We start from the raw sequence: 144,179 nt of genomic DNA on the forward strand, positions 1-144,179 counted from the left end.
TTCTTCATGAAGTGACAAAATGACGTAATTGCATCCAGCAGTCAGTTTTGTCCCTCATAGCAGGTGTTTTACAGATGAGTTAACTCTCATAACCTAAGACCTGCAGGGCTCTGCACACCGTCGCCAGGTTGGTTGGTGGCCCTTTGGAGTGTGCGCAGGTATGTGGATGTGTGGAGCTGTCGCCTCTGAGCACTGGGACTCTTCTCTGCCTCTGACTGATGGTGACTTTCGTGCGTCCCCTGCACTGGCCCGAGGGGTGGCTTGCTGGCTGTTTGGGGGTGTGTCTGTGAGGGTGTCTCTGGAAGACAGTCACCTGAGTAATGCAGGTGGCATCACCCGGGCCCTGTGGGCAGAACAGAAGGGCAGACAAAGGGGGACTTGCAAAAGGCAGACAGGCTCTCCTGCCCTGGACATCAGCGCTCCTGGGCCTCGGCTTTGGGCTCAGATGGGATGAGGCCACCAGCCCTCCGGGGTGTCCAGAGTGGGCCTTCCGGGCCTCCGTAGCCTGGTGAGCCCATCCCTGTAACAGCGGTCCCTTCCGTAGCCGAGTCTGTTCTGTGTCTCTGCCGGACCCTGACATGCAGGGTTGATTGTCCGTCCTCTCAGGACGGAAATTCCCGCCATCACCTCTTAGGCTAAGGAGGGTCCTCGCCTTGCCCCTCCTTCAACATGCAGTGAGTGGGCCGCTCCATGCCATTCTCGGAGGGTCTGTGTCCGTGAGTCGATGGAACGGGGACAGCTAGACAGTGTCAGAAGTAGTGGCTAGATGCGAACAAAGGGAAGAGCGATCGGAAGGATTTGGGCGTGCAAAGAAGAAAAGCTGCGATTCACAATTTTGACCATGCGCAGGCCTTGCACTATTGATTTAAGGGGAAAGTCACATAAAAAGTGTCAGAATTCCTCCCCGTGAAAAAAGTTAGGGATAATTATTATTTTCTTTTTTTCAGAAAATGTGAGTGATTGCGGCAGACAAATTGCAATGTTTTCAACCTACTCAATTTAAAATCATGACGCTTTACTGTGATGGAGTGAAATACCCATTTAATAAATGGGAGGGTGGCTCCTGTTTAGTATATTGATACTAGTTAACAAATTAGGAGATCTTACCCATAGTAACACTTGAACTTTATCCTAATGAATTTTCAGACAGTCCCCAAATGGTACTAAGAACTTACAAATGAGTAAAGAACTCTCAGCTTGTTGTCCTGGAAAATTTTGTTCTAATGAATAACACACAGCTCAGAATGTCTATTATTAGCATCCAAACACCGCCAAGCTCTATTTCATGAAAATGTCACCATTTACAAAAGTTTAATGTTGCAATTTCACAATTCCACATTAAATCTTCATCAGCATTAATAAGTCATCAGCTCTGTTAATGCTGGGCTAGGCATTGAAGAAATGCAGCAAATAGGGGTCGCAAGGCTTTTCTTCTTTTCGTTCTCTGGGAGAACTCCAGTGAGACAGACTCTCGGAATGTACTGCACGTCAGTTCGATACTTCGCAGGAACCCACGTCTGGATTACAGCGTGGGGCGAAAGTAGGGTTGGAGGTGTTCGTATGGGAAATAATGCAGTGGTTAATAAATAATAGTGCAAGAGTAACCGGCGTGTCATGTGCTCACCACCGTAGACCTACTTTTGCGCACCCTGCGTGTTACACACTCGGTCCCCAGGACAGCACCCTGTGTTTCCACAAATGCTCGTGGCACAGGGAAGGACATACAGAGGCAAGAGCCTTGGTGACTTGACCCAGGGCGCGTTTGCAGGACCCGGACATGCAGGGTCTGCAGCGAAGTCTTCTGAAGTCCTGGTTCCACGTCCTACCCCCAGCATCGCAGTGACCCCTCTCCGCTTCCCCCGTGAACTCTGCCTTAGCTTTACAAAAGCCCATTGCTGGGCGAGACTTGTGTTCACTGCCCATGTGCGTGCGTAGACCTGGGGAAGGGATACCCAAGGAACCACAGGCGTGTTCTCCTGCCTCCTCCCTTTGCTCAGCAAACCGCGGTGGTTCCTGGGGAGGACGGTCTTACTTGGACGCTTTTCCAGGCCCCTGAGTCCGCAGAGAAAGTGAAATGCTGAAAAGCGTTACAGGCTCGTGAACTTTTATCTCATCGGCAAGGCCTCCGTAAAAATTGCACTTTGTTTTCTGGGACTTTTTCTTCTTCTTCTTCTTCTCTTTTTTAGGAAGGAGCCATTTGTGTGTATTCAGCGTTTGTGAGGGTGGCTTTTCTCTCCCCATATGGCCCAGTCTGTTGATTGTAGCCCTTGAACTGGGGACTGGAGTTGCATCCTTTTGCACGCAGCCTGTCAGGACCGAATGAAAACAGAGGCCTCGGTGCTGAGGTGGGGGATGTGCCTCTTCTGGGATGGGCGGGTGGCTGAGTGACTTTTGTCATGGGGTAAGTGGCACCGTGGGCACATTGATTCTTACACTGCAGGGTCCAGTAGAAGGAAGGCCTGCTGGGGCATGGTTGGTAGGGTAATAACGTGGGTGTAATAATTTAAAGTTTTAATTTAAACATTTCACCTAAAATGTCACATGGTGTGCTTGAGTCTGATGATGTTACAGAATTACATGCTTATGATTTTGCAATAAAAGATTTTGTAATAAAAGGGGGCATTTTGTGCCAGACCCTGTATTTCTCGGAATTAACTTTGAACCAACATGTAGGATGGTGGCTGAAGTCAAGTGTTGGGAGATTCGGGTCCGGGACACGTCTCAGGGGACGTTGCTACATCGTGTTTCCTGGCATTACTTTTCATGGGTGTCATGTCGTCCCCGCAGAGAACCTTTTTCTGATTATAAAAAGAAATAGATGCTTTTTAGAGTGTACTTGAAAAATGCAGGTAAGCATAACAAAGAAAACAAAAATCACCCGTAGTTCCACAAAAAGAGGTAACCACAGCAAATACTTGGGAGGTATCGGCTTTCGTTATTTTTTGAAACACACATATTCCTATGTAATATATTATTTGAGGCATATCGCACTGAGAGATTTTAGATTTTTTTATCAAACAACTTCACCGAGCTGTAACCTATATACCGTGATGTCCACCCACTGTGAATGCACAATTATTTTTACTAAGTGTGTAAACCTAGCCATTCCCACAGCCCAGCAGGGGAAACGCTTCCATCCCCCCGAGAGGAGCTGTCTGTCCATGTGCAGTCAGTTCTCGCCCTCACCATGGTCCGCCCAGGCGACCACCGATGAGCTTTCTGTCTATAAGGTTTCCTTTCCTAGACTTTTCAGAGGAATGGGACCGTGCAGTGTAAGAGCCTTTAGCTTCATTGTCTTCGCATACGTTTCTGAGAATCACCCCTGTGGTGTGGCCTGTAGCATCATTTCATTCATGTGCCTGGAGACCAGGATTCCGGTGTGGGGATAGGCCCAGTTTGTTCACGCCCACGTCAGTGTTCAGTTACTACGAATATTGTTTCTGTGCACATGTATCTGTATCGGGTAAATCTGAGGAGTCCAGTCACCGGCTGGTATAGTGTCCCTTTTTAAGAAATGGCCAGACTGTCTTCCCAAGCAGCGGGGCCATCGCACATTCCCACAGGCAGTGCCGGAGGTTCACCTGTCTCCACCTCGCCGGCCTCCTTAGTGCCTGTCATTTTGATCCCCGAGACCTTGGGGAGCGTAGTGCTGCCCCCCGAGGTTTCAACAGTGTGGAGCGGCTTTGCCACGCGCTCGCTGACCATCCGTGTGGCTTCTGTAGTGAACTGTTTCTTCACATCTTCTGCCCATTTAAGCACTGAATTGTTTCTTTGCAATTTCACTCTGAGTTCTTTGTTCTGGATGCAATTCCTGTGTCAGACAGATGATTGGCAAGTCATTTCGTTCCCAGGTTGCCCCTTGTTTCTTCATGTTGTTTGTGCTGTCTTTTTGAAGTGCAAAAGGTTTTCGTTTCAGGGAAGTAAAATTTATTGTTTTTGTTTCTTTTGTGAATTGTGCTTTTGGTGTTGCATTTTAGAATTCTTCGCCCAACCTAGGGGTCATTACACATTTCTCTTATGTTTTCTTGGAGCAGTTCAGTAGTTTGGCTCTTACAGCTTGGTGTCTAACGATCCCGTGTGGATGTAAATTCCGTGCATGGTGTGTGGCAAGAATTTTAGTTCTTTTTCTTGCATGTGGCTGTTCAGTCGTCCCAGTACCATTTTTTTTTTTTAAATGCCCTGGCACCTTTGTCAACAATCAACTGACGGCTAATGTAAAGGTTCCCTTGGGGACTTTCAGTTCTGTCCCACTGGTCTCCGTCCCTGTCCCCACCCTTCTTGTTCACTGTGACTTCACAGTCCTTGTGGGACTGGGTGCTGTCCGAGCCCCAACTGTGCTCTTCTCTTACGATACGGTGTTGGCTGTTTTTTTCCCGTGTATTATAAAAGCAACCGTTTTAGAGTCAGCTTATGAATTTCCCCAAAAAAGCCTGCTTTGATTTTGATCAAGGTTTCATTGAATGTACTTATTTATGAGGAGGCGGTGCCCAGAAAAACCTGGAATTTATTTATAAAAAATTCTGCATTTATTCTTACATGTTTAAACTTCAGTCACCTTCAAAGTGCTTTCCATTTGATGCAATACACACATTGAGACTTTTCCCACTCCTCAAAATAGTTTGAACTCGTTAATTTTGGTGACTTTTAGTGTTTCTGCTAATTTTTTGTTTCCCTTTTTCTATATTGGCAAAACATTTCCCTTTGAGGACTTTTTTTTTCATCTGGGATAACAAAAAAAGTTACTTGGGGCAAGATTGGGTCAAGAGGGAGGGTGGGGCGTGGGGTTATGCCATTTTTGATGAAAAACAGGTGACTGCGCAGCAGGGTGTGGGCAGGTGTGCTCATAAATCACCCATCACGAAGTGGGCAAACGCTTTGAAAGAGTCTTCAGAAAAATTCACTGAAGCAGAACGCAGCCTCTCCCAACAACGCCGGCTGGCGCACTGTTACAGATGGGTTCCTGGAAGGCTTCCTTAGTGGGGGAAGCCTGTACTCCAGGGGGCCCACCCTCCAGATGATAATTACGTTTCTTTTTGGTGTCCCTTCCCTTGTATTTTCTCAGAGCACCTTCCCATGCTTTCACAATTCTGCTGCTTTTAACTGGGAGAGTGTTGGGGGCATTTCTGGTGGGAGGAAGGGACTTGGGCTGGATGGCCTTTCAGTTTCTGTTTTTGTCTTAAAATCCACTCAGTGTCCCCCCCACTCCTCACACGTTTGCAAAAGAGAGGATGGGTCTTTCCAGCGGAGAAGCCTGTGGCTGTCCCTTTGTCACCTAGCACCTGCCTGCCTTGTCTGTGGTGCCCTGCAGGGCAGTGAGGGGCTGGAGTCATTAAGCCTGCAGGTTGCCCAAGACGACCCTGAGATGGCACAGACACCTGCCTGTCACCAGGAGGCGCCCTCCTGCTATGTCCTGACCCCAAGTCCTGGGCTGCGTGGGAGGCAGTGCCCTGCCCGGTGGAGGGGACGCCCCACAAGCACCCCCAGTCCAAGAGTCAGTCTCTGGCTTCTTCCAGGTCACGAGGTACACGGTGGGGTCTGCAGCCCTCGCTGCTGGTATTATAAGGTCAGAGGCAGTGACCTGGGGAGAGTATACGCTCAGTATAATTGTTACTGCTTCATGAAGTGGGGTTGTGCCCCCCCAGGCAGCGGAGCTGTGGGAGCCCCCCTGTGTCAAGGGTGCAGGTGGGCTGCTACTGTCTGCTCCGGTCCTTTAACTGCAGGACCGTGTCATTAGTGGGGGTTCTGCCTGGCAGGCCCTGGCCAGCCGCAGGGCACATGTTCACTTGTGTCAGCGTTACTGCCGCTGCACAGAACAGGCTGTGGCCACTTCGAGAGGAGAGGAAAGCCCAGGGTCTCTGACATTTGCAACGCACCGGAAAGGAAAGGCGCTGAGAGAACCAGCGGTCGGAGCCACCAGGCGGTTCAGGGGAAACGTGTCCGAGGCGTGAGCCAAGCCAAGTGTCCCCGATGCAGTGCTGCAGCTGAACTAGCAGGGAAGACAAATGTCCTTGAATAAAGCAGCCACGTCACTGAGGAGAAGCATGTGCTGAAGGCCAAAGCCATGTTAGTCCAGGGATGGAAAAATCGTCAATCGCTTTTCCCTGTGTGTTATGAAGATCACCCCAAAACATCCCCAACGTTCCTGATTCCCAGTGGCGTATCCAAATTGATCAGAAGTCCTACTGAAGCCAACAGGAAAGAGCAGGTCAGGAAAGGGAATATCACTCGGCTCTGGAGGGCCACAGAAGTGTCCTCATTCTGCTGGTGTGGCACCATCCAAAAGGGGTTTTGTGCTCTTGATCAGGGGCCAGCGAAGGGCGGAGATGTCGGCCCGGAAGGGATGGGCGGAAGGTGAGCGTCCCAGGCTGCATCAAATACAGGAGACAGAGCTCACAGAACTGCTTCCTCAGAGGTGACATGGGACAGTGGTCTGGGAATGGGAATGGACCTCTGAGTGTGTGTGTGTGTGTGTGTGTTACAGAGAGAGAGAGAGAGAGAGTGAGTCTCCAGACCAGATGGCAGTGAAAAGGAGGGCTGTCAGCCAAACCTGGAGGTAAAGAGTTAAACCTCCTGGGGTTTGGGGGGGTGGGGAGGGATGCGAGAGTTGTGCTGGGACCTCCTCTTTCCACACAGCGCCTCCCAGTAGCTCAACTACAACAGCACAGACTGGGACTGAGTCGTGTGCAACTCTGGGATTCGGGGAGCAGTCCCGATTTGGCTTTTGTTTTTGTTTTGTGTTGTTTTGTGAAGAAAAGCAGGCTGTGAGGGCCCGGAGAGGAGGATCCAAGCAGACGCAATCCACACTCTTTTTAAAACAAGCCTCTGGTGAACTCTCCAACACAGAGCTGGTTTAACGCACAGTTTTTGTCCTTATCCTCAAACTGCCACAGTTAGCCAGGTCTTTATGGAAAACCCAGAGGCTTCACCTAAGTTAAGAAAAGGTCAGAATGGTGGCAGATGCGCCCTAGGTCGACGCACGGGAAGGGGGTGTTTCCGGCAAGAAGATCTCAGCTATGCAAGTGGGACCCTTGGTATTAGACCCACTCTGCTGGGGAACGAAGCACCAGAGAGGGCAGCTAATTTCCCCAAAGTGACACAGTTACCGGTTACTTACCCTGCCATTGAACTTCGAGTTCAGGGGTTTTCCAAAGAAGTTTGGCTCACAGGAGCAGCCCAATTCAAGTCCCATTGAAGGTGCAAAGGAAAGAGACCCAGGTGAACAGCTGAGGACGCCTCCTCACTTTACAAATGAGGACACAGGCCCAGCGCACTAGGCCCTGCAGAGAAACAGCAAGACGAGGTTGGATCCACACACACCCATGCACACATACATACGCACGTAATATTGGTTAGAATCTGCCTATTATCACAAGTCCTCGGTAATTTATTGTAATATACTATAGTTTATTTATTATATCTTTATTACAAGTTACTTAATATAAGGCAAGCTGGACTCAAGGACACTGGCCTGCGAACTTCTGGGCTGAGTCTGAGTCCCAAGACAGGAGAGGACCCATGTCCCAGCTCCAAAACAGCCAGCCCGAGAGAGCGGCTGCCCCTTTCTTCAGCCTTCTTGTCGGGCCCCGGGTGGGTCAGCTGAGTACCGAGTGGGTCGAGAGGGCGGTCGGCTTTCGCAAGTCAAATGCCAGCCTCACCCAGCCTCACACCCGTGCCAGAACAGGGTGCAGCCAAACACCCGGGCTCCCGTGGCCCGGTCAGGCCGATGCGTGAAATTAGTCCAAACACTCAGTCCCTCGTGAGCCCACCAGGGCTGTGAGGACCCTCAGTAGCTACTGAGTCCCTGAGTCCCTTCTCTCTCCCTCTCACCTTCAGATCAACGTGGCAGAAAACGCGGGTTTCCGACATCTCGATGATTAACTTACGACTCTCCGACATCTCATTAGCGCTAGTGCGTGCATATTTGCATAATTAATTTCTAACAAACTTCTGCAGTGTCTTATATAGGATTTTTCTGAAATGCTTAGGAAGGAGCTATTTAATGGACATACTCAGAAGAATGCTTTAACTTCCAGTTAGAAGTTAACGGTTCACTGCCTAAGTGCAGGTTTCCTGCCGATGGCCTGTCTGTGAACAGGATGTGGACGATGGCACGGGGGTGTGCAGGGGATTTGGCCGGGGTCAGCTTGAAAGAAACAATAAACATTCCCTAGAGTGAGAGGAGACAAAGGAAGAAGGGTGTTTTCTCTTGCCTTGCGTTGCATTCCCTTCCTGAGAAAGAACTCTGTTCGGTTTTGACCCTAGTGTGGCATTATTTAAAACATCTTGTAAAGATGCCAAGAAGCTGCTGAGTGTTCTAGAGACTGGCGCAATGCGGGTCGCAGACAGGTCGTGCGAGGGGAAGGTGGGCGGGCCTCACTGGCGTCTGCTCATGGAGACAGACAGAGGGCCCCTGCGTGCCCGCGGCCGCGATGGAGGCATTAGGCCTGCGACTTGGACATTATACCTGACTGGCCCGAGCCACGGAAGGGCCACAGGGCTGGCAGGGATCTCAGCAGGCTGGTCTGAGCACAGCTTCTTCTGGCCACCGCCACTCAGCCACGCAAAGGAAAGGCCCCAACCTCACCTGGGACTATCCGCTTGCGGAGGTGCCCGAGACTTCCCCTGGGCATCCTGGGAGGTTTGCCGGACTTGGGTCTGCCACCCTTCCTAGAATTGGCTTTCCGTGCTATTGATGACAATGATGCTGCCACAAAAGTTAGCAATAGTGAAGGGCTGGTCAGTTTGGCAAGAGGTCCTGCGTCCGACAAGGAGTTCACTTCCCTAAAGTCCCCGTAGTAAGACACAGTTGACCTGACTCCAGGTGTAATTACAGGACGTGATTCAGTTACTGACTAAAGGAGAGGGTCCAGGTCACCCGCAGTCCTGAGTCAACGCAGAGAATCCCAGACACCAGGATGCAGTTACGGAGCTGAGCCCTGGGCCAGGTTCCGCTCTCTTTTTGCACATCTGAGATCCCCTTCCTCCCGCAGAGGCCTGGGGGCACTTCACCATTCGTAAACCGGGAAGGGGTTTCTGCCCTGGATGGAGCCCGGGCTTCTGCGGACACCTGGTGTCGGCAGGGGGGCCTCCCAAGCCACTGCACTAGGCTGGAGGTTATCTGACTGTGACTTACGATCGTCAGGGCCAGGAGCTGCTCTGAACCCGGATTCTTTCTCTTTTTGGGCTGGTTCAGACGACTCCAGGGACCCAGGAAAGTGGGACCTTAAGAAGGCAGGCAGCCCTGGGAAGAACCTCTTTGGTGTGGAAACCTTTGGCACGCAGAGGGCAGCTGTTTAGATGCAGCTCATTCACCGACGTGGGTTTCAAGATAAAAAGAGGATCACCACTCCCAGGATTAATTTACAATTAATCCAGTTTTTTGATACCAAAACCACAGACATCCTGAAGGAGAAACTGATGCTCTCTTTGAAAAAAAAATACAACTAATGATTCTGTAGAGTAATGATTCTTCTAAGGAAATAATCTTTTGTGGGCAAGAGGCGACTTCGAAGAAATTCGTCCCCTGATCAGCGTACGTTCTGATCAGTGCACAGGCGGCTGTCTCACCACGGGTAAGGGAAGACGGGATGTGCTACACTGAGGAGCATCGAGCTCTGAGGCTGATGAACGGCCTCGGAGCTCAGGCGTCCAGGTTCACGATTACAGCTGAGAGGAGCCGGTGAAATGCCAGCTCGGAAAGTGTTCCTGGTCATTAACCTTTGAAGAAAGGGAGCTCATCAACATTTTACTAAACCTATTTTCTTTAATGCGGCCTTTTTATTTACTAATCACCTCTCCGCCGATGCAGCTCACTGTAGGCAGACGTTTTGGGCCATTTTGTGTCTCTCTTCCATTTTCACGTACAATCACCATTGATATTTAAGATATAAATATCCATGTCTATCTATTTAGAGAGAGAGGGGAAGAAAAGAATGCTCTTGTCCAAAATCTGTATTATTTCTGGCACAAGCCTTTGCATAAATAAGCCTCTGGATGAATTAAGAGTATGAACCGAGTAGAATCTTGACAAATATTCTAACTACTGTAGATTCCGGGCCCTGACCCTTGAACTCGGTGGTCGGTAAGGGTGGTGGCAGGAAGGGGTGGGAAGTGCACTTGGGCTGGGAAGGGCTGTGCACCGGCTCTCAGACCTCACCAAGCCTCAGTTTCCTCACCCCTGCCGTGGGGACAGTGAAGGTGCCAGTAGCGTAGGCCCATGGGGGAAAGGGGACTACTGGGAGAGGCCGTCACCAGCATCCCACCGGGAAGACCACTCTGCTCCCAACTGCGGGGTCCCTGGCCTCCCCGCTCACGCAGTCAGCAGCCATGTCAGTGGTCAGTCCGTCAACATGGGTCTCGGTTCAGGTCAACGGTGCGAGCGGACTGCGCTTCCTGAACAAGCCTGACGGGGGTCCTGCTCGCGTGGGAAGTCTGCCTTGGTGGGGGACATGGACTGGGAGCCAGTTGACAAATGATGGGGTGTCACAGGCGCCACGGAGGGAAAGAGTGGACGCGCTGATGCTGGGGGAGAGCAGGCCCGACTCGAGGGGTCGGGGCCCCTCCCGGCAGGAATGCAGGAGGAGACAGTGCGCAGAGAGAAGGAGCACGCGCAGGGCCCGGGTCAGCAGCCGCGCTGCCCGCACCGGGTTGTGGGCGGTGGGGCCGAGTGCCGGGAGGGGCAGGCAGGGTGACGAGGTGTGTTCAGGTCTGTCCTCCGGCCCCGAGTCGTGGTGAGGAGTCAGGAGTGGGCGTCCGGTGACGTGGGAAGTTATGCTGCTGTTTTCAGTGATGCGTTATCATTACTTACACACGTGCTCACATACATGAGCGTTTCTGTTCGTTTCACTCACAAGCACTTGGTGAGCTGTGCTGAGGCTGGGCAGCATCGCCGGACCCACTTGGATTTTTAGGGCGGCAGAAATGTGTCTTGTGAACAAGGGGTTTGATGTGAAGGTTAAGGAGACAGTGCCCAGAGGGTGGTCTTTATTCAAAGGGAAAAGTCAGTGGTCGGTCACGGGACTCTCCATCTTTACCTCCTCTTGAAGGGAATAGTGAAAATTGTCAATAAAATGAAATCATCACTGTGGAGTGCTTTTCTTTACAATATATTTGAGTGAAGAAACAGATTTTGAAACTGCACTTCTTTAATGTCCAAATATGTTCCTGCTGCAAAAGGCATTCCCATAAATTGTCACCAAGGTAAAAACATGTTCATGTCATCGATAAAGCCAGTAGAGAGGCTTATCTGAAATCGGGGGGTTTAGGGAATGATTTCTGGGCTAGCCCACAGCTCTTACCATGGACCGAGTGATCACAGCCTTTATTGTTGAGGATTTAGGGTTGACTTAGAGCCCAGGCTCTGAGACTACGCCCCCCGCCTCCACCCCGGCCGCCCAGTCCCTGTCCCCTCCCTCCCTGGGCAGAGTGATCCGTGAGGTCTGGCTGGGAATATTTATAACCCGCATCCTGATGTGCCACAGGACACGAAGAAACTCTCTCCGGAGCCGAATCAATCCGAGAGGATTAGGAATCTATGTTTTGTGATGTCCTCAATTTATGTAAGTCTACCTTCTGCCTTTGGAGTGTAAATGGCCTTTGATGGAGCATCTCTCCAGTCCTGTGAGTGATTTGTAGTCAGCATTTCTTCACCCTTCCCGAGCAAGCCAGGGCGTAGAGCTGGCTGGTGGTCACCAGACAGTGGCCGTCTGTGCAGAAGACTGTGACTGTGTTTATGAGAGACAGTGGACCTACTGCAAGGAAGACTGTGAATGTTCCGTGTGTGAGGAGGAGACAAACCCGCTGTCCCGTCACTCAAGCAGCCCACTGGGCTGAGTGGCATCCTTCTCACTGACAGGAAAGAGGGATCACTTCACATTCAATGTTGATTATTTTGAAAACATTTTTGTGACTTACAAAGAAATTTTACTGACGTTGGTGGTCCCTGTGTGCACCCCACGCCCATTCGTGGTCTGTGGACCTGACACTAGCAACGCTGTTCATCTTTATAGTCCTTCTTAACCTGGAAAGGCTCCTGGTTTGTATCTGTTTCACAATGTCAAGTCCAGTGATGTCTATGTACATTTACATGGATGTACAGAGTGCAGAAACTGCGCAAACTTTTTAATGCATAAGGACCCACCGTCAAAGAGTCTGAAAATAGTCGACCAGCTCGTCAGCACCGTTTGCTTCTGTTAAGTCATTTAAAAAGTGTCTCGATCATGCCACTTCCCTGCCAGTCAGACTTGGTGTCTTGCCCGGGGACAGACGCCCTTCAAGGACACTCACATGCTCACGGCCAGAGGCGTCCACCCACGTGAGGCGGCTCCGCCATGTGTAGTGTCTGTGCAGGGCACCTCCGCCTGGAGCTACACGGGGGCCGCACGCGCCCCTTCTCCAGCAGACCCAGGGGTGGGCGCGGGGAGGCGGCCCTGGTGCAGCTGGATACGGCGGCCCCAGAGCCCGCGTCTCTACTACATTCAAAGACCCCTCGGCCCCAGGGGACCCCCAGGACTTCCCCCGGGGGAGGCCTCAGGGCTCGTGAGGGCCCGGGCGGAGCCTGTCTGGGCTCCTGCATCCCGTTCTCACTCTCATCCCGTCCCGGGAACCTGCGCCTGTCGTCTCCATCCCACGGTCCTTACTCACTGCGTGCCGCAGCTCCTGAGTCCGCAGCCAGGACAGGATGACGTCACTGTTACTGCAGCCACGCGATGCACGTGGTAGACGCAGAATTGCTGGACATAGATCTTATATATTTTTGATACAGCTTTTAAATTTTTTAAAAATAATAATGTAAGAACAAGTTCGAAAACAGGCTGCACCAGAGCAGGAACACTGCGGAGGTGTCTCCCGCACCTTCCTCCCGGCCCCGCACCCCAGAATTCCAGACTCTTGCAGGCGGGCGCTGTCCATCAGCAAGCCTGCAGACTGGGCTTTAAACACAGACCGATGTTCTTCGTCCCGCATAATCTCCCAGTGAACAGGGTCTCAGAGATCTTTCCATGCTGGGGTGTCTTCACTCCACCCGCGCTCCAAATGCCGGTATAGAATCCTGTTGTATAGATGTACTGAGATTTGTATTTCCGCCTATTCTGGGGGTCATTCACTTGTTTCCAGGTTTTTTGCGATCACAACGTAAGGTGCAGGGACTATGCCTGTAGCTGTGGGAATAGTTGTGGAGGGCTGATGCCTAGTCGTGTGGGGCTGTGAGACCGGCTATAAACAACGCGGCCAAGCTGCCTTCCGTGAACGTCGCATGAATTTATTTTCTTCCCAACAATATACTTAGAGTGGTCGTTTTACCCGTATCTGCTCCAATACACAAAGATCGCAAACTGTTTTTATTTTTACCAGTTTGAGAGTTGTACGTTAACATGTATCTTAGTTGCATTTCATTGATCGTTAGCGAGGTTGAGCACCTTTACAAATGCTTAAAGACTGTCTTGTCTGTATTTCCTTTCTCTCCGGAAATGGCTCAGGTGTGTCCTTCAGTGGCTGGTATTTTTCTTACTGGTTCGTATCAGCACTTTTTAATTAGTGAGGACTGTAGCCTTTTCATCCATGTTGCAAAAACTTTCCCAGTTTGTCGTTTGTGTTTTGACGTTTGGGTAGTAGTGTTCCGCACCGTGAAGACCTGCCAGATTAGGCAGTCAGGTCACACGATTCTGTCTTTGCCATGTGTAGGTTTTGTTGCTCAGCAGAGAGACCTTTCGGTGTTTAAATGGGCATCAGCGGAGGTTTGGTTAACCTGCCTTCCTGGTGCTCCTGCTGCCGCAGCTCACGGGGTATAAGCCTCGAGAGTTCATCTTTCTATTTAAAAATAACATTAATTTTTGTTCTGTCTCCAAAAGCACCTCTTTTCCACCAACTAACCATTCTTTTAATTTGCAAATTTTGTTCAAAAATTTTTTTAGTTTGTAAAATGTATTTTTTTGGAGATACTATTGACATATAACATGAGTTTCAGGTGTACGACATAATGATTGGCTATGTTTATACACCACACAATGTTCACCGTGCCATGCATTGTTAACATCCGTCACCATACAGAGTTACAATGTATTTTTTCTTGTCCCGAGGACTTCTTAGATCTGCTCTCTCAGCAACTTTCAAATATATAATTCAGTGTTGTTAACGATAGTTACTGCGCTGCACATTACCTCTTGGGACTTATTTTATAACCCAAAGCCTGTCCCCTTGGATGCTCTTCACCATTTCACCAAACCCCCTCCCCCCGTGCTCCCTGCTCCCACCCTGCCTCTAGCAATCCTTTCTCTGCATAATTAATCGCCTTTTCTGTCTGACTTATTTCATGTAGCATAATGTCCTCAAGGTCCATCCATGTTGTCACAAAGGGAGAGATTTCCTTTTTATGGCTGCAAGGTGTGCTGTTGTAGGTACTTGGCACATTTTCTTTAGCCATCCATCCATCCATCCATCCGTCAGGACACAGGTAGTTGTCAGGGGTTGGCTACTGTGAACAGTGCTGCAGTGGACATGGGGTGAATCAAGGATTTATGGAAGTGACACCTTTAGTTTTGCTCCGGATAAAATCAAGTCAACTTGAGCTCTGTGGAGGAGCCCTGAATGTTTTCTTCTTGGTTCCAGAGGCTGCCCTGTCTCAGAGGTCTGCCCCTGCCTCCCCGGGGCCCCCAGCTTTGTCCTCAAGGGGTGTCTTGTCTGCCTTCCTTCCCCTCCATACTGACCTCGGGACCCAAGAATTTGGCCAGGAACTCAAATGGGATTCTGAGTGGGGGGACCCGCCTGCCTACCACCGTGCTGGGCTTGTTTTCTTTTCTGAACCTCGTGAGGGCCCAGCCAGCGGCCCAGGGTGCTGTTCCCCATCGCCTCTCGTGATTAAAGATTGTATGTCTCTGGACCCCAAGACACGTTCAAAACCCATTGACAGGGCGCTCATGGCTCATTCTGGTCTTACGGTTTATTCTGCAGCTTTTGGGGAAAAAAATCAGACATTTACTGAATGTTTATAATATTCAAGATTTCAAAGATCAGCAAGTTGTGCTGTGCCGTGGGTGAGCTCACAGTTTCCATGGAGAAGATGTAAGCTGAAAAGTGGTGACACAAGTGGTTAGCACGACCGTGGAGGGGCGGTGAGCACCGAGCAAATATGTTGCAAAGGAGGGTACACGACATGGAACTTCTGACCTGGGACTTGAAGTGGGCGTGAGAAGTCTAGTTCTTTAAATCCGTCCTGTATTTTTGCAATGGATATTTCTTTGTACACGATAGCTTTCCCTCTGTTTTGTTTGGTGAACGTAAACACTTATTTAATAAAGGAATTGCAGCAGTGAAGACTGACTATCTGCAATTGTAGCTCTAATATCAAAAAAATCTTAGTATGTTTTGACATCACCCTGTTAACAAATGTCAGGGACTTTGCTTTTCGCAGTGTTTGACAAATTGGCCACCAGAGGGCACTGCACACTGACAGTGTTTCCACGCAGGATGCTCACAGCCTCAAATGCAGCCCAAGTATCACAGTGTAACTCAGGTGTGCCGGCAAGTGCGTGGCTACTGTTTCAGATGAACATACATGCCAGAAATGAGAAGAGAAGCTTGGAGAAGGAAATTAGATAAATGGTATAGTTTTTCCTTATTCGTTAACAAAGAGAAAAACTCTCTGCCTGTACATCTGCATCTCGACCTGGTTATGAATGTGTACCTACATCTATTAAGAAGAGATAATATGATAACATCGATTTTCTGATAAATAGTATTACTCCTAAATTCTCTTGAAAATGTTTTTGATGTCACTAAGGATAAAAAAAGACTCCTATTACATGACATTATGGTCAACGTTGAGATAAATATTGTTTGAATAGTAGCAAAATATTGTGGTGCTGCAAAAATTCTTTTCACTTCTGTTTACAAAGATATTTTAATTTGTTTTCCCCCTGGAATCTGGGGATTCTAAAACATGTTTAAGAGCATAATTTCCTCCCCTCCATCTTCCCACTGACACTTTTCAAAGGTGTGCTTCTGAACCCAGGTGTGCTTGGTGAGACTTGGCCTCCTGGCAAGCCCTTGCTGGCTCCGTAAGTCCACCCGCGTGGCGTTTGGATACTTCCCATTTGGGCAGCAAGCAGGACCGGCCACTGCCCCTACTTGCCACAGCTCATCCACTTGGTGTAAATGCAGGCTCCGTCATTCTGTCACATTTGCAGGCTGAACGCAGCCTCCAGGGACCAAGGCCAGCATCATAAACGCTGTGGAGAACCTACTTCAAATTTCTCACACAGTAGGACAGACAGCATTCAGGGGAGTTTGGGGGGTCTGCAGGGACTGCGGCCTGAGGGTCCCACCTGAGGGCTGATGATTTCTGATATTTCAGACATGCCGAATGATAGTTTGTAACAAGTGCCCACTCTGGTGGGTGGTGCGTGGGATCAGAAACCTGTCTCTGATACTTCAGTCCACACTCAGAGTAATTAGTAATTTTACTCGGGGTCACTGCTTGGCACAATAGAAGCTTTCTTGCATAAATAAGATATTGCTTAACTCAGACCATTACATTTGACTGGGGAAGCTTTGAAGGGAAATAATTTTAATTTGGAATAATGCCAAAGAGCTGTTAGGCAGTGTGTGGAGGTTTTGATGAGGATTAAGTCAGTACTGTGGACTAAGTTACGATTTGTCTTAAAATCAGACAGCAAATGCATGGTAGCCCCTTTCCCCCGAGTGACCAGCTGCCTGGGTACCCATGGTGCTCTCCGGCCACGCCTCTTTGTGCAAACACCTGCACCACCAGGTGTTTGGTGTCTTCCATTTCAGTTTGCACTGACAAGGCGACTGCACTAGTTACTTGGGCTGGTTCATTATATAGACATAGGGTATTGGTGCAGACGCCACTGGAAAGAGGAATGACAGCCTTGGGGTGTCATCGTGTGCTGCTCTGAAGATTAGCTTGGAGTCCTTGAATTTGTACAGTCATTTATGTAACACGGGTATTGTTTGTAAATCCTTGTCATCTTAAGAAAACCTTTTCTCTCTTTGCTCCGACCAACAATGACTGTCAATGGATTCAGTCCCGCAGGGTTGTCTCTTCCTGATTACTTGTAAATGCTCCGCTCAGGCCCAGGGCACAACGGCAGAGGACGCCAGTCGCCTGGACAGCCGTCCAGTCCTCTTTGTCTAGATAACATCAGGGCCCCAACGTGGTAAGAACTCAAGGACCCCATGAGCACCCTTCCCAAGGCAGGGCTGATCTTCTGCTCCCTTCATGGCACTTGCGTGGCATTCTGTGGGGGAAAGATGGTGAGGAGTGTGGTGGTGAAGACCCAGGTTCTGGAGCCAAACAGACATGGGCCAACCAATATCAGACTCTGCGGAGTTGGGCAAACAGTTTAAGTTCACCACCTCAGTATTGACATCTGCGAAATGGGCACAGTGACAGGTTACTGTGAAGATTGAGTGCGTCTGTGTAAAACACTAGCAGTCATTAATTATTTTTTAAAGTTTTTATTTATTCATTTATTTCAGAGAGAGGGGAAAGGAAGGAGAGAGGGAAACATCAATGTGTGGTTGCCTCTCATGTGCCCCCTACTGGTGACCTGTCCTGCAACCCAGGCACGTGTCCTGAGTGGGAATCAAACAGGTGACCCTTTGGTTTGTAGGCCGGCACTCAATTTACTGAGCTACACCTGCCAGGGCTAATTATTGTTACTATCAGAATGGATGCTCAAACTGGCCTTTCCTATACGCGTCTAACAGTTTTTAAATTAATATTTTTAGAACAGTTGCAGGCTTACAGAAAAATTGAGCAAATAGTGTAGACACTGCCCAGATTCTGTTCACACCGCACACACAGTTCTGTCATTAACAGACATCTTCCACGAGGGCGGTCCATTGAGGAGCCAATAGCGATGCATTATTATGTGCTAAAGTCTTTGCGTTGTGCCTTGTGTGAGTTTCGGTGACCGTCATGTAGCCACCCTTATAGCATCCCACAGAGCGGTTCCAGGGCCATAACCCCCCCCTCAGTGCTGCACATCATCACCCCTCCCTCCCCCGCCCCAGGGGGCCCCTGATCTTTGTTTTGTCTCGTGGTTTTGCCTTTTCCAGAACGTCCTGGAGTTGGAATCACAGCAGATGCAGCCCTTTCAGACCTGCTCCTTTCACTTAGCAATTTGTACGTGAGCTTCCCCCATGTCTTTTCCTGGCCCGAGCGGTCGTTTCTTTTTACCTGGGAGTCCTGGGCCGTGGTGTGGCCGTACTGAGGTTCGTTCATGCATCCAAACTGCTGCTCTCGCTGTGCCGTCCACCATGCGAGCCAGAGGAGAACAGCGACCACACGCCGCCGCAGCCTTCGATCTGGGACTGCGCTTGCTAAGTAGCAGGTCTGCAGCAAGCGTTTGTTTAAGCGAGAGGCGTGGGAAGAAAGCACTGTGAACTTGGCTACAGTAGCATTCATTGTAGTAGGGGCCGCTGTGAGTGATTTTGGTCACTAGCTTATTTTCTTCTTGTGACCTGGGGGAGGGCTTGGTGGTCTTGGAGCAGACTCCTTGAGGCTGAGGCTGCACCCGCCCAGGGACACCAGTGAGTGGGCGTGGCAGCTGGACACATGTTTGCAGCTGTTGCAGGGAAGCTGCTGTCGGGAGGTCCCCTGTGCTCCGTAGCAGGTGGCTCGGTGGTGACTGCCACATCTCTGCTTAGAGAAGAGCGAGTCTGGCTGGGGGTGATGGAGACGAACTGGCCTCTGATGAGATACAGCGTAGATCCCCGGGGACCCCTGTAAACTCATCGTTAGTCCCTGGAGTGTCTGCGGCTGAAAGGGCAGCTGTCGAGGGCTTCATTACTGAATGGCTGCTGCAGAAATCCCGAATCTTCACAGGTAAGGCAGGGAGGATGCAATGGGTGTTGTTGGAGGGAAGCTGTTCTCCAAGTCACCGTTAGAAGCATGACAACAGAGAAAGGCAGGAGAAATTCCTGTTGGGGGCAGCACTGACCGGAAAGAAACCCTGGCCTAGAACTTTTTTTTCTTCGACAGAGGAAAATATTTCTTCCATGAACTTGTGTCTGTAGAGAAATTGTTACTTATTTCAGAATAGGAACAGATTTGATATATAACCATTCTTGGTACTGATTGTTATTGAAAAAGAGGACCAGAGACTGTCCTGTGGTGTGGCCTCAGTGGATGACAACCCTTGAGCCCCTGCCCGTCTGGGAAGGCACAGCAGCTCAGATTTTATGTGGCCGGAGCTGAGGAAACCGGGCACCGTGAAGCAGTTATGACCTGTGTTGTTCCGTCACCGCCTCGTCTCCCTGTTGGTGAGGGACCGGTCCCCTCCCAGGGAGAGGGGATGGCCGGACACACAGCACCGGGCACTGGCCAGGTGAGACAGTCACCTGGCGGCTTATCAGTCACCCCCAGAGGAGGACACACACACTGGCTCACGTGGGGCGGTGCTCAGGAGTGGGGGGACCCGGCAGACGTGGAAAGTGGGCTTCGCAGTAACAACGGAGGGAGGTGCTCCTGGTTTTCGTAGGAGGAACGTGATTGGCTTGTTTGAATCATGTCACAGGCTGGCTGGGACCCGACACCCATGCGGGACAAGCACAGCAGTGCCTGGTCCCCGAGTGAGGGCCACTGGTGAGGGGTCTTTCCCTCCGGAGCAGAGTGGGGGGTGGGGACTCGAGTTTTGCCTCTAGGTTTCAGCATAGGTCAGACAGCCCATAATACTGAGTCTGAATTTTGGGTCTTCTACCATTTGTATGTAGATTCGAGGTGGCCAACAGGGAGCAGCAGGCCGGTGACCCTTAATTAAAATAGTTAAATCACCAGCCAGTGTAAACCAGGTTAACTTTTCCCCCTGATGCACAGCCACCGGTGTTTCGGGTTCAGCTCCCTCCTGTCCTCTGAGTCACCTTCTCTGAGCCCCGTCACGGAGGACGATAAAAGGCACACACACCTCCCGTGCTCCAGCACGTGGGGCGTCCCGCAGAGAGCACGCACGCCTGGAGCCGGTGGTTCCTGCGCAGGGAGTGAACCGTGGACCTGGCGGGCCGGGCAGGTGGAGTCGGGGGTTCGGGGTGATGCAGGGTGCTGACCATCCACCTCTGAAAGAAGGTCCGTGCCCAGCTTGGTGCGGCAGTGGGTTGGGCATCATCCTACACACCAAAATATCGCAGGTTCAATTCCCAGTCGGGGCACAAGCTTGGATTGTGGGCCAGGTCCCTGGATGGGGCGCATGTGAGAGGCAACTGATCGATGTTTCTCTCACACATGGATGTTTCTCTCCTTCTCTCTCACCCTCCCTTCCCTTCTCTCTAAAAAATAAAGGCATAAAACCATAAAAAAATAAAAGTCGATTTATGCACATGGCCTACGAAGCACAGAACGGCTTCTCCCTGCAGACGTGGAATTTTCATTATTTGTGTGACATGCTTTATCGTTTGGTGGGATTTTCCATGTACCAGTGGATGTGTATCCTCCACAGGTGCACACAGGACAGCACTCACCTGTCACTGAGCAGGTGCAGGGGGGGGTCATTTCATCCATCAGATCCCGGGTGGCCCACGTGTCCTGTCTTGTCCAGGGGCAGCCCCTGGTGACAGGAAGTGACGTGTATTGTCTTAGTTCGGCCTGGGGTTGCCAACACCCATGTCCGGATGTCAACTCTCATTATTCTCAGGTGTTGCTATATGTCATTTCAAGGGCGCACCTGCGAGGTGGGTGACGTCGCTGGACCTGAATTCTTCCATTTTGCTGAAGAGCATTGTTTTCTAGATTTTCTCCACAGAAACCCCTCGGAGCAAAGCTTTGGTTCCCAACGGGGCAGCTTGTTCTCCGTGTGGGACTCCACTCTGGGCTTCCGGTTCGTGGGGAATCAACAGCGAGGTCCTCCTGCGTCTGCTTCTGGCTCGGGCTGGGGCCGTGAGAGGAAGGAGGGCTTCACTGTGCCGGCTTCTTTCCCGGTCTCCCTCCGGGTTAGGAGCTCTGTGGCCCCCACCAGAGCTGCTGTGGCTTTCGGGGAGGGAGGAGGGATTCCCTGGGGGGGGGAGAGGCAAGGGCGAGGCCCGTTGCTGGGTCCCTAAGAGAGTTAACGCACACAGAGTGTGGCTTCACCTTCCAGCTTGAGTGTCATTGAAAGTGGGTGCTCTGCTGAGCTGTTCGATCCTGGCTTTGGATTTGGGAAGGGCCTCTGAGTGAAAAGCATCTGCAAAAGCCTATGAATAGCCTGAAAGTCCCTTTGTATTCCCAGTGTGGGGTGGGTTTTTTTTTGTAGCACAGAGTTTCCAATGCTCGGCAATAATGGGTGACCCTCGGTCAGCCCCCTGCGGTGGGGGGGTATTATTCCTTCCTGTGACCTCTCAGGTGTCTGCCTCACCTCAGAAACAAGAAAATGAGAATGTTTTGTGTCGGGACACGGAGTCTGTCCCAGGCAGACCAGCTCTGTGGCTGATGCTGAGTCTCACTGCTGCTCACGTCAGTACCGACCGAGGCTGGGAGGAGGCAGCTGGTCGGCAGGGGCCGTGGTGAGTGTCCTGTCTCGGTCACAGACTTGCCTCCAGACTTGAGGGCCCAGAGGTGTGTTTGGCAGATAATAGGTTCAGCTTCATGAGCTTTATTGTCATCCTGACGTCGTGACAGTGACAAGATCATGGCCTCGGCAGAGCGGCAGCAGCTGGCGTTGCCCGAGGTCATAGATTGCTAAGTATCCATGCACAGTTTGTGCCGTCAGGTGAGTTCAGAAATATAGGTGTTTGTGTCCTGGCTCTGCAGAGTCCCGTGGCAATTGCTGCTGGAATGAACAAGACACTGAACTTGTCCTGGGACCACGGGCAGAGTCTTCTAAGAAAGAGCCCCATTAAGGCAAATACCACAGGGTCTTGCCTTTAAGTGGAACCTAATCAACAAAACAAACAAGCGAGCGAAATATAACCAGGGACACTGAAATAAAGAACAATCTGACAGTGACCAGAGGGGAGGTGGGAGGGGATAATAGGGCTGGCGGGGGGGAGGGTTGGGCAGGTTTTCAGGAACAACTATAAAGGACACATGGACAAAATGAAGGGGGGCTGGAGTCAGGGGAGGGAGCCGGGGATGGCTGGGGTGGGGGGAATGCAGACAACTGTACTTGAACAACAATAAAATTTTAAAAAAGAGCCCTATTAATGGAAACAAAGCACATTGCATTGTAGGTCAGATGTATCACTTTTAAAATACCCGAGACGAGAGGAGAATCATTTAACAAGTGTTTGTTGAAGGCCTCTTGGGCGTCACAGTGGGTGACCAGGGAGTGTGTGGTACTTGAAGCCCCACTTTCTGATTCCACGGCTTCGAAGAAATGATGGAAACGTGACTCGAACATAAAGGCCTGTGATCAGTGTAAGCCTTGTATAAACAAAGAGTGTCAGTTTAGGAAATTAGAAATTAATGTACAAGTGTTATTTTAAATCTTGAGGTTCACCAGAGGAGGCATAATGATGGCAAATTAATCTGGTGCTGGGGGATCCAGCCCATTTAAACCTCTCCCTCCACCCACGTGGGTGTCTCTGTGGATAGGGGATGGGGGAGCACCTGCGGGGGTGGGTGGAGGAGGTTCGGAATACGCCCAACACATTATAATATTCATTATGATTTTTGTAATTTGAAATTTCCGTACTCTTCCGATAGGATTGCTAGATTTAGCAAGCAAAAATACAGGGCACCTGTTACAACAGATTTTTTGTTGTTGTTGGATTTGGGAAGCGCCACTGAGGAGAAGCCATGAATAATTTTTTTTTACTTTTAATAGACGATTTTTTCTTAAGAGCAGTCTCGGGTTCACAGTAAAATTGAGCAGAAAAGGTTTCCCGCGCAGCCCCGCCCCCCCACTGCCTAAGTCTCCCCTGCAGAGGTGTGGGGTTTACCTTAGATGACCCTCGGTGGACACCATTATCCCCCGAGTCCATCGTTTACGTGATGGTTCCCTCTTCCCGTAGTGCATTCTGTGGGTTTGGACGGGTGTGTGGTGACATGGGCCCCAGCTGTAGTGTCCCCCAGAGTATTTCCACCACCTTAACTCTTCCCCTCGGTCCTGCTCCAAACCAGCCCCTGGCTGCCATGGGTCTCTTCACCATCTCCGCAGCTGTGCCTTTTCCAGAACATCTGGTAGTCAGAATCATGCTGTACGGACCTTGTCCAGATTCGCTGCTTTGCACTGAGTAATGCGCATTTCAGGACCTTCTGTGTCTTTTCTGGCTTGGCAGCCCATTTCCTTTGGGGATGGAATAATAGTCCGTTGTCCGGACACACCACCGGGTATTGACCCACCACCTGCAGAAGGACACCTTGGTTGCTTCAGGTTGCGGGGACTACAAAGGAAGCCACTGTGAACACCCACGGGCAGGTGTCGTGTGGACTGGTTTCCGACCCGTTGGGCTGAGCAGCAGAACCGCGATGCTGTGGCCAGACTGAGCTCTTTTGTGAGAACCGCACTGTTTCAGTGTAAGCACGTGCCCACGGCCGCAGAGCCACGCCGCCTGCCTGGGACCGAGCGCTTCACTCAGGGCTGCGGGCACAGAGGTCCCGGCACTTTAAATTATGGAAAGGAGCCTCTCTCCACAGTCTGCTGGAGGGGACCCACCCCCACCCCCTGCTGGTTGTCAAGGCAGTGCTGGAAGAAGCCAGAGGTCCCTGATCAAGGAGACCTGAGCACTTAAAAAGAAATCCTCACCCAAGGATTTTATTGATTTTAGGGATAGAGGAAGGGAGAGAAAGGCGAGGGAGGGAATCATCAGTGTGAGAGAAACATCTGTCAATTGCCTCCTGTATGGGCCCCGACCAGGGATGGAGCCTGCAACCCAGGTATGTTCCTTGACTGGGAATCGGACACAGGACCTTTCGATGTATTGGGATGACTCTCCAACCAACTGAGCCACCCAGTCCTTGTTTTTGGCAAGGAGTCTGTGCGCTGCCTGCAACTCCCTTCTCTGGACTTGGACTTGGGATGGAGGTGTCTGTTCTTCCAGCAGAGGGGAAGGAGACATTTTCCGAGTTTGGAGCTACAGACATACATACACTTGCATTCACTTTGTTACAGAATTTCAGCCATAGAATGCTCTTGGAGATAAATCTTCTAAAAAGAGAACAGTTTTTTAAAAAAATTGCCAATAGATGTGAACCAAATGTTTTTCTAACAGGCAGGGAAGCCGGATTACATAAATCAAATATAATGATGGCTTTTAAATCTCCATTTTCTCCAGGTTTGTTTCATTTTGTGATCCTGTTGTTGGGGTTCTTTGGTGGTACCCAGGCTCCGCATCTTCCTTCCGAGTTCCTTTCATTTCCTACCTACTTTCTTCTTGACTGTGAACTTGAACCCCAGTCCGCCATCCTTGTCATCTCTCCTTTCCTTTTTCTCCTTTCACTTGTCCTTTTGTTCTTCAATTCCTCCTCTTGCTTCTAAACTATGTTATCCACAAACAGCTTTTATCCTGAGTACTGAGAACTTTGCTAACTTAATGGTATATATATATTTTACCTTAAAATTGAATCCCAAAAATATCTAGTTGAATGGACTCACTGGGTTAAAAAGTTTGTGATTAAATATGTTAAACTTTGATCAGTGAAAATGAAAGATGGTCCACAGTACCAGACAGATATTGGGAAAATAACCGGGGCTCTTTTTCTGCCAGAATTAGAATAACATTTGTGAAGAAGAGATTTAATTTCTGCTTTGGTTAGTTAATTTTCTTTGCTGGTGTATTTTGGGTGGATGTGGCATTGAGGAATATCAGAGACATAAATGTTATGCTTCTGATGCTGCATGTATGCATTTATTTCGAATTTTAATCAACTTCTGGTATGTTTGTTGTATTTGTGTATTTGTTTATCTGTCCCTCAGTTTCCTGTCTTACATAGTCTCGAGGGTACATCTACCTGAAACGTCCCATCTATTCTCTGGGAAAGTACACATATTTCAGTGAGTATCTAGGCGATTCTGGAAAACGTCTGTGCTCCGCTGTACCGTCATGCTTACATTTGCCCACGTATGCACTACCGTATTTTGCCATGTATAACGTGCACTTCTTTTACCAAATTTTTTGAGGGAAAAATCAGGATGCACATATACATGGGTAAAGTGATTACATACTGTGGGTATAATAGTCCCGTGTGTAATGCACATAAAAATATGGGTGTGCGTTATACACGGTATACTTGTTGTGAGGGCAACTTACCAGTTGAAAACCAAGAACAGGGACGGGCCAGGTCCTGTGCTGGGCACCTGTGCTTTCCAGGTTTTCCCGGGTCCTGAACGTGCTTCCTAATCTCCGCCGGCCGCACAGCCTCCCGGAGGCTCCCCGAAGCCGCCTGCTGCTCCTGCCCACTGACTCAGCGTGTATCCGTGGGGGCTGGTGGACTTTTAACCACATGCGTGGAACACTTAGGTAAAAGTCTCCAGGTAGAGCTGGTACTGCTGGTGCCGAAATCACACATGGAGATCTCTGGTCTATAAAATGCTACGTGTTAGATTATTTTTTTCTAATTTACTTTTGCCAAATCTGTCTTAGTGGGGGCATCAAACTAATTTTGTGGTTTGGACTGTGGCCCCTAAAGCCAGACTGCCCACCTTGAAATCCTGGTGTGATCTATGTGTGTGGTAAAGAAATAAAATCTTTGAAAAAATCATGCGGTTGGTTAGATACTTGGAATCGCTGATCCAAACCTCTCTGCCTGGAGTCCAGAAGGACTGCGTTCCTGCTGTTCGGTTCCTGGACCACTTTTAGATTCCGAGTCATACGTTACTTCCTGATCTACTCATTTACTCAGTTTCATGCGATGCAGACAGGCTCTGCTGGCTCCTGGTTTGTACTGCGAGGACACCTATGACGGCCCTCTCGTCACTCCGTCCCCAGCTCTCGCTGTCTGTCATTTCACCTCGTCAACCCTTCAGTGCCATTCTGTCACTGCGGTTGTCTCCTCTGCTTTCTCGAGAGGTCGATAAGAACTTGAAAGTAAGAAACCGTTCTCGGGCCCTGGCCCTGCCGTTGCTGTGCACTAGCGGGCGGTCGTGCACAACCCTGGCACTTGGCTGGGGCTCTTCGTCTCCCGTGGAGTTTCCGTGGCCTTTCCGTTTGTTTGTTTGTTTGTTTGACTTGACTCTTGGCCTGTGCCGTCCCTCATTGTTGATCACTCCAGCACAGAACCACCTATTTTGTTGGTTTTCCCTTTATGCAAAACCCTCTCTCGAGTCTTCTACTTTTTCTCTACGATCTCAAGCACCTCCTCTCCGGACTGCCCTCAGCCTCCACTTTGGGGTTCCCTTATCAGCTCTCCCCACTGGGGCCCACCCTTCTCCCCAGTCCCTCTTTCTCTATCCCTTCTTGACTTAGTTCTTCCTTTTGCTGAATTACATTCTGAACTAACTTCCTAAGGAGCAAATAACTGTAGTGTCTTCATTCCGCACATACAATCAGGTGGTTGATGTAGGTAGAAATTTCTGTTGAGAATGATTTTCCCATCAGGAATTTGAAGTTGCAACACTGCAACCCACCATTTCTCATGTTGCTGATGAGAAATTTGATTCTCAGTCCTTTGCCTGATTTTTTTTTTTAATATTGCAGGATTTCCTCAACTATCTGGAGTTGCCTGGTAGCCCGTTCACGTTTAAGGGTTCGGAGCAGCAGTGACCAATGCCAGCCTGAGTGGAGCAGTTTTGGCTACGTTCTAAAATGTCCAGCTCCAGTGCCTTTGCTCACTGCTAAGCCCCCCACTGTGGCTGCTCTGGTTCCTCCCAATACTGTGCCCCATTCTTTAAGGGGAAGCATCTTTTTTTTGTGGCTTGTGTTATTAAGACAGGCTGCCCGGTGTCCGGTGCCTAGAAGTTGGGGGCAGGGTGGGAATTTATAGGCCGTTTTTATTCCCATGTCTCCCACGCCTTCCTCCCTGGCACTTTGGAGTCTGCGATTTCTCCACGTCGGCCACTGGCTTGACGGAGGATCCCCTTTCCGCTCCCGGAGCATCCGTCCTGCAGGTGCTGATTTAACTGCTGCCCCGGCATTCACTTCCCCTGCACCTGCGCAGTCCTTTGCAGGGAATCCTTCTCACTTACAAGTTTGCTGTGGGTCTTTTTAATTCATTCTAATGCCACCTCAGGGATAGAAGTAAAAAACATGTTCTCAGTCATATGTCCAACATATGAAATGTCACATGTGAAAGTTCATATCCAGGGTGTATGGTCTTACTTTGGTGAAACCCTAATTCAGGATTGTGTTTGGGCTGAATGTTTAAAGATAACGGGAGACTTTCACTTATAAATTCGTGCACAGACTCGGCGGTCAGTCGGTGGGCCTCTGCGGAGCCCCCCCTTTCATTTCTGTCGCTGTGGGGGGTGGTTGGCACGGGGGGTGGTCTGGGCTGGTGCTGGACCTAGAACCTTTGGCGGCAAGAGAAGTGTTCTTTTTTAACTTTTGCATTCCTTGGTCACAGTTGACATTTGGTAATTATTCTGTATTAGTTTCAGGTGAACCACACAGTGGCTAGGCAATCATATCTTTACAGGTGTCCTGCCCAGTAGTGCTGGTGCCCAGCTGGTTATTACGATATTACTGACTCCGTCCCCAGGACTGTTCTGGAACTGCCCATCTGCCCTTCTCAGTCCCCTCCCCCTCCCCCGAGGCCGCCCCCTCCCCCTCCCCCGCGGCCGCCCCAGTCTGTTCTCTGCCTCTCTGAGCCTGTGGGTAGCAGTGCTCTGGCCCTGGGCTGCCCAGTTCGTATTCACTGACCACGTGTGGTTATCGAGCGCTTGAGATGTGGCTGCTGCTTCTGAGTAATGATGGTTAACATTTTATTCAATTTTAATTAATTTAAGTTTAAACAGCCGCACGTGGCCGGTGGATAGGAATTTCTAGCTCACTGGATTATCATTTGTCATCAGGATTTACTTAAGTGGATTCTTTCTTATACCCTGTGAGAACTTTTAATTTCCTTAAAACACTTCTGGATGTTGACTTGGAGCCCTGGGTGTAGTGGGTCCTTGAAGGCGGGGCCGTGGTCTCGCGTGGACACTCTCGCATCCTCAGTGCTTATAAGGGTAGCCAGCACACAGTAGGCGCTCAAGAGCATTTGTCCCCTGGACAGAGGAGTGAGAAGGATCACGTTTTCAGTGCGCACACCCAAACGAGAGTCTTCCGCGGCCACGTCTCAGCGGGGACTCAGGCTGGGGTTGAGTCGTAAACCAGATACGCCGCCTTCCAATACTCATGGTTGTTTGACGTGAGCCTTTATGTTTCTCAGAGACACTCGGCGTTTTGTGTGAAGCTCCTCTTCTCCCTGAGGGCCTGTTTGCTCTGTTCTTTGTCCCCTTTGTTACTCAGCTTGATCTGTCTATGCTTTGGATTCAGCCTCGGTGACATGTCCTCTGGGAGGTGGCCGTCATTCCTGCCCCCAGCCCTAGGCCGGCCGCACCCTCCCGGGGGCTGGATGAGCCTCCGGCTCTGCGGTGTTGTGACCACACGGCCTGGGACTTACCTGGCACCTCTGCTTCCAGGTGACACACCTCCCCACGGCACTGAGAGTCCCTTCAAGGCCACATCAGGTCTTGCTTATCTCCGGTACCTGGCGTCATCGCTGAGAGGCATGTAGGCCTTTGGCAGACTCATTTATTCCTATTAATTGCTAAATTGGATTGTTATATATGATACCAGTGGCCCAGGGAGGCAAGTATTTAATGCCCTGTGTGTTTGTGGTTGCTATTCTGGTAATTTTAAATGTAATTATGAGAGGTTGAGAAAAAGGACTTAGCTTTCTTGGTTTTTAACATATACTTGGAGCCCACCTTGGGCTCCAAGGTGGGTAAATATCAGGAATTCACAGTAACTAATACATCACATTCACCTCCATCCGTGTGTTTACCAGAAAGGACTGAGCTTCTATCAGGCCGGCGTTCCTTGGCCCGGGCGCTTTCTCCTGTTTGGAGGTGCAGTGCTCAGGGGCACTCTGCCTGGTCTGGGTGCGGCTGTGCCTGGTAAGGGTGGGCCTGGTGGGAAGGGACGCCAGAGTTTCAGACCCCAGCAGGACGATGCCACCTCCGCATGTGGGGTTCGTGTGGCTGTGAGGCACATTTCAGCCAAACAAGCAAATGCGGATAAACCGCCCTCTTGGTGAGAGCCAGCAGAGGCGAACCACGGAATGTTTTCTTCACCGGAGACATGCAGAGGCCGGGAGGTTCCGCATCTTTCTGGGGAGAGGAGGGGGAGACAGACGCAGAGCCCCGGGAGTGTCGTAATAAACGCCGTTGCAGGATTTCACGTCAAGGCCGGGAGGTGCTCTGAACCCCGGGTCCTGCAGCCGCTGGGCCGTGTGAAGGAATGGCGGGGAGCCTGTGGGCGGACTCTGGGGCCCGAGGGAGGGACCGCTGTCGGGCCTGTGTGTCTCCACCTCTGCCCATCTCGGGGCCGCACGGGGCCCCTGCCTGGGTGACAGGGCTCCTGGACGCCCTTCCTGGGTGATGGCATATCAGGGTTCTCCCCAAAAGTCAGCGAGCACACGATGCCCCCTCTCCATTATCTGGGAAGGAGATTAGGCAGGGAATCAGGCCCAAACCTCTGTGAGCCCCTAATGATGCACTGGACTTCTGGGTACGTAGGGGAGTTTTTGGAGAGAATTATACCATTTTTCTCCCAGTTCTGGAGGCTGGAAGTTCAAGACCAGGGTGCCTGCTGTTCAGATACTAGTGAGGCTTCTGCAGACGCCTCACGTCTGCAGATGTCTTGCACCCGGCCACCTTCTCTCTCTCTGTGTCTGCACATCCCCTGTGCCTCTCAGTGTCCAAAGCTACTAAAGATTTATTTATTTTTTAGAGAAAAGGGAAGTAAGGGAGAGAAACATCAATGTGTGCTTGCCCCTTGCACGCCCCCTACTGAGGACCTGGCCCACAACCCAGGCACGTGCCCTGACTGGGAATCGAACCAGGGACCCTTTGGTTCTCTGGCTGGCACTGAACCCACTGGGCCACACCAGCCACACCAGCCATAGCCAAATCTACTCTTTTTATAAGCACATCAGTCAGGTTGGATCAGAGCCAACCTGACAGCCTCCTTTAACTTAATCGCCCCTGGATGAAGGCTTTTTCTTCCAGTACAGTCCCATTCTGGAGTACAGGGGACGAGGACTTCCGCCTGTGGATTTGGGGGGGACACGGTCCAGCCCGTCGCTGGAGAGGGAATCAGTGTGTTAAGCTTTTTCAGCTCTGGGCGCAGGCTCCGCACAGCGAGAGCTGCCTCGGGCCGCGTTCCAGCGAGACTTACTTTATGGACGCCGGAATCTGAATTTCATGCCGCTTTCACACATCAGAAACATTTTTCCTTTCTTTTATTTTCTCCCTTCCTTTAAACATGTGAAAACCTTTCCCCGCCTGTGGGCAGCCTGAGCGCGGGCAGCGGGCCAGCCTGGCCCTGGGCTGTGGGTTGCTGAGCGCGGGAGTGGAGGGGGCGTGTTTCCCACACTGTCTGGTGACACGCAGCAAGGCCAGTGGGTCCTCAAGGATGTAGGTGGAAGCTGCACCCTGACAAGTGTTTCTGTAGAGGACTCAGCCTGCTGCAGAGACGTTTGGCTCTTGGCTGAGACACCCCCAGCTGTCATCGCCCCGAGAGCTTTGACAGGGGCCTCCCGCCTGGTCCAGTGGTCGGGGCCTGTGGCAAGCTGGCTCTGGGGGGGGGGTGCAGGGAACTGCCTCCCTTTGAGCGCCTTACTTTGGGGAAGGAGGCATAGGAGGTTGCGTTTGTTTCCACATCCTCTGCCCTGGGGGCTCGAGTCAATCCCAGTGACGGGGGCAGAGTGGGAGGGCTGAGCCCGGGGGAAGAGGCCAGGTGTGTCCCTCTGCTGCTCAGTCTTTTACCAGCACTGGAGTGGCCACGCTGGAGCGGGACCCCAGGCCTGCGCTGAAAGGACCATGAATGACAGCACTCGCTTCCCCTGCAGTTCCCAGTCCGACGCGTCATCTAACTCCCTTCCTCATCTGCCAGCACTTCAGCTGCTCTGCCCAGCGTCAGAGAGGGGTCCGGCCCCTCCCTGGGGCCAGGCGGGGTGTGTGCTCATCTCTTCCCCCTGCCCCCCCCCCCCCGCCGCCGCCCCAGGGTTGGTTGCACAAGGCCTCTTCCGTGCTGGAGGCCCTGGGGCAGCCCAGCATTCTGCTCTGGTGCCAATCTGCAGGCGTACTTAAGGGGACACAGCGGCCAGGTGGGGGTGGCATCTCTAGATTCGGTGGAAGGGCCTGTGTCCTCTGGTGGAGGGACCACCATGCTGGGGACCAAGGCCCCCAACGGAGCATGCCTTCCATTTACAGGGCCAGAAGCACAAACTCCCCACGTGGCTCCGTAGGCCTGGTGGGTGGACCACCCATCCTGCCTCGGCTCCGGCTCCCAGGGTACATCTCAGGCACTGGGGACACAGCACACGTGCGCCCCTGAGAACCCAGCTTGTGGGGTAAGCTCCCCTGGCAGGCCTGCGGGTCGGATGTCCACTGCTGTACCCTCCCTGTCCCCCTGCCTGGAGTGCTTCTGGGAGCCTCAGCCCCTCCAGGGAGCGGGGAGCCGGTGCGTTTCCCCAGCAATCCCCACACCGCTCGTGGTTGGTGTGGGTCAGGATGCCGCCCTTGCTCAGGAGGGCGGTGGCCATTCTCTCTCTGTTGTCCAATGCAGTGTGGCTTGGACTGAAACACGAGTGACCAGGGGACCCGGGAGGGAGGAGCCAGCTGGGGACGAGGAGAAATGCCGGCCCGAGGACCAGAAGGGCAGTGCTCCACACCTGCGGATGTTGGACGTGAGGTCTCTAGGTTGTGCCGTGTGAGTGCAGTGTGGTATTCCTGCTGTGTAGCACACCTGCTGTTTTCGTCTGCGATCTGGCCTTTTGCAGGAACAGTCTCTAAAATCAGGTCTCTGCATGTAGCAGAATGAGGCCCAGGTCCTCACCAGGTGTCCTTAATTGACCGTAAGTGAGTGCCGCGGCGTCGGGTTTCGTAGTCGTGAAGCGTCTGTGAGACTCGCATACTGAACAGATGTGTGAACACCAGGGCCCAGGCGTGCTTAGTTCTCCCAAGAGAGAATGAAATATCCACACTTAGCTCCCAGGAAAGTCTACAATATATCCTAAAAAATGGTTTGATTTTCAGTTTTTTGAGAACCTACAAGGAAAATACAACTGTGCAAACATCCATGAGAAAACTAGGAGTGGTTAATCCACAATTAGGTTTGGGGATCGACAGGAAAGGGCAGCTGGAAGCTCTTCCCTGCTCCCCGTTCAGGGGCGTAGAGGTGGGTGGGGCGCACTTTCTGTCCCCTCACTGCTTTGTGCTGTGGAGTCATTCGTGTTTCTCTCCTGGGGTCTTATGAATGTTCCCGTAACTCTGGGTCACTGCTACCAGATGATTGGAGGAGCGTGTTCTTTTCCCTTGTCCCTTGGTTGGCTCTTGTGAACTGTCTCATGGAACTGGAAAGGTCATATCAATAGGAAATATCTTTTTCTCTTGTCCTGTTTTTAAGAATGAATAGGCAAAGCCACTGGCTAGTATTGAATGGCTGTGTGGAGATAGAACTCAGAAGGACGTGAATGGCTTTAGTCAGAAATGAAACCAGGGTGCACCAATGTGAGCAATCTCCTGGGACCCTGCTCCTCAGAAAATATGGGTGAAAAAAGTCAGCATTTGGGGAGGAATGTGTCTCTCTATAAAGTCTCTTCGTTGGATTTTCGAAAAGCTGGAGAGACTTGTGATACCGCAAAACATAAATTTGTGAGGCTATCATTTCAGTCTGTAAAGTTAAACTCAATTGAAGTGCTCTAAAAATATAACAGGTGCATTCAAACTCCCAAACTGGTGTGCCTTGGAGGGGTGGGATAATTTTTTTGAAAGCATCGGGACTGTCAATATCCCTGCTGTTGTGAATGGTTGAAATGGCTTCTGATACTGTAATTTCAGTGTGTGAGACTCATCTGAGAACGAAGCAAACGGGAATGTCTGGAAGGCGTTACCCGGGACTACTCCTGTGCGGGCCGTTCCGTAAATACATGGCTGAGAAGTGGCCGGCCAGCCGTTATTGCTTCTTTTCTGGCAGCGTTTTACTATTAAAACGGTCAAACCTGTCCCTGTTCACAGGTCAAATGGACTCTTCAGAGGAGAAAAGGCCAGTGCGTTTATCGCCATCGATATTTTACTTCTTTGGGTGAAATATTTCCCACACTCTCAAGTCCTCAGTATAAATTCTGAGAAAATCTTGTTAGTTCATTTAAAGATCAATCCACTTTTCAGATGCACAGAATGCTCATATGCTGAGCCGTAGATTTGGAACAAAGTAAGTGAAGCTCAAGAACCAAACAAATCTTCCTATATTGTTTGAAATCCGAGTTATCTCCTTTTTATCATTCTCTGCTCACACACATGTATCCACCCACCTACAACGTTCAGATTCCACCCCACTGCCCAAGCTGGGGTTCGTGTCGATTTTCATAACTTAAAAAAAACTTGCATACACAATGCATAAATATGTTCCTGTGGTTAAAAACTCACACGACTGTATGCACCTAAGTCTCCATGGCCCGATCTTCCTCTTTTCAGAGGTAACCGTGGCTGCTAGTTTTCTCTTCTTACGGAAGGAGTTACCAAAACTTGGCAGCCTAAACGACCGCCCCTTCGTCATCTCTTCTGAAGGTCAGGAGAGCTGGGTTTCCTACTCGGTCTCACCTGGCCAAGCTGCTCACCTGGGGCCCAGGCTCCCCTCCCTCCTCTGTCGTTCTCGGCAGAATTTACCCTTTCTCACGCTGCCCACGGGCTCCATCCCTCTTCCCGTCAGTGCCAGCACAGTTCCTGCCATCCTCCAGCTTTGCATACCTCTCTCTTCCACCTCCTCTTCCACCTCCTCTTCCTCGGCAGGGAAACTCTGCTTTTGATGGCTCCTGTGATTACAGGGGACCCGCTCGAATAATCTAGGGTGACCTCCTCATTCCAAGGTCATTAAATGGCATCTTTGGCATGGTGCCCAGGGGTGAAGGTCAAGGGGGCCCAAGTCTGCCTGCCAATGCTGGCAAGTTGGTACTTTTGGAATGAATGTCTTTGGGGTCAGACACGTAGCTAGATTTTACGAGTTGCTGTGAGTACTTGCCAAGAAGTTGTTTTCATTACTCTGGGAGTTTTCTCTGTACATGAGATGTGGCTTCTACGTTATTCCAATCTTTTAAGCCTGACTTGTTTTTATCCGCTAGCCGTCGACTGAAGACTTGCTGCCGAGTCTCCTCCTACTGGCTTGTGTCTGCGGCTTCACCCGGTATCTCCTGCCCCTTTTGCTTTATGGAGCACACATATGCATAAGTGATCGTACCTCTGGGAATTTGAAGCACCTGTTTTTGCTGTTGTAACTATTTCTTCATCTTGTCAAGTTTTGGGTTTTATATTTCATAGCATCTCTTCATAACATCGTGATATCTCTCACTTTCATTCTCTTTGGTTTTGTTTCTTTTTTATTATCGTTTTATGGTCAACCTTTCTGTTCCATTTAGGTATTTCTTTTTCTTTTCTTTTTAAAAAATATCAGTGTGTGGTTGCCTCTCACGTGGCCCCCACTGAGGACCTGGCCTGCAACCCAGGCATGTGCCCTGACTGGGAACCGAACCAGCGATCCTTTGGCTTGCAGTCCATATTCAGTCCACTGAGCCACACCAGCCAGGGCTGTTTAGGTATTTCTCTTATGCACAGTTGTTTTGTTATGGAATCAAAGTAAACATTTCTTTTTAAGTTGTTGAGTTTAGCTCAATTACAGTTAGTGATAGAACAGGTAAGTTTGGGTTTAATTTTTTTCAATATTCTGTTGATATATTTTCCAGCTTTCTAGAGCTTCAAAAGCATTTTCCTGTGAGGTCTCTGCCTCTCTTTTTTACGGTGTGTGCATGTATGTCATGCAGTATTTCTGACGTTATCAGGTTTATATGCTGGAACTTCCACTGAATTTGTACGTCAGTCTAAGGAAAAGGGTCGGCAGCATTGACCCCCTTAGGGAGCGGGTTTTCTCGTCTCACTCACTCACTTTGCCCTTCACAAAAATTTCTGGTTGCTTACTGTCTAGGTCTTACACATTTTTAAGAGTTACTCATAAGCTATATAGTTTTTAAAAATTTGATGGCTCTTGCGAATGGAAGTTTTTGTTATCTTGTTCATTCGGTTAGTGTAAGCAGAGGGGAGGGTATGGGTTTTTCCTTCGTGGATTCTGTGCACAATCATTCCTCGTGGCTTCATGGTGTTACCCTGCAGAGCTGGCCTGTTCCCCACCACGGTGTCCCTGTCGCCTGTCTCACTGCGGGGTCGGCTGGAACCCCAGCTTCCTTCATAGACGTCCGTCTGGACACTCCCTTCCCTCACCGTCTCCCTTTTCTCCAAGAAGACTTTCTGTCTGTGGACACAGTGAGGGTATTTGTGAAATCTCTGTTGCTTCATTAACAGTTCGTTTTCTTTCCAGACAATCAACTGCATGATGGCTGTGACCAAATTCCAGAATTCTTCTCTCTACACCGATGATTTCATGATGTGGTCCTGGGGGTCTGTAAACACTCGCTCCAGTGCCCTTTCTTACGGACGTAGGACTGGGATTATTTTAGCACGTTAACTCTCCTAGTAGTTGGTTACTATCATTCTAAAAATATTTGTAAAGAATGCATGCTTTCGAAAGAATCTGCCTTCTCCAGTTTTTGCTTAATCAGTCGGTGGTAACAACTGAGATAATTACTCTCAGCGTAGACGATCGCTTTTCTGGAGAGAATTCGAGACGCCTGCAGAATGATGAGAAGGCTGTCTTCTCAGCACATGTTCTCAACTGAAAAACAACGGCCGGGAGTCCTGGCTTGGACGTGGTTCAATTTCTTGTGCAGTTGCCCTGGCCCTGGCCCTGGGTGGAACGTACTCTGGGGGCATCTGTCATCATAAGCAGAGGAGGGCTGTGAGCCCAGGGCCCCGGAGGTCAGACGCGGTGCGCTACCGCCCGTTACTGTGAATTATGTTCACCCTGGGACCCAACTGGTCTCCTGTCTCCTTCATTTAATAATGTTTACATTGTAAAAGTAAGCCGGCCATAGCATTTCTTGGCCATCGTTAATCTGGCCTGTGGATCTTGCTTTCGCTGTAAACTTAATGGCTGGGAGGCTGCCTGTGTGACCCTGTGCCCCCTCTCCTGTCCCCACCCCCTCCTCCCAGTCGGGTCCAGGAGCTGATCTGTTTGTCCATGTCATCTGCTCAGCTGGTGCTGCAGGAGCCAGGGTATTTGTGTATCACCCTTGGGGGATTAATTACAAATCCAAACCTATAAAGAATCTGCAGGAGTATAAAGCGCTTACGTGCAGGCTCCGTGGAATGGAAGCCGCTCCAAGTCCTCGGCATTAAAATGCTGGGGTTAGAAATCGTATCAGGCTGAGGGGGACCTTCCGCGAGGTCTCTCTGTTTCCCTATCTCCTTCTGGTTCAGCTTGCGGGTGGGAGGAGTAGACAATGAAGTCCTTCAAATGATGATGCATGTGTGTGTGTAAACGTGTCATCTCACACAAGGCTCACGCCCTACATTTTGTAGTTCGGAAGCTCTTTTCTTAGTACAAGCGTAAACTAAGAGCAGGACCCTGGGAGGTGGGTCACACTTGGCACTAGATCAAGTGTCCCAGAGGGAACCTAGCACACTCTTCCTAGGAGCCTTGAAAAATAGGGGAGGTCGTCATTGGTCCAGAAAGAGAAAAATGAAAGAAGAATCTCTTGATTATGTCTTCCAACCCTACACTAACGATTGGGGAACCATCACTAAGACAGTCTCTGTGAGCACATCCCCAAAGCTGTGGTAGGGGCTGGGGGGTGATCAAAGTACTTTGCATAATATCTTCATTTTGGAGTCTGAGTCTGGCGTGTGTTTTATGTCCTTGCTGGACAGGACTGCGGGCGCTTGGGCCTGCAGTTGGAATATTCTGGAGGGCTCGTGCCGGGCCCTGTAACCGGATTTACCTGTGTTTCTTTCTTGCCAGGCAGCTGGAAGTGCATGCCCCTGGAGGAGACTTTGGGGAAAACGGTCCTACAAGACACATCATGAGAAGGCCTCACGGGGATGTTTGCCCCCCAGTCAGGGCAGGTGGGAGCCAGGACCAGTGGGTGAGCGGAGCACTTGGGGTCGTCAGCGGTGCTCTCGTGTCAGAGCCTTGCGCCCGCAGACCCCTGGATCGAGCCCCACGCTTCTTTGCCGTGTAACACTTCCTCCGAGTAGTCGCAGTTTCTGTGTTTGAAGGCGGGTGTGGCCTCAAACACAGTTTGGCCTGCTCTCCTGCTTGTTCCATGGTAGCCCTGCCCCGAGGTGACAGCGGCTGCATGTCCACCTGAGACGGGATGGTGGAGACCCGCCCCTAGAGGTGGAATAATGAAGGTGGGGCGTGCGGGAAGAACTGGTGCTAAACCAGAAACTCTAAACCCGAGTGCGTTCCAGCCAAGTGCTCGGGGGAGATGGGGGTCGGTGCTCCCCACAGCGATGGGCCCATGGGGCTTGTGGACTCCGCAGTGAGCAGACCAAAGGCCCCCTCGGGCACAGCCAGCGCTGTCCGTCGGTGGTGTGGGAGATGTTCCGGTGCAGAGGGCTTCCTTCTTGTTCTGTGAAGCCGGGTCCAAGCTTTGCTTCGGGCTCTGCTGGTGGCAGGTTTGTTACTGTCCTGTATGTCTCTGGCGTGGAGAGGAAGCTCCCAGTCAGGGACACGAACTGCGTGTCCACCATGCACTCCGTGAGCTGATTCCCCTCTGTTCTGCCACGGGACGGCAGTGTCTGGAGACCAGACCTCTGGGATTGGTCCTCCGTGTCTGTGCCAACTCCGCGGGGAGGGCCGCCACGCTCCTTGGATTTTCCTTACCCCTCACCCTCGTGGGAGCTGGTGGGAACCGAGGAGATGCTGGTGTTGCCCCTGTTAGATATGAAATAGCCCTGCTGCCTTGTACTACATTTACCATGAAATGTAGAATAGGTGCAGAATAGATGGTGGGATAACATGACCCATGCAATACCCAGGTGTCTCCCTGCTCCGCACGGTGCACACCTCTGTCGACACCGAGTCTCTTATTCATTGTGTTCTCCTGGCGCCGGGTGTGCCGCAGGCCCTTGGGTAAAAAGGGAATAATTATTTAGGTGAAGGGCAAAGCCACTCTAAGTGGGATTTGAATGGAACATATGTAGCAAAATGTAGAAGTTTAAGCCTTTAGGAATAATAAGGTAGAAAATGAAGTGGACAGTTCAGGTTACAGCGTACTTACCAGTGAGGTGCTACCAGAGACTTTTGAAAGCTAAGTTGGATATATATCTGGAACCCCCCACTGACATGAGAACAAGGGGGTTCCAGCAGGCGGGCCGGCACCACCACTTGGGTTTGGCAGAAACTCGGAGGCAGGTGGGGAGGTGGGAAGCTCTGCTGGGACAACAGGAGGCTCCAGGTGCGCCCTGTGGGCCCGGGAGGCTGCAGGTGGGCTGAGTAGGAGCCGGGCATCTGTTCTGATTAGTTGGAGTGGCCCGCTGGCTTTCTCCAGTCGGGCCCAGGCTAGAAGCGAGAGCCGAGACCAGTTATTAGTCTGTTGTTAGTCACGTCCTGGCTGATGAGGGCTGATCGATACAGGGAGTATGGTTTGGCTCCCTGGACTGATTGCTAGAGACAATGCTCTGATTTCCTACAAGTCTGACCTGAGCATAGTAGGTTAGTTTCCTGGGCGGGTTACTGTAGGTGGTGGGTTGGATTCCGGGACTGGCTCAGCAGATTATGGCTCAGAGTTCTGTGGTCTGGCTCTTGTCCATTTTTTGAGACAGCAGTGATGAGAATCAGAATATTTGAAAATGTATGAAAAAATCCCTCGCATTGTAAGACATATTTGTTCCCCTATAAAAAAAGATGATGGTGGTCACAATGCTTTGTAACACTCTCAAAACAGAGCTATTCTGACCTTAGTGTTTGGGGACCCTCTGGGCTGTCACTAGACCTGTTCCACAGAGAGATAATTTTCCAAAGTGACGGTGGTGGCATCCAATTTATTTTCTTTGCAATTAGGACAAATGCGGTTCCCCAGGATGACAGGGTTGATACATGTGGAGAGGTGCAGAAGAAAGGGTAAAACACCCTGCAAAGGCAAGTCGGGAGAAGTGCAGGCGCCCCAAGCTTCCTGCGAAATGAACGAATGCCTCAAAGATCGGGGTGCTGCTAGCCACCCACAGAGTGGGGGCGACGGGAGATCGGTGGGTCCGCAGCAGCATCCGGCGATCACATTAACAAGTGGGGGAGTCAGCAGGCGGATGTTTTACCGAGGACAGAGCTCCAGTGATAGGGTGATGTGTGGGAAGCTCAGGCTGTGCGTCCGGCGGTTCGACTGCTTGTTATGACACTAGGGATAAGAATGCTCTTTTTAAATTTTTTCTGGTGAGCACTTTTAAAGAGTAAAGTGACCTCAGGTTCAGTGATAATTAAAACAACACCACAGTAGCAGAAGAGACGGCACCAGAAATAAACCCTCTGGGGCTACGGTGTGTTTAGTTTCTACTTGAAAATTCAACATGGTCAGTGCACACTGTGTCCTCCTGATGAGGCTCCGTGTTGCTTTGGTGAAATTTCTGCATTAACACACTTTGGCTGGTGGTGATATATTTTTTTATGTAGTTTATTTCATCTCAGTACTAAATGGCTTTCAAAGCAGATACTTTTTAAAAAATAAAACAGGGTATGCATAAATAAACAACAAAGTATAATCTCATTTTCACTGCGGAATCTTTTTTCTCTTAGTCTGTTCTGGCGGCTGTAACAAAAACACCCCAGACCGCGTGGCTTGCAAACCGCATGGATTTATTTCTCACCATTCTGGAGGCTGGAATTCCAGGATCCAGCTGCCTGAAGACTCCTCTCTGGTTCCAAGCTGGGTTCAGGGTGCCCTCACGTGCCACACAGGACAAGGCAGCGCTCCAGGCTCCCTTTTAGAAGGGCACTGATCTCATTGGCCCAAGGTCCCTCTCAGGATGCAAGGTCCACCTGCCTTCCCACAGGTTCGGTCTCTCAGCCCCACATTGGGAATTAGGTTTCAACCTACGAATTTCGGAGGGACACAGACATTCAGTTCATGATGCTCTGCAGGTGTGTCCAAGTGCTGGGCAAGGAACTTTAATATCTAGGGAAGCACCCCAGATATTAAAATAATTGACTCATTGTGTGTTGCTATGGCTGTTAAAGGAGATTTGGAAAACAGACACGTAGAAAGAAGAACACATATTAACAGAGAGTTCTATCATTGGAGTAAAATCTTATTGAAAAAGTTTTGTTTTCACTTCCTCCCCAGCATTCTCTCCTCGAGTCTCATTTGTCCTTTTCTAAACAGGAGTTTAAATTCAGCTTTTATATTTTCTTCACTGAGTAATCATAATATTTATATTTTGGAAAGAAACCACACAATTCACCTCTGTATTTTTTACCCAGGAGAATAAGTTGTGCCCCTTTGCTTTGCCAAGTATTCTTTTTTGGTTATTTTATGAGACAAATCCTTTGGAGTTCAGCTGGATGTGGTTGGTAAAATCTCTCGGCACCCCCGTGGGAATGTGCTGGAACTCACATTTCTTCCCTCAGTCTGGGGAAGGTAACTGGCTGACAGTTATATAGACTCTTGTGGAGGTTCTGTTTGTGACCTCTGGGGTTCCTTTCACCCCGTATGTCCTGCTCTTCCAAAACCTTCTAATCTGATCAATCTCAAAGCCTCACAAGAATGGAGAGAACAATCCGATAAACCCCTGTAAGACCACTACCCTGATCCTTCAACCTCCTTTCCAACTCGAATTTGAATAACAGAGGAAACTTCTTTGGGGCACCAGCATTCGGAGGGATGTGAAGCACTCTGACAAGGTAACTCCCACAGGAGAAAAGGACGTTGTAGTGACGTACTGTACTTTAGGTCGCGATGAGGGCTCACCCTACTCCCAGGTCCCCTCACGCGCCTGACCCGGTGATGATGCTGTCTCAGCAGGATCTCTGCGATCAGGTGTTTTATCAGGAACCCCCGGGTCATTACTTTTAACTTTTATTTTCTCGTTCTTTGCTTCCAGTATTGATTCATATCTTGGTTTTGATTTTCAGTATTTTGTGAGAGGAATAATCTGTAGTTAATAACACTGTGAAATCCTATAACTATAGCGTATGTTGCCCCATCATGACATTGAATGTAGGAGAACAGCCATATAAAGAAAAACTACTTTTTCCCCTTAGGTAAGCTTGTCCTCCTCTATGCTGTATATTTAGAAAGAATTCTTATCGTTAAAATCACTGTGGTCTGTTTTGTTTGGGTTGACCTTTCCCGGAGTAGTGCTTGGGGGGCTGGGGTTACGAGTCCTTCACGTGTTCCCCCTGGATTTGTTTATACTTGTCTCCACTCCGCAAACTTCCTACACCTTCTTCCCACAGGCCCAGTCCTGGCTGCCTCTTCTGAAGTGCCTGCTCTACTCCGGGACGATGCTTTCTGTACATTATGGGTTTATTTAATGTCTGCCATTCAGACCCAATTTTCTGTAGTGGCAGTTTCACTGTGTGCTAACTGCCTCCAGTGTCAATGCCAATGTTCTTTTCCATTTTGAAATGTATCTGTAGTTCTCCCTGATTCCACTCATCTTCTGTCCTGTTGGCCATTTTCCACGGTGCCTCTTGTGTAATTCCTCCTTGTGACTTTGCACTCCTACTTGATAAAGAAAGCGACTGCTTGAGTCTTTTTTTTTATTGTGGTGAAATATATATATATATATATATATATATATATATATATATATATATATAAAATAGTCTTTTAAAAATGCTAATCTAGATTTTGTGAAGTCACCTAATTGTTTAAACACTAAGTAAGACTAGAACAACATTAAACACAAAAAAATACTATGTGTACCCAAGAAACTCTGGTCCATAGGCTGAAGGGGCAGTTGGCTGGGGTTAGTTTAGAGTCGTAGCACGTCTGAACTGGGGTCATTCTCTAGGAAAAGAAAGAGTGTTGTCCCTACTTTGGGATGATGAGGCTTTTTTTTTGTATCACCATAATGATCAGTGCCTTAATTTGTGATGTGGTGTTGAGTTCATTTGCTGCATTTGCATGTAATTTCAACAGGAAAAACCACAGAAGTGTCAAACATTTCTTCTTAAGAAATGAAAAATGTCCTTGCTTATCTCAGAACAAGTAAATAACAAAATGATTGATAAGAGAAACTTCAGATTTAAGCTAAATGAGATGTTCTGATATTCCCGATATTCTTCTTTCTTCAGTAATGGGTTTCATGTCTAAAACGACTCGTATTCTGGCCCAGTCTTTGCACCCCTGTGAGTTTTCGCCTGAGTTGGGTGATTTTCTGCTTTATCGGCAAGTACTGAAGTCAAAGCAATCTAGATTACCGAGCCCACTTTTTCAGTGTTTCCCTCCTTGTATGGATGAAGTAGCCACGTGTAGAGAGGAGCCCCTGCCGGCCCCTGTGCTGTGTCTGTGTGTTTCTGCTGTGAGAGGAAAGAGAGCCCTGAAGAGCTCATTCCCGCACCACGAGGAGCGTCGCTCCTCTTTTTACGGGAAAGTTCAGCAGTTACTTCTGTCCCGGCGCCTGCCGGTGGCTGCTGGTCACAGACAAATGCCGTGGAGTCACTACGAGGCCCAAACAATATTTTGCTCTAAGATGGTAGGGTTTGACAGTCACTTTTGTCCAGTGTTTTTCTCTTCCAATTATGTGCTGTGTACAGACCTTTAGTGTTTTTTTTAAATTGAATTTATTGGGGTGACACTGGTTAACAACATTATTCAGGTTTCAGGTACACAATTCCACAACACGCCATCGGTACACGGTATTGTGTGTTCACCACCCGAAGTCAGTCCTTCAAATGATGATGCATGTGTGTGTGCAAACGTGTCATCTCACGCAAGGCTCACGCCCTACATTTTGTAGTTTGGAAGCTCTTTTCTTAGTACAAGCGTAACTAAGAGCAGGACCCTGGGAGGTGGGTCACAGGTCTCCGTTTATCCCCTGGCCCTTTCTCCACAGCCCTCCGTCCCCCAGCCCCCCCAATAATCACCACACTGTGTGTGGTTCATGTAAAAAAATAAAAACAGAGAGAAAGAACTGCTGGAGAACTTTAGTTTCTGTAACAAAAGCTACCGTGTATTTATGGCCACATGGCATCATGTGACGGGGTCAGGGTGACAGCCCGCAGGCACCTTCACACTGGAACGGGGGGTCCTGGGGTCCAGGGTTGCATAGTGGTGGATGCTCACTGTGTGGAGCTGGTCCCCACGTAAACGACAGACGGTTTCCCTAAGCAACGTGTCTCAGCTTTCAGGGCTTTTCTCTGATGACCCTCCAAGGTCCCCTTGACTTGCATTTTTCCTTTCGGGTGTCACTCAAGCCTCCTTGCAGCCCCTCGGTGGAGCGGCTCTTTGGAGCCCTGCTGGCCTGGTCGTCCTGGGGGTCTGCGTGCTGTCACTCGGGGAAGGAGGCGGGGCATCAGAAAGGTCCGAATGCTGCAGCGGCTTCTTTCCTTCTCAGAGGCCCCCGCTTTTCTTCACCGCAGCAAGCAGGTGCGGGGTGTGTTGCTTGTCTCGAGAACCTCAGCCTCTCGACATGGACATGTACGACCTAGAAAAACGGTTTGCTCGTGGTCACACTGTGTGCCCGCAGCTGATAGGATGGCACAGCCAGGTGTCCATGAAGGACAAGGAGGTCCAGGGCATGTGTACATGCTGCTACTTCTAAACCGAAAGCCACCGATGGCTGTGGGGGACCCTGCAGCCACATGTTCTGTGGCTCCGCACTGCGAGACCAGAGCTCGTTTTTGGAAACAGAGGGTTTGCTGGCAGCAAAACAAGAGATCGGAATCCGTAGCTACTCCATCAGCATACGTCGTTATTCTCTCTGGGAAAGGTTACGAGTGGCAGTTTACGTGACTGTACCTACGTGTGTAGTAGCTCATCCATTTATTTATTTTTTCAATTTTTTAAACCTTGCAGTATGTCCAAATCCTTACTTTCTTCACCTGTGACTATAGAATCAGAACAGAGAGTTCTGCGTGCTCTGAGTCAATTCTCCAGGTTACGCACAGTCGGCAGGTGAGCGACTGGGTGCAAGCGATGTTTCTTGTGGCTTTACTGGAATATGTGAAGCTGATCCCTGGCGGAAAGTGGATCGGTTTACATCAGGAGCCCCACAGTCAGAAAGTTCAGGATTCAAGAAGGATCTGGATTTTGGCCGAGGCGCCTGTTTCACGAGGGTTGTAGGGATTGGGGCTGGGTTTGAAGGGAGTGGGGATAAAAGGTCTTATAAGGCCAACAGAGGAGTTTCAGAGCCTTCCTCTGGTCTCAGTTGAGAAAGTGCACTTTTCATGGATACGGAGAATAGATTGGTAGTTGTCAGAGGCTGGTAGGGGTGGACAAAATGGGCAAAAAGGGTTAAAAAGTACAAACCTGCACCTATAAATTAAGTGAGTCGGATGTCACATACAGAGCAGTGACTATACTTAACAATACTGTGTTGTATATTTCACTGTTGCTAAGAGAGTAGACCTTAAAAATTCTCATCACAAGGAAAATTTCTAACTATGTGCAGTGACTTACTACAGTGGTCATTTTGTAACACATGCAAATATCGACGCATTATGTTGTATACCTGCGTCAGATGTTGTATACATCTAACCTGTGAGGTTAGATGTCAGTTATAGCTCAACAAAGAAAATGTGTGCTCGAGTTTGCATATATGACAAGTGCTCCCTCAGATTTCTGCTCCAGAGGGGTTTGGGGTCTCTGGCCTGGGAGAGGGAGACAGTTTCTGTAGAGATCAAGGTCACGAGATGCCTTGGAATACCTGTGGCCGCACCTCTGATGCTGTGCCCTATTATGGGGCTCGCTGGCTGTACCTCAAAAGTACGTGAGATGAGCGCCAGAAATTTAATCATGGCTCAAGAATTCTTTTTCCGAGTCCTGTCAGAAATGTGCTGCAGCAGAAATACAGAAATCGAGGCATTTTAGGCAGAGATAAATACACAGGGATGGAGAAAAATCCCTCCGTCTTCCACGACCACATAGGAAGGTAGGATGTGGCCGGGGCAGCCACGGCATCTCGATTTCCGATTAGAGGTGTATGGAGAGTGCAGATGGAGAAGAGGCTGACAGCAAGGTGGGCAGAAGAACTCCAGGGAGGGGGTGTCCACGGTGCCTGTCAGGAGGCCCGGGCAGCCAGGGCCTGCCAGCTCTCTCCGATGATGCCATCCTTGCTAATCCCCTTAAACCGGTTGATTAACACAGGCATTCAAGGGAGCATCCAAGTTCAATTGTGAAGTAGGAGAAAATGTTCACATCGCACTTTATAGCCTGACAGTACTGCACCTGTTACAATAGTGTTGGCTTTCGGGGTGCTGCCTATGCCCTCATACATTTATATCGACAAATTCTAATTTAGCCCGATGAGTGCCAGCAGTGCTGAAAAATATGTCCTGTGGAGTTAGGAGGAACTCAAGTTCAGGGGGAAGTCCACGGGACTGGCGGGAGGAAGAAGGCATCTGCGGCGGGAGAGGAGCCGAACTAGCCTAGATCATCAGATTCTGTGGTCCGATGAATTTTATTCTCACAAGGTGGCTTATGAAATATGAAGATGTGCACATTGAGGAAGGGGCTTGGTACCAATTGTTTCCACAGTCAGGGATGTAGCAAAAGTAGTATTCTGCATCGTGGGGAGGCCTTGACATTGTGCTTCTCTGTGCCTTGCTACATTGTGAGTGAGCTGTCTTTCCTACGTTAAATACCAGAGACCTTGGCTTCAGTATTGACTTGAAGGATATACCATTTCATTGAAGGTGACACAAGTGTGAGACAGAAGAACAGAGACAGTTCTCTAGCAGACTCACTTGTTACCAAGTTAAGAGCTGTCTTTGTTTCCAGACGATGCTGGCACTTCGCAGGTGGGACCACAGACAGATTCCATGTGGCCTTCGCATTTCCTGACAGTCACAGAATCACAATAGCCTTGTCCAAAGAACGAGCCATTGGAGAAGGCTTGATGTGTTAGCTGAGGCTCTGTCCATGAGCTGAGTGCCAAACCCAAGTGTAGCCATCCTTTTAAGACATGCGTCTTCATCACTGTGTAACGAAAGTCACTGTCAGGCTGTGACTTCCACTTGGATACTTCATTATATCTGGGGAAAGCCTTAATATTGAGGGCTAAATAAAAGCTCGTCTGTTTTGGTCCCCCATTGTGAATCTATTTTATGCTTGAGAATTATTTCCTCAATTAGGCTTCTGAACATTAATATATTGCAGAGTTTAAACACAAACACATTAGGCATTTCTATTAAAAACAGAGCTTTCAGTAGGATTCATGATGGATATTTTACATTCTCCTCTTGCTGAAGACCCGGGGGATTGTTATATAAGGTGTGAGTAATGTGTTGTAAGGACAAAGCAATATGGTTTAAATAGCTCGGAATCATTCTCTGAAAAGCTGTTCTGCCCAGTTCGTGCACGTTAGCAGCATTTCTCTCTGCTTTCCCCTGGGAAAATGTGAAAAACGATGCCCTGCAGAAGTGTAGACAGGTAATCCTAATATTTGTTTTTCTTCAAATCCATTTGCAAGATGAAAGTACATTCATCGAAGGGTTAGAGAGAGCGGGATTCTGGTCCCAGCTCCTGTGATTTTTAGCTGTGTGACCTTAGACCAGCTAACAACTTCTCTGAATCCAAACTTCCTCCTTTTTGAAATGGGCAAACTAGCATTTCTTCAACATTATCCCAAGTTCTGAAAGTCAAAGAAGACCTTAGCTGAGACCCTGTTTGGATACCAGCTGTCTAGAAAAGGACAAGTTGACGGGAATTTAGAAAATCCTGTGACTTGTCTTATTTAGTAAACAGGCGATGCTGTCCTAACAGCTCACAATGGACCTCACCCTCATCCCCAGGCTGGTGTGTAGAGTTTGCAAACTTCAACCTCAAAGGCTCCAAGTCCTTGCCCTTCAGGGGTTGGTGGTCTGGTGTGACCGGGAGTTACGGCAGTTTACAAGATGTAAACTAAAAACTAAAAAAAAACCCAACAAGCAAATAAAAAAATCCCCAGGAGACTAGCAGTAGTCCATGGTGACAGCAGAAGTCCCTGGTCTCTGCGTAGTGTCCTCCTGGGCCCAGGGGTTTGTTCTGTCCCAGGTCCCGTGGCTTCAGGCGGCAGGTCTCATCAGTCCGTAGGTCTTCCCATCTGCCTTTGTGGTAGACTTTTCCCGCATCTGTAGTTGGGGTACAACACTTTGAATGCAAATGTCTGTTTTTTAGCCTTCTCAAGAATCAAAGATATTTTCCTCCTCCTTTCTTCAACAAAACCGTTTTAGAGTATTTTTTTTCTAGTAAATAAGTCTTGATCTGACAAAAGAACTAGCTGGCGATACACGTTCCTGCCCCGGGCGACTGTGCGCCCCTCACTTGGGCTGTCCCCGTGGTGTAAACCAGAAGCCCGCTCCTCCCCGGCCCCGCCAGCCGCTGCGGAGGTGATTTGAAGCTGCCCCTGTGTTTTGTTGGCAGTGTCAGCACAGAAAGCGACCAGGACGACTGTGGCTGGAAAAGGTCACAAGGTCACACAGCCTCACATAATTGACTACAGCGCTGCCCTGTTTTTTAAAAAAGGAGATTGTTACAAAAGAAGGGAAGGGAAACAAAGTAAAGCAGAATTGCCTTTGCTATTAAGTTTCCAGGTTAAAAGCTGTGAATCTGTGTGGTCCGGTGAGCCTTTCCTGACCGTGGACAGTAAATTACCTTCCCATCCTGCTGCCCAGACAATATTTCCCACTTAATGAATCAGGAGCCCCGGTGCGTCCTCCAGCTATTTTGTGTTGGGCAAATGCACTCCTAGAAAGAGAATCAGCGTCCAGGGACATCCGTCATTTTAGTTTATTTGCCATCAAATAACTGTGAAGTAAAATAATTAGGTGGAATTTTTAAAAAAATCAACAAATAAAGGCCAACTATTTTGCAATTTTTGTTGTCACAAATAAGACTTCACGATGAATTATAAAGAGCCAGTGATTGCTTTGCACTGTGTCAGTAATTGGTAGTCACCCGCTGAACCCCCTCCCCCACTGGCCCCCAGACGGCTCTGGTTTGAGCCAGGAGGTATTTTAGTGACAAAAAAAGGTCTTCCTTTCTGTTTCTGTTGCATTGTTTGAAATCAAAGGGCAGGTTAGACTTAATCTCATTTTACTTAGTGTGGTTTCTGGTTTATTTATTTGCTCGAGGCTGATAGACACTTAGGGAAACCTTCCGTAGTCATTACTGTACCGTTAAAAACGGATGTAACAAGACACTCTTCAACCACAATGCCATTATGGGAACTCCTTGGAGAAACTCTTAAGGATTCATACAATTTTCACAAGACAAAGCCACTGGGGAGCACTTTGGAGACAGGTATCAGGGCAAAATAAAAAAAAAATTCCCTCTGTTTATATGTGAAACCAAGAATCACAAAATCACATTTATCCTGAGGAGGGAGATCAAGGCCATTCTAATGGCTGCTACCAGGGTTCACAAAAGGAAAGAACAAGAAAGAGATGACTTCCCAGGCATTTTAGAGGTGACAGAAATCAACCTCTAAAGAAACGCATGAAATATTTACCGGGCATACACTGTACACTCTAGAATCACACAGGACTAGGGACAGTGATGAACTGTGCTGTGGCCACATAGGGAGAAGGTGAGGTTTTAATGTACAGAATATTGATTCCATGATGAATCCCGACAGTGTGTTCCCTGCAGTTACTTGCAACACGGGGAGAAGGGAAAATAACACATAAGTTTTGTCGGCTACACTGCATGTAAAACGGAGCAGGTGATGAGTAAATGAACAATGAGTTTCCTTCTCCCATTTGTAAAGTGAGAGTCGCATGAGGAATTCGTCTGATTGGAACCAGGAAGTATGACTAGAGCACACAATTATGAAAAATACTCCGATGTTCAGACCTGTTGTAAAGCTGGTCCCTTTGTTTGGCTCTCATTTAAAATCTCAGTGTGCAGTTGTGCCTACTAGGATTTTTTCCTGATAGTAGCACAAACATGTGTAAGTTAGAGGACTCAAACAAGTCATGGAAAAATAGGGGGAAATATGCACATTTTGAAAGGATTTGATGGCATTGATTAGTTCACTTTTTATGTAGACGGGTACTATATAGATCAGATTAAATTTTAGTTACTCTAATGTCAACATCTTTTATTTTCTTTATCACTGAGCATCAAGCTTTAATTTTGAGTATAGTTACCCATGAATAAGAAGCAAAAGGCTGAGAAAGCTCTCATTATGAGGCATGAAAATGTCAAATCACCCTATTGTACACCTGAAATGGATGTAACCAATGTCAGATGGTGTACCAACTATAACTAAACTAGAAAAATAAACTGAAAAAAAAAAAAAGGAGAGAAACCAGAAACACGGAAGCAGCAGCAGGATGACTGGCCATAGAGGAGAACTTGAGTGGGAGGTAAAGAGCCTCCACGTGTCCCCAAAACGATGGAAACAACTGTCCAATCCAAGCTCCGAAGCCTGCTCTATCCTGCACCCTGGCCTCTGTCACATTCCCCGGTGACCCAGTCCTGTCTCAGAGTTGTCACCTCCTCGCAAGAGCGAACCCAAAGGAGGGAGCAGCGACCCTAGTCCTGGACCTGTGGTCTTTCTTCAGTGCTGAAGGGACTCTTGCAGCGGAGGCAGAAAATAAAACAGGACAAGAGCAGAGCGTTCCAGTAGCACACTGTCTCTCTGAAAAGCTCCACCTAGCGGACGATGACACAAGAAGGTGAAGCTGAGTTCAGGAGAGGAGTTTATGGCTCACAGGCTTTCCATGGGGTTGCGTGCTGGGGCCCTTGTCTCCTCGAATTTTTTGAGATAAGAATATCTTTATATATTTTTACAGACCATAAAGTATACCTGTATTTATATGCAAATAGGTTTTAATCTAGTCATTTGTGAGTTACAATATATGAAAAATATAGTGTACTTTATACTTGCAAGTATATCTTATTTTAGAAAATGGGAACATACGCTAGTTTTTCAGGGTGAAAAAGCACTGTGGGTGCTTGTGTGCAGTCGACCTGGCAGGAACGGCAGGCTGGTGTGTACAGGATGATGTATTTGAAAACTATCCCAGCCTGAAACTTAGAGGATTGATGTCATCAAAGACACCCATGGTGTTTCAAATTGAAATGTAGTGTTTATCACAGGGGAAAATACTACAGAAGAGATTTATAAAAAAAACTTATTAATAAGACTTGCAAACATCTATAAAATTAGAGCTAATATTATGAATCCCTGAGTCTCATCACTCAACTTCAATGATCATCAACAGATGACTAATCTTGATTCATCTAAATCCCCCAACATACTCTTTCTGCTCTTCTTCAGGGAATTATTTTGAGGCAAATCTCAGACATCATAGCATTTCTTTCTTAAGTGCCTCAGTGTGTATCTCTAGAGGTAACATTCTTTTTTTTTTTATTAAAAAGAAACAACTTAAAGTACTACGCTATCATCACATTTAAAATGTTGCAATTATTCCTTAATGTCAGGAATCAGCTCCTCGGTACTCAGATTTCCTCCCCCATTGCCATCTGCAAGTTTTTGTTTGTTCGTTTTTTTTTTTTTAGCATTTGTTTGTTTGAATCAGGACCAAACGAGTTCATGACTAGGGCAACCGGCTCCCTTTTGTAACAACTGTAACTCTCAGGACAGAAGGTGCCTTTTGGAGCCTCCGAATCAACTTCTGCAGGCCGTCGCTTCTGCCTCGGCTTCACGGTTTGGCTGTCTTTCCTGAAAACGTAATCTTCCTCTTTGGTGTCTTCCTCTGAAGAGTCATTCGGGCCAAGGAACCTTCTGAGGCACCGGCTTGCTTTTATGAATCCGACAAAAGAAATGAAACTCTCTAAAGTGAGCGGTGACCCGAGAGGACGATGACATTTAATTTGGCACTTAATGTGCTTGTGGTGGCCACCACCACCGTGAGTCTGGAGTGTGTTCTTTCATCTGTTTTATCTTGTCAGAAATTTTGTGACTTTGACCTTTTCTTTTCCCACAATCTACACATATAAAGTAGAATTTAAAAAGTATTTTTGGCAATCAAGATTTTCTTCTGATCCTTGTGTGAAAAAAGAAACATTTGTGATCTTGAAAAAAGCATATGTTAACTTCCTTTGAATTCTTTAGATCAGCTAAAAGATGAATTTGCCATTTTAAGAATATAATATTGAAAAGATCTGGCTTCAAAGTGAACCCATGCCGGAACACTTTTTTATCTTAGGGAATTTATATATTTTTTAAGGGAAACAGCAACCAAATTTGAAAACCAGTGTGTACCCAATGGATCAGGCTTTTCAAAGAATCGTGTCTCAAAAAACAGAGCTTTTGATTTCTTAAAATGATCTCTTGAAGTCCCATCTTGAAATACATAAATCAACAAATTGAATTTTAATGGGAAATCAAGGGTGCTTTTCAAAAGGCCTTGAGTGAACCTTTGGAAAACACGAACACAGAGAATTGTCACCTTGTTATAATGGCGTTGACTCAACTCCAGCATTTTATTTTTGGGCAAGGAAGGATATCCCATCAAGGACAGACGAGGAAGGCGGCTCATTTAAAGACGGAGCTGGCACAGGCCCCTGCCCTCGGGTGGACTTCCCGCTGAGCCCCCCGGTGGAGCATCAACCGCGGACCTCATTCCAGGTGCTGCATGCAGTTCAGCACAGCTGTCCCGGCCTCTTTGTGATGGCCGCATGCCCACATAGTGTTTAATTCTAGAATAATAAAATAGAAGATTAGCCCACCATGTTGTGGACACATCCCATAACCTGTCGCTGTAGACCTCCATCCCTTTCATAATGTAATATTTTTAATGTACAAACACGTGGGTGCCATGTGCATCGGATCTTTGCAGGGGGATGCCGCGAGACTCTGTGTATCATTCTCATGCACACGCGCAGAACCTTTGGGGCTGGGTGAGGGGTGGGGGATTGAGTCCTTGTGCTGCTGCTCATCTTAACCCAGGGGAGCCGAAGGGCAGGTGGGCAATGAAACAGTGCCATTCTGGACTAAGGAGAGTTTCGCTTTGAAAACAGAAGAAATGAGTCAATAAGCCACAGAACATGGAGAGATGGAGAGTAATTGCTTTAGTGCCGGAAAATGAAAATGGCAAAAATCTGAGAGTTTGACGAGGACCCCACATTGATGGCGGTCCCCCTCCGTGATGTTCTCAGTGGGGAAAACGGTGACCTCTGTGGCTGTTTGTGAAGGTTCCCAACTGGGGTAATTGCCAATGAGATACGGTCATGGAAAAATAAGTTACTTGTGAGCTGACACCGTGCTAGTGTGTCATGCTGACTTAAGGGCGTTATGAAATCTTCCATTTCAGTGAGTGCAGATTCTTGAGCAGCATCTCATGTGTCATGACGCCTTCATGTTGCATGTGTTTGTATTTCATTTCCGTCCTCTGTGTATAGAGAGGATGAGAAGGAGGCGCACTGACTGCCCTCCCGGTTATACCCACAGTCCGGTCCTTGGGTCTGGTTTGGTCTTGTCCACACCACGGTCCGGAGTCTGCTTTCTGTCACCAGGACAGTTTTGTGGAGGAGTTGTGTGCATGTGTGCACTTGCTTATATGAAGATTTGGAAAGCTTCTTGCATGGGGGATGCTATGGAGTCGTGATTTTGGTTCATGCAATTGAAGCTTGTCCCATCTGGGATTCTCCTGATAATTGTTATTGAAACAAATTAACTGCATGTTCTTGCTTTAGTCACATATGATGCTGCTTGGTACCAACTAAAAAAAATGACTGTGTGAAAGCTCTTCCTGGTTCGAATGGTCAGCGTGGAAGCATTGACCCCAGGGGAAGGTTTCCGTGGAAATCTCACAGGGCTGTTTTCCCAGCTCCATGCATTTCTGTGAGCCCCTCGGTTTGGAGCCCCCTGCACTGTGAGGAGTGACCCTGCATGTTCACCTTCCTGCTGGGCCTGCGGTGTCCTTGTGGGTTACGCACACCTGATCCACGGCAGTGTTCCCGAGAGCCTTCGGGTGGGGGGCAGCCCCGTGTGTGCCCAGGTGACCAATGAAGATAGGGCTCTGTCCTGCACTCCGCTCCCAGTGCAGCCTCTGAAAGGCTCCCCTGGGAACTCTGTGGATTCTGTGAGAACATATCCAACCCGCCCACTTTGGAGGTTAGCCCTTCTTCTGTTCTGTAGCCACAATCTCGTTACATTGAACGGTCACTTCAGTGAGTTTAAAACTTAAACATTTGAGATGATGTTTCATTTAGGATGCTGTATGTTCCCTTTTGGGGGGTATACCAACCTTATGGAATCTGCTGCTATTTAGATATTTTCTACTGCTAAATTCCCTTTTTTCTACATTTTATTGCTATTTATAATCCACTTATTTTTGTGGCCCTTTAGCATTTTTCACTTCTTATTTTTAATTTCTCCTATAAACATTTAGTTATTTTTTATTGCAAACCTTTCTCTCTTCTTCAATTTAAATGTATCTGGCTTGTTTTCCTACTCTTGATTTCTTTACATTTAAAAAAATTTCCTTTTTCTTATTTTAAAGGTTTTGAATCACCCAAATTTCTTCACAGTTTGCACCTAGCTTTCAGACTTTTTCATTCACGTTCTTGATCTTTTAGTTTATTTTCCAATCATTTTATTTTAATTCTTATACTTAAAAAATTCTATTCATTTCTCTTTTCTTAAATGAAAACTGTTTTTAAGACGACGGTGATAAAGAAGCGAAGGGGACACAGCGGGATGCTCTGCTCTGTAGAGTTTGCAGAACTGTTGCTTCTGTTCCTTCTCATTGGCTGCCTCTGTTTTCCAACATCCGCATCAGACATTTCTTTGGGATGCTCAGCCTTGTAGGGTTATCATCCTGTTGAGGGTGCTTGTGAAGTTTATAAACAGAAGGTTCATGTAAACTTATTGTGCAGTGTTATTCTTGGAATTTGAGCACAATTTCATTTGTGGGACCAAAATATGTTGGAAAGCTATGTTTTATGAAAAAAAACAAAACATTAGATTCTTGGTCAGCTTGTCAACCATAGGCAATGGCAGAAAGGGAAAATGAGTGAGACCTACACTTAATAAGGTCAATCTGCTTTGCAAGAACTTGGGTGAATTTGAAAAAGCATCAGGACTAACTGGGTTTCTTGGTAAATATGCCCAAGACTCAAGGAGTGTAACCCCGTCTTTCTGGAGTTCAGCATCGGGCACTGCAGTGTTCAGGGTGACCTCACAGAACATAATGACCGTGGATAATGAGAATGGACTGGATGCTCAGAGATGATGTGGTACCAGGTGGTACCAGTGGGGCGCACAGGCTTCTACCACCATTTCTATGGTAGGTGGTTTCTCATGTGCCTACCTTGCTTTCAGCCACATTCTTTTTTTAACCCACCTTGAAGAAGTTTTATCTTGCAATACTGGTTTTCCTCAGCCCCCTCCTGGAGTTATAAGGGACCAGCAAAGCCTGGCCAGGCCGGCAGTGGTTTCCATGGAAAATTTTTAGCCATAGCTCTGTTGGATGTATCCATCCACAGAGAGATCCAGGACTACAACATTGACGGCTAAACAGAAACAAAGCAATAGGCAAAAATATCCCACATACGAAAACAAAAATCTAAGCCAAAAAGATATCCTTTTGATTAATGGATTTCTGGCCCCGACCTTCCGGAGAAACCTGAGGGAGGGTGCCGGTGGGGTTTGTGTTCCACTCGTCTGTCTGGAATCGACACAGAGAGCCCTTCGGGGAAGCTTGGAAGTCCCTGGGCAGCCAGGACCACACTTAGGGCCTGGAGGTCAGCCCTGGGCTTTGACTTGCCAACTCCCCTTGCATTGTCCTCTCCACTCTGCTGGACACGGAAGGGAAGCAAAGACCTTGGTCCGGCTCCTCCTCCAACCTTCATCTTCACCAATTGGCATTCTTACCAAGCGTCTCACAGTAACATTTCCCCTGCTATTCTGGGATGTGTGACTCCAGAGTGTCCCCAGCCATCTCCTCATGGCACCATCCCCATGCTGGTCCCTGAGACTTCTCATCTGCTCCAAGTGCTCTTGATTTCTGCTCAGCTAGGAGGCCTTGGTTTGGGACTCAGCCAAACTCTGATTCTTTAAGCTGTCAGACATTTTTTTTTTAATGGAGGGTGGAGGGCAGAATTCTAAGCAACAAGGCCAATCATGATGTTCTTTTACAGCTGATAGATTTTTCTGACAGTCTTTTGGGGGTTAAGTCTCACTTGTAGAATGGGGCTAGGTCCTGACCCACAGAAAAAGAAAACTCAGAGAACCGCTGGAAAGCAAACCTAAACTTTTACTTAGCCTGTTCAGGGTTTTACACTCGCGCCCATCTCTTCCCACCCCATGCCCCGTCATTAGGGAGTTTGCAGGAAGACTGTCGGGTTTTTCTACTTTTCGTCAAGCCTCAGGATCCCAGGCTCTTTTGAAAAATATGTGTTAGGAAAAGTCTCTATGCAGTTCCTCAAAGACTGGTCATAATCTGTTTCAATATTGAAGTTATTCCTACCCTATGGATGTCCGGGCGCACTTGGACAGTCTTCTAGACGCTGCTTATTTGTTATGGAGCTATTTGATGAGATTCCACAGGGCTCGCTTTGGCAGTGGGTTGAACCACACGCTTCACTTCCAGTCTTTGGGCAGGAAGAACATGGCCTCCTGAGGGCAGCTCCAGAATGCACGTCCCAGTGGTAGGAGCTGTTCTTGGGGAAGTGGTCTTGTTTCAGTTGTTCCCTGCCTGTCCCACAGGTCTAGGGGGGAGAGAGCCTTTGCTGACTATCTGGTCCTTTCCCCTGTCTTAGGGTTAAAGATGCAAATAAAAGAGGATGTTTTATATTTAAATGAGACTTTCAAAGGCTGAAGCACTAGATATCCTTGTTGATTTGTTTCTCTTCTGGAAGCCTATTGATTATAAACTGATTATAAAATAAACAGTTTTGTAAGATGCTAAAGTGTAGAAAATATATGCTTTTTTTTAAAAGATCTTATTTATTTATCTTTAGAGGGGAAGGGAAGGAGAGGGGGAGAGAAACATCAATGTATGGTTGCCTTTCATGCGTCCCCTGCTGGGAATTGGTCTGCAAGGAACTGGTCTGCAACCCAGGCATGTGCCCTGACTGGGAATCGAACCGCGATTGTTTGGTTCGCAGGCCCGTGCTCAATCCACTGAGCTACACCAGCCAGGGCGAAAATATATGTTTTATATTGGAGAGTAAAATGGATGATAAAATTATTGTTTTAGAAACATTTTGCTGATTTTATCGGTCAAGTTGACTGTCATTAAAGAAACACAGTGTAATCTTTAGATTTGTTGAAAAACTTTTTTAAGAAGTTAGATACTGATAGAAAAATAATTAGTTAATTATACTACAACTTACAAAATTATTTTGATAACAATCAGAGAAGTTTCCATGTGATGTTTTTATTCTCTTAATAATAATTGTCATGAAAACTGAAGGGTGCATTTTAAAATTTGCCTCTTTTGCTTATAATTGTATTAAAAGAGTAAATTGTATGCTTCTATTTTTGACAATTTTAAAATTGTAATGGGAAGGCTATAGTACTTTCAGCTGCCTCTTTAATAGTCTGCCTTGCCAAATTAAAGGCTGAAAAAGGAAAAGGAGTTAAAAATTTTTATTGTAAGTTCCAAGTACAGTTATGAGCTCCGAAAGGATTACTGTTCATTCATTAAATTTATACATACGTGTGACCAGAGACTCTGTACCACTGAGTCATGCCATCTGTCTCGGTATTGATTTCTTACACTTTATGCTTTTGGTAAAACCAATTTTCAAGAGCAGGTTACTCGGGCATATTGGTTTGTTTAGAATTGCATCAAGGATGAAGGTCAGCTAGAGAGTGTGTGTGTTTGTGTTGAACACATGTATGAGATCATTCATATGCTGATTTTCATAAAATTTGCATGGATTCTAGAAGAGTCTGAGATGTAGCTTGAAAAGGAAGCCACCAGACAGCCCTTGTTTGGGTGATAAATTTAGGAGGGAAATGTAACGTGGAGTAGAAGTCTTAATGTGGAATAAAGGAGCTTAGTGAGTAGTGAAAAGGAATAGAGAATTCACTACTAAGCATATAAGAGTTTTCTGCATTGTCCAATAATCTGCCATTACTTCATTGGTTGGAAATAATATATGGGCAAAGTCCAATGATGCTGGGTTGTTATTATTTTTTTTACAAGTTCATTAAGTTAACTCATCAACAACTGGAGTGATCAGAATGGTCATCTGATCTGATCACACTCTCTTCTATCTGTGTAACCTCGTTTAGTTTTATTTTTAGTTTTAAGGGTTTTCACAAATACAATATGTATGCTAAAGAAGTAATAACAGTACTCTGAATTTCATAGCACTCCAGACAATATTGCAGAGAGATGTCACATCCAATTTTATCTTTACGACAAAGCTCTTTGGGAAGTAGGTCGGGAATTAGTATTTAACTGCGGTATCATTTCGGTGTTCAGACAGCACACGTGTGAGCATGGCAGTCCCTGTCATGCGTTCGTGCCCTCTGTGACGTTGCTTATTATAGGTAACCCCTGTTAACAGTTTCCCTCAACCCTTCCATATTTTTCCTAAAATCTGTATTGATGATGGACCTCAGCCTTCACAGAGAGCACACGTGTTTGCACAAATATATATGTTCGTATGTATTTGGATGCCCACTGGGGTTTTATTTCTTTCTTCACCTACAGATGTGGTTTTGCTGTGTATTTAGTCCTGCAAACTGCACCTTCACCTGGCTCGTTAAGGCCTTGTCTGGGAGTTGGAGTACCTGGATGTAGTTTAATTTCTTTAAAGGTTTCATTCTTTCCGGAGATGCCCCCAATTTATTTATCTAATGAATTGCTCCCCTACTGATAAGATACTTACACTGCTTTTACTTTATTATTAGAGCAATGGTACACATAGCTTTGTACATTCATCCATCTATCTCCTGCATGATTTTGAAGGCATTTGGAGTTTTTGTGGCTTAGCTCTTCTAGTAGTTTTATTAGGCTAGATTCTTAAACGTGAGGTTTCTGAGTCCTAAAGGTTTGCATGTTCAAAACTCAGCAGGTGCTGGGAAGCTAGCTGCCCCCAAACATTGTACCACTGTGCCTTGCAGAGTGGCACTGGGGGCATTTCCACTGCCCCCTGTTCTACTGATGCTGCTGGAATCTGTCTCTGAGAGTCTGTCCAGTCCACACCCCATTGTTTCGCCTGGATTTTCTCTGTTTACTCGTGAGTTTGAGCAGCTTCTCAAATTTTTAAGAATCACTTGTATTTTCACTTCTTTTGTTTACCTGGGAACAGTCTTTGCTTATCAGTTTATTGTGTGTTTCCCCTTTGGTAATTTGTAGTAATTTGTTTTGATATTCAGAATATTAAATCTTTGTCTTCTATTTATATATCATTAGTACTTTCTCTTGTGCTTTGGCTGGTCATTGGGCTTTGCTTGTAGAGCTTTTGTTGTGCCCAAGTTTTTAAATATATGCAATTGTGCATTTCTCCTTCATGTCTTTACAGTTTGTGTTTAAAAATTCTTTTTGTAGCACAAGATGGTGAACCTGTTGTTTATGCTGTCTCCTAACACTTTTATAGGTTAGGTCTTCAACCTGCTGGGGGTTAATTTTTATGTTTGGCAGAGGTAGTGATCTATTTTCTAATGGATAGCCAATTGTCCCAATGTTATTTATTGAATTACTTCCTCGTTAGGATAAAATGACACTTTTATCATAGGCTACACGTTGCCTTTGGTCCAGGTCTTCTCTTGGATGTTTAGGATGTTTTATTGACCCAATTTCTGCCTTGAATTTAGGTCTTAAAAATCCTTCCATCTTTATGTCATGCTTTGGCAAATTAAAAAGAAGTTCCTGCCCTACTTTCTTCCTACTTTTCACATTTGGCCAACTTTGCAGGTTTTATCTCCTAGATGTATTTTAGAATCAACATGTCAATCACCCTAGAACAGTCCTGTCGGATTTCAAGTGCACTTAAATCAGCTTCATCATTTACTTCTAATACTTACCACCAGTTTTGGGTTATTTCTAAGGATCGGAGTCTGACCAGGAGGAAGACATAGCTGCTCACTTTTGCCTTTATTAACATATTTTCTATTTATGCACTTTTTAGTTTTTTATATTACAATATTTAGAGTTTTTTGGGGGGCATTTATTTTCATGGGAAGAATGAGGCATGGACCTTTGGTTTTTCTTTCAAACGGATCGCTGGTTGGTTGTTCTGACGGTGTGTGCTACCCTCCAGGCATTGCCCACCCACTGTGAATGGAAATCTGAGTCTTCCATCAGGACTGGGCACAGGACAGGATTCTGCTGCAGTGATCCCGACCCTGGTCTCCAGGGTGCCAGCTCTCCAGGGTCCCACCCACGTCCCATTTTCTCCCCCAGTGTTTGAGTAATTGAGCCATTTGTTGGGAAACTGGAAGAGTCAACAGCATATCGAAATTCCTCTAAATACATTCTTCTGCTGTTGGAGGTGGTCAGACTAGGGGCGGGGCACGTCCAGCCTCCTCAAAGGGAGAGTTTATGGTCATTTATCAGGAAGAGATTCAGAAAGCCAAGATTTTGGCTCTTGGTTATAGGGCAAGTATATAGACCTCACCTGGTCTAATACCTTTGTTCCTGGTGCACAAACCCCAGGCAGATCAGTGCACGAATTTCATTTTCTCAAAGTGTGTTTTGCAGCTTAACAGCCCGTAAGAGGCAAGGCAACTCAAAAATAATGTATTTCTTCAATTATGAAGAAAAGTTGATTTTTTTCTTTTTTAATTAGGAAGAATGATGAATGGTAACACCTGCACTTGAAATTTTTGCAGAGTAAAATAGTATTCCCTGATATATGGAAAAGACCAGAATTCGTAAAAATGTTGTCTAGGTGAGGAGAGTCACATTACAATGGAAGGATTTGAGACTAGTCGTATGGAAATGCTCCGGAGATTTACAGACTGAGGTGAAAGCACAAGTACTCGAATCTTTGGGAAAATGAAAACAAAAGCAGTTACACTCACTTCACATATTTGGATTACCACAAATAGGGGGAAATAATAAATATGTGTAGTAACAGAATCGGGATTCTGAAAGTTTATGTGATAAGCAGTAATAATACAATGGCTGTAACAGGATGAAAACCAGTTGGGATGAAAGTCAAGTTCTAAACATCAGCCCAAGTACCAGACGAGTGAGGGAGGAATTGCTAGAGCGGCTGTACGAACACACGTAACCGGAGGTGCTGCTGAGAGGAAGCCGAGAGGCTCGAATAGGTACGTGACCTGGAGGGTCTGAGTCCATCCCCTTAGGAGGTTTGCTTAACTCCTTAGAACCTCTGGGTTCTCAACTGTCAGGTGGATATCGACCTACCACTTTGCACAGTTGCCATCGCGACCCAGGAGAGACAGACTTCCTTTACGGCCATCCTGATGGAAAGAGGCATCTCCGCTCCCTTTTCGCGTTCCCTCCTTCCACGCCAGGCAGGCTGGTGACGCTGCCCCGCGTCACTCCTGTCGAAGCTCAGGACAGGCATGCTGCACACCGCTTGCCAACGCTCCGCTTCCTGGCTGCAGCATTCTTCCACGCAGCTCACTCCGTACCCCTTGAACCAGGAGCTTGGTTCGCCTTCAGACACTGCTTCACCGCCCGCCTCTGGGCATCCCTCCTCGGTCCCCTGTGCCCGTTCCCTAGTTCCCTCTCTCCGGGGGCATCCATGGCTCTGTCTGATTGTGCCAGTCTCAAGGCATGAGGCACCCTCTGTACAAGGCTGGCTCCGCACTGAACTCTCCAGCCTGACCTCTTCCTGAGTCTGGTTCTGACCTGCACCTTCATTTACTTTGTTCTTTGAAATCCCACATGGAAATCCCACACGTGAAATCACATGGAATTTCTGACCCCTCTCGCGAGTGTCTGATGGCATACCCCATTCCCTTTGGCTGTCTCTGTTGGAGAAGCGCCTGGCACTTACTTGTCCAAGTTGAAGTTCTTGGTGTTACCCCAGTAAGATGGCTCTTCCCTCAGCTCGGCCCCAGCTGTGGGGGGCAAAATCTGTGGGTTCATCCTTTTCTCTCTCCTTCAGGCACTGGAAACTATCCATCATGAAATTCTTCGGGCTGCCCCCTAAAAATGTTGCCCGAATCGAACTTCTCTTCTCTCTCTCCTCTGCCAGTGCCTGGTCTCACCCTCCACTCGCACTTGGAGCTCACACTCACACTCACACTTGCCTGCACTGTTGCAATGGGCTCCCACTCCTTCCCCTGCTTCTGGCCTTGCCCCTCCTTCAGTCGGTTTTCAGCGTGCCACCAGGATGACCCCGTTAAAACAGGCCCATTCCTGGGACTTGTTTGCCCAAACCCTTTCCTTCTATCTCATTAAAAATAACTACACACTCCTTACGCATCTGCTTACCCCTTGCTCATTACGTCTCTGATCTTATCTCCTGGTAATTCTGTCCCTGGCCCCCTGTGGTCCAGTTGCTGCCCTCCTTGTTGCTCAGACAAGCCAGCACGTTCCTACACTGGAGTCTTTTCTTCCCTGTTCCTTCTCCCTGGGATGTCTCTTTCTCTGGAGCCGTCTGCACACTTGGTTGTTAACTGCTGGGGACACGGTGGAGGGGGTTCAGGTACCGTAGGAGCAGTTGAGCTGGCTGGACCGGAAACCCCTTTCTGCTTCTGAGACCAGATGCTCATGAACCGGGGGAGGAAACTGATTGTATACCGTGTGAAAGGTGCGGAGTTTCCACAGGTGCTGAACAGCTCAGTGGTGACAAGTTCACATGGAACCATTTCTTCTTGTGTTACAAGTAGATTTAAAACTTTTTGTTTTGACAGTGAATACTTGTTAAGGACTAACTTTGCTTGGAACTTCATCCTCATCACATAATGTCTGGGGAAGTGAACCAGGGGCAGTGGACCAGGGGAAGTGGGCCAGGGGAAGTGGGCCTGGGGAAGTGGGCCTGGGGAAGTGGGCCTGGGGAAGTGAACCAGGGGAAGTGAACCAGGGGAAGCGGGCCTGGGGAAGTGGGCCAGGGGAAGTGGATCAGAGGAAGTAGACCAGGGGAAGTGGGCCGGGGGAAGTGGGCTGGGGGAAGTAGACCAGGGGAAGTGAACCAGGGGAAGTGGACCAGGGGAAGTGAACCAGGGGAAGTGAACCAGGGGAAGTGGGAAGTGGACCAGGGGAAGTGGGCCGGGGGAAGTGGGCCGGGGGAAGTGAACCAGGGGAAGTGGACCAGGGGAAGTGGGCCTGGGGAAGTGGGCCGGGGGAAGTGGATCAGAGGAAGTAGACCAGGGGAAGTGGGCCAGGGGAAGTGGGCTGGGGGAAGTGGGCCAGGGGAAGTGGGCCAGGGGAAGTGGGCTGGGGGAAGTGGATCAGAGGAAGTAGACCAGGGGAAGTGGGCTGGGGGAAGTGGGCCTGGGGAAGTGGGCCAGGGGAAGTGGGCCAGGGGAAGTGGATCAGAGGAAGTAGACCAGGGGAAGTGGGCCGGGGGAAGTGGGCTGGGGGAAGTGGACCAGGGGAAGTGAACCAGGGGAAGTGAACCAGGGGAAGTGGACCAGGGGAAGTGGGCCAGGGGAAGTGGGCCGGGGGAAGTGGGCCAGGGGAAGTGGGCCAGGGGAAGTGGGCCAGGGGAAGTGGACCAGGGGAAGTGGACCAGGGGAAGTGGACCAGGGGAAGTGGGCCAGGGGAAGTGGGCTGGGGGAAGTGAGCCAGGGGAAGTGGGCTGGGGGAAGTGGACCAGGGGAAGTGAACCAGGGGAAGTGGTCCAGGGGAAGTGGACCAGGGGAAGTAGACCAGGGGAAGTGGACCAGGGGAAGTGGACCAGAGGAAGTAGACCAGGGGAAGTGGACCAGGGGAAGTGGTCCAGGGGAAGTGGACCAGAGGAAGTAGACCAGGGGAAGTGGACCAGGGGAAGTGGACCAGAGGAAGTAGACCAGGGGAAGTGGACCAGGGGACGCAGGCCTGCTCAGGGCAGGTGAAGGCAGGTTGCGCTGTTTTATAGATGTAGTGTCTGTGCCAACTGGCCTACCTGTGGGAACCGATTCTAAATGTTTTCACCATCACCTGTGGGGCTCTTGGGAAAAGTGGGTGAGGGAAGGTCCTGAAGGCCTGTCTCCCTGCAGAGGGTGTCTCCCAGCGAGTCCGGAAGAACTCGAGAGCTTCCTGATGTGGCAGCTAGAAAGCTGCTCTTTTAGGCAGTGTTTCTGGAGCAAAGGTTGCTCAGGCCACACCTTAGGAGGGGCTGGTCTTTCTCCTTCGACTTGGAAACAAAGCGCTTGTATATTTTCCTGATTAAAGATAACTATAAAAATCAGGAATCAGGCATTTCTCGTGCGAATGTGTGCTTGTCAGCAGAGGAGGTTGGGAAGTCAGACTGACCCTGTTTTAGGGGCTGGCAAAATGACTTGGGAGCTGTGTTGGGGTAGCAATCTGGCTCTTTGGGGGGGCAGGGTAATTCCTCAGCCATTGTTTTCAATAGCAGCCTCACACCATTGAAAGAGTTGTGTCGGAAAGGGCAGGAAAAAGGTCTCTGCAGAGGGATTCAGAACAGGAGACATCCTTAGAAAAACAACTTCAGGTTCAAAGCTGCCCAGTGGCTGGTCATCCCAGAGTTTTGTAATTAATTCATTTTCTAAGCTGCAGCTGGAAGAACAAGAACCGATTCACGGTAGAAATGATCATCGATCGGCGATCTTCCATCTATTTCCCCCAACAAAGCTACAGCCATCAGAGGTTTTCAAAGCAGGATTTTCCAATATCTGTGGTAGGAAGATAATGATCAAACTGCAGTGGCAAGAGACTAATCACTTGTGAGTGGAATGGAAAACCGTGGCCCCCAAACCTCCCTCTGCCTCTCTTAGGCGCTTGCTACCCTGGTCAATATCCTGTCGCCGTTAATGAGAATCTGCTTGTGCCTTGGCTGACTTGTCCCCTCCCCGTGAGACTCCTGTGGGGGACACAGGGTACTTAGTGGCACGGCTCCAAGGAGAACAAAAGTCCCTTTTCAAAGGATCCAAACACGCCGAGTGGTGACCTGAGATCTGCTCTCTCCATTATCGCTGTGAGGCTGGAAAGCTAATTAAAAACCTCGTGTCCCCAACCGCGTCCTCTGTAGAAGCCTGGCAGGCAGAAAGCGCCTCAGCCAGCCTTGGGCGTGACTTTCTCCCTATGTGGTTATTGATTCTCACAGAACCTGAAAAGGTCCAAGTTCTGTCCCCAGTGGACCTGGATGTTGTGGAGAAAATCTGGCTTCAGCCTGGAAAAGTTTCTGACGAGGTGGAGAGAGCAAAGGGTGGTTATTTCTCACTGATAGCTAAAGAAAAATCCAACTCATCACCCGGCTTTCAGTTGGTTGCTTCATTGTCCACTTTCACATGTTGCTTTTCTATCTTCAGATGGCCCATAAATGAAATGTTTGGCAGTGAATGTAGGTACATGGGGTGGTGGCAGAGGTGTGGGAAGGTGGCAACAGGCAAGTAAAGAATGAAGTTACTTGAGAAAGTCCTGTCGCTCTGTGACGTCAATAGAAATCACCCACATGTAGCCAGGGGATGGTGAGTACGACGAATGTTAGTGACTTAGTCGTATTCCTGTATCTTCCCACACAATGGCCTGATAAAAATTTGAGCCCAACACGCAAGGATTTCGGTAGATTGTACACTGAAACTCATAGCGTCTGCAGTATCAGTTGCAGTGTGTAATTATGTTTGGAGACCCTTGGTAATACTCGCAAACACTCTTGCTTCATTTAAAGGCGCTAAAAATAGGAACCGTTAGTCTGGCTCCTGCGGATTGCGGTGCGTGCGGGGGCCGGGGAAGCAGCAGCAGCATCTGGGAACGTGTGGGGGTGGTCAGGGCTCTTCACTGCAGGCCGAGAAGACACTGACCCTGTGGGTGGGTTTCTAAGGATGCGGGTGGCTCCTGCATGCCTGGAGGGTCTTTGGGAGACTTCTCAGGCTCTACCTTCTTATCTTACTCACAAGAAATAAGGAAAATAAATGAGGGAGAGAACAAAATCGTGCTCACGCTGTTTAAACTGACATGAGGACTGGAAATGGCTCTTCGTGAAACTCTGAGGGCACTTGGGTTCAGTGCGGCGAAGGGAACGGTACCTGTGCTTGCAGGTGTGGGCTGTGCCTTGATGAGGGTGAGGGTGCACGGCGAGTGTGCACCGGGGGCACCGGGGTCAGGAGAGCAGCTCGGACTGCGCACGTTGTGAATCATTTTCATTTTTAAATTTTTTTATTGATTTTAGAGAGAGGGAGGGAGAGAAAGAGTGAGGTGGGGAGAAAGAAAGGGAGCGGGCGAGAGAGCGACGTGGGTTGGCTGTTCCACTTACTGATGCATCCACTGGTTGCTTCTTGTGTGTGCCCTGACTGGGGGTCAAACCTGCAACCTTGGCCTATAAGGATGATGTCCAACTGAGCTGCCCAGCCGGGGCTTTGAATAATTTTCATAGAATTCCTCCACGATTACTGTATAAAGAGGCACCCGTCATGGTTTAGCCTTTACTTGTTCTCGTTTGGTGGAAATTTGGGTGTGCAGACCCCACGTTTTCCTACCTTGTGCAGCTAAAGCCGGTGTCTTGCTCTGCTTCACAGCAGACACTGGGGACTGAGATAAGTCAGCACACATCAGGATTGCGTTTGGGGGCCGGGATCTGTGCCTTCATAGGCCCAAGGGACAGTCACACTTGCCACTGTGTGCGCATGTCCCAGAACACCTGTGCTTCCTCTGTACAGGGGCTGCCTTACTGTTCACTCTTTCAGTGTCTGCTGGTTGGGGTGTTGGACAGGTTAGCCTCACTATATTGTGTTTCCAGTGTTGGTCCTAGAAACTCTATGCAGGTGGGTGAGTAGTTGGACACTTGAACGGTGCGTCCATTCCCAGGGGTGGCCTTGCTCACTCTGTGACCTGGTGGATGGAGCCATCAGGAGAGAGTCCGAAAGGTGTCCCTTGGTGTGTTCACCCAGCTGCCATGTCTTTAACTGTGGCTCAGCTCTCTGCCTCCCTCTCTGGCAGTGGCCCGTCTCTCAGCTCAAGTGCACGAGTCCACCAAGTCCCCTTCCCTGCTACATCCCTTCACTGGCTTCTCCCTCCCTCAGAGCAAAGCCGGAAACCTGACAGCAGCATGCCAGCCCCTGCACACCAGTCCCCAAGTGTTCTCCGGCCTCATGCGCTGCATTCAGCCCTGTGCCCTCCACTCCAGTGACACCACCCGAGGCCTGTGTGTCGCGCACCTGAGCCCGTGCTGAGTCCAGAGTGTGCGCATCTCTGGTGCCTCCGAATGAGCGGCCATCCCCTAGGTGTCTGATGCCCCCGTCATGTCCCCAGCTCCCTCAGCTTTTGCTCACACGCCACCTTCTCGCCAAGGCCAATTTCACGTCTCCTTATTCACGATTGGAACCTGCCCCCGCTCTGTGACATTCCTGGCTCTTTTTCTTCCCTTTGTCTCCTTAAGTTCACCCCATAACCATTACCACCTTCTATCATGTCAGGTATCTTGCTTGTTTTGCTTGTTTTAGTCCAACCTCTGTCCCTTCGGCCCAAACCCATGCAGCTCCACACCCTGGAACGTAAGGTCCTGAGGGCAGAGCTTCCTCCCTGTCCACTTAGGACCGACACCAGCACCTACAAAACCGGTACCTCCGACACCCTCGCCCACTTCACCACCTGGCACACGGAGGGCGCTCTGTCAGTGTTGCTGACTCAGCGAACACACCTGACGAGAAAAATGACTTTCCCCGATGGTATAGTTTACATTTTTGTTTTTGTTTCAGAGTTATGAGTAACCCATTCCTTCCCCATGGGTGCTTTTTAGAAGTATTTTTAAAAACCCTTACCCAAGGATATGTTTATTGGTTTTAGGGGGGAAAGGGAGGGAAGAAAGGAGAGGAGAGAGAGAGGGAGAAAGCGAAATGTTGAGATGAGAGAGAAACAGTTGGGTGTCCCCCGCATGCAGCCCCGAACCTTTCGGTGTGTGGGGTGATGCTCCAACCCAGTCGGGGCCTCCATATGTTCTTAAAAGACAGGACCATAAGCTTTTTAAGTAAAATAAAGGGAGAGACCTTCATATTGATTACATATTATTTGTTTTGAATATTTATTATTTAATACGTATTTATGTCTCCAAAATGTTTGCATTTTCTTGAAATATTTCTTAAACATTTTAGACAGTTTTTTTCTTTTCTGCAGAATAAAAACCCCCCAAGAAGCAACAACAATAAAAATATAACACAAACAGGAGAGAAGAGCCAAGAGTGAAAAAGAGCTCAGTTAGGAGTCCTGAGCAATGAGCCTAACACTTCTCGGAGCCCAGTGACTCCCGGCCAGCGGCGTGGTGCTGACGGAGTTCTGTGGCTCCTGGGAGCACCTTGGCCTCTTTTTGCAACCCTGCAGGGCCGCGTCCAGGGCTGAGGGGAGTACACAGGCATCTATCTAGGTCACCCTCATGAACTGATCCAGCTCCCTTCCACCGGGCTGGCTTCGCCCCCAAGGTGCTCCCCAGTGCTGCAGTTCTGAGCAACAGAGATGATTCCATGCGGACAAACCAGAACAGGAGCAAGCACTGGGTTCCTGAGAGCATCTTTAATCTCTTACGTGAAGATTTTAGATTTCCTCTAAAATTTTAAAATTTTAGAGGAAATCCGTTGCTATTACTCTTAAGTGACAATAAACAAGATCCTAATCTTTACATTAAAAAAAAGTTTGCTCCCCCCCACCGTATTTGAGGAATTTAGGGACTAAATTTGATTTATAGCCCTAGCTTGGCACTGGGAAATCTAATCTGTGTACTGAAAGGTAAGTACTTGGCATTTCTCCGGGGCCGAAACGTTGGTTTGGAGCAGACGGACCGCAGATGTGTGGTCTGACTCCATCCCACTGTTGCAGTGGGTGGGACCTTGGGGGCGGCAGGCACTGCTCAGATCTCAAACTGGAGAACACAGAAAACTGTCCTTTGCTGGGCCTCAGGCAGGTACTCAGTTGCCTGGTGTGGTCACTCACAGCGTTCCTTCTACCTCTGCAATCTCCTGATGAACAGGTGGCTCCAGAAGCCTCTCAACAGAGCTACTCACCATCCTGGTACACGTGTGAATTTGTACCAGCTTACAGAAGAGATTATTCTCTATTTTATAGTATTCTGTAAGGCAAGTGTAGAAATGAATTAGAATTCTGATCCCATCAAGCACACATATAAAATCCAGTTCTTCACCCTCTTGTGACAATAAAGGAACATTTACTAACTGGAAATCGCTCTCCATTGTTCGGCCTGAGCTTTCGAAGGCTCTGCTGTAATAACGTGTTAAATGACGAACACTGCAGTCCTAAGGAAGAATTATGGATTGTTGCATGGATTCACCTGAACTGTAATTGATTGCCTAACACGGAAACCATGCCATGTGAGTTATTTGGCACAGTGCTAATATTGGCTAATTTAGAAGGTAATTATAATCAGCATGGATTCTTTCCACCACACTTCTGATCCCAGCCACTGTGGGAAATTGCGTGGGACTCCCCACATTGCGGCGGCAATCGCTTGGCTCTCGGAAGACATGGAACCCAAGTTTTTAATTATATTCAGCTGGAGTTCTTTTTAATTCTATCTTACTAAAAAGGGATGGGTTTTAATATGAGCAAGGTGAGGCTCATGTTGTAAAGGAAGCACATTAAACAGTTTATAATACTTCCCTCTGTGATGAGTTTAACATCTAAAATGAGAAAAGGCTATTCTTTCTGTTAAAAACTTGATCAATCCAGGTTATGACCAGAATAAAACGTAAGTACTGTCTTGATGGCATGAGCTTATTGTGTCTCCGATGGGGACTGTCCTTACCTGGTCACACGGGCTTCGCAGTCTCTGGGGAACTGAACTCGGGGAGGAGCCGGGGACGTAGGTGCAGACAGCTTGCCCCAGACGGTGAGAAGTCTTTGGTTTTCCGTGACTCATCCAGCGAGTCCACGTCGGTGTGTCCTTCTCCGACAGCAGTGGTGGGGACAGACAATTTCTCTGGCCTGGAGGGGTATTTTAGACAGAGATACAGTAGTCAGAAGTAGTTCATATTCAGAAACATAACTGTACTTTTCCTGGCATCTGAAGGCTATTAATGACCAGAACTGACATGCTAACAAAATAAATAAATAAACTGTTTGCAAATATATTTGTGTTCGGGTTTTTATAACAACGAGAAACTTTGCCTTTACGTATAAAAACAGTGTTTACATGCATTAATGCGGTCACTGCCAGGGTACAGATTGGGAAGGGTGATTTTTAAAAAAATTTATGGAGGCTTCGGATCTCTCTGGAAGACCGTCAGGGGAGGTGTCCCCAGTGCTGGCGGGTGCCCAGGGCGTCTGTGGGCACCAAGCCTGTGGGTCTGGGGGTGGGGCTGGGGCTCAGAAGCAATGGGTTGGGAAGCTGCCTGCACACCCTCCCCCTCATGCTCTAGAACGGCAACTTTGAAACTTCTGCTTACACCGGAATGCCTGGTTCATGCAGAGAGCCCTTGGCCCTGTCCTGAGGTCTCACTTAGAGTCTGAGACAGGGTTTTACTGATATGCATTCAGGCGACGCTCCTGTGTTCACTCTGGGGACCCGCCTGAGGGAACCGCTTCTCTAGAGACCTGGGGTAGCTGATGTGCCTGACACCTGTTCTCGGAGAAGGGGCGGCTCTGGACAGGAGAACTGTTTTTGGTGTTCGTGACCTTCTGGTTGGGAATCACGGCAGTGGGCAGCCCACCCACACAGGCGTGGGTGCACGCCATCACTTGCGGTCTCCGTGGGTAGCCGCGTGGAACACACCTGGGATACTAGGGCGGCCCGGCCGCAGTGCCTGGCTGAGGCTGCCGGCGCCCGCTTCCTTCGGCTTACCCGAGGACTTACCTGGGAAAGTACCGCTGTGCCTGCTTCCGTCCTCACTTCCTTTCTGCACCAGTATAATCCACAAACATGCTCTCTTTTCTCTCATCTTAAAAAGCAAATGTTAAGCCCACCAACTCTCCGTCATCCATTTTTCTGGCAACGTTCACTCCAAACCTCTTTGAATCTGTTAACTTCACTTCCTCGTCTCCTACTTTTGTACCTTATTTGATATCAATACATTTTTCATTAGTGCCACACCACTGAAATGGCCATTGTCGATTGACCCGTGACCTTCCTGCTGTGACAAATTCTGTAACCAGCATTTGGTTATCACCTTACCTGTCCTCGCTGAAGAACCGGTGCCAGAGAGCCTGCCATCCTTTCATAAGTACTTACGCCACTTGACTTCCCCCTCGTCTTCCCAGGGATGAGTCCTCGGACTGATTTTCTTCTCCCTCCGTAGGTGATCTCATTCATTCCCATGCTACCAGATCCGATTCAGACTCTCAGGAATCCACACGCACATCCCCAGCCCTGACCCCTCTCCCAAGTACCAGGCTCCTGTGTATGACATTTGACCTGCCTGCTAGGCTTCTCCAACTTGCCTCGACCAAACTAGAACTCTTTCCTCACTTCCTGCGCCCCTGCTTTCCTCCTACTTCTTCCTGTTTTATTGAAGGGTGTCAGCATCCACTCAGTCCTCAGGCGAAAATCCTAGAAGTCTTTCTGGACTATTCCCATGCCTGTGCATTTTGCCTCCAATCCATCACCAACCTCTGTGGCTCTACATGAAAAATATAGTCCAAATTCGATGACTACTGGCCTCTGGTTCTGTCCCCCTTGCTGAGCTCTTGTCCTTTCTTCTGTGGACTGCTTGAGTTTTAACTTAGCTTCTTGCTTTCATGTGGTTGCTCTGTAGCTAATTCTTCATACAATGGCCAGAAAGCTCCTTTAAACCTAAACATTGGATCACTTCCCTTTCCTGTTCAAAATCCTTCCATGGATTTTCATCACATGCAATAAAAGCCGTTGTCCTTACTGTGGTGTAGAAGGTCTATCCCAATGGGGACCCTGACAAGGCAGCAGACCACAGCTCCTTCAGCCTTGGATGCTTCTTCCTTGCAGGAGTCCCAGCGGGCTTCCTGCCATTCCTTTAAGACCTTCATCTAACTTTCCTTTCAGAGTGTTTGCTTTTCTGTACACTGATATTCTGGCATGCCCTCACTTTATCCAAATGCCCACACACACAAAATCAGTCAATCCAAATGGCCTCTCCCCAAGTCATGGGCTGTCACTTCACTTGTCTTTATTGTCCTGCATGGCACTTACTGCTAAGTGGTGTTACACGATGACATGCATCATTGTTCGTGAGTTGTCTGCTTCTCCGGTTGATGGAAGCTCTCCAAGGACAGGAGATTTGTCTGTCCTGTTTGTTATTCTACCTTTAATATGTGGAGTAGCGGGGTATAGTGAGTAACTGAGAAGTAGTTAGGAATGAATGATTCCACTGAGTGGGAATATGACTCATATGTGTTTGTTTTTGTCAATTCAAGAGTCAGCTTGCAATTATTATGAACCATTACTGGTTTCCATGAATGGGTAGGGGCCAATTTGAATTAGTAAGAAAATGTAAAAAATTAAATCATGTCATTTTTAAAGTATGTACAAAACTGTTCATTGTTTTGCAATTGGATGTATAAATAATAAAAACAACTCGGTGGTTTAAAGCAGGTTAATAATATTGAGTCAGTAGTGAATTAATAACAATGGTTTTGCCTTAAGCATTATTGAAAACCAAATGATGATTTCCTAACTGCTTAACAGTAGTGATCTCTCCTGTGGGATAAATATCGACATTTTAACTTTCCTTCAAATATTACTTCTTTTCAGTTCTAAAAACTAATTAAATTTAAACTCAGCATTTACTGATGTTGTAAAGTATCCTAAGTTAGCACAATTTGAATTTTAAAGTACTCGTCCCATTTCCCTGAGATTATACAATACTCGGGGTTGACACCAGATGGAACCATAGGGAGGCAGCGACAGTGGAAGTGGAACGATGGCCACGGCAGCGTGAAAACACGTCAAAGCTGAGTGGTACGGAAACAGGGTTGGTTCACTGTGCTGTTCTCTGCATAGTTGTATTTGTTTTAAATTCCCTGTAGTGAATACTTTAAAATCAGGTCTGTTTACTCAAACTTTGTCAGCAAAAAACTGCTTAAGAGGAGATACAGTCATGTTAATTCAAAAATATTTTCAAAATAAAAAATAATAGCATAGAAAAAAAGATGGGGGGCAAGAATAGCAGAAATATAGAATCTAAAGACTTAAACATTATACTAAAGGGGGTGATGGTGGGGATGGGGGGTAGGGTGGAGGGGAATAAAGGGGGAATAGAACAACTGTAACAGCATAATCAATAAAAAAATTAAAAAAATATTTTCAAGAAAGCTTTTATTTATTAAAACGTGGCAAGCACATTTATTATTAATTTTTTGTTGGGAAGTTTTTTCCTGAAAATTCAGGTACTAACTTCAGATATTCTTTGATTCATGCTAGTTACAGTTTTAACCCTGTAGCTCATCTCTTCAAATGCATGTATAAATGAATGTACATGTCATTCATATAGATTTTGTGTTTCTATATCATTTTCTTTATCGGACATAGGCCAGAGAAATATGTAATTTATATACTAGGATAGAAGTTAAAACTTTACTTAGAATATTCATATAATACTTATATTAATCTCATATACCAAGAGTGTTAAAAATTAGGTACATTGGTGATACTGAAAATATGCTTTTGAAGGACCACTATTCAAATATTTAATAATAACATGGTTCTCTTTGAATGATAAAAATTATTTTGTCTATCTTTAAAGATGAGATAATTGTGCTTAATAGGCATGTTGTGGCCAACACCAGTACAATTAATTAGCCGAGTGTCCATCAGTCCCTCCCTCTTCTTCGGGGACCCACCTCCGCTCTGCAGATGGGCGTGGGGCTGGCATTTCTGGGGACGTTTTCCTGATTAGATGCCAGTGGATTGTCAAAAGTGTAGTCATTGAACACTAGTAGGGCAGGGGGAGAAAAGTAGCCCAACTGCCATATAATTGTCTCCAAGTGTTCCAGGCCATTATAGAAATTGTTAAGTGTGTCTCTAGTGCACACGTGGGCAGCTTGGAATAGAAATGTCTCGAGACTCTTCAGAGGGACTGTGCATAGACGAACATAAAACCTTCTGAGGATTGAACGTGAAAGTTGCACAGAGAATGAGGATTGACGGCATTGCACGTCATCGCAGAATCTCGTGTTTAAATAGCGATGTGATTCGGTTGCACGGTTGCACTGTACATACTCAGTCATGAGCGAGGTGGCTCGTCCCAGCCCTCACACCCACCAGCAGGTGGCCCCAAGAAAGTCACTGAATTTTTATATGCCTACGATTGAAGTCTCTGATGTGGGGATCATGCTAACTCACAGGCCAGTGATTATGTATTGCATCTGAAACATTTTTTGTTTTTAATCAGTAAAATGATTTTAACATTTAATTGTTAATACATTAATCTTGATAACATCAACGTAACAGTAACAAATATGCTCGGTCTATTATTAAAATAGGGATTCCATAAATTAATAGATACGTAGTAAAAGTTGTTTTTTTTTGCTTAAATTTTATTGATTGATTGATTTTAGAGAGGGAGGGAGAGAGAGAGAGAGAGAAATAGTGATTTGTTGCTCACTTATTTATGCATTCGTTGATTGATCCTTGCGTGTGAGCTGACCTGGAATCAAACCCACAACCTCAGTGTGTCAGGACACTGTTCTAACCAACTGAGCTACCTGGCCAGGGCTCTAAAAATTCCATTTTATATTATCTGCCTCTTCTGTGATTAGAAACAACCCACAAGAAGGGGTCTGAGGTCTTCAGGACCAGCTCTCTGCCAGCTGCGTGTCACTGAGTGGCATCAGTGGTCAGGGCCACGTGGAGCATGAGAGTCACCCCTCTGAGCCCCGCTCTGGACTCACCCACAGAGTGAGACACAATCAAAGAAGCAGGTGGGTTTAGATCGGTATGTTACGGGGTAACTTTTTAGGAGGCAGTAGCCAGGACTGGTTTCCTAACAATCCCTTGATACAATGAAACTAGGAAGTTAAAAAAGAGCAGAAAATGATGCTAAGTGGTACCTACAAAGAAAACCTTTCTATTTTTCTTACTAGACCATTTTACTTAATACTACTAAGTCTGATCATTAAATCAAAGAGCTAATATTCAAAAGAAAATGTTCTCATTTTATTCTTAGACATAAATTTATTGGTTGATGCCAAAGTATCTATAAAATCTGATGACCACTATTAAAAATAATCACTTGGTTTCTACCTATTACACAGGGATTTATTGTGTATTAGTAGACTCAAATATTGTATAAGGTGGACCATTTTGGTGTGGAGACCAAGAGGTTATTGCAAATCAATGAACAGGCTTTAAACCCACTGATGAGTCAAATATACTCTTTATAAGCCAAGGAAACATTAGCGGACTGGTCCTAGGTTCTATCAAATTTGTCAACCTCTAAGATGCTTCCTTTTAAGATGAACGAAAAGCAGAACTTCGGAGCTAGAATTTGTACTTTTTTCCCAGGGCACATGTCCCAACACCATTTGACAAGAAAGCTGCACCAACCTGGTTGCCTTATGGGGCCCTTGATGTCGATGGAAATCGTGCAACTTCAAAGATGAGCATGTAGTTCAGATCCGTGGTGGGAGGAGCCGAGCTCTCAGGAAGGCAACGTGTGCTGCCAAGTTAATGGTCTTTTGCAGAGACCCCCCCCCCCCCAACCAAATCTTGTGCTTCCAGAGCAACAACAAAGAAACATTTTTGTTTAGAAACAAGCCTGTGCTTTCAAGTTAAAGGATTGGTGTTCTGGAAACGTTTGCTTTTCTAAAGCTTCTGTGTTATTAGTAAAAATAGGTTGCAGTGTGACTCAGCACTTAGAGAAGCGTCTTCGTAAACAGGTTTAGAGATAATCTTCATTCTGACTTAAAATTCACTGAGATGTTTCTTTATATTGTTTTGCTTTCCTTCTTAAGCTCCTGGCTGCTAATTTTTGGCTATTTTTTAGTTCTTTAGCAGAGAGTGTTCAGTGAGAAGAGAAAAGAACAGAACACCAAGCAATTAATTTAGCTTTTCCGCTAAAGCGATTTTAATGTATATAATGCTGAGATTGACATCACTAAGGTCTCTCAATTACTTTCATATATTCATGAAGCAAGAGTCACTTAATTATATTAATTTCCCAGACTTGCATAAAGATACTTCTAATCCATATACAATAGAATCTGTCATTCTTTGAATAATTTGCATCTAACTTAGTATCTGGATCATGATGGGTACTTAATTGTATTTGAATAAAATTATTAAAATCAGTTTTAAAAAATGTTTTGGAGTTGCTAACAGAGAGGGAACATATGAAATGACTTTTTCAGTTTTATGGGATACAGTTGACACATAACACTGTAAGTTTCCAGTGTGCAGTGTGTAGATTTCATACATGTATATATTGCAAAATGATTGTCATCATAGTGTGACCTAACACTCCATCACTTTATAGAATTACTTTTTTGTGATAAAAACATTAAAAATTTACTGTCTTAGCAACTTGCCAGGGTATAATACAGCACCATCTGAACTTATTTTTCTGATACATGAAGTAGGAACTCTTTGACCAGCATTAGCCCATTTCCACTCCCTACCACCCAGTCCCTCGTCACCACTGTTCTGCTCTGTTTCTATTAGTTTGGCTTTTTTTTAGATTCCATTTGTCACTGAGATCTTGCAATATTTGTCTTTTTTCGTCTGACTTTTCTACTTAGCATACACCCTCAAGGTGTCTGCAGTGTTTGGCAGATGGCAGCATTTCCTTCTCTCTGTGGCTGAGTGAATTCCCATTCTGTGTGTGTACCACGTCTTTTTCACTTATGCATCTGCTTTAGTGGTTCCTGTGTCTGGGCTACCGAGGACAGTGCTGCAGTGAGCATGGGAAGGCCCGCATCTCTCTGAGACCCTGTTCTTCTTTCTGTGTATAAGCCCCCAGGAGTGGGGTTGCTGGATCATGTGGTATTTGTATTTTTAATATTCTGAGGAACCTCCATACTGTTTTCCATAGTGGCCGCACCAGTTGACATTCCCACCAACAGTGCAGGAGTGTTCAATACGTCCTTGCTGATTTTCTGTTTGGGTGTCTGTCTGTTGCCGGAAGTGGAGTAGTGAAGTCCCCTACTGTTACAGTATTGTTATTCATTTGTTCTTTCAGAACTTTTACTATTTGCTTAAAATTCTTAGGTGTCCTGATGTTGGGTGCAAGTATATTTATGATTATCACAACTTCTGGATGAATTGACCTATTTATCATTATACGACAGTTTTCTCTATCTCTCGTTCCTGTTTTTGGGTTGAATACTATTTTGTCTGATATAAGTATAGGTACCCCTGCTTTCCTTGGGCTTCCACTTACATGGGACCTCTTTTTTCACCTCTTTGCTCTGAGTCTGGGGGGGTCTTTGGTCAAAGTGAGTCTGTGGGAGGCAGCATATAGTTGCACCTTGTTGCTTAAAATTTCCCAGCTGCTCTGTGTCATGAACTTGGGTATCCAAGGCCCTCCCCAGCCTTGGGAAGTCCCAGCCATTATTCCTTTAAAGAGCTTTCTGCCTCCTTCTCCCCATCTTCTCCTTTTGGGACCCCAATAGTTCACATACTCATTCTTTTAGTGGAGAAGGAGCCCCATAGATCACACAGGAGTTTTTACTCTTTTATTTTTCCTCTGCCTGGGCCATTTTGAAGTTACTGTCTTCAGCCTAACAGAGTCTTTCTTCTGCTTGATCAAGTCTGATGTTGATGTTCTCTATTGCATTTTTTTTTTAATTTTTAATTTTCAATCACAGTTTACGTTCAGTATTACTTTGTATTAGTTTCAGGTGTACAGCATAGTGGTTGGACAATCATGTACTTTACAAAATGCTCCCCTCGATACTTCCAGTACCTACCTGGCACCATGCATAATTATCGCAATAGTGATGTCTACTGGGTTTTTCATTTTATTACTTGTATTCTTCAGCTACAGAATTTTTGTTTGGTTCTCTTTGTGATTTCTATCTCATATTAAAATTTTTATTTTGTGTATTTTTTCTGACTTCATTGAATTATTTCTCTGTAAAGTTTTTTTTTTTTGCCAGCTCATTGAATTTCCTTAAAATAGCTATTTTGAGTTCTTTAGCAGGTAAATACAGATCTCCTTGTTTTTGTTTGGTTACCAGAATTGTGACCCTTCTGTGGTTTTATGCTATCTTGGTTTTTCATATTCCTTGAAGTTTGGGCTCGATGTGTTCACAGTTCAGTAGCCTCCCCCTCCACAGATCTTTACTGAGCATCTTTTTAAAAAAACATTTGTTGTTGTTATTCCAGTACAGTTTTCCGCCTTTCCCCCACCTGAGCATCTTTGATAGAGAGATTCCCGCGTCAGTGCAGCTGCCTGCTCCGTGCTTCTCGCCCCCTCCCATGGCCGGCTTTCTGAGCTTGCTCCCCACCTCTGTGTCTCCCCACACCGGGCTGAGTGCTGACAGCCTCTCTGTTTCTTCCAAGGCAGCACTGAGCTCAAGTTCGTGATTTCTCGCTGCCTGCACATTCAGACAGCTCTCTGGGGATGTTCACCAGCCAGCTGTCAAAGCCTGCTCTGGCCCCCCCAGCAGGAGTGAGCCCACAGCAGGGCCCCAGGTGCGAGGTGTGTAGGTGAGGTGTTCCATTGACTCTGGGACAGGCTTCCTGACAGACTGACTCTGTGATGCGGATGGTCCATCTGTGTCCCTTCAATGTCCTCTGGAGTCCTGTCGGCCCCTCTCCCTGCCTGTTCCCAGTGCCTGCAGGCAGCTCATGAGTCTATTTTTCGGATGGGGCAAGAAAGAAATGAGCCCCCTGGCACATCCCACAGAACTGGGGAAGAGGGTGCTCACTCACACCCTTTCCCCTTCACCTCTGGGAGAGAGCGTGTTCAGAGGAAGATCCATTTCTCTTGGCCCTAAAATGTGTCATCTTTGGGGAGGGGTGATGTGGGAAAAGTCAACAGTTCCTCTTACAAATTGTTCACTGCACCCAATCTCACACATTTTTACTTCAACGGTGTTTGAATCTTTTCCTTTGCGGGCTTGACCCTTTGTAGAGGCTCTGTTCTGGGGCTGATTCTAAGTCGGTGTCCTCCAGGGAGCCTGGACTATGGCCAAGAGAGGCAGGGACTAGTGTGTGGGCCACTTTGGGGTCCACAGCTGTGGCCAAATTCTGTGTGCCTACTGCCAGCTGTACAGGGGGTGAGACTCCTGGGTGGTGTGGTATAGAGCACTACAGCCCACGGGTCCCTCAGAGACATTTTTCCATGGGTGGGTGCTGAATATTGTTGTTGGAAGGGTGCGGTAGGCGGGGTACAGACATAAGAGACGCCTTATGCCACCATAAAGCTGACATCACTTTCAATGTTAACACAGTTGAACCACCCGTCTGGTAGAGTCACCAACAGTGTGGGAAAGAGAAGTTAGGTCCAGTTATTTCACAGAGACGGGTGTAAACATTGCAAGAGTTTTCAGAAATGGTAATTTAACAGACATTTTGACATACTACAAAATGCATTGTTTTTGAAAAAGTAGGGACCCACTTGACAGATGTTGATTTTTATCCTTGCTGACATTTTGAGAGAACTTCTGCACCTAAGGATGCCATGGTTGTGAAAAATGGTGCACATGTTTCGCACACCTGCTTCTTCCGTCGAATTATCAGGTTTTCTGCTTTGAACGTGTTTTTGGCTGAAATGGGCTAAAATCTGTCTTGCACGTAGGCACACTGGAAAGGTGACAGGTAGTTTTTAAACTTCCTTTGGAAAACGTGTGTTTATATTGGGATAGTCACGATAATCCCCTGATGGGAGTGACATAGGAAACAAAGTGTCGTCACTGACTAAACTTCTCAAAAAATGTTTCTGTCATTTTATTTGTACACTTTTTGCCTGGAAAATAACAGGCGATCATATAAAGAACAAATTCATGGGACGGAACTTAGATACATTCCCTCTTTAATGAAATACTCTCACAAAGAACTAGGAAATACAGTCACTAAAGCCACTTGGCTGTGTCAGGTGTCTGCACTGTGAAGTTAGAGGTGAAACATCTCAACTGACCGACCAAATACCCCAAGTTCACATGCCTCTCAAATCTCAACATTTTAACTAAACTTCCAGGAATTTAGTGTGTCCCAATAAAACCCTTTTCTTTTTGTGTTAAAATTTTATTTATGTTTTTATTGTGGTAATATACATGTAACATAAAAGTGACAATTTGAACCATTTTAGAGTGTACTACTCAGTTGCACTGAGTTTTGTTATGTAACCCTCAACTCTACCCATCTGCCTGTGAACCAAAGGGCCTGTAGTTCAATTCCCAGTCAGGGCCCATGCCTGGGCTGTGGGCCAGGTCCCCAGTGGGGGCCACATGGGAGGCAACCACACATTGATGTTTCTCTCTTTCTCCTTCCCTCCCCCTCCCTCTAAAAACAAATAAATAAAAATCTTTAAAAAACAAAAATGGAAACAAACAAGCAAACATAACTGTCCCATCCCAAACCAAAACCTCAATTTCAGAAGAGCCATTCAGAGATGAGCAACAGCTTACTCTTTATTTATGGAATAAATGAGAAAAATCATGTGATTTTAAAATCCATAAACAGCATTTGACAAAATTAATACTTCTTTATGATACAAAACAATTAGTAAAGTTGGATTAGAAGGGAATTTCTTCATTTGCATTAAAATCAGCTAAAAGAAAAGCTACTGCTAAATGTTGAAGCATTGCTCACTTCCCAGTAAGAGCGGACATGAGGCCTGAATGTTCACACTTGTCTCTTTCATTCCCACTGTCCTGGAAGGCTGAGCCAGTGACATTAAGGAGAAGAAGTCAAAGGTCATTCAGATGAGAAAGGAAAGGTAGAAATATTTTTATTTTAAAATCTCATAGAGCTATCAAGTGCATTTAAAGGGTTCAGATAAGCACAATATTAGAAATGAATTTGTCTCTACATGTAAAGAAGTAAATTAAAAAAAATGCTGGTTATGTTAGAATGGAAAAAAGCAAAAAGATACTCAAGAGCCATGTAGTAAAATATGTCTGTGAACTTTGCACAGGCTTTTATTTGGGGGACAGAAAATGATTGATTCTAACATATGTATGGAAATGGGAAAGAACTAGTGGGGACAGACTGATAAAACAGGAACAACGAAGGAAGACAAATTGGTAAATTATACTTCATCAAAAGTGAGCATTTCCACCCAGTAAAAATTATAATAAAGAAAATGGACCCAAGCTTACCGGCCAGGAGACGGTTTTTGCAGTATCTAAGTAATCACGTCAAAATGTACAAAGAATTTGTGCTGATAAAAATAGGAACCTAATTAAAAATTAGAAAACTGAAACAGTTTACAAAACAAGTTATACAAATGCCCAAGAAATACATAAAATGATGCTCAAATCATGAATCATCATTGAAACGCAAATACAAGCCATAAAGGATCTTCCCATTCCCACCAGAAATGGCTAAAATTCAAGACTGATGAGAGCAGGTATTGGTGAGAATGTGGAACAATTGTAGCTCATACTTGGCAGGTCAGCGCACAAGCTGGTGTCACTTCCTTAGAGTACTTTTCGACAGGTTCTCATAATATAAACGTTTTTCTACCCTAAAATTCCTAGGTATTTACACAAGGGAAACTGGAACAGATGTCCATTAAAAAAAAAGAATTGAATAAGAATGTTTAAGCAGCTGTATTTATAATAGCCAAAAAGAGAAAACAACTCAAATGTCCATCAACATGAATAAACAAGTTATGCTGTATTTATATTATGAATGGAGTCAGCAATAAGATGCGGGGGACTACTGGTAAATGTAAAACATGGACCCACATCCAGAAATTATTTTGAGCAGATGAAGCCAGCCGCAAAGGCGCACAGACCGTGTGACTCCATTGAAATGAAACGCCAGGGCGGGCAGCGCTCATCTGTGGTGACTGGCTTCACAGCAGTGGCTGCGTTGGGGATGGTGTGACTTGAGGGGAGGAGGGAGGAGCTTCCTGTGGGTCTGGAATTGCTCTTCATCGTGATTGGAGAGTGGCTTCTTTATTTGCCAGAACTCAGTAAGTTTCCTGAGATTGTGCATTTCATTGTTTTTACATCACACAACACTTCGGTAGAAAATCAGTGAATTGTTTTCTGAACCCAGAGTGGCATATATTAAAAATAAATTTTTGCTAGGTGAATCAAAGGAAAACTGTGGAATGTTAAAGACAGGCAGAAAAGTCTTAAATCAGAGAAGGGACAGATTACCTATAAAGGAAAATGATTAGAGTAACGGAGGAAATAACAGTCCCCCTGGAATTTTATTTCTGGGGTAACAACAATCTAAAGTGGGGGCAAGTAGAGACACTGTCTAGAAAAATCTCAGGACTCTTTCTAACAAACCACTCTGGGTGAGGAGCATTGTACAAAGGATTAGCCACATAAGGAGTCAATGGCACATGGCCCTGAGAGGCTTCCCCTGGGCTCCTTTGAGTCAGGAGTGGGGAGCAGGTTCCTACTGGGCACTCTGTGGTCCCCATAAGCCCAGCCATGAGGGGAAGACCTCCACCAGCTGCACGTGACTTTTGCACCTGCACGTGACTTTTGCATCAGTGGTACAGTGGTAGAGCACTTCCCCAGGTGCTACTGCAGGAGTTGGTGTCTGGTGTCCTGAGTGGTGTGGATGCAGTCCAGGGCACACCTGGTTGGGGGAAGCAGGGAGGCACAGGCTGGAGGGGAGGAGTCTGAGTGGCTACAACCTCTAGAGGTATCTTTGAACCTCTCTTTATCCCCATATCTGTATCTCATTCTCCTGGCTTGTGGTGGAAGTACCTCTAATATCAGTATCTGCACTGGCCACAGAATAACTGCTTTGGTAATGCATGCGGGGCCTGAAATGAGGACTCACCTTGATTCTGAAATATCCAATGAGGAAAAAGGTCAGTGAGGCTTAAAATCTTTTTCTTTAAAATTTCAATATGAGATATCTCAAGGAAAGACATGGGGATGCTGTTAAGTTCTTCAGATGTAATTCCAAATTCCAACTGTTGTACATTTTTGAGGTTTCAGAAAAGTTGCTTTAGATTTTTGCCAAAGCTGCTATCAAAGGTAGCGTATCAAAGGTGACTATCAAATATCTGAAGACATTAAAAGTTCTTGTTCAAGAACTGCATACAGAGATTTCAAGCATTCAGCCTGGTATTTGATGTGAAATGTACAGTCAGAGTAGCCTCAAAATTCTCATTTATGTCTTTGAATAGTAGTTGGAAATTTTATACCTACTCTGTATTTAATCCCTTGGCTACTACTTCCTTAATACTTACTGTTCCTACTACAACTAAGTAAAGCAAAAAAACAAAGTGAAGTTTTCGTCACCAAGCACCACATGGCTGTCCCTGACCACCTCCGGTTTACCCCAGGGCACCAGACGAACGTTCCCTTCCTCTCCATAGAGCAGATGTAAACGTGTAGAAGCATACTGTTAGAGGATGTGGGCACATGGATTATTTTCTAGTATGTGTTGAATGTTCTGCATGTTCGAAGTGTTTCAGAGCTTGGTTTTAAAACTTAGCAAGCCCTCTGCGGAGAGACTGTATGGAAAGGACGACGCTGAAGGGGCCTGTTGGGATGTCCCGCTTTCTGAGCTGCCTGCCACCGGGATGACGGCCACGGGGCCGCAGTGGCTGGGGCCGGCAGGAGCTGTGGCGGAGCGGAGCTTGGCACAGAGCAACGTGGAACAGTCCGACAGGTGGGCAGTCGATGACAAGGCTGTCGGCAGTCCCCGAGGGCCTCCATTGCACTGACCAGTCTCGTGCCTGGAGATTGTAACGTTGAAGGCCAGACGCAGAAGGCCGGCGAATGGCAGAGGGGGTGGTCTGCTCCTGCTCTCGGTCCCTGGTGCTGAGGGTCAGGTTCTGTCCTGTAGCTCCTCAGAGAAAGAGGCCGAATTTGTCTAAAGAAACCAGACTGGAAATTAGGACCCAAAGAAGTGAGACAGAGAGAGAGACAGAGGACCCGTTAGTAGAGTGAGTGCCAGCAGCAAAAAGGGGTTACCCGCGTACAGGGTGGGAGTGTTTATCTCAGATTCATGTTTACTCACAACCTCAGAATGTGACCTTGTTTGGAAAGAGGGTCTTAGCTAAGACAGCGTGATAACAGTGGGTCCTAAATCTGATGACTCCAGTCACGTGACGACACAGAGGAGCCCAGAGATGTCATTTCCGTGGAAACAGGGGCAGAGGTTGGAGGGACGCAGCAACAAGCCAAGGGCACCAAGGATTTAAGCAGCTACGAGAACTGGAAGACCCAAGAAGGATCCCTTCCTAGAGCCTTCAGAGGGAGCGTGGCCCTACCCACACCTTGGTTTCGGGCTTTCGTCCTCCAGAAAGGTGAGAGGATATGTCGCTGTGGTTTCAGCCACCTAGTTTGTGGCACTTTGTCATGGCAGCCTCAGAAAAGCCATCCAACTTGGTTCCTGGACTCCGTGGAAAAATGAAAGTGTGACTAATAATATGGCTGATCGAGTGTTAAGTGGTAAGACGCCATGCCAACCCATGCATTCCCCCTGCTAGAGGTCGAGTCAGTGTCGGATCTACAGTGGGATCCGGGCAGAGCCGAGGATTGGCAGGCCCAGCCGCGGAGCTGCAGGATCTGGGGGCCAGGGCCTGAGGAGGGCTCCGCTCCAGCACCCTTGCCTGCAACCCCACGGATGCACCAGGGAGTAACCCACACATCCGATTGTCATTGTCACTGGCGATGACGATGTTATCGGGGCGAGAAGCTCTGCAGCCTGTCTTCCTCACAATGGAAGGTCCTTGGCCCCTTGGAGAGGTAACCTCAGGGAAGATGGCCACAGAGCTGGCGGCCTCCTGTTCTCCACTGAACTCAAATCCCTTAACCGTCCCAAGCGTGACAAGAATCTGCAGTTTTCTTTAAACCATTAATGATGGTGACAATTGCAGTTTGTTCTTCTTCGGTCCCTCTAGGAACACCAAATGGCATGCTGAATGTCATTAAATTAGTATGCAAATGATGGATTTGGCTCGTTTTCTCAGTCTGGGGTAACCTTGTCCACCAGCCTGTGTGCACTAATGAGCTATCTGATGAAAGCCAGCCCAGCTGCGGAGTAGGTCACCGGAAACCTCGACTTCCTTCTCCTTGCTTACGCCTACGTGTCGGCGTTCCACGGAAGGGAAGGAACGTTGATTGACGTTCATCGGAAGCCACCTGGGCGCTCATTAAGGCCCGTGCGGAGATCTGTCTTAGAATATTTCCTCAAACACAAACACAGAGCAGCCATGCTTTTCAAACGAGCTTCTTGAGCGGTCAAAGGTTATGATACCGGTAAGATTTCAGAATTTCCGAAAGTGGGAATGAGGAGGTACTAGCGTGCTGTTTTGTTAAACCACATTTGTTTAATTTTTAAAAACATTATTTCAGCAGGATATGAAACATGACTGTATGAGCGTGTTTTGAAAACTGGTGTTCCGCTCATACCCTTGTGCTCTGAGACACACACGGCCCGTTCAGGCGAAAAGGAAGTGGCCTGTGGTGACCACTTCACTAGGCGGAGAGACAGGGCCACTCTCCTCCACGGTCAGAGAACATTTCCTATTAGTAAAAATGAAACTAAAGCAGTATTGAGGCAGGGATACGTTGGACAAAAGTTTGTTAGAAACTTTTAAAGGGGTGTTTTTCGTTTCTGCAAGAGTTACTGTGGGAAGGAAACTTCCTAAGAAAGGGCTATAGCGAAGTGCCGCTGGCTCGTGGAAGAGGCAGAATGACCTACTGACCAGCAATGTTAATCAAAATATGAGTCGCTAATCACTTGGGGAGATTAAAATCAAAACTGCAGGAAGAGTCACCTGTAGGACGGTTATTATACAAAATAAAACAGAAAAAGTAGCAAGTGTTGGTGAGGAGGCACAGAAATGGATCCTTTGTACACTATGGTTAGGAATGGAAAATAGTGCAGCAGCTATGGAAAATGGTATGGAGATTCCTCAAAAAATTAGAAATAGTATTATCGCATATGACCCAGCCATCACACGTTGGGGTATTTGTCCAAAAGGACTGAAATGAAGGTCTTGAAGTGATCTCTGCCCTCCCATGATTATTGCAACATTATCTGCATCAGCCACGGCATGGAGACCATCTGACCGTCTGTTCGGTAAATTGATAAATGTAATGAATACATTTGGTGAAATACCGCCCTGCCTGAAGGAAGGAGATCCCGCCATTTGCAACAGTGTGGATGAACCCGGGGACACTGTGCTAAGTGAGACAAGCCAGACGCACAAGGACGAATGCTGCATGATTCCACTTCTAGGAGGAATCGCAACTAGTCCAGCTCATAGGAGCAGAAAACAGAATGCCGGGGGAGGAGAGGAATGTGGTTCATTCGGTGTGAAGGGTCCGTTCTGCAAGCTGAGTGAACCCCAGAGGTCTGCTGGACCACACCGTGGCTGTAGTTAACTAATCTGCCTCGTGACTTCAAAAATCTGTGCCTCTCATCTTCCCCTTGGGGCTAGTTGCCTACCCACAGCACATTCTTGTTGTGTTGGTAGCAGAAGGTCAAGAAGATAAAACTGACCGGACAGACATAGTTTAAGCCTTGTGTCATATCTAAAACATGACAGTGACCAAAAAAGTCCCACAAGGAGCCAAAAGACAAGGGGTAGGGAGGGTGAGTGCACCGCAATCTAACAGCCACACCCTGGTAGTGTGCCCCTTATTTTAACATTCTATTTTCACACCTGATACTTCTGCTTGCTTCTCTTTAACCTTTTATTCTTTCCCTATTGATACGATCCTTTCACATACATCTAATAGGTATAGTATAGTGATTTAAGGTTTTGGGTTCATATAGTATAAACTGTTGCCTGTTTAAATTTGTATTTCTGTTATGTGGTAATCCTCGAATGTTCTGGTATTTTGTTTTGTGGCTGGACCTCATTTCATGTCAACCCCAAAGAGCTTTGGCAATAGGGGTTAATGAGCTTTGGGATGGAGGTCCCCACCCCGAAGCAGAGCAAACAGGGCTGATCATTCTTAGGTTCTAAGGGTTTCCGGGGGGAGTGGGAAGTGAGGGGAGAGACCAGTGCCCACACAAGGCTACGGTGCAGCCCTGAGTCCTGATAAACCCTCAGGCCTTCGATGATACGGGGGCTTCTACCCCGGTCACGCTGACCTGCACTCCGACCTGAGGCCACTGCCTGCGGGTCCTGCCCTGCCTCCTCCTCTGGGTCCCACCGGCCTCTGGGTCCCACCTGCTTCTGCTCTGAGGACTGTGGTGTCGGCAGTGACCTCAGGCTGAATGTCTCAGGCATTCAAGGACTTAAAGCCAATGGCTCTTTAAAAAGAGGAATTAATTAAAAATTCTATCATTTTTCTATATCATTGATTTCTTATTCACATGTGAAATGGCACCTGTCCCAGTGGCCGCCCGTGGAATGATAATGGGTAGCCTAGACCGAGACATGATTCCACAGGATGCGTTGAATAAAAGAATTTGAAAGCCGTGGAGCATCCGCCATAGGTTTGTGTGTTCAGGAGGCAAAGAGTGCGGCCCTGCATCCCTGGCTCGGACCCCGTGCTGGGCCATAACGATTTCTGTGACTTTTATGAACATCGTAAATCAGTCCATCTCTAAATACAAGGAATCTGGTGGGTAGTGGAGGGAATCTTCTCATATTTCCCTTTCCAGCTCTTTTATTCTAATTCCAAATGTCATTGTAAAACAAATAAAATGCCATTCTAAAATATTTATTAGATTCCTAAAGTGAAACACCAGCTCTGCCCCAAAAGGAAGTTTCATAAAATCTTTTAAATGCCACTAAAATGATCCCGCCTCTTTGTGCCTTCTGAAAATGTAAACTTTGCCTTTCAAATGTAAGAACAGTAGTTGACATATTAAATATACACATCAAAGTTATTTGGCAGATGTACGGTTCTGGCAGGAATAGTGTGTGTTCAAGTCAGAGGCAGGCCAGACTTGTTGGGGGGCCTGGATTTCCCAGTGTACCCCAACCTGAAGTTCTAGGCTACAGCACCTGCTTGCGGGAAAGGTTGCCAGCTCCCACCTCTGCTGGTTCTGGTAGCAGGAGGGAACTTGAAGTTATTCACCATGAAATTTCTCTTTTTGGGGTGTGGCCACACTGCTCTCTGCAGAGATACATGCGTTGTTCAACCCTCCTTCAGTACTACTAACCGAGCACCGCTCAGTAATGCTGAGATGTACAAAGTAAACACAGGTAATTCTTGATTTCAAGGTCAGGAGAGGAGAGAGGGAGTTTTAGGGCATACAGCCCATCTATGAAATTTTATAGAAACTGGCATGTGCCCATGACCAATGAACCTAAATGATTTTGATTTAAAAAATAGATATAGCAAAAGCTAAGGAAAATATGCTCTAATCACTTGTAAAACTGGTAGTTCATTACCTCCGTTTTGACTAATGTCCTGGCCATTACCATTTTCCTGGAGACCACAGCAAAATAATGCATTTGGGAACCTAATCTTTCAGGCATTTAGTTCTGTTAAAAATGACAACCCCATTCTTTTTTCGAGAAAAATCTGTAAGATAGAACGATAAAGGTACAGTCCTAGAATTGGATGAAGAATGAGTTGTCAAGAGAGATTTGATTTTCAGATGCACAGAAGTGGTAACAGACTAAATCAAGGACGGATTTTCTTAGAGGATGACAGAGGAGTGGCAGATGGGTGATCGCATTTGGAGGACGTGTGTGGTTGGGCCTGGGGACAGGCCATGAGGCCAGCGTGCAGCTACGTGAGGGCCAGGACTCAGCCGGAATCGTGTTAGAGGCAGGAAGACCGAGTGAGTGTATTATCGTGTAACACAGAGGAAGCAGTTCTGCAAGGGAAAGAGTGGGATGCATCGGAAAATGTCAGGGAGATGGAGGACGGAAATAAACATCATCTGTTTTTGGGAGAAACAGGTCTGTCCTTAGTCCCTAGGGTGTGGTGGGGGAACGGTTGACTTCCGCTTCTCTCCAGGTGAGTGCCAGGAGGCAGATGGGATCTCACCTGCCTTTTTAGGGCATCTTTAAAAATAGAAAACATGACTCCTTGTCTGCCTGGAAGGAACAATGAGGTGCATAAGCGTCATAATCAGGGAAGCGGCCCTGGGCATTCACATGAGGAATTCAGCGCTTTTCCTGTCTCAAGAGGAGGTGAAATAAATGAACTAAAGAAAGTCATTTTTATACCTGATAAGTAATTCCACTAGAGAGGAGGGTGGGAAACAAATCAGGGGCAATAGTTTAATTTTGGAGACGACTGGCACCGGGTATATGCGATACGCCAGCTGTACTTGCAAATGGAAGAGGCATTTCCCGATGGGAAATTTTGCATCAAAACATCACTCGCACTCACACACTCAAACACACACACACACACACCCCTCTCAGAGTGCTTTCTCCACAAAGCACAAGGAGCTTGCATTAAAAAATCTTTTAATAAATCGGTGTCCCCTATACCCATCACATTCAAAACCCTATTTCTGCGTCTTTAAAGTGCTGATAAAGAAGCAATGCTGTGTTCCTCTCTGGGGGAGCCCCAGCTAATGAGTGGCCAGGGCCCCGGCTGGAATTTAATAAACTCGTTTTTACCGAGGCTGTTCGGGCTGCTCCTCGTTGTCACCGACCCTGGTGCTCCGACACGCATCTTTCATTCTGTGTTCATATTGCTAGAAATTGCTTATCCTGTGGCCTTTACCCACATCGTCCAATTTCCAATTTATATCAAGGGTGTTTGACTCTCCTCGTCTATACGTGAATTAAAGCAATAAGCACTCCACGCTTTTACTCCTTAAAATGGTTGTTATTAATAATGAATAATTTAATTCTACATAATCAAAATCACCTTGGTGGAGGCCTCATGGGGCAATAAAAAGTGGGGAGAAATTTTCTGGGAAGGAAAAACTTGATAATCCCCTAGAAGGTTTTTCCTTCTCTTTATTATTTTTTAAAGAAATAATTGGAATACATCTGAATAGCAAATAATTGTCCTATTAAAGAGCACAGCTGGCTGCAGACAGAAAAGGAAACAATGAAAGGGCCCGTGTGAAAATTACGAGTGAGTTTTGCATTTCCTGAACTTTATTTCCCAGTGGCCTGACATGCTGGGTTTTTTTTTTTTTTTGGACCTCCTGCCTCCCTCCCCGTGGTGGGTCTTTTCACTGTGGAGGCTTTGGGGGTTTGTCCTTCTGTCCATCTCTCAGTGAGTCACTTCTGTGGCAGTCTGAGTTTTGTGATTATCATAGCGTGGGACAAAATTCACAGGTAGGCCCAAAATGAGAACCTCTCTAGGGATTTTTTAAATCCTTGGCTACGGTCCCTCCTGGCCCCCAGTAAACGGATGTTCTGATTGGCTCACAGCAGCAGAACCAGCGGTCAGCTGGTCTGGGCCTTTCACTGTTGCATTCTGAGTGCTGGAGGTTGGCGGACCAGCTGTCTTCTGAGCTCACTCACCTGTCCAGTTCCTGCTCTGTGTGAATCCTCCCAGGCTGCATGTACCCATTCCAGAGAACTGTACCTTCAGTTAAAAGAATGACTTTTGTCCAAGGATCCCAGGCCTCCGAGTTTTAGAAATAAACTAAATGCTGTAAATAAATTAGACTCCAAATCAGAGCGCATTACTTTCATGCGGCCGTGACCACCACCACGGTCAATGCTTTGTGGACAAGTGGAGAGTTAGTGTAAGACAGGGTTTGCTTAGCCTTTTATTTTTTTGTGAGTCCTAAGAGAAATACAATGACATTTTAGCTCACATCACTGGAAAAATGGTAACTGCATCCTCCAGGAACTTGACCATTCTATTAAGAAACAGTCCAACATTGAGTTATACCTTGGTGGCCTGGCTGGCATAGTTGACCGTGCCAGCTGGCTTCTCTGGAGTCCTTGACATCTGGTTGTCACTTGCCTTCCTTTGAACAAGTTGTTCAAAGGAAGACCTCTCAGCTGTGAGTCTGTGGGTGAGACCTACAGACCTCTCAGCTGTGGGTCTCAGCAAGTGAGCACGAATAGCTACAATTCAGTCGTGCATTCGGACGTATGGTTTTTCTCAGTCAGCATGAAACTCGTGACTGCTATGGAATAAACACAGCCCTAAACCCAGAGCATCACTGTCTGATAGGACCTGCTCAGACACTGAACTTCAAGGCGATTTACTGAGGCTGAATTGTACAGTGTGGTAACTTTTCATTTTCCAGCACTTTTAATACCCTCTTGGCTAGCAAGTGGAGTTCTTCCTGTTCATCGCCTCTGACTTTTCCTCCGTGGCCCCAGAGCTCGCTGTGAGGAAGTCAGAGCCCGTGTGGATGGAAGAAAATGAGGAACCAGACAGTGTGAACTTGGGAATGGGACAGTTTCTGTGATTCTCATTTCCTCGGACAGTCGCTGGCACCAAAGGTGGAATGACAGTGCCTTCCTGTGTCACATCGGTGTGCTTGAGTTTCATGTTGAGGCAGGAAGCAAAGGATCTATATCCCTGAAATCAGTTCTGTGGCATTATTTTCTGGTTTCATGAATATTAAAAGGAAAAGGTCGGCTCACATAAAAAAAAAAACATAGTGTAACGGTTCCCTCGGGGCTGGGCACTGGTGAGGTCTGCATTATTGCTGTTTGATCTTCCATGTATCCCGTTCTGAGTATGAATAAAATATACTTTGAGATATAGTTTCAAATTAAGGAAAATTAATAATCCCCTTGGAAAATTAGACTCTGTTATGCTGTTCATCTTTAAGACATTTAAGAGACCATTCAACTTTAATTAGGAGTCCACAGTTTTTCTCTCTTCCTCATCTTGAATTGTTGTTTAGATCTTTCATGAAGGAGAAATACCCTGACCTCCCTTAGCTGCTGAGGTCCCACTAGAGACTCAGCTGATGGTGGACACAGAGCTGAGACCCTGCTGTGTGGTGTACACAAGGTCAGAACTCACAGAAGAGGAAATCTTGTGCACGCTGGGTGACTATTTCTGTAATCAGGAGTTGTTCAATTATTTTGCAAATTTGCAGCAACTCGCGTGGTTCTCCAACCACTGCTTCCGTGGACTGTTACGCCTGCAACAGAATGAAGTCTCTGCTGTGCGCACAGGATTGAATGGACTGCAGGTAGACATGACTTACCTCTTCAGGTATTTTAAATCACTACTGCTGATCAGTCATGAAAACTGGCATTTCCCTGCAGTGGTGAGGGACTATAGTAATCCAGCGTCTTGTGAACAATATTAGGAATGTGGCGATGGATCGATCAGGGGGCGGGGCATAGTGACAGCAGGGAATGTGTGACGGTCGAGCGTGGCAGTCTAATGTTTTTACGTAATTGGCTGCACAGTAGATTAGAGTGGTTGACGCAGCGCTGGGTGTGAGTCGTGGGAGAGATCAGTTAGGGAAGTACCAGCAAGGAAGGACACTGTGACCTGAACAGGCACGGGTTCTTTCCCGGTGATCTCGGAGTTGGAGGAAGAGAGCGTCTGTGGTGACCAGAGGCCGAGTGTGAAAACTGTGCCGTGGTCACGTGCGATGGCGTGACCAGAGGTGGCACGTAACCTCAGATGGCTTCATCAGTAGAGATAGAAACATGGGCCTTACCAAGGTCTAATGAGAGTAAAATCTGGTGACTGTGAGGACGAACCGACAGGTATGAGAGGCAGCGCTGTGACTGGCGGGCACTGCGTACAGGTAGCTGTTTCAATGCATCAGTCCTCGATACCGTGGTGGTAGAGATGGTCGTGCCGTTTCTGCGTCCCGGTTCATTTCTCTACATCGGCACACGCCGGCCGGGCAGGACCCACAGTGGGTAAAAGCTCACTGTGCTGCTCACCTGCATTTTGAAGATGCTGAGTTGTAGAAAGATTGTGGTTAGAAGTGAGTATTTCCTTTGGGTCTAATAAATTCCCTCAAATGAGTGCAATTAACTCACTAGAGGGAAGAGTCCCAGGCCAGGATGTTCAGGAAAATCAGTCAGTAAAACTCAGTGATTAGGAAAGTTTAGAAATGTTTTTTCCTCTATTCAAATTAGATTACTCACTGTTTTCTAAAATGTAACATATGCCATTTCTGTTTCTGCAGTTTAGAAAGAGTATGGTTTCTGGGAACCCTGTCAAAAATGGTCCTTGTTCATGCTATTGTCTGTTTTCGTTTTCTTTTTTTTAGAAGATTTTATTTATTTCTAGAGAGATGGGAAAGGGAGAGAAAAGAGAGGGAGAAAAGCATGGATATGTGAGAGCTACATTGACCAGTTGCCTCTTGTGCGCCCCCTACTGGGGACCTGACCCACAACCCAGGCATGTGACCTGACAGGGAATCAAATCAGTGATCGTTTGGTGCTCAGGCTGGTGCTCAATCCACTGAGCTACACCAGCCAGTGCTGTCTTTTTTCTTTATAACAGTCTTGTCTTTATTTTAGATCTCCATTAAGTGCCAGTTCTAATAAAAAATTGTTTGATGACCTCAGTTATACAGTAAACACTCCCCTCAGAGGGTCTTTGACGAATGAGGAACTGGTTTCATTATTCTTCACCACACCCTGTGTATGTGACTCACCTCCTGAAATGAATGTAAAACCATTTGTAGGAAGGAATATTCCTTGTCCTTCAACCGTTAGAAAATGATACTGAGGATTTATGGTGACAAGTGTTGAATGATCTCAAAAAGAATCTGGAGGCTTTGCTAGGAACAAATGGCAAAGACAACTACGTTCCAAAGACCAAAGGGAAGTGAAGAGTTCCGTACCAAAGATCACGGGTTCTCCGGAGGAGAACCAGTTCTGCATTGTTAGCCCGTGGGTCTGTCGGGCAGCACCCTCTCAGTGACCGGTGGTCTGTACAGTGACTGTCAGGCTGCCTGGGGACAGGAACATCCTTTCCTTAGTCCTTCGGGGGAAGCCACGAGTTGTCTGGAAGTGTGATGTGGACCCAGGCACTGATGCAGGCCTGGGAAGTATCCAAGTGTGAGTTCCCAGGCTCCTTAGAACAAGCACAGACTCATTTCCTCGTACCTCAACCTGCGCGATTTTAGTCATTTAGCGGCTTGAGCAGAGTGAAGTCCATTTTCTTTCTGCTCGTCACAGGGACGGTTAAACAGGAAGAAGGGTTGCTCCTAGAGGAACCATTCGGGAGCCAAAAAGTTAATTGGTCAGAAAAAGAAAGGGTTCAAAGGCACATTTATTTGATGGAGAAAAGTTTGAAAATCCATTTAAAGTTTGGTAAATTTGAGATTAAGGAGGCAAAGTATTGACTAGAAACCACTGAGGTATGACCAAGAGTCTTTAGAAGGAGAAGAAAAAGTTTAAGTTTCATTTTTAGAAAAAGGAAAAGTCAGGGTGAACTGAGGCTCACGAAGGGCTGCCTGGTGGGTCTATTTCGGTGGCCTTTCCATCTGTGTTTCATGCTCCATAACTGTATTTTTTGATGGAAAACTACTGAAGGCTGTGTCCCCTGCCGGCCACTTACGGAGGGTCCTTTGCCAGGGAGTGTTCGTGACTGTGTGCCAGCAATGAAGGCATGCGCGGGCTGCCTTGTTTACTTCGTGCTTAAATGGGTGGTTTCCTCTTCCTGTCGTACCCCTTCTAACCAGAGTCAAAGTGCTGCAGGCCGTGAAAATAGCAGACGCTGTTAGGATTCGCAGCCCCGGTTCTGAACGTCCTTGACGGAACTAACCCCTGCTTAGAATGTGGCTCTTTTATCCTAAGTTTTTCCGAGAATACCAAGACCATTTGCTCTTTCCTGCTAGACAGATGTGTTACATAAAAATGAAATGGGCCCTTCTCTATCTTTTTAAAGGCCATTTTCTGTTTTGGGCTGTCTTTTGATTTTGTTTTCCTGTGGAATTTTCCATCATACTGAGTTTACGGGCAGTACGGTGTTTTAGAAGCCCGGTCAGAAGTGGCCATCGCTCAGGACCACTCAGCCTCAGGCCTCTGGGACGACGCTAGAAGGTGTGCAGAATCGCAGACCTGGAGGCGGTGTTCAATCCTGTCGGCTCTGCTCGGCTCACCTTTCTAAGACATTAGCAAAACTGAGTGAAAGAAAAGAATATTTGGAGACTCCCCACCCACTTGACGTCGTCCGCTGCCTTGCATTGCCCACCTCCACCTGCATCCATAATTTAAACTCACTGATCTAAGCAGACTTTAAAGATCTGGGTGGGATTCTCTGAGGCACTAAGAATAAAGACTATTTCTAGGGTCTCTGTTTTGTGTATACGCTTGGACTGACGGTTGGCTTCTTTTGCACAGTTTTCTTCTCATCTTTGCGGAAAATGTAAGTTCTTATACTTAAAGTTTCAGTGAGTCAGTGTGATAGTCGCCAGGCTTTTAACACAAAACCAAGGAGTATTAAGACAGAGAAGAGAAAAACTGTAAACAAAGATTTATGTTCCAGTGGTGATTAATTTGTTGGCTGTACTCAGGATGTGCCAGTATTTGCTGAGTTATGTCTGTGAAATTACTTCCTATCCATTAACTTCTTCTTTCAGAATAAAACCTAAATATTCTTTGAGGAGACAAGACTACAGACTGTCAACGTCGTGACATTCGTGCCCCGATTCATTTTGGTTCCCCTTTGTTTCTTTAGCATCCAGACCAGTCCCAGGCACATGGTGTTAATATTTCTTGTTAGACTTTCTGGGCCAGAGAACCGTCCCATAGCCCCGCTGTCCAATGCAGTGGCCATGGCCACATGCAGCTTTGGAGTCCTAGTGCAGCTGAGGAACTGGGTTTTTAATTAATTTTATTTAACTTATTAGAATTTCAATGCAAATAGTCACGGTGGCTAGTGGCTGCCACTGGATATGGTCATAGCCCCCAGTGTCCTGTCCTGGAAAGAGCGCGGGTTTGGGGTCACACAGAGTCCACGTTTGAACCCAGTGTTGCTGTTTACAGGTCACCCGAATTTTACCAAATCGGTGGCATCAATAATGGTACAAGACTTACGGGCAGTAGGAGAATGAACTGATACATTGATACCATATATAACTGCGGTTCCTAGGAGGCCAGCAGCCTCCAGTTCTCTTACTTTCAGGGTGTGCTGTAGATGATCCTAATCACAGTTTGTTGAGCAATTCATTTGGGACAATGTGCTGAACCCTTGTGTGTTGTCAGGTGAATTTGGCAAACCATCAGGGCAGTACGTGCTGCAGCCTGGCTTTGAGCCCAGGGCTGAACCCCCACCTCTGTGTGTGTACGTCTGGGGTCTCTAGTTGTTTCCTTTCTCCAACTCTGCCTTTCAGCTTCCGAGTCTGGGAGCAAAGGCCTGGACTCTGTTCAGTCTCCCCAGCAAAGGACCTTGAACTTAATAGGCACTCAATAGTGTGTGTTTCTCATCTGATTGGAAGTCGTGCAGGAGGTCCTGGCTGGGGGTAGGAGGAGGGCCTGTTGGGGGTGGCAAAGGCACTCCCCAGAAGTCGGCACTGCAGGGTCTCGTGCCCAGCTGCTCCCAGAACCCGGAGAATCCGGGATGCTGCTCTGTGTGCTGTGTCTACGGGAAGGGCTTGGGAGACTGATGTCTAGACTCCTCCGTCTCCTGCAAAGATTCAGGATGCCTCAGCCAGGACCGGTACATAACCTTCCTCGAAAAAAGCCTCAAGGCATATTTCAGGGTGTTAACTTGTTAAAAAACATTCCTGCATGCCATTGCTATGGCGTCTGCTGGCTTTGGCTACAGAAGATTATGTTATTTTGTAAAAATGACAAAGAAGTACCACCTCCCAAAAAACCACATAGATTTTGGGTTCCTGTCACCTTTGACTCCTGACGTGATAGTAACAGGGGCCCTGAATCAGAGTCTGAGGCCAAGGGGCTCTGGCGGTTGCAGCCGATGGGACGCAGGGCCTGCTCGCTCAGGAGGAGCCAAGGGTGGTCTTCGCCTCACCTGATGCTGGGAGGTGAGGGCGTAGTTTTGCTATAACCTCGGGCGGAGGTGTGTGGGGAGCCATGTGGACCCTAACTCTGGCGGGGCTGCCTGTGGGGACTGGGTGCTGACTCGGCCTGAACTTGGGCATAACTGCTGCCCTGCACACCCACAGAAGGGACACCTGGAACTGTTCTTTGTAGGTGGAGGATGCCCCCCTTTTTTTCTTGTCTTATTTCTCAATGACACATAATGGCTCTGGGTACTGGATGCCCTGGGCTCTTGAGAACGAAAAGGAATGCAAGGTGTTTCTGCCCGACACTGGCCGTGGACTGTCCCTCAGTGAGAACGGCCGAGGAGCGGTCCCTCGGAACGCCTGCTCATTAGTTTGGGCAGACATTCTCCAACTGCAATTGGCATGCAGCAAAAATCCTCTCTAACCCATGTGGCTACTGAGGATGAAATTTTTTATCCAGTTCATCTTGGAGGTGCACCGAGAAGCAATCTTCATTAAAATTAGAGGTCCTTCAGGTGTGATACCGAAAACCTTGTAACTGGTTTCAGTGGATATGTGCAGCACTTGCTTTACAAAGTCTCCAGGATGAAATGCTCATTTCTAAGCTGCATGGTGCAGAACATTGACGCCTATGGCTTAAGTGGACCTGTGGCCTGTTTGCTAGGAAAATGACCATTTCTGCCAACTTTCTCTTTGCCCCCTCTGTGTTTAAGTTTCAGAATTTGCTATTCAAGCATGAATTTTTAATTTGTGTGAGAGGATTAAAACCCCAGTCTTTTTCTTTGTTTATGCACAAAATAAATCAACCTGTCCTTCAGTGACAGCACAGATTATCTGCAAGGTTTTCGCAAAGACCTTTAACTTGTGAGCTGTAGGAACTCAGCCTAGACATCTAGAACATTCCTTAAAGATTACTTGAAATACATGCAATTATCTGTTCTTGGTGTTCTAAAGTCTAGTTGTGCATCCGGTCAGACCACTGAAGAATACCTATTTAGACACTCAGGCAATGGCTCTGGCTTTAAAAATAGGTTCACACGGATCGTCCTCCTTGGTTTTCTGCCACGTCAGGGAGGTGGTCAGGGAGTGCGGTTCGGGACATGCTGTTGTGTCATGTGGGGGGTGCTGACCTCCACAACCTTCAGGGGAACCCGCAGCATAGAGACCCTTCAGGTCTTAGTTCCAGAGAAAAACTGACTTACCTGATCATTTATTTCCCCCTTGAGCATTATAACTAGTCTTTTAAGCCATTATTTCTGAAGAACCCTTTTCATAGCCAGGCCTGGGGTGGTGCATGAAGACAGCTTCCTGGGCCTCGCACCAAGCTGCACCTCGGGGCGCTGGCCAGCAGGGGTGGCGGCTGCAGTCCCCCCCAGTTAAGGAGCGGAGGTGGGTGTGGCACCTGCCCTGCACCTGCCTACGTTTATTACACTGAGTGTGTGTGTGTGTGTGTGTGTGTGTGTGTGTGGCATCTCAACTCATATCCAGCAGAAGAGCATCGAGCAGTCACGTGTGAAGAATACTGTTGTCACTTAAGGATTTTCTTCTTTACTTTGTTTTGGTTGCCAAGAGGCTCAGGGTGAAACATGCAAAAGTTTAAGTTAAATTCCCCTGTCGCTGGACTGGACCAGGTGGCCTCAGTCGTCTTGGTAAAGCTTCCGTGTGTCCCCCTCGCCTTGTGAACTCAGGGAGCTGCTCTTGCAGGCCTCTCTGACCTCACTGGCACCCGGAACTCAAGTTCCTCCTTCTCAGCAACCATGCCTTCAGGCTCAGCCTTATTTTCACCACTTACCTCTTTAAATCCTAGGCTTCTGATGGATGAGAGCTTTCCTTTCAGTCCAGTTCTTTCCAAGACCCGCAGTGGAGGCAGGCCCACAGACTTATCAGTCGACTCCCATTTTCTCTTGTTTCTAGAGCTTCGAGTTTCTAAGTTTCTAGAGCTTTCTAGAGCTTCAACACCCCATCCCTTGGAATGAGCCCTGTGCAGCTGGTCGACATCTGAGACTCTGAGGTTCCAGTCTGCATCTCGTACGTGACCTTTCCTCCTGCCGTCTTTCCTCTCTTCATTTCTCTTTGCTTCTGATTCCCAACTTAGTTATTTAGGATCCTGTTTTCTTACATAAAAATCTAAGCGCTGGCTCAAGTCCCTTGTACAATGAGATGATGGCAAAAATAGGTAATTGGTTATTTTTAGTCAAAACAGATTTTCTCCTCTCCGGTGCCCGAGGAGTGTCATCACGCAGCAGCGCTGGCGAGTTCCGGTCGAGCACAGGAGATGGGAGGCCAAGCTGGGTGAGCGCAGACTCTCAGAGATGCTTGACGTGACAACACAGTGTGCTGCCCGGTGTGAGGGGCCTCGGTGGAATGCCAGCTCTGCCCCTGACCGCCTGTGCCGCCGGAGTCAGAGGCACCGGGGTGGTTGTCAGCCTCACTGCCTCTGGCATCTCAGTGTAAATGATCTACGTTTGCCCAGATGTGTGGATTTCGCATCCGGACATGCAGAAGTGGGTGCCCCTGGCATCTCCCTTCCCAGCCTTTGCCCACGCAAGCCACCAGCGCCGTGTCCCCCAGGGGCCCCTCTGTGTGCACAGCGCCGACTCCACCCTCCACTGATCAGAATTCTTCCAGCGGAAGTCAAGGGAGCTGCACTCAATATTTTCTGCCCCCCACCCCCGGACACTGCGGAGTGGCACCATGGAAGGAGGGCACGTGGAATGATGACCCAGTGAGGACAAAGGTGTAATGACTGAACAGGGACCTGCCTCGGACCGAGACACCACATGCCTTCCTGTATGACTCTGTTCGTCAGCCCCCATCTGTCTTTTTCCAAACAGAAGGGGAGAACTTCATAAAAATTTTATTTGTCTTGCATTAGCGTGAACATCCTCATTTGCTTCGTGGAAGCTGCCTCCTGTTGCCTCCCTCATTTATCCGAAAAGCACCACCAATTCAGTGTTTCCGAAACCTCTCTTCCATCACATGTCACAGCGTAAACCCCTCCAAAGACTCCAGGTGCTTCCAGGCTAAAATCTGTACACGGCGGTTTTCCCTTTTTAGTTTCTCAGCGTCTACACTTCATATCTCAGCTCCATTGGCCGCCGCGCTTTCTCGTGGGTCCACCTTTTCACAAAGTATCTGCCCTGACACAGTAGGTTTTTGTTTTCCAGTTTTAAGATTTCGCGAATACGGTTCCCCAACGCCCATACTCACAATAATAGTGATAGCAGAAAGAGTAGTATTATAGATAGTGATAGTATTATCATAGATAGTGTTATAGATAGATAGTATTATAGACAGTGAAAATCACGGTAGTCACACCGAAGTGTTGAAATCGTGCGCCTTTTCCTTTGCTTTCCGGGTCTTCATGTTTTCACTTCTTTCCGCGACTCTCATCACCTATATCCCAGCATTCCAGCACTGCCCCTTGGACCCCTTCTCTCTGTTTAGCCTTTGAGCCAGAGGATAAGCTAGAAAACACCTCCCTTCTCTGAACGCCTGTGGTTCTCACGTCCAACCATCCGTCAGTGCACCTTTCGGCCTCCACCTGCAGCTCCCATTTGGTGTTTCGGAAGTTCTCGGGGCGCACGCAGGAGTGACTACTCATGCACAGCAGCGCTCTGAATCCTCTGTGTGGTGCTGCTCACAGGGAGAATGTGAAAGCCTGGTGTACTCACACGCATGTGCATCCACACACACACATAGTAATAAATCGGAACCGTGAACTCGAGCAGCAAGAACACTTGCAAGCAAGTGGCAGGTGCTGATCCTTCTTCACCTCCTGTAACTGAAGCTGTTGGGGGGGGTCTCTCTTCTCCCTCCCTCCATTTCTTCTTTCCTCCCCCCCCCCACTCATGCGGGTGGGCTGTTGTGCCTGGATACAGCAAACGGGCTGTGAGCTGAGGGCATTCACACAGTTCTAATAAAAAATGGTCCCAGTTAGCATTTAGTTCATAGGTGATCTCCATTTACAGGAGTCAGCATGTGTGCTGATGAATTACATGAACTTTAAGTTTTAGAGGACATACGCCCTTGACGTGTCTGGTGTGGTCCTGCCGGCGTCACAGGGATGATAATAGTGTCTTCGGTGATGACGTAGGAGTACAAACAGAGGACTTTGAGCTACGGACCCTGTGACAGTTTACACTCAAATTACAAGAAAACGAGAGATTTGCCGTCTTCTCAATTTACTTGTTTGGCTCCTATTTTCCTTGAGATCGTTCTCCAAAGGCAGCGGGGGTTCCTGGGACGGAGTGGAGAGTTGCCTGGCGTGGAGAGTGTGCGGCAGTGGGCGTGGCTGCGTCCGCAGGCCGCCCTCTCCCTCCAGCTTCCCGTGTGGACGGCGGTGACGTAGAAGATGTGGATCCCTCCTCCTGTGGGTTTGTGGATGTTTTCTCCCCATGGAATTACTGAGTTAGTGTTGCTTATTTATAAAAACGTGCATCTTCTTTGATGGTCTTTTGGCTTTGACTTGTTTTTATTTTTAAACATTTTATTATTTGGAGAAGGCTGATTGGCATTTGGTATGGGCCTTGTGTGGTGTGTATGCAGTTCTGACTGAGCCAAAAAGTATTTGCATGAGCCCAGCAGCCATGGATGTGATGAGATTCTGCCCAGGGACTAATCAGTCAAGCAAAGCTTTTGCAAGGGGCCCATTTGCTCTGGTTGGGAAAGGATGAGAGGTGGGTGTTTTTCTGAATCTCACCACACCCCCTGTGGCTTGTTCTGCACCCGAAAACCCTCCTGGAGGAGGGGTTTCTGCGGGAGTCTGCACCGGGGTTCACGCTGCACCACTGTGTTTTGCCTCAAGGGGGCAGAGGTCAACAGGGTTTAGACGGAGGTTCAGTCAAGCCCTGGGGGGGTGGAGGAAGGAGCTGGAAAAGAATTTGCATGCCATCTCTGTTTATTATTTTCTAATCGTGTAATTATTACTCTTTTTCACTGAAGTCATTTGCATTTTATGGAGATGAATCGTACTGAGTGTTTAGAGCTCTTTTCAAATGAGTGAACAGGTTATTATGTTTTCGGGTTTTTTTTCTGGCTTTTCTTTCCTGGGCTTCCTGGTGTGCCTGAAAGCAATTGAGGAAAAGCCAGTTTTAGAATTCTTGAAATAACTGTCATGGCGAATTAAATGCAAGGTCAATAGAATATCCCCATACTCTCCATACCCTAATAACTTTCCTTATTGTTTCCCCTTTGTGAAAAATTTCATTTTCTCTGAATCCCTGAACAGATTTGCTTGTGTCTATTGAAGAACTTAAAACTTTCAGGCCCGCAGTGTGGAATCTACTGTGTGAGATGCTGATAATTATTATAAAATAAAATTAAGAATAAGAAAGTGGAGAGACTGTAGAATGCAGAAGTAGAACATGCACACACAACACACATGCAAGTGCACACATGTGCACGCACACACATGTCTTTGAGAGAAGGAAGTAGGGTGTAGTCCTTTGCTTTGACAGGGGATGAGGAGAGAGAACTGCGTTCCCCATGTGCACTGGGAGAGGATATCCTGCAGACTTACTGCAATTCCTTCCCTAGAGAAGCACGGGAAGTTAATTTGGGTTTCTTAAAGTTTTCTCTGTCTTAAACAGCAGATAAATTGGGCATGATCAGCATGACAAATGGAGAAGCTAGAGAAAACATGCCTTTCTTCTTTCAGGAAGAATCCACAAAACCGAACCTTGCCTCTCAAAATGCTTCAATGCACCTGTTTCTTTGGGGGAATTTTTTTTTAAAGTTAAATCACCTGCGACAAATATGCTTTCTAAGGACAACGGGCCAGAAATGTGTTTGTTCCTTCTCAAACGTTGTTAAGGATACACTCACTCTGCACTATTTTATAGCGGCATAGCTACATACCACCAGCATTTGGAGAAAGGTACCTGACAGGTACCTTTCAGGGGGTACCTTTCAGGGGGTTACGCCCCCTGTTTCGTGATCTGAATACGGTCTGTTTAATAGTCAGCCCTCCGGCCACAACCCCGGTTGAGTCACCACCAGGGGGGGAGTGGCTCAGGAAAGGAGGGAAGTGCTGTCTCCTCCAGTAAGGAAGTTGCTGGGACACAGCCTCCGGGTTCCCATTTCCAGTGTAAACATGGAGTGTTACAAGATTCAAACTCAAAATCTGTTATCATTCTCCAGTTTACGTTCACTGACGCAGTATATGAGAGGGACGCATCAGGTAACTGTGAATCCCTAGGATGGTTTCATGGAAGATAATTACTCGCAAGGAGCTCACCCACCACTCAGGTGAGCGTGAGAGAGACCTGGGCCGTGGCTTCACGGGTGTTCCAGCCACTGGTCTCAAATCCGCTTTCCTCCTGCTGCCTTTTTGTTCTGTTCCGACAACTCTTCACACAGCTGGGCTTTCCCACTTGGGTGTTAATGGGAACAATGACCTAATGGGCTTTAAGTAGTTGAAGAGGAAACAGATTTCAGTGGGTTATATTCCAATCCAGCTAGGGCGTCCGTGGGCCTGGTGAAAGATGCAGGTGGATTATCTGCTGCTCTTAGAGCATAGAGTGTGAGAACCGTGCAATGTCATGTTCAGTTTGGGGTACCACGGAGAAGATAAGTCAAATGTACTTGGTATGTTCCACACAGGAGACCAGGGGTGTGTATATTTTTGATATCCAGGATAAAGGCTATGTGTGTGAGGCCCCACGACCCCCTCTGTTGCCAAGGGTCTCGCTGTCTGCAGGTGCCGTGGGCCCTGGGTCTCTGGCACACGCTGCGGGTTTAACTCTCACCACAACCTGCTGTGACAGGCAGAGTGTTGCCCTGGCATTTTTTTAAGTGGCAGGACAAAAAAGTATTCAATAAACACGTTTTTATGCATGATCTCCCCAATAGAAAGGAACTTTATTAAACATTTTGTTGTGCTGGATCTGTGACCTGTGGGGAGGGAAATCTCACGAGGAAGGTGGAAATCTTCGAACCTGCACCTGCCTCCTCCATGGAGAACAGGTAGGCCCAGTGTCTGCAGGGAACAGCTCGGCTCCTGTGGGTGGCCCAGGTGGGGGAGGGGTGGGCCGGGAGGGGCTCGCCCCCAAGTTTGCAGACACGGAACACACACAGGTAGGTTCCAGGCAGGGCACCAGAAGTGTGCCAAGGTGGGCTGCTTCTGGGGGCCTGTGCCGAGCTGGAAGGGTGCATATTAAATTTAAGAGTGCGCTCCTATTCCTCGTACCTCGCACTTGTCTTTATGTGTTTGAACCACATGCAATATACGGATCGGGGCCCTGCTTGTCCCAGAACAGCACCGCCAGCATTTCTCACGGCATGAGAAGAATCAAAATTCTTCATGATATTGACTCACTCGATATTTGATTATGTTAAAAGGTTGTTCATTTTTTAGGTCTAGTAGTAATAGTGCAATACTGTTTTTAAAAGTCTTTATCTTGGAAGCACACACACTGAAGAATTTATGCCTGAAATGATATGATGAGTGCTTTGAAATGCACGATAATATTGTGATGAGTTTACAGGGTGACAGGTGATTGATTACTCGAATTAGCGGAGTGACCACATTGTAAGGTATAAAAGTGTCCAATCAGCATATTGTATACCCAAACTAATATGACCAACGTGAGATTGTGTACCGACTATACTTCCATTTAAAACAAAAGGCAGGAACATGTCAGACGGGCAGAGTGAGAGTATCGGTGAAGTCAGCCAGGTGACGTGTTGGTAGCCGTTGAAGCCAAGTGATGGCAATTCCGGAATTCACGTACCCTTCTCTGTACTGTGTGCATGTTCAACTGCTTCCATGGGAAAAAAAGCTAAATTGTTTTAGAAATTTAGTATCTATTGTCCTTATGACGTTCACTGTATGGAAGCATTTCAGTTCGATGAAGTCGTCTACTGTTTTGGGACACTTTATGATTTTTTTTAGGGTTCTTCATGATTCTATATAGGCTAGCAATCAACCTTTTTTGTTGTTGTTGTTTCGTCCAACATTTTCTTTGGGCATGAAATTTCACCCGCAATTGAAATTTGTTCTTTGGGAGAGATGTGGGGGGGGAGGCTACCAGAGAGCAGAACGACTCAGGTGGGACCTGCCGATCGCTTTCTGGGCAGCTTGAATACAGTTGTCATTGGTGCGGGAGTGCCAGAGTCATCTGGCACTGGGAGATTGCACAGCATCCTTTAGAAATAGGTCTTAAATTGATACATCATTGTATTCACAACATGGGAAGAGTAGATGTGTCTTGAAAGGCAAGACATTTATGCTGATGGTGGAAACTTTGGAAAACACAGGAAAGTCCAAACTCGAACAGAAAACCGCTGCCGAGGTACAGGCGACTCCCAACAATCGCTCTGCAGAATGTTTTGAAACATTCGTGGCTGTTTGGTTATAATGACAGCCGGAGGCACTGTACAACTTTATTCTGCAACTTTTTTTTCAGTGCATATGTGAGAAGTGTCACATCTATTATTTACCACTTCACTGCCAAGGTAGAGAGGAGCTAGAGAAGAAAGGGTCCGTTTGAAGAAGACCCCAGTCACCGAGATGGAACGTGATGTTAGGAAGCTTCCCGCATCACAGCATTTAGGCGGAGTAGCCCCAGGGTGTCTCAGCTCCCCAGTGCTTTGTCTCACTTCTTCCTTATCACAGCCAAAGGAAGACTGACTGGAAATGCTGTGTGGCACCTTTGGGGCACTGGCCCAGACAGGGCTCTGGAAACTGACCTGGACTCCATTATTCCTCCCCGGAGCCAGCCCCTCCCCTCCCCTCCCCCTGGGGTCTGGCTACCCTGGGGGTCTTTCCTGTCCCTCTGAATCTTGTGTTTTCCTGTGCGATGACTGTGGAATCTATTGAACCCTCTTCTTGAGATAGTTTTCTTCCATTTTACAAAATTATACCCATAACATATGTTCTTGGACATAAAATTACAACAGAACCAAAGAGTGGAATAGAAACATAGGTTATACAGTTTTTATAGACTATTTTCCCTTAGTGTTGAAAAATGAATTTTTCTGTGTCATTAAAATTGTTGCTAATTCACTGTTATGGTTGCAAGAGGTGGAGCCACATCCTGGTGGGATATTTTTTATTTTCAACAGCCCAAGACATGCTGGTTTTTTCACCAAGACGCTAGTCCCCTGGGCTGGGTGCCTCTGGCCTTGATCATTCTGATTTATGGGGGGAACCTGTGCACACGGCTCAGTGCCCGGCACCCTCTGTAACTCGGGCTTTCAAAGGTTGCAGCCACAGACCGGGTTTAGCAACACGGATGGCACGTGACGTGGCCTCAGAAAAGAGCACCCACATGTGGTTAACAGGGTGGCCTACGGTCACGGGCAAAGGGGTGGAGGCAGCCGACCCTTTTCCTGGAGGTGACAGACTCCGCGTTTCTGAGCTCGGGGAGCGATGCCAACGCTTTGGAGGATGACGATTCCGAGAACAAATTGGATGTAGGTCACTGCCTGTGTTGAACACAGAAGCATCATTTTCTCTGCAGTTAGAAGGAATTCTCTCCGACTTGCCTTGTTTTTCCAGGTGCTTCAGGTTTTGCCTTGATGGCGTGTTGGTGGGGATGGGAGGGTGGCAGGCAACCCCAACAGCTTTTGTCTTATGTAGTCTCCATGCTGCCGGGGTGAAGATCATTTTAAAAAATTTAATCTTTATTGTATTTTTATGTTACCTTTTGGCCTCCTAACACCTGCTCCCCCCAGCAATCACCACACTGTGGTCCATGGCCATGAGTCCTTTTTCCTTTTGGCTCAGTCTTTTCCCCCATCCCCTCCCCCCCACTAGCTGTCACCCTGCTCTCCAGTAATATTCCAGAAAGTAAATTAGCCGATGCAAACACCCACAGCATACACTGGGAGGGTGTTCTTTAAGTGCTTAAAATCTTTGTATCAGCAGAACATGGATCAGGTCACTGACCGGGCCACCAGGTTTAGCCTCCTTCCTGGGTAGCTTTTGGTGTCTCGCTGTGAAGGCACATGTGGACAGTGACGCTGCTGTGTCCTTGCTCACATCTGTCTCTCGGTGGAGCGTCTCCCCCACCCTCTGCCCCACCGCCTGGCCTCCCCTGTGTGCTGCCCTCTGTCAGTGCCACTTTCCACTTGGCACCCCCAGCAAGGCTCCAGTCAACGTGCCCTGCACTGCGCCCATGCCCGGTGCAGGGCGGGTAGATTTGTACTTGGTACATGTCAAACCCCTCAGGGTTTCATAGTGTAAATTAAAATACTAAACACGAAATAAAGACAAAAGAAGTCACCCTCGTCAACATTTTCATGGCAAGTGGAAATGGACTGATTGCAGAATGAGAAAGGATTTGCAGTGAACCCTGCTATCACGAAGAGTGTGCCAGTTTGCGAATTATGGGTAGTGTTCTCGTGCGTACGTGACGCGGTAAACGTCTACCAGTGTAGGTGGGCAGAGGTGGTGGGCCCGTGGGCGGCTTGTCCACCATTTATGCTTCTCTTCTGTCTTATCAAAACCCCAGTTTTGTTCAGACAGCAAAGATTTTAGCTTTGATGGACAGATCACCGTGGGCACTAGAATTGCGGTGGTTTTGTGTCTCATTGAAGACCAGTGTTCTGGGGGGCGTGGGGTCTGCCTGGTGGGCTTTTTGGGAAAATCATTCTTTGTGAGAAGAAACAGACTTGTAATGAGAAAAGTGTGGGGTTGCTTTTGTTTTCGTTTTTGTTTTTGCCTCTTTGGCCGAGCCTTTGCTTCCTGGGTGGGGAATCATGCCTGCGGCTGAGAAAGCCATCCTGTGGCGGTGAAGGTCGAGCCAAGGACGTGGTGGCTTCTGAACCATAGACTCTACTCAGTGGCTGCCTAGCAAGTGACAGATTTTTAGTAAGTCATGAATATTCTTCTGCATGGCTAATCAAGTTTTTATTATTTCTGTTAAAATGAAATTTAAGTTTTCTACTGTAATTTGTACATAAAAAGCAACTTTGAATGCTGAGAATCATATTGTGTCTTCTTCTGACTTCTTCCGTAGGAGGTAAGTTTCCGTCCTGGCTTTACTAGATGAGTGTCAGATTATAAATGTAAAAAATGTATTTTTAATTGCTGGCATGACCAATTGCTGGCTAATAATGGGCTGTGGATAGAGGCATACACTGAAAACAAACACAAAATTCCCTTTTCATGGCTCAGGAAGGACTGTGTGCTGGGAAGACTTCCACTAATCACTGATGATGACCAGCATTGCTCCTTTCTCTGCAAGACTGATCGGTTACTACTCCCCAACCCCCCTTTTATTTTTTGTAGCTGATTATTGAAGTATAAAGTTGAAAAATCTAAAGTATTATCTAGGATTGATTCACATATTTTAAAGATAACTGGATTGCATTTTTGGAACATTTTGTAACATTTCTGAGCAATAATATTGTGTGGCCCTCTGGATGACTTAAAAAATATTCAAGTCACACTCATGCAAACCCAACTTGACAAAAGATGGAATCTAGGAACTTATACTTTTAATTACAAATAATTTTTTAAATGTCTTACCTCTGAGGAAAATTTTTAAAAAATGTTCATTATAAGGGCTTTCAAATTTTACCTGGAGTGGACATTGAGAAAAAAATTCCAGAATATGAACTTGTTTGAATGTATAGCAGTATTATTTAGGGTTCTCCTGAGAAACATCATCAGTGCGATGTGTGTGCGTGTGTATAGTTTTAAGAAATCAGCTCACATGATTGGGAGACTGGGAAGTCCAAATTCTGCAGGTGGGCCAGCAGGCTGGAGGTCCAGGGCAGAGCTGATGTCGCCATTGGAGTCGGGAGGTGGTCAACCAGGTGGTCAGCCTCCTCTGTTTTCCTAGAGAGGGGCCTGTCTCTGTTTTAGTAAAGCCTTTAACTTATCAGACAAGGCCCATCCACATTTTGCAGTCCGCTCTACTCAGAATCTACTGATTTACATGTTAACATCATCTAGAAACATACCTTCGCAGAAACACCTGGGATGACATTTGACAAATATTTGGGTACTGTGGCCAAGCCCCATTGATACATAAAATTAACTGTCATGATAGTTAAGCATATGAAACTATAAGATAATTTAGCATAAGAAACTGTAAGATATGCCAAAAATGAGGTCAGTACTCTTGCGCTGTTCATTGTGATGAATTTTACAGAAAAGGAAACATTTTCCCAACTCTAGTATATGCGTATATGGCTAAAAATCTATTATGTTTGTTTCAAGTCCTGAAGCTCTCACACAATAAAGTTGATGACAGCCTTGCAGTTGAATAAAATCTGTTGATGACAAGAATTAATTTAAGAAAACAATGCTTGGCATTTTAACTGGTGAAATGCCAGCTTTGCTATCTTTGTAACAGGGATTTTGGGTGGCAAGTCAACGGAAAGGCACAGCTCTTCTTTCTGAAGATATTAGATTGTCACCTACCAAATATTAACTTTGAACACATGTCTTGTGGCCCGAGTGATGTGTTCAATACAACCATCCATGTGATTAATTCCAAACTGATATTGAGTATTGGGTTGTTCAAGTTGTAGTGGGAAAATTCTCAATGATGCTTACCACTCTGTTTTAAATTTGCTTATTTTCCATAATGACAATATTGAAAGTCTAGCAGAATTGTTAAGATTCAGGTTATGATTATCTTCTTATTGAACTTGAGATTAAAAAAAAGAAGCCATCACCCCTCTGTGCCCCCGCCGTGTATGGAAATTTCTGGAGAAGTTACTTTACTATTTTAGGGAAGAAAAAAAAATGAAGCCAAGGGCTTACTCGATTTTAGAGTTGATGTGATAACTATATTTTGTCCTAATGTATTACTGATCAAAACCCAAGTCAGTAAGGAGAGTATTCTGAGCCACTCATCCTTTCTCCCTAAGGAAGGTGGAAATTTACCCAATGATGCTTAGAATTGCTGTCCTCTGCCAGGGCCATCGAAGGAAATCATCACAACCCTCTTCCTGGCTGCATTAATGGCCGGCTGAGAACCTGGTTTTGCTTTTTTAGATAGGCGAGAAGGACAGGCACTATTAAATAAATTAGAGCCTTGCCACATTCTTCTGTGATTAATGCAACAATTTCCCATTAGCATGATGCACTGAGTCACAGCCCTCTGCCCCAGGTTTGCCAGTGGTAGGGAGGTGTAGGCTCAGATGAGCCCTGTACTAGGGAGGGCTACTAACATGGATTCTTCCAGAAGTATGTCCACCTAGGCTTGTGAGCAGCACCCCTACCCTGGGCTGGGCAGTGGGGGAGCTGGTGATAGATGCTGTCCCCTAACCTTTCCTTTTTGCGTATCTATCCAATAAACTGGCTTCCTTTTTTGATAAACATCCAGTGTTAAAAAATGTTTAATTTGGTGAGCCACAAAGGTGGACTCAGAAGACCTGGAAGAAGCTGCTTACAAGTTATTGAAAGGAGCATTCAGAGCACACGCCAGTCCTGTCCGAGGGAGATGTGCTTGTCCAGATTTACGGCCTGCAGTGGCTATGCTTTGGAAACATCAGGGAAAAATACCAAATGCTTCAAACCTCCAAAAATGATAATCTTCAAAAGATTAGCATATTTGGCAACTAAATTTGAGCTTCAAATATGTTGAATCCTGAAACTGAGTGGAAAATTCCTGAGTGGAAGCATCTGTATATAAGTTCGAGACACAGATTTTTAAAAAAATGCAGCACCAAATGCTTGATCCTTTAATAAAGATCTCAGAGGGCCCTGGCTTTGACAATGATTGAGGAGAGGAGAGCACATTTCATGGGGGAGGAACAAGTGGGACTGTGGGTCCATGGCCCCAACATCCTGGCTGAGAAGGAAACTTCGCCAGAAATCTTTTTGGCTGTTGCCCTTGATTCCCCTTTCCACGCTCTTTAGATGGAACCACTCTTCTCAGCATGGGGAATGTTATACGGCCTTTTCTGTTCACAAATGCATATACATGTCTCTGTATAAAATAGGATTGTCTTGGTGTGAGTTATAAAAAGCAGCATACAAGTGCATGCATTCTGCAGATTCATGATTTCTTCCCACTTCTATCTCATCTGTGTGTTAACTTGTAGGAGAGTTTCACCCTTCTCTTGGGACAGCGAAGTCCCTTGGCTCAAAGACGACCTGTGTGCATGTTTGTGTGTGTGTGTGTTATGTTATCTTTGCACCTTCTTTGTCCGCTCCTCCCAATAGTCCCCAGGCACCGACCATCACATAGTAGCTTTTTAATATGTCTGTTGCCTAACAAGTGTGATGTATCTGCATTGCTCCTCCATGACTATAGGAAGACTTAGTAGAATCAGACCAACACTTAAGACTGGGTGATGGCCAAAAGATATTTAATGTGTGTGGTCCTTAGGTAGTGACATCAATGCACCAGAGTTTTAGTAGATGACCGTCCTCATTCTGACTCCAAACACCAATTATATTCCTTTTCTTTCAAGAGAGTTTTCTAATTAAGAGTATATTTTACCTTTTTTCAACAGCCTAGATGCACCTGGAGAACATTACGCTGAATGAAATAAGGGAGTCACAGAAAGACAAATACCCCATGATCTCACTCACATGTGGAGACTAGTGAACAAACTGAACTAACAGTTCAAATGAGACAGACTCATAGATGGAGAACAGGATGACAGTCATGGGGGGCAGGGATTAGGGGGGTAGAGGGATTGAGCAAAAAGGAGAAAGGACTCAAGGACACGGACAACAGTGTGGTGATTGTGGTGATTGAGAGGTATAAGAGCGTTAAATGGAAAAAACACAATAAAATAATAAGTAAGTGTATGGACTCATCCCAAAGTGATAAAGAAGTCCATTTCATGTGTGTGTTTTCCTTAAGAGAAGGAACATAAGAGGAACTGTCTTTCCCCTTGAGCATTGTTAGATGATTGAAGGAGCTTAATGGAAGCGAAGTTTATGGAGGCCAAATCATAAACAGCTTGTTGACACGTATTTTCTTGTTTTCACAAAGCATATTGCCAGTTACACTCTAAACATCAGCTCAGGTTGTCCTGGGACAGGTGGTGGCAGACAACTGAGCATAAACATGAACCGCTGCAGTTTACATGAATGACAGCGGAAGAAATGCCGGTGGCAAAGGGGAAGAGGCCTGGGTGCGACGTTTCCTTCCAGTGTGTGTCTTCAAGGGATGGAAAGACAAAGGGACGTGTGTGCAGGACCCCCGGACAAAGCCAAAGGGTGGGAGGTGGGTATGGGTGGGGTGGTGGAGAGCGGTGGGGAATTCAGGACAACTGCAGTTGAACAACAATAAACGAAAGACGAAGGAAAAGCAAGCTCTCCGTGACTGGATCAGTTGCTCTGTTATTTCACAGGTTTCTTAGATGCCCAAGTCTGAGGGACCTGGAGCTGTTCCTGATGGAGATGCCACAGGTTGAGTAACAGCTGGTTCTCCTTACAGCTGCGTCACAGGCCAGCGGGAGACACAGAACCCCCTCCCACAGCGGAGGCGTGGGTTCCCTCCTGGAAAGCTGAATGGCCCGAAATCAGAAAACCTTATTTCAAGTGGCTGTTCTGCCACTTGCCAGTCATATGAATCCCGGCCATTTCCTGAACTTTTCTGGACGTCAGTTTCTCTTCTGTGACACAGGGGTCATGGTCTCCGTCGGACCTCACAGCGTGCGGTTCATACCAAGTTAGGCTAGTGAGTGGCCCACCCTGTGTCCCTGTTCACCAGGTGGTCATTCTTGGCCACGTTTTTGTTTTTCTACTCACACCTCTCCCAGACCCGCTGGGGGAAGGGTCTCTGAATGCCATGAGCTTTGGCTGCGGTCACCTGCACACTTCCCAGTGGCTTCTCCAGAGAAATGTGCTCTTCACCTGGCTTTGTCCTGCATGGTGGTGGCAGAGTCTGACCTTTACAGGGATGCAGTTGCCCTCTGGCTACTGCTCAGGCCTGGCCAGCAGCAAGTGTCTGCAGGTGCTGAGGGCAGGAGGGTGTGGTCAGAGGGTTCCTTTGTGCAGGACAGGAGGCCAGCACCTGGGCCCCGACCCAGCCCTCCTCAGGGGACTGACAAGATAGTATTTTAATATATGTCTGTTGTCTAATAGGTATTACATATCCATGCTGCTCCTTTGTGACTGTAGGAGGATTTAATAGACTTAGACAGAAATGTAAGATTAGATAACGACCAACTTAACCTGTGTGATCTGTAGGCGAGACAAGTAAATGTGCTGGGATTTCAGGAGGTGACTTTCCTGATAAGTTAGAGTCAAAAGAAGTTTCCCCATTGATGCTTCCATCAAAATTACTACCAAATACCAATTATATTCATTTTCCTTGCAGAGAGTTTCCTAATTAAGGTTATGTGGCCTCATTATAAAGTGATAAACAACTCATTTCGTGTGTGTGTGTGTTCTAAGTAAGGATCACAGGGCTCCCTCCCTTCCCAGCAGGCCCCCTCCCAGGGCAGACGCCCCATTCTTGCCTGCTGGGCCTCCCTACTTTCCGAATTCTCCCTCCGCAGAACTCTCCTCAGTCACCTGTGACCACGCCCGGTCTCGCTGATGGACCCCAGGAGCACTGAATTAAGCAGCGGGTGGTCCTGCCACTTCTTGTCTTAACCACAGAAAACCTATCTGTTCTCCTAGTGGTGAGAACACTTATTTCAGCGTCGTTATTAGTCTAAGCCATGTTTTCCTAAAATATTTTCTCATCATTATCTTCTACTACTTCTATTAAAACTTTTCTGTATACATTTCCCAGTAGATGATACAGTCTATAAGAGCATATGACATCTCTTGCAAGTTTAGTGACTGGTTTCCAGAATTTAAAGACTACGTCTTTGGAAGCAGTAGTACTTGGAGAAGATGATAAAGTTTTAAATGAGAGACATTCACATTAGAGTTTTTAGGTCTGTCTTTTACTAGGTTTATGACTTGGGGGAAATTAGTTGCCCTTTTATAGCTTTGCTTATCCCAAGACACATTTTAAGAATTATTGCAGTAATTAAATAAAAGTGTCAGTAAAATCCTTGGGCATGGGGCTTGGCGTGTAGCAAATGTTCATTTACAACCCCTCGTGTTACCTGTCTACTGGATGTCAATCTGAGACCGTGAGTACGGTCATCAGTACAACTTTGGCAAGTGCTCCATTTTTTGTCCCCAAGTGCGAATGCATTCAAGTATCGCTGTTCCATGGACTACTGTTGAAAAATGCCCAGGAATGGAGGCTGTGTTCTATCGCTCTGAAACAGAAAGCCTGGAAATTATGGCCTTGTTGGAACCAGGGCTAGGAGAGTGCCAGTGATGTGGAGTCCACGGTACTGTTGGTGAAGACGGAGAGTGAATAAGATCAAAGCCACGGCTCCGGTCCGCAGTCACACTCATGGAGCCTGCCTGTCCCACTGAGGGAAATTTTAGGTCATGGGTAGGGCACCTTCATTCTGGAGCTTTGCTACTCTGTGCCCAAGGCAGGCACCTCTCTCTGGACATGTGTTCTCGAAGTGCAGAATTTGAATGAGGGCTGAGTCCTTAATACGTGTGTGGACTTGAAGTCGCAGGTGCTTTTCCACCCCATTCCTAGTAATCCATGCCCTGCGCACCCTCGGTCAGCTGACTCCAGAGGAAGAGGGCTTGGGCTCCGCCTGGAACTCGGTCTTGGCAGGTGCCCGCTGGGGTTGCAGCTACATCGATGTCACGAGTCCTCCAGAGGGCACTTCTATCAGGTGCCATTCTGTTCATTTAAAAGTAAACAGCACAGTTCATCTAGTTAAATGACACCCCTCTTCTTTGTCCGGCTGCTCTGGGATTTGACCCAGGTCATGGCTGAGTCCACCGCAACCACGGTGTCACTCTGGTGTCTAACCTCCCTCAGGTTCACCACTCAGACCCTGTTCCGAGCTCATGGAGAAATTCCTGCGGTACTTCCCAATACTGTCACCTAAGGTGAGTTTTGCCAGGGGGGACATGCCTTCACTATTCACTGCTTAGCTCTCACGTTATATGTAAATGAGAGATTGAAAAATCCCTCAATTTAAAAGAGAGATCTGGAGGAACCAATGCTTCCAAAGTTTGTCCACGAATCTTGCTCTTTCTAGTTCCTGCTGGCAGCTAAGGGGCAGTGGGAAAGAGTGTAAATGTACGAACTTCACACTGGTAGTCCCTGTTGTGCTGTGTCTCCCGATTAAAGGGGCCTGATGCACGAGAGGCGCGCCCTGCTTCCCGAGGGCACAGCTGGGCTCACGCCCCAGTCCCCAGGGCTGTCTTCCATTGAATCCTCCCATGGACCAGTCACAGCCACCGACTGTTAGTCCACCACGTTCACATCTCTGGGCCACGTTGACGGCGATCTCCGTCTTCCGTGATGTTTCCTGGTCCCTGCCCTGTTAGGAGTTCTGCCCACCTTCGGGCCCAACAGTGTTATCACCAGGTTCAGGGGACACTTGAAACATCTATTAGTCAGTGTGACATGGCTGTGTGTCACGGGGCAGAGCCAGCAAAGGCCCGGGGGCTGCGGGCGGAGCAGCATTGGTTGTCAGCTCTGGGTATCCTGCTCTCTGACATCTATGGTTACGAATCTGTCCCCCTGACCACACTTGTCACACCGAACGTTCTCCGCTGTGTGGCCCCTTTCACACTGAAATCCTGTCACATTCAAAGCGCACAGGTCCCTAAAACGCTCTTTGAATTTGAGTGGATGAATCATCTTTCTTGATTTCAGCGCTCTGTTTCCATTAATCTAGCCTCATTTTACATTTACTCTTTCGATAGCCACTTCTTCCGTTGACCTTCTGTGGGCCCCTTTTGTATGGACAAATGTCAAATTTGTCTCCCCCTCTATTTTAGTAGCTGAATGTTACAAATTTCAAGCTCTTATTCTAGATTAAAAGGATAATATTGAGTGATAATTACATCATTTGATCCGCCAGCTATTCCTCTGAAATTTGTTACATTCAAATTCTAGGAAAAAAAACCCCAAAACCTTGTATACCTCTCTGTTCAGTAGAAAAAGCCAAGGGTGAGGCACTGAAATCTTATTGTACATATGATTACACTGTTCCCTAGGCTGTATTTACTGATACACCCGAAAGACATTTTAGCGGTCTTCTTTTTAAGTGTCCTATTGTAATCAGGACATGGATGTCTATATAGCATTTGTTCACATCTCAAACCTCTAAGCTTAGTTATCATAAAAATAATAAAGAGCCCTGGCTGGTGTAGCTCCGTGGACTAAGTGTAGGCTGTGAAATAAAGGGTCGCTGGTTGGATTCCCAGGCAGGGCACAGGCCTGGGTTGCGGGCCAGGTCCCCCCAGTGCAGGGCATGTGAGAGGCAACCACACACTGATATTTCTCTCCTTCTCTTTCTCCCTCCCTTCCCCTCTCTCTAAAAATAAATAAACAAAATCTTTTAAAATGATTGAAAAATAATAATAAAGAGAGGGGTCTGAAGTAATGGGTTCCTCAAACAGGTCTTTCCCCCTTGGCAACCAGGGACCATCTCTCAACTTGGAATGTAGACCATGTCACCCCGGGCCCTGCACATCTAAGACCCCTGGGTCCAATCATCCCTGTGATAGGCATTGGACGTATTAAGTGCCCGAGCAGAACCCACATACATGACATGCGAGGCCCAAGGGACAGGACCTGAGAAGACACAAGGAGTCGGTGAGGCAGGAAAAGCAGGAGTTTGAAGGACAGCGGCTCATTCTGAGGATTAAGTTTATTTGTAACTCCATAGGCAAATAGTCGACTTGTCGTTTTACTCCCATCGAGATGTATGCCATGTGCACCCACGACCTAACCTCTCTTCAATGCACAGTCTAGGATTGTCCGTCATCCACTGGGCTGCAGCTGAGGGTTGGCACATTCTTTGTGAAGTGCCTTCCTTATCCGAACCCTAAAGCGCTTTGAACGCTTAGGTATCTATCTCTTCCCCCAGGCAGTGAAGATGATGTCCGTACGGCAAGGTCAGCTCCGGGCCCCCTCAGTCCCCTCCACAGCCATGGCCGGGTTTCGGCCCACTGTTGCCGTCCAAGGCACCAGGCCATTTGCTCCTCATATGTCACTGGAGTTCAAGAATGGAGAGGCCAGTGCCATTTAGGAAGTGCTCATGCGTTGCACAGACATTTCAGCCAGGTCTGCTTTATTTGATTTGATTCTCAATACTAAAAAGGAACCTTAAACATGACCCTCAAAAAAGTGCCATAACCTTCAGAAAACATGTCTAGAAGCAGAGAAAAATGATGGCATCCTCAGGATTCCCCGGAGCAACAACAAAAGCCCGGATGTCAAGGCTCAGCCAGCTCTTCTTGGTTGCCATGGTGAGAAGGCCTTCCTGTTTATAGGCTGCTAATGGGATGCTTACACTCCTCAAGGTTCTAAATTAATTGTTTGATGCTTGTCTTCCTACCCCATAACGTGATAGTCTTGAACCAGTCACACAGGGACTGGTGGGCTGATTCTGGAAAAACAAGGATGCTCTTTCCCCTCATCTGCATTCTGTGCTCACAGTGAATGTGCTGTGCATCATTATTCTACCTCTCGTATGTGTTTGCAAGCACCTACAAGCACTTCCAATATTTCCTTGTGAAATAATATGTATCCTGTGGCCTGACTCACTGTGCAAAACCAGAGTGTTAATGGCACCGAGGGTGGAAGCCTTGCCTGTGATGAATAGGGCACTTAGACTTGATGTACCTTGTACCTTCATTGCAGAGCGATGCCTTCGTGCCGTAAAACACATTTACTATGCAAAACTAGTTTTTACATCCTGATTCTTCACTGCTGCTTGGCATGGCCGATGAACATGAAACAATGCCTCACTTTCTTGTTTCTCAGCTGCTGGTAGTTACCTGGCTTCCTCTCCCTGAAGTTGACGCAAACGTCTTTGGAATAAGGGGACCCTGTCTATGATGTCACCTTTGCTTGAGCACATGAAAAACATCTGAACCATGTCCTACACTAACTTATTTTGCTTTATTCTGATGGGTTAAAGGAGAAGTAATGAGAGAGCATGAATGATAAAGGCAGTATTGAAACGAAACTTCCGCTGATGTGGAAGGTACAGGCATTTGGGATGATCTCTGGATTCCAAAGACTAGGATGACTTACCATGTGAGGATCTGCTCGGGTAATGAGAAAAACACCTGAAATCTGCACCTCCTGGGAGTACCTGGGCGGTCGGGTAAGAGAAGTATAGCAAAGAGCTCTGCTTTAATAGAATCTGCTTAATAGAAGTGATTAAAGGAAATTAAACTGTAAAGCCTTATCTTAATTTATGGTTCTTAACAACTAATGACCCATTCTGCAACCAAAGATAAACTTCTGTTACAAGGGGAAGACCTTATACTTTCACACGGGGTCTTGTTAACCACCAAGCACCTGGTGAGTTGTGTCGGCAAGCGCGGTGCTCCCTCATGATGATTCCATGTTCCTTATAATGATGCAGCCACTGGTCGTTAGCAGGGAAGGGGAAGAATGATAGTATGTTTTATACTTTCTTATAAAGAAGTGTAGCCATACTCTGGCCATGCGGGGTTTGAGGGGAAGAGCTGAGGCTCCATTCCCCTTTCCCTTCCTACTTGCAGTTGTGGGGTGTCTTCTTGGACCATGGATGAAGCAGCCCCCCAAGGATGGCAGGGCCCCCAGACTGGAGAGAGCACCTGGTCCCTGGCACTGCGGGAGCTGCCGTGCAGGCCCTGCACCCCTCACCCAGACCTTGAGGTGGGTGAGAAAAAGGATCCAGTCGTGTTGAAGCTGCTGTTATTTCAATTCTCTGTTGCAGCAGCCCGATCGATATTGTAACCAACCAAGAAAGGTACAGTCAGTCTAAGCAAAAAAAGTAACAGAGACATCACGAAGCGGAGAACAAACTCTGATGTTCATGGCTGATGTTCATGAAGGAAAAAAAGGCATTTGGTGAAAGGAAAGGAAGGTGAGTTTTCCAGCCACGTTCCCACCACGCCAAAGGCAGCAGCAGACAGAACGCAGTAGGTGCTCGTGAATGTTTGCCAAGGCTCCTGTTGAGGGAATTAAGAGGATCCTAATATTCCCGTGGAGTGGAAGGACGTAGGGATCAAAGGTCACCCAGCTCCCAAAGTTCGTGCAGGAACACAGGGCCTGGTATTTCAAGAAAAAGCAAAGCTTTGTGGGAATACTGTCCATTGTATTCGGAGAACTTAATGGCAAAAATTGAACATTATAGCAACAACAGCAGTGGCGGCGGCAGCAGCAACAACATGAAATAAAATAAGTGAACAAATCAGAGAGAGTAGCGGCTGCATTTGTTTCCCTGGAGAAATTGAGTGAAAAGCTCCCCTCGTGGAATAGAGAATGGGGCATGATTGTTAATCTTGATAATCTGCTCAGAGGAAACTGGTCTTTGGAGACTAGTATTTCAGGCTGAGGGAAAACAGCCTGCCAGACAGGAGGGCCAAGGAAGTCCCTCAACAGGGTTTTCATTTGCAGCACAATTGATGTAAAATATCTCATGACGGGTATGCTGTTGGAGTTACAGTGAATGCATTTTAATTGGAGATGGAGCAATTAATTATAATCAATAAATGTATGATGCATTATCTACTAAGATATCAGAGAAATAATTTAACAAATTTATCGAACAATCTGCTAAGATTTAGGAAAGATGCAAGTAAGGCAAACTATTGTCTTTGCTCTTAAACAGTTTTTGTTTTTTGAATTTATTTTACAGAGAGGGAGGGAGAAAGAAAACATTGACTTCTTATTCCACTTACTGATGCATTCATTGGTTGATTCTTACAAGTGTCCTGACTGGGGATCGAACCCACCACCCTGGTGTAACAAGACGATGCTCTAACCAACGAACTACCTGGCCAGCGCTGTTTTCTTTGCCCTTAAGCCACTTTCTCTCTGAAGAAAGAGCCATGTACTTGCCAATGCAGTTCCTACTGGAAACAAAAACGGAACTGGTCAGGAGAGCCAGTAATTGCCCTTGTGTGTGGATTTTGGGTCCCTTCTCATGTGTGGTCCAGGTGAGGATGAACGAAGGCATCACTGATGCCTTGCCAATCACTCAGTCTTGTGTAGGATGGCGTGTTCATCAGCTGGGACAGAAGACTAACTCAGGCAAAGGGGGTGAGCCCAATGATGGCTGGGCATGAAATGCGTCTTTTTTCACAGTTTGCTGTTTTCAAGAAAAACGGAGTCTTGTCTCCCCCTCCCTCCTTCCCCCTCTCTGCCTCTCCCTCTCTCTTTACTGACTTCTGGGGTGAACCTAAAGTCAGGGGTGAATCTGTCTGTCCTGCTTTGCTCATCAGCACCGCCTGCTCCGGGGAAGGAGAAATGCTTCTGTCTCGCTTGCTCCCGGCTCAGGCCATTCCCCGCCCAGCCTAACAGGCTGCACGACATTGATTCAAATGAGAAAGGCGACGACCCAGAGAGGGATTCTCGGGGTGGGTGGACGCACTCCTGCCACACACAGAGTTCGGGTGCCCGCTCGGGAGAAGGAGGTGGGAACTGGGCAGAGTCTGTTACTGAGTGGAGGATGGGATGAACAGAAAACAGAGATGGTATTGTAATTTCTTCTTGTGGATCAAAGGCCATAACATGGAGGGAAAAGGCCGACATGAAAACAGTATCTGGTTACAGAGATGATTTTAAGGAATAGAATTTAAACAATTTGTATAGACTAGGTAGATGGCTTAGCGGTCATTCTTCAGCTGTGTTTCCTGTGTGATACTGTATCATAAAGGGATTCTGTGGACTGATAATATGGCAGGCGCTGCGTATTCTCTCTTCAATTCACACTTTTCAATACACGTTGGGGGACAGAAGAGTGAAGTGCACCTGTCTGAATGGGTGTATATCCAATGTGCACATCTATACGCATCGTGGTACATCCATACAATGAAACGCTACCTCACAGTAAAAAGGAGTGAGCTGCAAATCACGACATGGATGAGTCCCCAGAACTATGCTGAAGGACCCGGGTGCAAGAGTTCCACGCTGCGTGACTGAGCTGGGCAGGTGTCTGGAGAGAACTCTGACAGACAGCAGATTGGTGTCTTCTTAGGGGTCAGCATGTGCTCTATCTTGATTTTGGTGGTGGCTACCCTTCCACATGCAGTTTCCTGTGGTATGTAGACATTTCTTCCTCATGCATCAGTGTGAACTTGTCTGTGTCTTGTAGCCAACATAAAGGGGCAGGAAGCGCACCGCATGACCACTGGGGCGGTGGCGGGTCAGTCTCTGTCTCTCTCTCCTTCTCCCTCTCTCCCTCCCTCCTTCTCCCTTCCATCTCTCCCTTCCTCTCTTTTTGGCATTCTTCGTTGGGGATCTTAATCTTTGTCCTTCCAAAATTCACCTAGGAAAGAGAAACTGGGTCTATTCAACAGAATTATGTTCTTTATAGAGAGACGAAAATGTTTATCTTCATTCCCTTAGAAAGAATGTTTTAAAACAACGCTGATGTAGGTGTCATGGATAATTCATTACAGGTGACGGAAATCTCAGCTGTGACACTGTCAGCCAGCCCTGCCTTGGTGAAAGTCGATGCACGTCTTCCAGTTTGGCTTTTCAGTTGTTCTAATGGCCTGGCCGTAAAATTCATATTTGCAGTGATGGTAGTTATACTAGTTTAAGGCACATAAATAGGAATGGGAGGATTCTGGTGCCCCCCTCTCCACACACCTCTCCAGAATGAAGGACATAGAGTTTCTTCATTTACAAAGCCGTCAGCTACTCCCAGGGTTCTGCGCTTGCATTGAGTATCCGACCTTGTTGCAGGTTCCCACACTCACAGGCAATGGCTTGCCTTTGAGAAAAGGCTGGAAATGTCTTTTCTCTGCCGCTCAGTCCATGGACTGAATTTCTTCCCCGCTCCTCCCCTTCTCCATGTTTCCTGCTTCTGCGAGAAATGGCTTCCTTCTCCTGTCTCAGGGTGGTCACTGTCCCTGACCCCTCATCCCATCTCACCCCATCCCCACAGAGAGTACCCATTTATGTCTTTTTCTCCTTATATTTCCATTAGCTTGCTGTTTCCAAATGGCATTTCCACCTGCTGAGACCCTTCTTTCCTTAACACATTTCCAGAGTTGTCTACACGAGTATCTCACAAACACAGCTGCGGCATAACGGGACCAGCCAAACACATTCACAGTGCGTTTCATAGGGCTCTGTTATTACAAACTCAGATTCACTAGGTATCCGTACATCTGCCTTTCACTAATAAACTCAGTGATCCTAAATGCAGCTGATATATATATATATGTGTATATATATATACACATATATATGTATCTCTCTCTCTACACACACACACACACACACACACACACATATATGTATATACCCCATCAGTTTTCACTATCGTCACTTCTCAACTCCCATTCAATTCCTCATTGACCTGCTCAAACTTGTGTCTGATTTAAGGAGTTAAGCCATTTTCTTGACACAGTAAATAATTTTTAAAATGATTTATCATGTTATTTGGCAAGTTTAAAAGTGCATCAACGTTTGAAAACTTGGAACTATTAACACTTATAGAGAAGATGGGTATTTTTTAAACTTTGGAACTGCCAGAAGACTATAGCAGTCCATAAATGTTTACTAAATTTTCTGTCCTTTAACTGCTTTAGACATGGAACTTTAAAAGGCTACTGGAGACTTTCATGGCATGCTAAAGCACCTGTAGATTTTAAAATTTTAGCTATTTATACATTAAAGTCACACGGTGACAAAGCGCTATGCATGTCAGACAGATGGCTGCGAGGCAAAGATTGCAATTTGCGACAATGAAAGACAGAGCTGGTTCTCAATAGAGCGGAGCTGTCTTTTTATAGAGCTTCCAACACAGGTCCAGCTTGTTGGCTGATAGCTCTTCAAGCTGGGGTTCTCTTATTTTGCAGGGCTTTATTTTATTCAGAGATGAATCATGCAGCATTTCTGAAAGAAGTGGAGCAAGCTTCAACTGTGGAGCAAGCAGAAGGCATCCATGTAACAGCTGTCTTGCCTACACTGTTGGAGTGAGTGGTTAATTGTTGGCTTTTAATAGACTTCTCTCCATGTCTATATAGCTGGCTCCTAGGTAGCGCCATGTAAGTGAACTCATGGCATTTACACATTATATTCTTAGATAAGTTTCGCCAGTATAGGGGTTTGTTACTGTTTTTAATGCTATCAGTGCAAACCTCATGAAGAAGACGACCGGAGCGTTTCCTCTCTTAGCTTGGTCCTGATGTCGGGTGTCCTTCCCTGACCTCCTGCCCGGCCTAGTCCGCTGTCAGAATTTGTGTTGGCTGCTTCTCATGCACAGAGGATTCCCACCAGGACTGACATTTCTTCATCTGCGTGTTGAACGATGTTGACTGAGTCCCAGGGTTCAGTAACGAAGCAAACCTGTCCTTGCATACCTTATGTTTGATTTGGTGGGTGCTCTGGTTACCACCCTAGAAGTCGAGCCGGGGTACACAGTGACATGAACTTTGACCAACGCAGAAACTCCTACACTCTAGGGTGATTGCTCTGTGGATTGGTAGTGAATTCTCTATTCCTCTCATACTCAGCAATCCTTTCATTCACTGCTAAGAATAACAAACATACAGTGCTATTTATCAGACATTGTTTTTCAGATATAATGTATGTAAATGAGCTCACTGAACCTTCAAAAGCATCATGTATTATTGTCATCTCTGACAAGATGAGGACATCGAGGCACTGAGAGGTCACATAACTTTCCTGAAGCCAGAGAGCTAGTACATGGCAGGACAAGTCTTCAGACCTGAGTGGCCTGACCCCAGAGACCGTACTCGCACCTACTGCCAGAAGTGTTCGCGTTCGATGTCTTTTTATACATTGTGCCTACGTAGTTGTACTAGCTCAGCGTCTGACATGTCGTGGGGCACATACAGACCCTCGGCGTGCGGTGCCATGGAATGACACTCTGCTGTTCGGGGGCATAGTCTGTTTGCTCCTGTCCGCTGATTGGCTGGGCTGCGTGAGCAGGTAGGACCCAACCTGATTGTGATATCTGTAACTCCTTTAAGAACTCAGGCTAAAGGTGATAAATAATACTTTTTTATATAAAAGCTTTTCTACATCCTAACAACTAGAATTAGAGGGATATATTTGTATCAAGGATGGTATTTGTATGAGGTGGGGAAAAATAGATTTATAGTTTGTATGAAAAATAATGGAATAGTTAGTAAATAATAACTCAAGGACGAACTCTGTTTCATGTACTCGCAACTGTAAACCTACTTTGCCCCACCCTGTAAAATAAAAATATTTAGATTTTCCACATGTTGACCTCTCATCTAGCCCTGAATTGTAGAACTGTCACCTTTTCCTAAAAATCTCGCTGAATCTCGAATAAACAACCAATCCAAATATCATGGGCATCTGAAGATCATAGCCACATTTTGGTCAAAATACAAGGTAGAAATGTCAGCCTCTAGGATGGCATATTGTTTCAGAGACCTGCATAACAGAACCACTGCCCCCAACCCCCCAAAATAGTAAAAGAAAACGTTTCTGAAACTGAGCCACATTTTGGGTAAGCGCTGGCCTGCGGATGGGACCAGTTAGGACCTTCACATTTTTGTCTTTAAAATTATGCTGACTCTACCGTCTAGGACACAGGGGTGTCATCACCAGGGACCACATCAGTCTCAAGGTTGCCTTCAAAGGGCGGAATATAACTTCAGGACTTTATAAATGTAAGTACTTCTTAGCAGTTAAGTGAGAGTTTGGAGCTATTGCTGGGTAGAAACCAGGTGCGGGCCGATTAAAACAAGGTGGAGGATCACATTTGGCCCAAGGAACTTGTGTTTGCCACCCGTGGTCTGGGGGAACGGATTGAATCACGTGATCAAAAAAACAAATGTGTGCTTGCTGTGCTCCACACTTGTTCTGTGCCAAAACATCCTCATCGTTTAACGCTCTCTTCCTAACATCACCGAATGGCTCAGGGCAACAATATGTGGATGAGAAGCAACATTACTCTTCAGTTGCACTTTCATCACACTTAATTCAGCAAGTACCTACTACCAAATCATAAACATATCCTGTATATATGTTTGTGTATTGTTATGTGTGTAGAAATAGAGAGTTTGGGTAGAAAAATATATGGTATATAAGAAAATGGCTTTTGAAATGGAAAGCAATTGCCCGAGCCAGTTGGTCGAAGCATTGTCTCATATACTGAAAGGTCAGAAGTTTGATTTCCGGTCATGGCATATAGCTAGGTTATACATTCCATACCCTTTTGGGGTGTGGATGGGAGGCAACTGATCAATGTTTCTCTCTTTCTTCCCCTTCCCCTTGCTCTATAAGTATATTCTCAGGTGAGGATTAAAAATAAGTAAATATATATAAAGTGGAAAGCAATTATTTACAGGCTATAAATTGATGTTATTATAAATGTCCCCTCTCAGCTTTCAATATAATACAATGATGATATATGCTAAACTGTTCAGGAAACCCATTGAAGAGATAAAGTTAATAAATGCATTTTTACAATTTCAGCTAAATTCTGAATGGCTCTGATAGCTGGTAACTAAAATGAAGAGTTGCATAGCAGGGGGAGTTAAAGGCATTTTTTCCTCCTAGACTTCAGGCCATTGATCTGGTACCCTCAGCTTTCACCGCCTCACCTCCTGTGGGGCGGCTGCGGGTCGCCCTCCGCTCACAGAGGTGGTTTTGTTTACTTCACATTTTTAATCTTTTATATGCAATTCTCCACACAATCATGAAAATCTGCCCAGAAGCCTCAAAGCATTTAGACATGCTTTGAATTAAGGGATCCAAAACATAGTCATAAGCTACTCTCAGAAGTTCTTAATGTGAACAGGAGGGTCTGATTCTCTTACAGACAACATGCTGGTTTTGTTTTCCAAGTGTTTTGAAGTCAAACGAAAAAAAAAGTTAACTTCTTAAATAAAAGTGGTCATCAACTGCTGTTCTCATTTGAACATAGTTTGTCTTAATTTAACAAACTTTGTTACTATGGGTTTAGAATACTTTTTTATGTAATGATTTTTAAATGCAGAATAGTCAGGGCATAGATGCTATAACTTTAGAGGAAGGGAAAATGAAGTATTGTCCATCTATTTCTTAGCAAACACATCATTTTTGATGATTGAGAGAAGACAGAACAATAAAACGGGTAAAACTATTGACCTTTATTTTATTACCCCTACTCAAGGATATATTTTCAAAGCTTTTAGAGAGAGAGGAAGGAGGGGAGAGAGTGGGGAACAGTGATGTGAGAGAGAAGCTTTGATTGGTTGCCTCTCATATGCATCCTGACGGGAGATTGGACCTGCAACCTGGTATGTTCCCTGACTGGGAATCCACAACCTTTCAGTTACAGGATGATGCTCCAGCCACCTGAGCCACGCCAGCCAGGGTCTGACCTTCATTTTAAAGGCTGCCTTTGCTGGTGCTGCTTACCCAGTGTGGATGTGGAAAGTCTCCCTGGATAGAGTGTCCCCTTCTTGGTGGCGCTGAGTTACTCCCTGACTTGAGCTGCTGCTGCTGGTTCGTGGGGACTCCAGGAGGCTTCCTGACTGGGCCCAAACAGCCTCTCCATGTCCCGTGCTTCTGGTCAGTCTGTAACGGAGCAGCTTCCTCCATTAGACTTGAGTCTTGTGGCAGTTTTGGTGATTTCCGATGGAATGTGGTGTCCTTCTGGGCCAACAGCTCTCAGGAATTCATATGTCATTGATCTGGTGATTTAAATAGTTTTAAATCTGGATTTCTGAAATCCATTGAAAATGTATGTCTCATCCCTCAGCACACTTCTCTGCTTGGATCTACACAAGTATCTCTTAAAGTCTAGCAGGGGTCCAACATTTTGGTGTCTCTGGGCCACACTAGAAGAAGAAGAGTTGCCTTGGGCCACACATTAACTGCATTGTGATGTGTAATCACACAAAAAAATCTCATGATGTTTTAAGTCAACTTAGGATTTTGTGTTGGGCCGCATTCACAGCCATCCTGAGCCGCAGGTTGGACATCTGTAAGAGGACAGCACTCAGGGCCCATGGCGTCTGAAGGGCCTTCAATCTGGTTGCTGCTGGACTCTCCAGGCTTCTCTCTGTAGGGACGCAGATGTCCCAAACCTCAGGACCTCCTTAGATGTGTCCCCGTGACACGTGCATATGCCATTCCCCCAGTCTGTTCCTCCTCTGTCCTGTTCCGCACCCAGCGCTGGTGTCACGTCTGAGAGGGCCCCCTAAGCACTTCGGCATCTCCGACTGTCCTCATCTCCACTGGATGGATGATTATTGCTGTAACCTGCAACATGTCGTTGAGGAAACTGAGGCAAAAACCTTTAAAACTTGCCAAGAAAGGGTCAACTCCCTTCCTCACCGCAGTTGAACATTTGAAGGGAGAGGTGTGAACTGTTCAAGTTTAAGGACTAAACTGTGTAGCTCAAATGCTTGTTGGATAAATGAGAAATCTCAGCCTGATGTGATGTGTCTGATAGCATCCCCACCCTCACAACTTTATATAAAGCCCGTGAACATTGCTACTATGGAAACTCTCACTCTGCCAGAATGAGTCACTCTTCCACAAATCACTGATTGGAAAAGATATGCACGCCTTTCTGTGCTCTGTAGCATGACTTACGATAGCCAAGATAGGGGAGCAACCTAAGTGTCCATCAGCACATGAGTGGATAGAGAACACAGTGAGCATATCTACAACGGAACACCAGTCGTCCATAAAAGAATGAGATCTTTCCATTTGCAACAACACGGAAGGGCCTAGAGGGTGTTATGCTAAGTGAAATAAGCCAGGCAGACAAAGACAGCTACCGTATGACTTTTCACTTGTATGTGGAATCTAAAAACCAAAGCAGATGGGCAAACAAACGAAAACAGAAACAAACCCATCAATGCAGAGAATGAGCTGGCAGATGGGAGGGGCTTGGGAGGCGGCACCGCAGGGGAAGGGACTGAGCGGTACAAACTGCCAGTTGGAGAATGAGCCACGGGGCTGTAAAGTGCAGTATAGGGGAGCTGGTCAGTAATACCGTAATAACCATGTAGGGTGGCAGTGGGCACTAGAATTATTGTGGTGATCACATCGCAGGGCGTACAAGTGTCTAATCACCAGGATTTACACCTGAAACACACTACTGTATGCGAGCTATAATCAGAAAATCAAGAAGAAATAATTCATTCACGTACACACAGACACACGCACAGGACAAGGCACCTGCTCCTCTTTGCAGGGTGTGTGGGTCACAGATCTGTGAACCCAAACGTGGCCTCAGCACCCAAACGGTGTTGGATGGTTGAGCTGTGGACTCCCAGCTGTGGGGCCGGGCTGTGGGCTCTCTGTGAGGGGGACTGATTGCTCCGAGGAGATGTTAGCAGCCCGATTGACCCACAGATGTGGGCAGTGAGGGAAGGAGAAAAGCCAAGCGGGGCCCAGCGTTTGAGCTCCAAAGGCATGGGCAGCAGAGACGCTTGCAGACACAGTGAGCTGGGTGCAGGGTGGGGAGGCACGGTGTTCAGCTTGTTTGAGGCAAACTTCATGACTTTTGTCCGGTACCTGAGACTTGCTGTGGCCATGCACACTGCAGATCAAGGTTCGCCTGCAACAGTAGCTGCAGGGTTTGGGCGGGAATTCAGTGAGAGGCTCTGACCAGCAGGCCCTGGGATCAGCCAGGGTGGGAAGATCCGTGAGTGACGCCTGACTTCCCTAAACTCCTTGCGGCCAAACCACCCCACTGGCAAAAGTTACCGACTTCCAGTAACCAGAGGTAAACGTGAGTAGTTTTGAGAGGACTGTGCCCAAGGACAAAACCGTCGTTCAGCAACTTTAATAAGAGTGATTTATTTACTAAATGTGGAATATGCTTCTATTTATTCTTGGCAAACCAGTGAATTGGTGGATTCAGCAAATTAGTCCTGCCGCTGAGAAAACTTCTAACACCAGCAGCTTTGTGAGTTTCGGCTCCTGTGGGGGTGGGAGGCATGTGTATCTTGTTTAATGTTGTTTTCTTACTGCTCCGTGGTGTGCGGGGGATGGAATTAATTGGATGGATCTTTGCTGAATAAATTAATAAGTGTGTCTTCTGTGAGCCCATGGATGTGGCTCCTCTGCAGAAACAGACGTTAAGGTGAGTGTGCCCTCTGGCAATTTGCGGGCCCGTGGAAATTTTGGTTAGCGTTACCGTTGTCACAGAGTGTGTAAGATTGCACTGGACAATGCTCGAATTAGGTGAGAGAAGCTTCCTGGAAAGACGAAGGGACATATAAACATGCGTTGCTAAATTGAAGTAAATTTAGTGATGATGACTGATAGATTACTTTAATAAATGTTTCGTTCAGCACGAGGGTTTGCTCAGAAAGCCAGCTGTCATGATCCTGAAATTAATAAAAAGGCATAAAGTTCAGCATGTACACTTAGCCCCATCCCTCCGGCAGCATCACGGTTAAATCAGTCGGTGGTTGGAAGTGAGGGTGACAAAGCCAATTTCACTAATGGGTTACATCATTTGTCTCATTTTCATGTGAAGGACTGAATTATTGGCTTAGAACCACCATCTTCAAACAATATGATTGTAATGGATGGCACAATTAGCTTCATTACCAAGACAAATTGTGGTCTTGTGATACGGTGCTTTATTTAGGATAATCGAGGGTTGTTTCAGCCTCCAGAAAGTCTCTCTGAAGGATGAAATGCCACGTGGACTTATTTTCACGTGAGATCTAACTGAACTCTGAGGACGTTGTTTCCCAGGCTTCCACCTCCAGTGCCACCAAATCTGCGGGATGAGATTGCCTGGTGCAGAGGCAGAGATGGCCTGTCACGCCCGCGAGAGCAGATGCAAGGCCGGGCCACTGTTCTCAGAGGCAGCTCCCAGTGCTTAATCAGCACCCGTCTCCCGTGACGCAACCTGCACACGCTCCTGATGTCGGTGTGTCGCGAGCAATTATGTGCTTCTTTGAAGACAGAGATGAACCAGAGTTCATGAAAGACAGTGCATTTGGGCTGTGAGCGAGAGGTGTGATGATAAAAGACAGAAGATGCAAGGATGAGAATCACATGTTTATTCATTACCAGATAGGCTGTTATTTCTTATTCATACTCATTTGTTCTGGTGTTCTTCATCAGTCTGAAAGTGTGGCTAGTTTTGAAGTTCCCATTGAGAAAAAAATTTTGCTCTTAGATATAAGTAACAGCCTCTACAATATTCATTGAAATTATGCCAACCATGTGAGATTAACCATTGCATTTTTGGCACATCTTTACCACTCACAGAGAATTTTATATATATATATATATATATATATATATATATATATATATACACACACACACACATACACACACATATACACATATACACACACAAATACACCCTATATATGTAAGTATATATTATATATTGATAATTATTGAAAATATATCTTATGTCTAATCTGCTTTTTAATGTATATATGTTTAAAATCCCATAAGTGCACATTTAACCCAGACCCACCTGGGACCCAGGTGACGACTCATTGTCTGGAACTTCATGGACCGGAAGCTACACCCCCTCCTGCCTGCCTCTGACTTCTTCCTCGTGGTCTTGGCTCTGTGTCCTTGCTGCCTGACCCCAGCTCTGGAGCAGCCTGACCCTTGTCCTCTCAGGTCCCGCTCTTCTCCAAGTTACACAATCAGTCACAGACGTATGGCCCCCAGTCACCAAGCAGATGGCAGGTTTCCGGTGGGTCCTTTCTCTAAGACAGCTCCCTGCTTCTTTATGTACCTGCTGTTCCAAGATGTCCTTCTCTCAGGCCGCTGCTGTCCCGAACACCACACACTCATAACGTGTGAGTATTCATAGTCCTCCTCTTACTGCTAAGAAAATAATAATAGCAGTGACAAGGGTGACAATAATGGTAGTAGTTCCCATCTGAGAGCTCACTTCACGTGTCAGCACAGCGGTGCTGCGTGTAATCTCTAATTTAATTGTCCCCATGCACGTTTGCTAGAGTTACTGTCAGTATTTCTATTTACGAAGAAGAACTCCAGCCCACAGAAAGCGTCTCCCCCATCGTTACAAACAGACCATCATCTCTGGCCTTGTTCCCTCAGTTAATTACTGTGAGGAGGGCGTATGTCCGAACTCATCAGATTGTGTCCACTCACGACGTGCAGTGTTTTGTGCACCAGTGATACGCCAGTGAAGCTGAAAAGGGCTGCTGTTGGCTGATGTCCCTGGTCCTGTGTGTGGTTAATTCTCCCACCTGTGTCCTGTGCCTCTACTCCCCTGTCATCGTCAGGCACAATGTCCCCTCTCTCACTGCCTTCTCTCCACGACTGTGTACCTTTCACTTTAGAGCTAAGCTTTGGTCTTATCTACTGCAGATGTAAAAGTTAATGTTAACCCATGAGTTTCTTTTCTTTTTTTAAATACACTCCTTTTTTTTTAAAGAGATTTTATTTATTTATCTTTAGAGGGGAAGGGAAAGAGAGAGGGAGAGAAATATCAATGTGTGGTTGCTGCTAGTGTGTCCCCCTCTGGAAACTGGCCTGCAACCCAGGCATGTGCCCTGACTGGGAATCGAACCGTGATCCCTTAGTTTACAGGCCTGCACTCAATCCACTGAGCTACACCAGCCAGGGCCCCATGAATTTATTTTCTTATTTCATACTTACTTCACTACTGGACACCTCCACGAGGATCTCTGGGGAGTACTTCCAGCTCGAACTCTTCATCTGCTTCGTCTCATATGTCCCTGCCCTGGTGATAAATGACACTGTTGTCCTCCATGGGGCAAGGAGCTGCCTCAGAGGTTCAGCAGTTGCCAAGTAGCCCCCGGCCAGCAGGGCCGTGACCTGCCCAGCCCATGTCGTTTTATCCGAGCTGCTGTCGGGGTAGAGCCTGGGAGGGGCTGGGACAGAGGCGCCTCTAGCATCTGCTGGATGCCGGAGTGATGCCTTCCCCCATCGACCGAAGAGACTGTGGGCAACAGCTGCCTCTGGTCACACAGTTAATACACTTGTGTCGGAACTTGAATGCTGGTCTCAGGATCTGTGCTTTTCCCTGCTTTACCATGCTGTCTAAGATGGCTATGAACTTGAACCCTAGTGGAAAAAAAGGTTGGTAATCTCTCACAAAAGAAAACAAAACAATAAAAATTGATGCTATTATCCCCCTGGTCAGTGCATCAGCCACAGATATTATTTATTTCCCTTAACCCCAACAAGGCTTGGTGGTTAAGCTCCGGCAGCTCCCTATATTCGGTCAGTTCCCATTGCTCTAATGCAGTTGCAACACATCTTGTTCTCGTGTGCTCTCTGCCGCTCTGCACACGTTTCCCACCACACGATCACCGCACACTGTGCCCCAGCTCAGCTCACTAACGTCCAGTTTCCTAAACATCATTTCACGGAATTAAGCATTTAACCATAGTCCGTTTTTCTTCCATTGCTTGTGGCGACATCCGTTCATCTTTTGGGGCAGGTCAGTGTTTCTTTGTCCCAGAAGCGCCCCCTGATTCCTGTGTGTGGTTCAACTCTCCTCTCCTATGTCCCATGTCTCCCGAGGTGCCTGTGAAGTAGAAGTAATAAGCTATGCTTATTGCCCTGGATGTAGCGTTTGCTTTGCTTGCCCGTCGCCCCCACCAAACTCAATGCAGGACCGGGCTCCCTGTTCTTCATTTCTCTGCCGCCAGCACATCCGACCACATCGCATTCAAGTCCATGTTCAGTAAACCCTATCTGAACAATCGGATGAATTTCAAGTGACCACTGAACCAGAGGGAAAACTAACAGATTAAACTTATTTCTGCCACAACGATGAAGTGTTAAGTGGCAGGCCTTGGAATAAATTTGTCAGCCACGAGTGTTTGTATAAATATCTTAGAGCTGTGCATCCTGCAGCGGACGACATCAATGGCTTTCACCTTTCCACTTGTTCTGCTTCTGGTCTGGACTCTGCCTGCAGGCACCAGGCCGGTGAAATTATACAGAAAAGCGAGTTGCAAAAGAATGAGAATCTCTCAAATGCCTTAATGACCTCCCCGTAGCTTCAGGATTTTTTATTTTTATTTTTATTTTTATTTTTGTGGCCTGCATGTAGGCAGCTGATCACCGCCACAGAATCGGGAGTCCCTTAGGAATCGTCTGCTCCAGCACCATACTCTGTGTGTGAGGGCACTGAACCCCACCAACCTGCTGTACAATTCCTGAGGCTGCCACAACGAACTACGGCGAAGGTGTTGGCTGACAACCACAGAACGTCTTCTCTTACAGTCCTGGGGGCCAGAAGCCCGGGACTCGTGTGCCGGTGGGGCCGAGCTCCCTCCCAAGGTTCCCGGGGAGGGCCCTCCCTGCCTCCTCCCGCTTCTCGTGGCTCCCAGCTTCACAGCCTTACGGCTTCACCACTGCAGTTTCTGCCTCCATCCTGGTTTTTCTCCTGTCTCTTACGAAGACACACGCCACTGAATTGAGGGCCCTCTCTACATCCAGGATGACCTCATTAGAAGATCCTTCATTGTACCTGCACAGATCCTTTTTCCAAACAAGGTCTCATTTTGAGGTTCTGGGTTTCTGGGTAGAGATATCTGGGGGGGCGTCCACCATTCAATTCACTACGACTAGGTAACGGCAGAGTTGTAGCCGGGTCCCATCTGCTGTCCAGTAGTTGGGCATGGCAGCTGTCCTGTCCATTGCTCTGCAGGAGGTGCCCAGCCGGGGAGAGGAGAGAAGCGTGGTTGGGCTTTCGGGGGACAGGTCTTGGCCATTAATTCATTTTCTCCACTCAGTGCTCTGTGGTTCTGAAACACATGACAGGAAGGAAGGTGTGTGATGAAGATGGCTGAGATTCCGTTCTGGGCGATGCTCCTAAATCTCTTCTGTGCTATTTGGCCCAATTATCTTTGTAGATATATTTCCCACCAGGAAAGAATCAATCGGTATTTAATCCTGTTTTAGTTTCTCCCTATATTAGTTCTATGTATAAAAATGAAGTAGGATGTTTTTTTTAACTTTCTGGTATGGATCAGAAGGCCTTCCCCCTAGGTGCCAATGATCGTCCACAGCGGTGACACCAGTGCCCCACTGTGGTGCTGAGTGCTGGGGGACGACGCCACGGTGCGTCAGTGAGGGTGTTTCGATGTGCTGTTCCCACAACCTGGGTGAAGAGCCGAAATTCAGGGAGTTTAGAGAGTAAACTGAGCCAAGTAGTGTCGGTCAGTGATTCAGGTCCTGGCCTGTGTGTGGCCAAAGCATCTGGTCTTTTCTAACCCCTCTTGGGTCAATGTCACTCTCTCATGATTTGGTGTAGTCACAAACCTGGAGTAGAAATAATAGAACAGCAGGTGTGTATCGGGGAGCAGCACAAATCCATCAGGACCATCAGCGGTTGTCACACCAGCCTGGCTACTGGACCTGCACCTGCCAGGTGGGCTCAGAGACTCAGGGTCAGAGAGACAACTGTGAAGGATTCAACCAAGGACCGCACCAGTCTCTTTGGAGACCGGGCTCAGTGTCCCGCTCTCTCAGGAGGGAGAACAGAATGCAAACCCACAGCCTGCACGTAGGTACTGGCGTCTTTTCCATGTGTCTGCCTGCTTCACAGAATAGTGAGCAAACAGATTATAACCTTTCTGCAGTTCTGGGAGTCTCAGTTCTCCCAAGTAGCCATACTTCTGGGTTTAAAACACTTAAGCCATAAGAATTTGCTGTGAACAAGAGGCTGGTAAGAAGGGGGAGGCGGCCCCCTGTCACTAGCCCGGAGCCTCTAATGGCTGCTGAGGTGCCCGGTTCCTGCAGCAGCCGCTCTGCCCAGGGTCTTGCACATGCCCCCGTTGGTCTCCTTGTTAAAATAACTCAGAGCGGCATTTTGTGTTTGGCTCATTCGTCAAAATCACATGAGCCTTTGTTTGAATTTATAGTATGTAAATGCCTGTGAGCAAATTCCAATATACATCTTAGCCTATTCATAATTCTTTGATGCATTTATCATAATTCTGTTGCTAGAAGAGGGATATGGGAAAGTAGCAGCTCCCATAAATAGGTGGGATTCGACCAAAGGGATTATGTCCCAACACTGCCTATCTTGTTGCCCATTCAAATCATGTAACAAAACAGGAGAGTTCCATGTTAAGCGATTGTAAACGCTCTGAGTTGGTGCCCTGGAAGACCTTTGCCTCCTGAACAGGCCCTCAGGAATTGTATGTTGAATTCGTGTTATAATGGGTGGGAAAATGAGGTAAAATGTGCTTGTTTCTGTCGATGGCATGTTAATATCGTCCCTTCTAAAGGGGAGTGACATGGACAGCTTCGTGCATTGGCTGGCGGTTGCCAGAGTGCGTCCGGCCCGTCTGTCTGCCCGGGTCCCCGGTCGTCCGTCTCCTCTCCTGACCTGTCTCCTTCCTGCTGTCCAGTATTGAAAGCCACCGCTAGTCACTCGCTCAGTGTTTCATATCAGAGAGGCCCTGCCATTTGTCCTCCTGAACCTGATACCTCGGCTCTCGATTCTTTTTAAAAAATTCAATCAACATCCATCAGTTCAGAGTTTACCGTGGGACACACTTTGGCAACTGCAGGAGGTGCAAAACACACACAGTTCCCCTCCTCCTGGAGCTTTGGGTTGAGTGGGTGAGGTCGGACACCAAGTGCGGGATCCACTGGAGGTTGGTCACCATGGCAGCCCACCTCGCCTGGGCTCCAGAGAGGCGACCCTGGGGGGCTGGCACGCACAGAATCAGAAGGTGTGTAGGAAACAGTACAGCAGAGAGAACAGTGAGAGTCTAGCTGAAGACTGTCTTAGCTAGAATGCTGCAGGGAGGCCCTGATGTCGGGGGGGGGGAGGCTTGAGTGACAGACAGAAGACTGGCATGATTGAAAGGCAGGGATAGAGGGGTCACAGGGCGAAGGGCTTATCACTCAGAACAAGAGAACATCAATTGCTGGGGTTAAGAGAGGACGTAGAGAAACCAGTAAGGAGAGTGTGCTGTAATCCAGGGAAAGATGTTGGTGGATTATACTAGAATTGTGGTGTCGGTGTGGGCCGATTTTGTAGATGGAATCTACAGGGTGAAATTGGTGGGTTTGGAGAGGGAAATTATTTTGATTAATTTCTACCTATCATAGTTGTTCCCTATGGTACCTTGGGACCATGTCTGCTACGCAAGTGACTCTTATCATTGGCTTTTCCAAGATTTTGTGGGGGAAGGATGTGTTTCCCCTAAACACAAATCTGTCTGGGGGATTTTGCTATTCCCAGGTCTCTCTTGAAGTCAATCACCATATACACATGCCATGTACGCATGCCGACCACGTGTGGCACTCATCGGATTTCGGTTCTGTGTCACCTGCCCTTTTAAACATCTCCCGATCGCGTCTGGCTGAGTTTATCCTCCTGTTCCGTTCTAGTGGTCCCTTCTTCCCTCCCTGTCTGGCTCTTTAGGGTCATGCATCTCTGATCTAATAAATGAAACCCTGGCTGTGACAGATCATCACCAGTCACATTCCCACCAATCTGAATGAATTTCCCCATCAAGTTTCCTCAGTTTGTACGATTATTTAGAGCAGCTGACATTTGTTTGTATAATGACATGTAACAGTATAAGCCTGAGAACTGGGTGTTTTTTGGGGGGTATTGAGTGTTATTTTTCCTATGACAGAGAGAGAGAAGGAGTGGAGAGAGAGTTTGAGTGCTTTAAAAGAACCACAATGTGAGTCTGCCCATCTTCCCTCCAATCCCACGTCTCTGATGGAGTGGATAATCCTTCTGTTTGGCTGTGAACACGGCTCCCTCTCTTTAACTTTCACAACCTCATGGCAACTCTGTCTCCTTACATCTGGTACATAACAGATAGAGTGCTGGCTCCTTAGCATGTCTCAAAATATCTGCACTCAGAAACCCCTGTTTGTGAATTCAGCGATGATTGATCGACAATAACCAGGGCTGGGAAAGATCTTACCTAAGATTTCTAATCATTGCAAAGAACTGAGTATTAAAGTAACTAAGCAATACATGGGTAAAATGTTAGATAATAAAAATGACACAAAAGGCAATTAAAGGAGACGTATTACTCGTATCTGAAGAAGCAGCGTTACCCCCTTTCTGTGGCAGAGAAGCTGAGTTTCTTTGGGACCCAGGAGCCTCCGCATCCTCCTAATCCTGGCCACCTGGCCACCTGGCCAGACGGGCAGTCCGTGGTTTCCCACGAAGTCAGCATGGATGTGACTGAGTTGTAAGCAATGGACCACTGGGTAAATATGTGCCAGGCATGTGCCTTTACTCACAGGGCCCTCAGTTTCTGGCTGGATCTCCATTTAGTGCGTCTCTACCATTAGTCCCCTTCTGTGGGCTGGAATGGAGACTGCCACCAAGGTCACCTTGGAAACAACGTGCTGAACACCTTTGTCTCCCTGGTCACTGAATGACCTGCCTGTCACTTGGGTGCCTGCTCGGTACTGTTCCACGAGCAAGAAGTGAATTTTCCTGGTTAAGTCATTGGCATTGTTGCAGTTGATTGCGTCCCTAATTAAGACAGTGCCAAAGTGATTAAAATGAAAAAAAGCAAGAGTTTATTTTAGGCTGGATATTCTAAGATTCACTTTTTGGAAGATGTGGATTTTAACTGGCTCTTGAAAGATGGGGTAGGATTTGAACTGATGAAAACAGAGGTAGATAGTCAACACCTATAACAAGCTAAAGATAATATCAATAATTTTTTTGTGCATACAGGTCTGGAGGGAAAATATAACCAATGAATGTGAGCAAAGCAGAAAGATTTTAGAAGTAGTTCAAAGCACGATGGATAATATGGTTCAGCCAGATTGTGGAATACCTTTAACATCTGGATAAATATTTTGTTTGATAAGATTGGCAATATACATATTTAAAAAATTTAAACAATATGTTGACTTAGTAAAGTAATATTCAAAGAAGATTAATTTTGCAAACATAGTTTGAAGCCAGAATGAACTCTTTCAAGAAGTCCAGATAAGAGGGTCTGGAAATAGTTTTGTGTGCGTCACCAAGATGGAGAATGTTAGAAGAAAGTAAAAATGGTTCTGCTAGCTGCAAAGAGAACTGTTGTTCCCCAGTGAGGCAAATGTAAATCGTGAGGATTTTCTTTTGTTTTATAAATAAACATTAAAAGGCAGAAGCAATCAATCTGAACTGTCTCTCTGCATGACCAAGGCTTTGCTTAATTGTTTTTACGAAATGATGGATGTGTATTCTTTAGAATTAAGGTGGCTTGAGCAGCATTTATAATGGCCCTTTCACTCACAGGGCTCTCAGTCTAATGGGGAAAAAGGCATTGCAAGGACAATTACAAAATTACAGTTGTGTCTAAGTGCTTACAAGGAGGCTTCCAGGTGACAGTGCGGCAGAGGTCCGAACCTCTGCTGGTAATGGGAGGGGACAGGGTGGTGTTCAGGAAAGATTCAGTTACAGGCAATAATGGGACATTGATTTTCCCTAAACACCATCAACTGTTCTATAAGGCATGTGGTTGAATTGGGCTGGGGCTGGGGACTGTCAGGGAGCTAGACACACACCAAGGGCAGGTGCCCCACTCTGAAGAAAGCACGAAACCACAGACAAATCAGGAGGAAATGAGCAATCAATAACTTTATTGTGGAGAACGAGAGTGTGATATACGGGGGCGTGAAGGCAGGACCAGAAATCATAAAACTAAGTTTCAGGCGCGCCCATTTAAATCCATTAGAGCTTCTCTACCTGGGAAACTGCTCAGACGGTGGTTAGAGAAATGGGATGAACAGCAGCAGCATCCTCAGCCATGGACTTAGAGCTATTTAACATGTTTACTCTCAGGCCGCCTTTCAATTCTCCAGGAAACACAAAGAAGAAAAGAGAACTCAGTTCCACACTCACGCACCTTACCTTTCTTTTTAAATCCCCGCTTCTCGGTTCAGCTTAAGTCCCCATTTCCTAACTTTAATTCTCACATTACTCATAGTCAATTCTCCCTAAAATAGGTCGTTTTTTTCGTGTGATCAGTTGGGAACAGCTTAAACAAAAAGCATTTGTACATAAGCCCAGCTGTCTGATTTCCGAAGTCCTTCAAAGTGATTAATGTTGGCTGGTTAAATATTGCAGCAGCCAATAAGGACAAGTAGAGACACCAGAAAAACAAATAAACATCCAAGTCTCATTCTGAGGACAAGGAAGGGCAAGGTCTGCCTATTGCAGCCCCTCAACCCCTGCCCCGTCCCCACAGTCATCCGGGACCTTAGGAAGCGCACTATGTGATTTATTAGTACGCCTTCCTTCAGTGTCATTCACTGATTATGCAGGTCTAGTCTATGCTTTGTTGAGTGAATAATGAGCAAGACAAGCTTAGGATATGGAATGTGCCATATGTATTAGATCATTTATTTATTAACTATTTCTTGAATGCCTTCTTTGTGTCTGGCGTGAGGATGGTCTAGAACAAACGGCAGCGATGGGATGTTGAGCGAGGGACCGTGCTGAAGAAGTAATCATAGTAAACTGGGGTAGGTGTCCTGGTGGGGATGCAGGGCGGTAAGCAGGCTTGTAAGAGGGGACTGTGCTAACCAACCAGCGAGAGGCATTCTCCCTGAAAGGCTGGTGCTCACATGGAACCTGGCAGGAGCAATGGAATGAGCCAGAAGAAGAATGTTCTTGGCAGAAAGAAGATCATGGGCCAAGGAGTCAATCTGTTTAGTGAGGTGGAGCAAGTGAAGGAGTTTCGGTGCATCCTGAGAGTAAAATAGGTGTCAGAGTGCCCAGAGGTGAGCCTGGAGTCACAGGGCATGCAGGGGCCCCGGGGCCTGAGCTCGGAAGTGATCTGGATCCAGCGGGGGTGGCACTGTGCTGTCCAGTGGGGCAGAGAGGGTTAGATCGGGAAGGGGACATGTAGCTTGCACAGTCGGACAGATGAGAGACCAGGGGCATTGGCACTCAGGTGGTAATGCTTGTAAAGAAGCAAAGGCTGTAAAACCTACAGAAAAGCCAGGTGTTAGAGCCTATAAGGTTAAGGGTGGCAGGACCAGACCCCTGCTCGGTGGCCTCCTGAGCTGATCCATCATATGTTGTCCTTTATCCCCTGACGGCAGCATGTGCCAAGTGCGTGCACTTGTTATAACATCGGTCCATTGGAGTACAAGTTTCTTGAAAAGTTTTTGCCTCACGTGAATTACTAAGAGCACTCATTTAACTAGGCCCTGTTTACAGCCAAACCCTAAAACAACTTTTTTTCCTTTAAGGAAGTGTGACTGTTTCTATAGAAGCTGAAGTAAACAGGCAGGTGAGAGTGATCATATTTCAGTTTTTATACAGCTTGTCACACTTTTCCCCGGGCAGACCACACTGAAGGAGACTTGAGAGAAGTAGAGCAGACAGAATGTTTTTCGGACGTGAATTTGTTAGCACCTCTCTGGGGTCAGAAGACACCCACAAAGCAGCCCTTTAATGTTGCAGGCTAAGTTTGCTACCAGTTTTTGGTGTAGAAATATGCTTAGGTTTTGTTTTTCCAGAAGAAATTTGTTGACCCCCGTGGTCCCAAGGCATGGTTCTTACTATCACTTAAAATTTATTTTAATATATTTTATTGATTATGCCATTACAGTTGTTCTGTTTCCCCCCTTCATTCCCCTCCACCCTGCACACCCCCTCACCCATCATCCCCCCTTTAGTTTATGACCTCATGTCTCAAGTTCTTTAGATTCTATATTTCCCATACTATTCTTGCCCTCCCACTATCTATTTTCTACCTACCATCTATGCTACTTATTTTATGTACCTTCTCCCCTCTTCTCCTTCTCCCACTCCCCTGTTGCTAACCTTCCATGTGATCTTCATTTCTATGGTTCTGCTCCTGATCTAGCTGTCTGTTTAGTTTGCTTTTGTTTTAGGTGTGGTTCTTAATAACTGTGAGTTTGCTGTCCTTTCACTGTTCATCTTTTTTATCTTCTTTTTCTTAGGTAAGTCCCTTTAACATTTCATATAATAAGGGCTTGGTGATGATGAACTCCTTGAATTTGATCTTATCTGAGAAGCACTTTATCTGTCCTTCCATTCTAAATGAAAGCTTTGCTGGATAGAGCAATCTTGATTGTAGGTCTTTGGATTTCATGACTTGGAATACCTCTTTCTAGCCCTTTCTTGCCTGTAAGGTCTCTTTTGAAAAATCCACTGACAGTCTGATGGGAACTCCTTTGTAGATGACTGTCCCCTTATCTCTTGCTGCTTCTAGGATTCTCTCCTACATTTTAATCTTGGCTAATGTAATGATGATGTGCCTTGGTGTGTTTCTTCTTGGGTCCAACTTCTTTGGGACTCTCGGAGCTTCCTGGATTTCCTGGAAGTCTATTTCCTTTGCCATATTGGGTACATTCTCTTTTATTAGTTGTTCAAATAAGTTTTCCACTGGTGGCTGTTCCTCTTCCCCTTCTGGTATCCCTATAATTCAGATGTTGGAACGTTTGAAGATGTCCTGAAGGTTCCTAAGCCTCTCCTTATTTTTTTGAATTCTTGTTTCTTCATCCTTTTCTGTTTGGTCATTTTTTTCCTCTTTCTGGTCTGCTCCCTTGATTTGAGTCCCAGTTTCCTTTCCATTACTACTGGTTTCCTGTGCACTTCCCTTCATTTCAATTAGTTTAGCCTTCATATGTTCCTCTAATTTGTGACTAAAATCAACCAGTTCTGTGAGCATCCTGATCACCAGTGTTTTGAACTGTGCATCTGAAAGTTTGGCTATTTCTTCATTGCTTAGATTTATCAGCTCTGGGGCTCCGAGTTGTTCTTGAGCCATGTTTTGATCTGTTTGTGCCTGTTACGTATGAGGAGCGGAGCCTCAGGTGTTCACCAGGGTGGGGCCACCCAGGTCGCTAAAAAATTTTTATCATAAAAGAAAAACAAGTAATCAAGCTAATGCTCCATTACTTTATTGATATATGAAAAAAAGAATAATGACAAGAAATAAAATGAAACCACTGAACAGGAAGAAAAGACTGACATCCTCTCCATGTTAGTTTCTGTTCTATGGAAACTTCATTAAGAATAACTTACCTCTTTTAGTTAAATGCATTGGGAATTATCCGAGTGTCACAGTGACATCTGTGGTTTAGGCGTCGCTAGCACTTGTGGGCAGTGTTAACACGGACACCAGATTCTCCTTCTTGTTCAACCCGCCCCCCGGGACCAGGTTCTCAGGTCTGCAGAGACTGCAGCCCCTACAAAGTGCCTTGGCAGGGGGACAGTGTCCATGTGCCCGATGCCTCTTGACTTGCTCTGTGCTTGGCTAAAGCTTGGATGGGCATCTATGAACACAGGATCTTGAGAGAGTGGGACCTAACAGAGCCAGCAGAGCCCCTGGGAGAGGGCAGCAGACACCATCTCCGTGAGGACGAGCCCAGGTGTGTGTCACTGTGCACTTGTTTCTATTTCTACATTTCTCTCATAGCCTAAGCTATGAATCAGTATTTCCAAATGTATATATTTTTGAAGTTTCCTACATTCTGCCTTAATTCGTTCCCTTGACACTCTTTGAGAAGTAGATGGGTAGAAAGGTACTGTATTTTACTTTGTATAATGTGCGCCCATGTTTTTATGAGCACTGTACATGGGATTATTATACCCATGGTATGTAACCATTATACCCGCATATAATGTGCATCCTTATGTTCCCCTCAAAAATTCGGACAAAACAAGTGTGCATTATGTGCAAATACGCGGAATAGGTACACGGATAGATATTTCAGAGGCCAATTCCGTATAGGTCCACACTTTAAAATATTTTAGTCTATATTTTTCAGTTATAAGTTAATCTTTCAAATTTCCAAGGTGAAATTTACAAGGAGGTAGCTGAAATAGATCCAAATAATAGACCTTTTATATAGATCTAAATAATAGACCTGATACTGGAAAAAGATCCAGTATCAGGTCTGCTGTGAATTAATGTCATGGACAGAATTCTACCAGGAACACCAAGTATATGCAGTTTGCTTCATGATCAACATATTGGTCTATTCTGAGAAGTCAGAAATACAACTTTTTAAAATTATGCTGTTTAAACTTCAAGTTCAGAAATTTGGACAATGATGTTAGCCCTGGAGCTGCATTTGACTGCATAGGTCTAACACCTTGAGCCTCGTTAGGTTCCCTGTTAGGCTTCCTTGAAAATGATCTGCTTCCTTGAGGGAATGGCAGGAGCTTGACAACTGACTGCGGGTTCCTTCTTCTGATTTCTGTTTGGCTCAGCGTCCTGGCTTCCTTCCCACCTGGTGGCTATCTGAGAGGGGTAGCACGGGCCAAATCCAGTTCGTGAGTATCATGTCTCACCTCTGTGATGTTCTGTCTTTGGACTTCACACTCATTCTGTCAGCAAACACTGATGACTCTACCTTAGAACGAATTATGAATCCACCTGCTGCCACCCCCTCTGCGGCCACCGCACGCTCTCATAAGCCACTGTCATTTGATGAGTCTGCCAGCCACTTGTCTACCCACACCCCCTTCCCAACCCAATGACAATCCAATCTTGGCACAATAACGAGAGTAATCATGTTTTGGCAAACCGTGTCCCATTCTTATTTAGAGTCCTCCAGGGAATTCCTATCCAGACCCCAGTTTTAGACTTGAGGGTACCTGCACAAGTTGAGTATCACTCCCATGAGAGCAGGGGTGACAATTTCCTGCCTGTCATTGGGTCCTCAGTGTTTGGCACAATGCCTAGCACATAGTAGGAACGCCAAACACCATGGCTGATGGAGTGGTTACGTGAATGAATACATGAGTGGCCACTACCACAGGGTCAAGACTCCAGGCTTCTCCTTTCTGCAGGGAAAGTCGGTTCTGTCACACTGTGATTTCCAGGTGTTAACACTAAAATATGATCAATTAAACAACAAAATTATAAGTAACTACAACTTTAAAATATATAGAGTTGAAATGTAAGAAGGGCACAAATACCGTATTTCATTCAAGATTCCCTTGGCGTGTCTTAGTGCTTACATATTTGTTGTGATATGTGAACAAGTCAACATTGTACTTGTTTCTCCAGCAAGTACACGCTGCACATGAACTTGGTTTGTGAGATGTTATTAATACAGTATACCTTTCTTGAAAGGCCAAAAATGTTGGTTATTTCTTCTATCTTTAATGTTAAAATGGCTACTAAAAATCCACCAATTTTGGTAAGTTTTTTTTTTCAAGCACGCTGACATGACAGCTGTCACAAAACAACCTAGCAACATTGCTTCAAATGAAGTTAGGGACAACTAAGCGCTACTAGAGCCATCCTACGGAAAAAACCAAATGAACTTTCTGGCCAGCCCAGCAGTACCGACTTTACGTAGCTTATCCACACACACAGGAATGGCAGCGTTTCTTCCTGACGCTCAGTCCCATCTGACACTCATGTGTGTGAATCCCGGGGGAACAGCGAGAGCATCTCTGTTTGAAATTAGGTTTCCAATGTCTGGTGGTGGATAGAGGCTGTTCCGATGTGAAAGGACTTAGAAATGAAAGACACACAAAAGCTCTGACCCTGTCCCCACACTGTCAGGGCATGTGGGTCAATACTCAGTGTCAAAGGAACTGAGAAAAATGTAAGGACTGGATGGAAAAAAATGGGGAAGAGTTCCAGAGAGAGCTATGATGTAAGGTGGAATTTTGAAAGATCCCATGAGATGACAACTGGGGGTGGGAGGAGACTTTTGTGGGTGCAGGTGATGAGCCCCACATGCTCAGTGAGGCTTGAGGGTGGGGGGCAGTTTCTGGTTTATGAACACTACTCAGGAGGTGGAACAGCAGCGTAACCAAAACACGTTTTGGACAGACATGAGGATTAAAATTAGGAGGCATACACACCCACGGTGGCCCGAACAAAGGAAAACGGGAAGGAAAGAAAAATGCAGGAGGGTTGCTCTCAGGGAAAGCTCTAGTTTTCAAAATTGGGACTTCAGAGTATCTAATCTTATCACACAATAATTGCCAGACCGCTTCTCCCTGAAGCCTGCGATACTGCTGTCAAAATTTACAGTCTCCTGTACATAGTTCACTTGTCCGTGTTTGTATACTATTTGAAAAAGGTCTAATATCTTCATTTTACTGGGCTGGCCAAAGGTTTTATGACAAATAGCCCCAGTTCGTTCTGTAGTTACCCACTAAGAACAATAGCGAACAACCAGACATTGGCTGCCATCTTTAAGGCACGATGCTTGCAGAGAACAATTTCTGGCAGCCCTCCAAACGCTTTTCCGAGTTACTCTTTTCAGTTCCCATTCTCTCGGCGTTCTTTCTGCGCACCATCGTGGTTGTCAATCACCTTTGCTTGTCAAATACCAGTTTGTGTGAATTCAGTGTTGTCATCGTGGCTCTAAGAATACTGATAAAATAGCCCCACGGATAGTTTAACAACCACTTC

The sequence above is a fragment of the Artibeus jamaicensis genome, unplaced genomic scaffold (genome assembly GCF_021234435.1).
Source record: "Artibeus jamaicensis isolate MK-2021 breed Jamaican fruit bat unplaced genomic scaffold, CSHL_Jam_final contig_354, whole genome shotgun sequence".
NCBI classification, from domain to species: Eukaryota; Metazoa; Chordata; class Mammalia; order Chiroptera; family Phyllostomidae; genus Artibeus; species Artibeus jamaicensis.